Raw genomic sequence first — 142,624 nt, forward strand, 5'->3', positions numbered from 1 at the left:
ATTGTAAATGCATATTTTGAGGATTTCAGCAGTTATGATGAATTTATATATTTATATATATATATTTATATATATGCTGTGCCCTTTGAAACTTTGCCTCCTACATAACCATATTTCAGGGAGTGTCACTTGCAACACCCACAGGAGAGTCTTCTTCCGGACTTCACATTATAATATTCCGAATTGAAATCCTTGAATTCCCCCCTGATGCTGATAACGGGTCACATTTTCTCGGGCGTTCCCGTGGACCCCGGACCCGGCGGCAGCGGAGTCCCCCGGAGTGACCCCATGTCCTGGGCTCAGGTGTCCGCCCACAGAGGCTGGACTACGGGCGCGGATATAAGCGACGGACGTGCCCGGCGACAGGCGACTCTTCGGGCATGGGGCCGAGCAGCGACACCGGCACTTCGCTCAAGTCCGTGTTCTGGGGGACATTCGTGCACTCGACATGCAACGAGGCCGTCCAGGTCCTGGAGGACACTGCTGTAGGTGTGGACCATGAAGGAAAGGTTCGTGGTTTATTGTGTATAGACGTTTATACATCATTTATAGTGACATGATAACCGTGTTAATCTATTGTCATTAGATGCCTGGTTTTATGCGTAATCCTGAATTCTTATAATAAAGAATAATTATTATTATGCAATCAGAGAGTCGCGTTTTAGGTTCTCTTGAACTTGAAATGCTTTGCCTTAAATTTCTTTTTATTTTATATTTAAAGTGTACGTGCTACCGGTGTCACAGCGTGTACATTCCACGCTTTTAAATTTTACTTCTACGCGCCATTTATCATCCATTTGGATCGAGGATCGAACCCTCGTACAGCAGCGTCATATTTCGCTTCTGCACCTGCGGAACTCGGACCAGAAAGCGGATCGCCGGTTTAAAAAATGAATAATATTTCCTAATATTCCTCATAGTGTTTCACTTGTGGTGTTTGGTCACACGATGCGGAAATACAGAAATGGACGAAATGCGCGAACTGATGCTTTCTCTGCGATTTTATTGTACATATTTTACTACTACCACGACTGCTAATAATAATACGAATAATATTTCAAATTCATTAAAAAAAAAGAATAGCAATATTATAGCATACATTTCAAGTACTTAAAATCGGATTTTTGCAACATGACATTCAATAGATTTTACTCTGACTAATATGAAATTTGTGACTCATTGTTTTTTTTTTTAATTTCTTGTAAGATTGTCTTCATCAAGACAGGAGAAGATGTGCAAAGAGTCTCCCAGGAAGTGGGATTTAACGCTGCGGATGTGAAACAGCTCGGAAAGCAGTGAGTATCCGGGGCGTGGACCCTCATCAGGCCACGCCCGTGACATTGACTCTGTCATGGTTCCCCCCAGTGAGTTCTTCATGCCGGGGATGGTTGACGCGCACATCCACGCATCGCAGTACAGCTTCACGGGCACGGCACTCGACCTCCCGCTCCTGGAGTGGCTCAACACGTACACGTTTCCTGTCGAGGCGCAGTTCGAAGATCCAGAGTTTGCAAAGAAAATTTACTCCCAAGTTGTGGTGAGTTGGCCAGGCCTTCGAAGACCCACGTCAACAGACTAGAGACGCTTTGGTTATGTCCCATGCTGCACAGTGTCTTATAAAGCTTACTGAACGTGACTTGATTTGTTACAGAGAAGAACTCTCCGAAATGGCACCACCACTGCCTGCTACTTTGCCACCATATATACCGAGACCACCCTGTTGCTAGCTGAAATTGCAGGTAATTACACCTTAATGAATGTCATGATCTTATTATTGAGTGAAATTTCTATATTCTTAATCATCTCTACATTCAGTCTTTCCCATGACGGCTATGAAGGAAAGATGACGTTTCAGCTACAGAAACGTCTTCAAAATATCTTATGTGATGATTTGGATATTTAGCAATAACATTTTTTAATGATAATAAAAAATGGGCTACACGGTGGTGCAGCCAGGTCGTAGGATCAAATCTGGGTTCTTCAGTGTCCTCCCACCACCAAAGGCAGTTACACTCGGCGGATTGGTGATTCTGGATTGGCCATGGGTGTAAGAGTGTGAATGGAAATGGAAACAAGATTTATTGGATTTTTAAACACAAACATATTAAATTATAGTTAAACCTAACAAATTTACAGTTAACACAATTATTTGCTTTTCTGGCTATTCAGTAGTCATAACGGTTTTTAATATATATATTAAAAAATATATTTTTTAAAAAGTGGTATTATTAATATTCTGCTAACTTCAGGAAGATTCACAAAATATTTCTTTGTTCTTGGCAGATAGGGTTGGGCAGCGCGCCCTGGTAGGCAAAGTGTGCATGGATCGAAATGATGGTGCCAGTTATTACAAGGAGAGTACAGAGGAGTCTATGAGAGAAACAGACAAGTAAGTTTTATGTCATATTTAATGTCAATATTTCATTGAAAATGTGCAGTTCAATAATTCATTATAATTCTAATCTAAATATTTGGCAATTAATTAATCATGTTTACTGTTGGATAGTCAAATCCATTTATGCAAATTTACTTTTAAACACTTGGAATAGTCCATAGTCCATGGTATTATATAATATATAATAATGATAACAAACATTGGTAAACTGCCATTATAATAACGTTTGCTCAATGAATCAAACCGTTGCAAACAATTTGCCAATTTTAAGGAAACTGCACCATTAGAACAGAGTGAACTTCTGAATCATGCAACTTTTCATGTCTCAACTGGTTTTGCATGCCAGACTTCTTCAGTAAGCGAAAGCGAAAGTAAGAGAAAGAATCTCAAGGTGGGGTCAGTAGTTTGAGCTTATTTGTCACTTTCTGGAATTGGGAAGCAATTATAAGTCAATAACTGCATTGTAATAATTGCACTGATTGCTCGATTTTCTTTGGTAATGGCCTAGTGGGTAACACACTCGCCTATGAACCAGAAGACCCAGGTTCAAACCCCACTTACTATCATTGTGTCCCTGAGCAAGACACTTAACCCTGAGTGTCTCCAGGGGGGGACTGTCCCTGTAACTACTGACTGTAAATCGTCTGATAAATGCTGTAAATGTAAATGTAAATGTTCTTTGTTTCAGGTTTATCACTCAGCTTCTGGGAAAAGGGGTAAATTAAATTGATATATATTATATTAATATAGGTATAATAATGATCTGATGAATAGATTGATCATCTGGTGTCATTTTGAAACATTAATATATACATATAATGTATAAAATGTATATCTTTTTTCTACAGTATCCTCTTGTTAGTCCCATTATAACACCGCGCTTTGCCCCGTCCTGCACCTCGCCACTACTTGAATTTTTAGGAAAGACAGCAAAGAACAACGACATCCACGTCCAGGTAGAATGAGGCTCCCCCTCAAATCTATTCTTGTTGTTGTTGTTGCACTATCATTTGTTCTTGTATTTGAACTTGAAAACAAAGAATGTCTGCATACTTTAACATTATCAATAAAAGTAAAAAATTCAGTCAGTTAAGTCTTATTTATTGTTTCAAAATGTTGTAAAAAAAAAAGACAAACATTATTTCTTGTATTTAATGTAAACTGATTTTGGTTGATTTCCGTAACAGCTCGACCCATAGTCTACGCTGGCATGTTAACACAATTTCTCCCAGCACTGAATCCAGCACTGAAACCAGAGCAGGGGCAGTGGTGGCCTAGCAGTTAAGGAAGCGGCCCCGTAATCAGAAGGTTGCCGGTTCGAATCCCGATCTGCCAAGGTGCCACTGAGCAAAGTACCGTCCCCCACTGTCGTGTCATGGCTGCTCACCAAGGGTGATTTTTAAAAGCAGAGGACACATTTCGCCATGTCACTGTGTGCTGTGCTGCTGTGTATCACTTCACTTAGATCTTGCCTAGATCTTTCAGATTGGTGCCCTTTGTGTTCACATAGTAATAATAATTAGCTTAATGCAAATATTGAAATGAGATGTTTCCTGGTGTTCTTAAAGCTCCATCCCTAGCATGGGGCACTTTTTTCCAGCAGCATCATCTGTTTTTAGCTTCCATTTATTTTCATACTGGCGATATCTGTATTTTCAGTTTAGTTTTTTTATATCATGAACAGAGTCACATTAGTGAAAACAGGGATGAAGTGAATCTGGTGCAGCAGCTTTTTCCTGACTGCAAGTCCTATACAGATGTCTACCTGAAACACGGTCTTCTCTCCAGGAAGGTTAGTTGGATTTCACTGCTACTGTTTAACTATCCATCTGTGTCTCAATCCTGCTACCACAATCAAAGGGCTGGTTATTAATGAATTAGATTAGTTATAAAGCCATTGCTTCTCAGTGATTCGTAGACGGGAGGTGGGATCATGTAACACCAGAGACATTTGTGAAGTCTGCTTCATGCTTTCTCTTTATCCTGTTACACCAGGCTTGTTAAACAAAACTGTAGCTACAGTCCAAGGTTTAAAGTCTATGAATGAGTCCAATTGAGATACGCTCTGCCAGGTTCTCCTACACAAATAAAAGATTGCTTGGTTTTGTCTTTACCTTAAAAGACAGTAAAATGTCTTTCTGAAGTGTTAGATAGATAAAATGATCATTTGAAATTATGGTATACTTTGGATACTTTGGGTATACTTGTTGTTTCCAGCCCTCTCTAGATTTTGTATTATATCTGTATTCTTGTCAGTCTGACTCAATCTGAACACACCCGCAAATGTGTCCTCTAAAGCGTGCCGTGACGCTGTGACGTACTGAATGATTAGTCAAATAAACTAGATGGGCATATAGTCTAAAGCCTATTAGGTTGCACCAGGCCTTCAGTTACATTGTGGTTCAGGTGCCCTACTGGGAACCCACTGTGAAGGTGTCATGGGAGCCACGTCTGAAAATGAATCCTGTTTGTTGTGGCAGTCTCTGTATTTATAGATTCAAAACAAAGAAATGTTGATTGCAAAAGTCCATATTTCATTTTAATGCTCAATACATCCCAGCAGCCCCATTCCTGTATATGTCGTCTTAATGGATATAACATCTGCCAAACATAGTGGTGGTTTTGTTTTTCAGACTGTAATGGCTCATGCTTGCTACCTGAGTGATAAAGAGCTTGAGATTTTCCATAAGACTGGAGCTTCCATCGCTCACTGTCCCAACAGTAACATCTCGTGAGTCTTCCCGCCAGCCTTGACGCTTCGAATTTAAGCAATTAAATGTGGTTAAACACTTAATTAATTTCTTATTAGCATTTTCATGTTGCGGTATTCAGGCTGTGCAGTGGCATGCTGGATGTCTCCAGAGTTATGAAACATAAAGTGAAGATTGGTCTTGGTACAGGTAATGATGTTTGATGCAATTTTATTGCTGTGTAGACTAATACTATGATGTGTAATGAGTTTGGATATATAAGAAGCATTTGTTGGCCTACACCAATCTTTACAGATGTTGCTGGAGGATATGCACCATCCATGCTAGATGCCATCCGAAGAGCAATCGACACATCCAAAGCTCTGACCATCCTGGACCCCAAGCACCAGACCTTAACCTTCCAGGAGGTCTTTAGACTGGCCACACTGGGAGGAAGCCAAGGTGCAGAAAACGAGCCAAAGTCCTAACAGTGCCGACCCCGCTGTAGACGTCCAACTAATAATGATTTAATAGGGTGCTGCCAAAATGACGCATGCCAGACTTATGCCAGCCTGTAATCTTTTACATGTGATTTCTGATCAATGCATTAATGCACCCTGAATACGTAGGAAATACTTGCTGATTCATAGTTCAAAGTTCTACGACCGTTAGAAACTGCATGCAGTAATGCCTGGCAATTCTGAAGTATTATAAAACACACGGGTTTATAGAAATGGGGAACAACCACTCCCTAAAAAAGAAGTTAGGGCACATGACTACTGTTCCAGGAAATGAAACAAATGTCAGTCACTGATTTGAATTAGGCAAATTTTGGGGCAAAATATTACATAGCTCAGTTAGCTAAAAACGCTGTTTTATTTAATTATCCTCAGCACTTTCACTGGATGACCAAATAGGAAACTTTGCTGTGGGGAAGAACTTTGATGCTCTGCTAGTGAACGTGAGTGTCCCTGATGGGCCCATAGACATCTGCAATGAAGAAGACCCAAAGGTAAGAGTACAGTCATATATGCCTTCAACTCCCATTTTTATGCAAGATCAATTAATAATTTTTTTTTTTATTTCAGGTCATTTTGGAGAAGTTCCTGAATTTGGGTGAGTTAGTAGTTTTCTTCTTCTTTCTTTTTCCTCTTCTTATGAAACATCTGTCAGTTTTGTGCTTATTTTAGATGGTTTGATGCCCTGAAACATTTGTTCTCTTCAGGTGATGATCGCAACATTGTGGAAGTGTATGTTGCTGGTAGGAGGGTGGTGCCATTTGACAACACGTCTTAACACGTTCGAAATTTTCAGTGTTGATTTAAACATCTTATTGAAATGAACATTCCGCTTTTTTAACATTGACAAGATGGCATTCATATAAACACAATATGTCAGCGGCAGATGAAAATCCTGTTGAAATTCCTGTTTCTCATGCCCTCACCATCCAGCTCACTGCTGCTGTGCCCTTTTTAGTCCTTTAAAATCTTGATCTGCTGTTAATTCAATTGCTTTATGTGGTTCTTTCCACAGTGTTTTGTTTGGCTTATGGTTTTGTTTTAACAATGCAACATGTTCATGATAAAGCAGCACATATGAATTGTATTCAGTACAAACATCATTTTGTTGGACTGTTAAAGATAAAACTTGACTAACTGTATACTCAGATGTATTTTTGTAAAAGAGACTTAATGCTTAATAATGCTTATTAAAGCCAGAAAGAGCGCGGCTCCTTTGTTGCCTTGTTTAGTCCTTTGTGTCTCCTTCACCTGTCCCACCTGCACGTGACACGTGACAGGTGAAATGCACTTTGAGATTCTTTCATTACTCATTTGTGATGCAGCCAGCTGACACCACGCCCACATCTGCAGTCATTACCCTGAGTCATGATTGCCATAAAGCAGAATTTTTTTAATATAAGAAAGTAATAAGTAACTGTGTACAGTAGCTAGAACGGCTGTAAAACGTGGATCTGAAGTCGTCATGTTTATATGCAGTGCATTTGCATTTGGACACCACAAGATGGAGGTGTCGCTTTTTTGCAGGCCTTTATTAAGATAAAACATGCAATTTCACACAAAATAATGAAAAAGGGTGATGGTTACAAGCAGAGGGCACATTTTGTTGTGTCACAGTGTGCTGCTGTGTTGCACAATGACAATCACTTTCACTCTTTGCCAGACGTCCCTCCAGGACCAGGGTTGGGAACCGCTGGTCCACTGCTTACTAATTCAATCGCTCTGAACAATTATCCACTGTGCTCATAGCCAGACAAGCATTTTGGGATGGAAAACAAAAGTAATTATCTTCATCCATGGATGAATTTCAACAATTAACCCAGTGTACCGACGAGCAGCCTTGCAACTCCACAGTTATTGCTTGGAGTGATCCGAACTGTGATCCGAATTTGTCTGTGTGAGAAGAAACAGGGTGAATGTTAAGGGTCCAGAACAAGGAATATCGACGTTCCAAAACCTCAGGATCGTAATGGGAATTGCATTCATTTATTTATTTTAGCAGGGAATGCAAAAGCCATATGCCTGATAATAACGCGACATGAAAATGAGAAAACGTATAATAAGTCGCAATGCCGGTGAGGCGAAGGATAGAAAAGAAAGCACGATGCAGGCCCGCATGAGTACGGCCCATGTGAGGGGGCGGGGATTGGATAAAGAGGGCGGGGTTACGTGTGTTTCACGGAAGCAGACCGTGACGTCACGGGCATGTCTCCTCTTCCTCCCGTCCCCGCCTGAAACGCTGACTCAGGCCAGGAGATCTTTGACTGCATTTAGCTGTTTAAAAAAAAAAAAAAAAAAAAAACTTTAAATGCTGAACAGTCAAAGGCACCAAACACGGACACATTACTAAAAGGTTAAAGTTCACATGAATTTTCTCCAATGCGAACCAGACGATATAATTCATGCTGATTGAGGGACACAAGCTGACTGGTATCTGAATCAGCATGTGAATCAATGTGAATCATGCTGGCAACACTTTGTGGTGAAGATGCCCAAAGTGCAGAAATCTCTTTCCTCTCGTGTGAATGAAGATCTGATGTAATCCCGTCTTGCCCTAATCTGTGCGGTGTTGACCTCCTCTCGTCTTTCCGTTGGCACCACCTTCAAGGCTGCTGAGATTCCATGACTTCAGCCAAAACACAAAGGAGGGAAGTAAAACAACATCTTCAGGAGGAGATCGTGTCTTTCGACATGTTAGCTGGTTCAACCTGTCGCTTTCCTTAAAACACGTGAGGGGCCTAAACCACATAGTTCCAGAGGAAGGTACAGTTTTGAAGGGTAAAGAACAGGCCCCGCCCGGAGCGGGTGTTTTGATTGGAGACGGTGTGAATTCCTCAGTAAAAGGGTGCGTAGCTGGTCTGGTTTGGGGCAAGCGGGGGGTCACAGTTCAAGTTAAACCCAGGTGGCTGTAATCCGTTCGTGTTCCCTGAAAGCCTTGGTGACGTGTGGGTGAAAACCCGGCCTCCTCTGACCTCACCGGCCCATGTGATTCCTCTTCCTTCCGAGCGCCACAGTGCCCCGCCACTACACAACACTCACACTACAATTGAATTGTGCGTAAAAAAAAAAAGAAAATGATCCATTTTGGACAGTATCGAAGGTATAAGTACTAAGGTGTAAATACTGTCGGCATTTAACGTCCAAAAATGTAAACAAATTGTGAAAGTGATTGCCATTGTGATACACTGCAGCACAGCACACGGTGACACAATGAAATGTGTCCTCTGCTTTTAACCATCACCCTTGGTAAGCAGTGGGCAGCCATGACAGGCGCCCGGGGAGCAGTGAATGAACGGTGCTTCGGGATTCAAACCGGCAACCTTCCGATTATGGGTCTGCACCAATCACTAATTAAAAAAAAAGTTCAAAGAAGAGCAACTTTGCAAACACTCAACATAGAGTGTCAAATGTTTACCTTTAATCTATTTGAATCTAATCTCCAAAAAGCCCATCACCTTTATCTTTCCTGGAACAATTCTTCTCAGTGAAGCTGTTACTCAGCCCTGGAAGTCACAAGGTCGGCCTGTTGGTGCTCACTGGGCGCAATCGCCTCTGTAGTTTACTCCACCCCCGTCCCATCCCATTCATCTGCACACAACATCTGTCACAGGCCGTCACTCTGATGTCACTGGTCCAGCTTAACCTCGTTTACTCCTCCCCCCTCCCCAGCCTGACTCAGACAGAAACCGGCCGGTGACATTTAGAGACACAGATGCAAAAGGATCTCACACACACACACAACATGTGGCACAGGACGTCCAACAGGCGGCAGGACGCCTGCGGGACCCTTTTCTGCGTTGCACCTGTTGCCCTCCCTCACACGCCTCCAGTTGTTCCTAGGTCAGTGTCATGTTGTTCATGTAAAAGCCCCTCCTCACATGTTTTCCACCTCCGGGGCAGGCACAGGGTCTACATTTCACACCCAGCCAGAGCAGCTGCCACGGCAACAGGATCAGCCACAGTGCGACCTGGGGCCTGTGACAGGTGGGTGTATGCTCACCGCAACTGAAGAGTCACTTTGAGACCAGCCGCAACAATCTGTCAGCAACACAGTGACTCAGTGTGATATTTCTCTGTACATTAGTTTTATTTACAAGACACTATTTTTAATGCCAGATAACAGGATCATATGCAATACATAAAATATGGACATGGTAGGGATTTTCCTCTTTGTACAAATTTGCATAACAGTTGATATATCAAGTCAAACAGATACATAGTTATTCTTTTTAAGCAGAAGCTTTCATCCCTAAAGAGAAGAACAAAAGGGATTATGTACAAAATACACACTCGTTCACTCAAAAACCTAAATCCTCATTATCCTCCCTGTTTCAAAAAGTCTGTAGCCATAAAACAACCCTGCAGTCACACACACGAAACAAGAGAAGTAGCACTTTTTAAAAGAATTACTCCAGGTCAAGATATTTAAAAAAACAAAAAACACCATTCACACAAACAAGATTACATACCGTACCAACCCACATATTCAAAGTATGACTTAATATTAGCAGTTAAAATTTTTCACAATAGGTTCTTTATGATGAAGCATAACTGAAGTTCTCCACATTCCCAGGCTTCACAAAGACCCAAACGAATTCCAGCGGGTGACATCCTATGCACATTCCTTTGTGTTTTCCTTTTGTCAAGGTGTCACTCGAACGAAACAGAAACGGTGGTAATTAACAGGAAAAAAAAAAACAAAGTGTGATTTTCTGGCAACAGCCTGATAACACATGAGACGCCAGCACTGAACACTTAACTGGTAAACACAGGCATTCCGACTCCCTTCGTCTGTTCGAAGTGATAATGGGAGTTGCGTTGTCACAGTAAGTAGCATCTTCACATTCAAACGAAACTTATCAGGAAGCTTGAAATTCAACACTGCAGTGTAGCTCCCACTGGCTCACTTTAGCAAAGAGGAAAGGAAATCACATCCTCATACATACAAAGTAAAAGGAAACGGAGAGAAAGGCCTGTTAAATGGAGAAAAATCAAAAACAGGCAGGCGTTTGGGGGAGGAGGGGAAAAAAAAAAAAAAAAAAAAAAAAAAAAAAAAAAAACTGCTTTCATCCATGCCTAACTTTGGCACAAAACCCATCTTCCATCACTCCTTTTGAAGGTTGGGGAGAAATCTGTATGCTTGATTTTCCTGAATGTCTACAGCCCTAGACATACATATTTAAATAATGAAAACAGACACACCAGAGACAGAAGGAACAAAACGAATACTTAAAAATGATCATTCCTGCATCAGTCCCTCAAGATTACTGGGGGGGGAAAATGAGTCCATTCGCCACTTGCACCAGTGTTCGGGTCACAGTTCACACAAGGGCCGCTTCACTGAAGAAGAAGAAAAAAAGCTTATATTCTCTGGATCTTATCAGCAACAACTACAGGGTTCTCCTTGCGGATCTTGGCAGCAGCCTCAGCCTTGTAATCGTATGTACAGTTGTGCTTGTCTGAGTATCGATGCAGGCCACAGAAAAGATTCCCACACCGGCAGTCAAAACCTAGAGCAAATGGGACGTAAAAGGGGAAAATATATATAACCATAAATAAGTCTGGTAATGAGAATTAGTGCTTCTTATTCAAAACATCAAAGCGTGAGCTCACCTGTCAGTCCCACCCTCTTGCGGCACATAAAGCATCTATTCTTCTTGGGTTTGGGGGCTTCTGGGGCTTTAGCACCGTCAGCGCTGCAGTCAAGGCTAGAGGAGGAGGTGGGCTGGGTGACGACTGGGGACAGAGCAAGGGACCAATCAGTAAACTGGGGGTTTGAATGACCATCTGACCAACGTGGAGTGTACTATTTTAAAAATGTAAACAAGTTAACACAGATGAGATAAGTTGACAAGCAGCATGAGAGAGAAGAGCTGTAGCTACCTGGCTCTGCAGTTTCTGATTTAGGAGCAGTAGCCCTATCCTCCCGGGAAATGCTCATTTCAGTCATTTGCTGCGTCACAGGCAACGAGGCTGCTGGGATACTTCTGAACAGGCCGAAAAAAGGTGAGTAAAGTGGGACAGAGAAACAGAGCAGGGAAAAGAAAGAGCAAAAACTAGATCAGACAAGTTCAAGCCATGCAGTACTTCGGGGATATCACACAATCATTAAAAAAAGCCTGCACAAAATGACTCAAAACCATGGCGGAAATGCAAAAAGCTCTTACTCTGCCATCGTGTCCGTGCTAGGTGCCGGGGATGGTTCTACTTTGTTTAGAGTAGACTCTAGCCTCTGGATGACTGACGCATCTGAAGAAGCACTGCTGGCTGTTCCTGGAACAGAACAAATAGCTGTCAGCCAAGACATTTTCAGTGCACTTTAAAGCTAAATATATATATATATATAAAGCTAACAAACCTGCAGCACCACAACCACCCAAATTACACAGCTCAAGATATGCAAATATCTGCAATCTGTGTATTTTTCAGACAAGTTTGATGTGGTCCACAATCAACTGATGAACAGAACTTTTTCGGCACTATAAAAAAAGTTGCTTACCTAGTGGACTCAGGCGGTCGCTGCTTTGCTGTCGCGTTAGATGCTCCTTATAGCAGACGGAGCACATGCCATTGGTCCTGGGGTTGCCGTAGAAACCACAACCAGTGGCGCAAAGCATGGGCGCCGCAGTCTGATTTGTCTCCTGGGCCATAGCTGATCACGGACCTGACCTGGGAGTTAGAAAAGCCAAGTTCAAACAACAGTGACATATGAAACGGCAAAAAAACACCAATCCATATAGATCCGGGGACAGGACGGTTCGGGATCCGAACCGGCAACGAATCTTGGGGGTCCTAGTGAACCAGAATTGATCTCTTCATCGATGGTAACATGGAAGCACGTTGTAAGTCGCTCTGGATAAGGGCGTCTGCCAAATGCCGTAAATGTAAAGAATCTGCCCGCGAGGCCACCATTGCGGGCAGATAAAACTCGGGCCTGGACATTTCTAGCCCGGCACATAACTCGGGGACTGCTGTGGAATATCCGGCAGGGGGACCCAGATGACACCTCGCTCTCCAGGTTCCCACCAGGACTATTTATACCCACGCAGAGTACAAACTGTTCATACCCGGCCCTTTCCAGGTACCAGCAGATACCGCCGACGCTTGCCGATGATTACAGACTCCACATGACGCAACATTACCAGCACGCCGCTGCGGGCCGCCGAAGAGGTCGGACGAGTCTGCACAAGGCCAGCGTTCGGCCGGGATCGACGTGGCGACTAAAACCCCGACAAGGACACAAAAAAAAAAAAAAAAAACCCACACAAAAACAACTACAGACCACGCAGACGGCGACCTGGCCGAGCGCCACGGAGCTGCCGTGTCTACCGGGGTTATTTTCAGAGCGTGTTTACCGCCCCCATCGACCTGCGGCCATTTAAAGCACAGACTCCACAACCCGCGGCCCAGCGCCGAATACAGACAACAAACCGCCGCGTCACCGGCGGAACTTCCTGTGCAACAGCCTCCAATTCACCAAATTAATACCCATACTAATGAACAAAGATAAGAGCGTCATGTTCTGACTCGCACCGGGGAATTATCATGCGGTCTCCCGAGCCCAACCTAATCTGACACTTATCGCGAAAAATGTGTCGCGTCGATCGGCATCGGGAAAACTGGTAAAATGACCTCCCGTTCCCCGGGAATCACGGCGCTGGAGCAGCCAGGCAGGAAACTAGACAAAGAGGCACCACATCCTGTCAGACGGACAGCGGCCTCCACGCCAGACGCGGCGGTGGGAATTAAAATAAACCCCGCGGCGACGCGACACGGTGACAATAACGCCGCGGAGCGAGGAAAAGGCGACGCGGTTCGAGTCGCCGCGGCGACACCAGCGCCCCATTGTCTCGGGCGGGCATGCTAGCTGGCTAACTCGGAGCGCACTTCTGTTTTTCGGCCCCGTGAGGCGTCTTTGTCGAGACGTCGCGTCCGGGCCACGTCGTGGCGTTTTGTCGCCACGACGAGACGGGCCGCGGTCACTCGAGGCCACTTGCCCGCCGCCTGTCCCGTGTTCGAGGCCCTGCGAGGGTTTCTAGAGGCGGCGACAACTTGCGAGACTTTGTTTACCGGGACCCACCCGTCACCGGGCTTCGTGGCCGCCAGGGTCTCGTGACGTTCACACATTTCCCCACGTGTTCGATGTGGGGACGCTCGACTTCACGCAGATAACTTCACCTGACGACCGCTCCCCAATCACTTCTTATTTCTTACTGAATAAAGCACGAAAAGTCGGCCGACGGAAACGCACTTCCTTCAGGCTCACCTATTCACCAGAGAACGTCCAAAACCTCCTAAACCGTTTCGGCTTGAGTCTCCGAGCGGAGCGCTTGGCGGCGGCGGCGGTCCTGCTGCTGTCCTCGGCCACTGTGAAATAATGAGTCCAGATCCTTCTGGCGAACTCCCGTCTCGCCCCCTCCTTCAGGAGGAAAAGGCGTGTTCGGTGACGTCACGGTTGTTGTGCGGCTCCTGATTGGCCCTGACTTTGTTGTTGGGGCGGGGCGTCAGAGGAAGAGAAGTCTTTCTTAGGAGACATAAAACACAAACGAACGGAAATACACAGAAAATCACAGATCCATATATATATATATATATATATATATATATATATATATGTGTGTGTGTGTGTGTGTGTGTGTGTGTGTGGATTATATATAGTTACATTTTTATATTATAAAAATGTAACAATATATATTACATTTTTTTAATAACAGGCACTATGTAACTCTTTTGAGTGTTGCGTCACGCTTTGATCTGTTGACGCTTTCATTATATTATGTGGACTTCAAATTCGTCAGGACTTTCAAGTTTGCCTTGCGTTTCATTCATCAGAGTGAAATGTTCTGTTCGTGACAACAGGCCCTGGGGCAGAACAAAACTTTTTTTTCTCCTCATATTGTCTGGACCCTAATTTGGTTGAAGGCTCCAAAAACCAAGCACAAGTGGCTTTTTTAAAATCCTAAAAACGCCATTTCTTGAAGCACGTCAACCAACTACAAGTTTCATGGATGTGGTCCACAAAGTAGCATCTCTTGGTTAATCTAGAAGTGCAGTAGGAAGGTTCTTTGTCTAAATTCTTGTTGGGTCTGTTTTAAGGCAACCCTCCCTCCCCCGTAATTTAATTACTCCTAATTGCAGACCCTCTCAGGTTCCATTTGTGTGCCGATTGCTTTTGTGAACAACGTCGTGCGACAACCACAACAGCTTGCTCGGCTGTCCTCTGCTGGGGGAATAAGTGGGTGTGTGTGACAACGCGCTGGCCTGTTGGTGTCAACACCGACCCTTGTTTACCTTAGGGCTGCTCAAGTGAGATCACTTGACCCTTCCCGCCGGATTCCCACCCTGAGGCATTTTGCAACCAGCCGAAACCGTCCCGGCCTACGCATCTGGCACTTTTCAGCACACGCCACAGGCTGCAGTGCGTTCTGCTCTTTAGCCCAGATGCTGACGCGGCCTGTCACGTGCGCTCCAGGGCACACGGCGGTGGAGTACGTGTGCTCTGAGATTCCTCCAGCATCGTAATTTGACGACAGCGCCTGTAGGGATCCTTACAAGCTGTTTCATTATTGTGCGGAAGGGGAGGGGTGTGCCGGGTGCGGGGGGGTGGGGGGGTGGTTGAAGTAGTGTGCGTTTAGTAAAAACACATCTAGCCGGACTAGTTCGAGCCTGCTGTTTGTCTTGGGGGCTTGTGTTTCTCATCGCCATCAATCTTTCACCGCTCCACACCGGGCTATCAGCACATGATTCCAGAGGCTCTCCCGAGAAGTGTCACCAGGCATGTGTGCCAAACAATCAACAGTTTCCAAGCAACCTTTTTCAGTGCTCGTTCTCAAATCTCGATTTGCCGTGTTACTGGCCCCGGGTTTTCCATCCGAGCGAAGGTCCTGTTCTCTTTTGGATGTGAATGGCGGCATTTGCGTTGTAAATCGAGGGCTTGAGAACCAGAGGAGGGGTTCTAGTTGACATTAAAACTTTTCTCTAAGTTTCTTAATCGGTTCAAAGTTCTTCAAAGATTGAAATCACAAAAGTATTAAGCTTGGGTCATTGTTGGTCTGGTCTAAACCATCCAAATTAAAGTGATCATGTTATAATTAACTTGTCTGTGGTAGAAATGGTCTGTAGAACTCGGAATATTAGAAAACATCACGTTTGTTTTTTTCTGGACTTTTCACTCTTGACACTTTGGAAAAAAATGTTGCCGCTATTGTGCCATGAAAATTTTCCAACATCTTTTCCAAGGCAGCATCTGTATTGGAGATGGTCCAATGAGGTGGGCACATCCTGGTAATGGGATCTGATTAATATCACCACTGCAGTGTATTCATTCCAAAGGCTCATATATCCTCCCTTTTCCCAAATCCGTTTTGTCAAGTCAGGGTCATGGGGGAGCTGGGTTATTTGTGAATTATTTCCTATGAAATGTTGACTGGAACTCCAAACAAATATAGCAAAAAATGTTGACCTGATATAGATACACTATATAAAGAGTGAAAAAATGGGCGGATTGGTAAAATACGTCTGAATAAGGATTTGCTGTGCGATGGTCTGATTAGAGTTATACGTTTATTAGTGCACTTGTACTCTTTTCTTGCTACTTTCACATTGGTGAATGGAACAACACACAAACTGCTGTGAAGAAAGTTTCCTTCTGGTTCACTGTGTTATTCTTACTCACACAAAAACAGGTTATGCCCTGCAGCACACACACCTGTCCGACCACCTTCTCCTATGCTCTCAGGTTAGCACACACACACACACACACACACTCCTCAGCTGGTCTCCTGAAGAGGCCTCTATTGAAAGCAGGAAGTGCCTGACAACAGTTTGATGTTTCACCGCACTTTTAATATTTCATGAGAACCCTTGTTCCGCTGAACTGGGCATTACTAACGCAATGCTCGTGAAAGGGCCGACAAATTACTGAGCGTGTTTCTTAGAAAGGGGCACTCTTGGAACTTTTCAGAACTTTAAATCTGATTTCTTTCAAGACTCATGCTGTTTGGTTGAGTGCAAATGAACATACAAATGAAGATAAAGTATCTCTCCTATATCTTGGGTTCTGGCCATTCACATTGGAATCCGTACAACCAATTCATTTTCAGCAGTTCAATAACCTGAGAGGGAAATATGAAAATGTAAACACTGCTGAATTTCACAGTATTTTGAGTGGATTCTGATTTCATGATTTCCAGGCACATTAGGGTCTTTGCTCACATATACGCTACACTCCACAGTGTAAATGGTCTGCTCTTTAAGCAAGCGGCAGCCTGATTGCAAAAGAATTAATGAGAGTCAATTAATCAGGCACAATTGAGTTGAGGTTGTTTTTCTGTGTTTTTCATTACTATTATAAAGTCAGTATGGCACGTCTGACTAAAAGTTAGTTTGATTCTGTCAATTTATTAGATATAATGCATGCATGTATTCATTTCTACAATATTTTATCATAAATACACAACTTGGATGCAATTAAGAAACATTTTTAATGAATCATATGTCAATTAGTGTCTATTTATTGTCTGTTTATTGGGATGGTTTTGTCTGTGTTTACATTAACAAATTGATGCATGCAATTTATTCAGCATGACAGAACAAAGAACATTTCTATATGGAACACATTGAATCAAGTTCAGTTCCATATGGAATGCTGCTCTCTGTGACTCTGTACAAGGTGCAAGTGATTATGAGATATTTGGGTATTTGTTAGTGTCCCTTATAAAATATTCACTCAGTATTGTACCTTACTGTACAAGAAAAGAAAAGAAAAATGAATAGAGCACGTGTAGTTCCTTGTATGTACATGGAAGGATGTGTGCGGGTGTGTGTGTGTGAAGCGTAACTGCCAGGCCAGGGGAGCAGGGAGGTTTCACATTGCAGTGGTGGCCTCTGAGCTCTCTCCAGATGGAATCCCCCTACGCCGCAGCTAACTTTAGCCCAGGAAAACAAGCCAACGTCCAGCAAACGCTCTCATGCACACACGCAAAAGTGCACAAGATATTAAACGAAAACATACATCAGCTCACACACAGACGCCTGCACTCATTTCACTCGCCGGTGCCTCTGTCTAAGCGTTACAGTGGCCTCTAATGGACTCTGGTTAGTGCTGTTTTGCTAAGGAATCTCAGTCTGTAAATCCTTCATACTGACAGATCAGGGCCTCTATTAGGTCTCCAATGCGTTCCACCAGGGTCTGCTGTATGAGAGTCTCTTTCAAACTATTAATAGACCGCCCCCTACTGGCAAGTGCACAGCTTCTGATAAGGACTGATTTACAGAATGTAAACTGCCCTGGGTAATGTCACATCAGATATCCACAAAAATATGGCTGACATGTTAACAAACAGATTAACTAACTTTCCAGACAGTTGTTTGCTTGCAAAAGTTGCAATATGTTGTGTGACTGTGGTCCCATGCAGCATTGCAAGCATGCAACGTGCAACCAAATATTGTAAATATTATTACCAGGTATTACATTTACATTTAAGGCATTTGACAGACGCCCTTATCCAGAGCAACTTACAACATGCTTTCATGTTACCATCAATGAAGTAATCAATTCTAGTTCCTTAGAACCCCCAACTATGAATACAATCTTTTTATTCACTCTGTTGTAGTTTCTATACATAAGTCACAAGGTTACAAGTTAATCTAAATATTCTCTAAATTGGAAGGTCTGGATGTGCCGTTTGAAAGTGCTCTATGAGTGAGCTACTCTGACCTCAAGGGGAAGTTCATTCCACCACGAGGGGCCAAGACGGAGAAGAGTCTAGATGAATATCTTCCTTTTACCTTCAGAAATGGAGGGACCAGGTTGTTTAATTGTTTAGAACAGATTTATGTCCCAAATGTTTTTTTGCCATGTCTTTATTTCATGTTTGACTAACCTCTGCACCACTGCACACTAAATTTATTTTAAGCACATCAAAAGCAGTGACCAGGTAATTACAAGCCCAATTGCATTTTTTGGTTTAGTTTTTATGCACTATATCCGAATACATAATCAATGAGTTCAAACTGCAACTGACACACACTCTTAAAATCTCTCAAATGCTTTAGAGACCTTTGAACATTGTCCCTTTTTAGCTCTGTGCCCCCCTTCCCCCCAATCCCCTAAAAAAGAGTGAGTTATAATTGTGCTGAATAATTAAAGGAAGAGAAATCGAGTGGCTAGAGTTTCGGTGTGTTATTGTTCCTGTGCTGGGTTGCTGAATGGCAGCTTAAAAAGTGAACTCCTCATGCGAGGTGCTCATCACCTGCTGGGCCTGGGGTCAGCGTTGGGTTGGGCTTGACCGCTTCACTCTGCTGCTGGACCACCGGAGGGCAAGATGCCTCGACACAAGCTTGTTGCTTCAGAAAGTGATGGTAAGCCATTTTAATTCAATATATAATGTAAATTCACCATTGTTTGTTTGATATTGCTATTTGTTCTATTATATTACCAAGAGTTCTGCAATTGTTTATTGTACCTTTTCAATAATATAATATAATATAATATAATATAATATAATATAATATAATATAATATAATATAATATAATATAATTGTTTCAAGACATATAAATGTAAATGCTTTTGTAATTACAGCTCAAACAGCAAAATGTTCTTATACATTTCCAACAATCAAATTGCACTTTTTTTTTACAAATTAAGTTAGTCAGCCAACCCTCCTTTCAGTCTGAAATGACAGAATGCCTCATATTATTTGTACCCCTTTGTGCAGTAGTGCGAGTAATGACCCTTGTATCACAAACAGGATTGGTTACACAAGCAAATGAACATGCCCGTCTGGGAGAGTTGGCTGATGTTCTGACTGATATCTCTTTATGTGTCCTCACGTCCTAACCAGATGGCTGCTTGTGATAAAATGCAATGGACTATGAAGGAGGATTAAAGGAGTTTTCTCCTGTGATAATATTGGTTACTGTATATCAATGTGACAAGTCTATTTTTGGGTCAAATTCCCCATTAAAATTGTGAACCTTTAAATAAGGTTCTACAGGACTGTTCAAATGATGTATAAACTGTATTACTTTATTTCTGTTTCAGTGAGCATTGAAGTGGATGCTGGTAAGTAAAAACCTTATTTTGATTGTATCTAAAACCTTTTCATGCTGTAGTGCAGCAATGGCTCATTTTAACCTACCATGTTAACACAACCCTGTCCGTTACAAGAAGAAGTAGCTGCTGATCTATTGATAAGAAAATACTGTATCAAATTGTGGTGTACAGTTATGGTGTAGCACAATACTCACACTCAAAACTTCAGAGGAACTGGAAAATCAATAAACTGCAGTCAGACATTTAAAAAACTAAAATTTATATGGTGTAAAATTGTCAAGACTTGACATTTCTGGGTGCTCTGGTTCCATGTTCCAGACCGGAGTTTCACGTTCACCATATTGTGCCCCTGATTACCTGATTGTGTTCATCTGTTATTATGTGTATAAATGTATCCTGGCCGTGTCTTGTCTTTGTCCTCTCATTCTGTATTTCTGTGCCATATCTATTTTGTATTAAATTACCCTTGTTGAATTAGTGTGTACCTTTTGCCATGCCCCTTACAAGAGTACATTTAATTTAAAAATTTGACCATGTTAATTTAACATTTTTGATGTTTCGCGGAGATGGACCACCCTTTATCCAGCAGTGACAATGATGTGTCAAGATCACATCACTGATCTCCCAATACCAAAGTGCAGTGTCGAGAATGCTCCCGTACCATGACAATGTTTGGTCAGCAGTGGTCATATACACCATGAATGGGGTAGTGTGTGGTTGACTGTGCATGACAACAGGTGGCTAACAGCCTGTAATTGTACACTGTTAAATTAGGTATATCTAGCGAACCAAGCTGTGGGTGGGTGTATGTCTATAAAACATAAACTGTATCAATTACTTTTTATGCAGACTTCACTGAGGACAGAGTTAGAGAAGTGAAGAATGAAAGAAACCCAAAGGCAAAGGAACGAGATACTAAGAGAAAGCTGGAAATACACAAAACAACGGAGCAGAAAACTGAGAATAAGAAACGGAAGAGAAGTCATAGTAAACAAAGAGGAAAAAGGAATATAGACGATGAGGATAAAGGAGGGGAGCAGATTTCCAAACAAAAGAAGAACAGAAAGAACAAAAAGACTAAGAAACTGCTGACTGAGGAGGCAGAAGGTGAAGGTTATATCACAAAACAAAAGAAAAAAAGAAGACCCCAAGTGGATGAAGAAAATGCTAACGCCACCAAGCAAATGACGCCTGAGGGACCTCCAAAGAAGAAGAAAAGAGCCAAGGTGCAAGTTGAGAGCAGGTTAGTTGTTATCATGTGCATCTAAGCACCAACCTATATGGTGAGTGCATTAAACAGTAAATATATTTTCTCTACAGCTCTGAGTCAGAAGACTCATCATCAGAAAAGGAATCGAGCGAAGAGGAGGAGTGGAAGGTGACAGCGCTGACCCCGGAGGAGCTGGAGAAGTTGAAGGAGGCAGTCGATGAGAAGAAGAAGCTCATCACCATACTGAGGGGGAAACCGTGGCCTATGTTGAAGAAACTGCAGACGTTAAAGTACTGAGACCCCATGGTGGCCAAAAAATTTTTTTTTACACTTACATATCGTTTTTTTTTCTGATTCAGGGAATCACATGATTTTCTGGAAAAATTTGAAGGTGCTCTTGGCAAGGGAAAAGCAAAGAAGCTATATGCTTACAAGGTCATGATGTTAAAGGTGGGCATTGATCACTGAATTACAAACATTTTTAGAAACGTAGGGCATATGTCCTTAGTGACTTTTTGACTCTATTTGTTACAATGTCAGAGATGGATGAAGTTCCAGCGTGACTTTGAAAACTTCAAGACGGCATGTATACCATGGGAGATGAAGATTAAAGACATAGAAAGTAAGAATTCTAATTCTTTTAAGTTTCAGTCACAGTTAGACTTCATGTTTACTGTCGAATTAGCCGTGAAATGTTCAGATTGTTGTAGTCATAAAAGCATATTATACATTGTTCTACACAGGTCATTTTGGATCATCAGTTGCCTCATACTTCATATTTTTGAGATGGATGTATGGAATTAATATGATTCTATTTGGCCTGACATTTGGCCTGGTCATGGTGCCTGAGGTAAGAAATCAGTAATCCAGGCTAAATCTTATAGTCAATGATGAAATGACAAAGTCAGGATGTTTTGTAATTTTTTGGGGTTACAGAAACATCAAATGCCAATACTTCTAAATACTTGGCAATACTTGTAAATGTATTGATGCAAATATCAATATTCAAACATTTTTCATTTGAAATTGCTTAATTAAAAATGGGCCTTCTTCAAACTTCACAGGCACTGATGGGGAAGCCGTATGGGAGCATGCCAAGAAAAACTGTCCCCAGAGCGGAGCAAGCAAGTGCAATGGATTTTGCTGTGTTGTGGGACTTTGGGGTGAGAGAGGCGTCTGCCAGCTTCCTCCAAAATCCACACCTTAACCCCAATGGACTGTTCTGTCAGTTGAAATCTTGGAACCAATCATTTCTCCTAAAGGGATATGCCAAGTACTCCGTACTCTTTTATGGTTACTACAACAGTCAGCGGGCTATAGGATGGCTCAAGTTTCGCATGCCTCTGTCATACTTCTTGGTCGGTGTTGGCACAGTGGCCTACAGCTACATGGTGGTTATCAGAACGTGAGTATTCTGCATTTTTTTATTTTTCACATCACTAAAATAAAATATAATCTCATATGAAACAAAGAGCCCCATTAGTCTGGGCTTCTGTCAGATGGATGAAGGAAAAATCAATCTCACAGCGTCATGCTAGAATCTCTCTTGTCATTACCATAGAATGGCCAGGAATGCTAATGAGCAGGGAGGAGGGGATGACACCAACTTCAACTTCAGCTGGAAGATGTTCACGAGCTGGGATTACCTCATTGGAAATCCAGAAACTGCAGACAACAAGTTTGCCTCCATTACAACGAGTTTCAAGGTGCGTATGTGTGTCTAAGAGATAATAATGAACAATGAAAATTTGCAACAATTTTTTAAGTATGTCTTTTGTATTGGCAGTACAGACTGTAGAGGAATATAATGTTGTCATGGGGAAGGCCAGGGGGTGCATGAGCAGATGGGACAGAGGAGGATGAAGATGTTGGGGGACTGGGGTTCGAAGTGCATGGGTGCTTGGGCTGACGTGAACAGGCAAGAGATGGGGGAAGACTTGGGTGAGGAGGCACAGGAGGAAGCATTGGCCCATGGGCACAGCACAAGGTGACACAACGAAATGTGTCCTCTGCAATTAACCATCACCCATCACACTCTTGAGCAGTGTGTGTGGGCATCTCAGTGGCACCTTGGCGGTTCGGGGATTCGAGGAAGCCTACCTCTTCCTTGTCTGTTTCTGAGTTTTTCTGGGGTGGTGGAAGCCTGCGAGTCAGAAAAAAACTTAAAAAACTTTACAAAAATATAAGTGGATAAATGTTCTTGATTTTTGGAATGAATTGTATTGTCAGCCATTCATTTACCCATAATTCATTGTATTTAGTATATGCTGTAAGACACAGATTTATTGTAGCTAATGTTTTATTAAAATTATAAACAGCTGGCTATCCATTTGACCATGCTGTTGCAAATAACATTTTAAGAAAAAGGGCAAATGGAGGATCAGCAATTACTTTCACTTCACTCCAGGTTCATGAAACAGACTTGGCATAAGACTGTGCCTGACATTTAGTGAATAACCAAATGATTGTTCTGTGTTTGGTTTCAGTCATCCTATTCACAATTATTTACAGGAGGCTATTGTTGAGGAGCAGGAGAGCAGAAAGGACGACAACATTCACCTGACCCGGTTCTTCAGGGTTTTGGCCAACTTCCTGGTGCTCTGTTGCCTGGCAGGAAGTGGATATCTTATTTACTTTGTCGTGAGAAGGTCTCAGAAGTTTGCTCTTGAGGGACTGGAGAACTATGGCTGGTGGGAAAGAAATGAAGTGCGATTTCTTTCATGTTTCATAATGACTTAGTAGATTACACAAGTACGGAGTGGGCCATTTATATAGATACACCTTAATAAAATGGGAATGGTTGGTGACATTGAACACATTTTATAAGTGGTCAGGAACTTGTAAATAACTCATGAAAGAATTAAGTTACATTAAAACCAATTTTCTTCTGAAATGACCAATAAATATGATGTATCACATGACCCTCTTCCTATTGAAAAAACAAAAGTTGGATCCAAGATGACTGACTTCAAAATGGCCACTATGGTCACCACCCATCTTGACAAATTTGCCCCCTCACATATACTAATGTGCCACAAACAGGACGTTGATATCACCAACCATTCCCATTTTTATTAAAGTGTATCCATATAAATGTCCCACCCTGTATATTTGTAAGTATAAATGGAGTTTCAACAACCTAAACAGGGTTACATTGACAGGCTAATGTTGGTTTATGTTGTGCATAAATGTTTAGGTTTAATATTTAGATTTCATTTAGTTCACTACGTGAAAAATTCTGTTTCAGATGTTGGTGTCACTCACAAAATACAATACAAAATATAAATACAATACAAAATACTGCACAATATGCTATGTTTACAGGTTATATGATAATATACAGATTAAACACTGATGAGCAATAACATTAGCACCACTGACAGATTAAGTTAATAACATTGCAACATCTTGTTACAATGGCACCTGGCAGTTGGTGGATATATTAGGCAGAAAGTGAACATTTTTACGGTGGAAGTAGAAAATAAATGAGGAACTGTAAGCATTTGACTGACATTGACAAGAGTGTGATGCCTAGACAGCTCGGTCACGTCATCTACAAAAATTGGAGCGCAGGCTGGCTCGCATCAAGCATGACTTTTTTGCAGCATGGGGATTACTAGGTGTGTGTGTGCATTGGTGCAGAAGACATGGCATTAAGAAGCTCTGTTTGAAAGATGGCAAGCCAGAGGAGGTCGAGTGATGCTTTGCTCACGGTTCTGCTGAGAAAACCTGAGTCTTGCATTTATGTGATGTTACTTTGACACTTACCGCCTACCCAAAGTATTTTGCTGACTGCGTACAGCCCTTCATGGATAACGCAATGCACCCTGACACACTGCATGAATGGTTCAAGAATGGTTTGAGGAACACAAGAAGTTTGAGTTTTTGACTTGGCCTCCAAATCATTCTGATCTGGAGAATCCCTGGAACAATCTGTGGAGGCATCGCCTTACAATTTACAGGACTTGTAGGAACTGCTACTGAGGACTTGGTTCCAGATACCACAGTATACCTTTGGAGGGTGGTAGTAGCCTAGTGGGTAAGACACCAAAAGACTACAAAGTCACATGTTCACTTACTACCATTATGTTCCCTGGACACTTAATCTGAGCGTCTCCAGGGGGAAGAAACCTACTGATTGTTTGTTGCTCTGGATAATGGTGTCTGATAAATGCTGTAAATGAAAAAATGTAAAAGTAGGACTTTTGGAGTCCATGTCCATGCCCATCTTTGACAAGTTAGGGCTGGCAAAAGGGACCTACTTAATACTGGATGGGTGGTGTTAGTGTTATGGCAGATCTGTGTTTACTTCCATAAAGCATTAGTGTGCAATTGGAACATGAGTGAAATCCTGCATTAGTAGGGAGCCCAGCACAGCACTTACTGATGTGTAACATTCTTTGCCAGTTCGTCTCAGCAGACATTTTTTATTATTAATATAATAGATTATTAATGTTATTAATATTTCAGGTTAACATGGTCATGTCTCTGCTGGGCATGTTCTGCCCCATGCTGTTTGACGTCATAAGTAATCTGGAGAACTACCATCCACGCATTGCTCTGCAGTGGCAGCTAGGACGCATCTTTGCCCTTTTCTTAGGGAACCTTTACACCTTCATCATAGCACTCATGGATGAGATTAACCTCAAAGTGAGTTCTACAATTCGTGTCCATCATGGTCTCCATGATATGTGTGTGTCAGCAGACCCCATTTCATTTCATGGTGTTATTTTAGAGGAAGGAGGAGGAGACCGTGAAGTTAAACATGACTGTGTGGATGGCTAATCTGCATAACGGGACTCTGGCAGAGAACAGTACGGCTCCCCCCATCACTGCTGACCCAGCTGACGTCCCTCGAGGACCCTGCTGGGAAACCATGGTTGGTCAGGTAATGGCATCCTATTGTGTCTCTTAGCTTGACTAAATTAGACAGTCCTAATGGGCAGGAATTCATAGCCCTTTTTTACACTTTGGTTGTGGACAGGAATTCGTTAGACTCATCATATCCGACACCATGACAACCTACATAACCCTTCTGATTGGAGACTTCCTTCGCGCTGTGATGGTGCGATTCTTCAACTACTGCTGGTGCTGGGACTTGGAGTATGGCTTTGTGAGTTTCCAAGCAAAACATTTACGCAATGTCTTGTAACGTTTTCAACATGGATTTTTGATATGACATTTTTCAGATTGTTAAAAATATTTGCTGCCTTTCATAATAGCCATCCTATTCTGAGTTTGATGTCAGTGGAAATGTTCTTGGCTTGATTTTCAACCAGGGAATGATCTGGTAAGCGTCACTTGTATGAAATTAATTATACATAATACACATACCACATACAGTCAGGGCCAAAGGTTTTGAGAATTACAGCAACACTGTAATTCTAAGTTTGCTGCTTCAATGTCTTTAGATCTTTTTGTCTGTTGTTTCTAAGGTGTACTTAGTATAATTAAAGTATAATTACAAGCATCTTATAAATTTTAAATGCTTTTATTGCCAATTATATCATGTTTATGCAAAGAGTCAATATGACAAAATGACTTGAGCCCAGTCCTCAGCAGTCCAATACTGTACTTTTTGCAGAATATCAGTCTGTCCTTGATGTTTTTCTTGGAGAGAAGTGGCTTCTTTCCTGCCCTTCTTGACACCGGGCCAAGTCTTCACCTCACTGTGCATGTAGATGCCCCCACACCTGCCTGCTTCCATTCCTGAGCAACCTCTGTACAGCTGGCACCCCGATTCCACAGCTAGATAATGTAGGAGATGGTCCTGGTGCTTGCTGGACTTTCTTGGGCGCCCTGAAGCCATTAAGCACTTATTTCACCTTTTTTCATTAAGTACATAACTCCACATGTGTTCATTCATAGTTTTGATGCCTTCAGTGATAATCTACCAACGTAAATGGTCATGAAAATGAAGAAAACATTGAATGAGAAGGTGCGTCCAAACTTTTGGCCTGTACTGTACATACAAATTGCCATAATAAAAGCAGGAGCAGCAAACTTTGTGAAAACCAGTATTTTTGGCCATGACTGTACTGTGTGCATGAAAGAGACTGAAACTTACAATGAATCTATGAACTGCATGTTTGATACAGTTAACACATTTTGTTGTGGTCCCTCCATTTCTCTCTGTCAGGATGGGGGCATTTTACGCCCCCTGTTTGCCAGCTCTGAATGTTCTGAGGCTTCATGTCTCCATGTACCTGCAGTGCTGGGCGGTTATGTGCTGCAATGTGCCTCAGGAGAGGGTTTTCAAAGCCTCTGGATCCAATAACTTCTACATGGCCATGCTACTGGTCATTCTTTTTCTCTCTACACTGCCAGCCATCTACACCATCGTTTCCATCCCCCCATCTTTCGACTGTGGTCCTTTCAGGTAAAGAATATATCACTTTCATATCATGAATATTTTCCACCCTATACAATAGACCTGGATGGCTAATAGTTGGCTGTAATGAAATAATCATTCTTATTCATATACAATCTCTCAGGTCAATATTATTTTCCACAATTACCCTCCCTTCTCTGTGCTTTTAATTCTCCATAACCATAGGGTATGTCAGTTAACAAATCTTTATTTCGAGCATTCAGATTGGTCAACTAGTGAATGTGGTACTAGTGAACATATGTGCCACGGTCATAATGTGCTGTTAGGCTTGATGTGGCAACTCAATTTTTTTTTTGTGAAATGTTTATCTAATTAAGAATATTATGCCTTTGTAATGTAAGTTGCCAGGCCTGGGAACATTATTTTATAGCTCTTCTGTTAAAAAAATGCACATTAAATTGTGTCTAAAATGCTAGCAATTTTCAAGTGATAGACTTTTACTCTTTTCACCTGGTGTGCTCTACTGTATGCAGGGGAGAACAGATAAGAAACATGTTATGACCAAAACTTTCACTGATGTGGTTTTCAAACTCCTGTGTCTGGACTGCAGTGGGAAAAATCGGATGTTTGATGTGATCCAGGAGACTCTGGAGATGGATTTTCCAGCCTGGTTTGGAAAGGTATTCAGCTATGCATCCAATCCCGGCCTGGTCCTGCCCTTCCTTTTACTCATGGTGTAAGTGGAATATATCAGCATGATGTGGAGAGAGGTGTGTTCTCCATGAGGTTTCCTTGTTAAAAATAGCAAGTTATGTGTACATTTATGCTTAGAAACACAGTTTAATGCAGAGTAGATAATTATGGTGTGTTAATATATTTATAATCACTGCTCTGTGATATGAACTTGTAATATGTTACTAAATCAATCAAATGATCCAAAGTAATGCATTTAAAAAGGAATGCTAATTTTGTTCCTACATTAATTTCCTTTAGTTTAGCAATATATTACCTGCAGTCTACATCTAAAACATACAAGAAAGCCAACGCTGAACTCAAGAAGAAACTTCAAGCAGTAAGTTCTGAAGCAATTTCTCTCTACTGTCCTGTGAATCCTCTGTAGTGACGCAAGTAGTCCATGAGGTGGCGGTAAATGCGCATTTTATTATCTGCACGGTTTGATGATCTTGGTGACAATGTAACACTATCATTTAAAAAAAACAAAAAATTATGACATCCTACTAATACGAATTAAAATTATTATTTGCACAATATAAGCCATCACTGTCTAAATGATGCACACTGCTTATTTTTTCTCAGCAAAATGAGGAGAATAAAAAGAAGAACAAGAGGGCAGCGCTGAAAGCGAGTGACCCAGAGGAGGCCAGAAATTCCGCATCAGAACAACAGTGGCACCAAATCAACAACAATGCATCAAAGAAAGAAATGGACACATGGGGATGTAAGAATTAAACATGGTACCCAAATGAGAGAACTAAAATGATCCCAGTGTGATTTCCTCATTATTTATTACCTTTTAGAACATATAGCCATATAGCCACTATAATTACCTTTTGAATACATTTTTTCAACCCAATCAGAAGTAATAGGATTGTTTTAATATTGTTTTTAAAGGTGAGAGAGGACAGAACCAGCATGTCACCACATGCACGAGACAGAGTGCAGCAGTAAAAAGACAATGTGGACCTGCTGACCTCCATAATCCAAGCACAAGACCACCACCTGCTCAGAGAAACCCTGCAACACACGGGTACCTGCCAGGTAACCCGCACCAGCCAAGTCTCAGGATGCAGAGGACCTCCAGTTTAAAACTACAATGACAATGTAGAAAAGGGACTAAACAGACTCACATACATCAGCGGTTTACAATAAACGAGGCTGTGGGAGAAAAAAAGGGATGGTATCATGGAATATGCACATGTAGGTTCCATAAGAGAAAATGTGTAACTACGGTCCAATTTTGGAATTTACTGAAAAATGACACTGCATGGAAAACCACTTTTGCTGATTATTTTTTTGTTCTTGTTGTGGATTTTGGCTTGGTCCACTTACATCTCACATGACAACTTTAATAACACAACTTGTGTGCCACCATGAGTCTAATCGCATCTGAATGGCTTCGATGGAGCACAGTATGTCACCCTATCTCACCCATGATTCTTATCACCGAGTCACAAAGGAGAAATGTCTTCTCAAGTTATCCCAGAGGTTAAAAGAGGACAAATTCAGACGAATAATTCATCTTTATTTTAAGATTTTTTTTTAAATTGTGTCTTTTGATGACAGCACCACATGTAAAACATATTTCATATCATATCTATGTAACGAATGACCACCTGTAAACCATGTGACCTTGGATATCCCGTGATCTACTCCAAGGTGGTTTGTAACAGTATGAACTTACAACCCTTTAACCTTTGTGCCCTTCAGAAATAAATAGTTTTGAGCGAGTAACCTCAATCATATATGTAAGGATGCATAAGAAGGGTGTGCAAATCTGGCCATGAACATGAACTTACACGTCAAACATGGCGTCACCAACCAAATCCAATCAGCGCATGCACGCCCTGATAAAAGCGCCTTCACTCTGACTGCATCAGATTGGCTTCTTGACTGAGTGCTTCATCGCTTTATCGTCCTACCCATATTACCAAATCGCTGTACGCCAGTGTGAGTGTTAGGTGTCATTTCCAAATGCTGTGTTCTCAAACCCCACGGGTGTTGAGTGTCCTGGGGGGGGGAGATTGATTCTGGCACAGATTTGGCACAGCTTCAGTACACCATTGTTGGCGATGGTCTCACAGTAAATGCACAATTTCCTTTCGCACGGTTCATTAGATGCCTTCATTTCAGCTAGAGTTCTCAGGTGCCTCTTTGCCTCGTCCCCAACACCACATTCAGGACAGCACTGTCTCCTCGCACAAAATCACCTGTCGTCCCCTGAAAAACATGCATGTTCACCTGACATTTATTCATTACAATGTTGGCACATCAGTTTCATTAACTTTTCAAATGCTTGTTCAGTATTAATGACCAGCTTGTCATTAAATATTTACTTGAGTCATCTGAGGCACTAAGGCACAGGAAGTCCTTAACTTAATTTATTTATTTATTATAAACAAGCAGCTGGATGATCTGCAGCACATGGGCTTTTTTTAGCGCACTGTGGTGGACCAAACATATAGACAAGTCTTCATGGCTCTCTGAGGGCAATATGAGGTCCAACTTGTACCTGCTACAATATTAACACATTCGGTTATGGTTTTCAGTTGCATGAAAAATATGTCAGTATTCACCAAAAATGGGTACTTCTCAATTACTGGGCAATGTGAAGTACAATACATGTCATTAATAAAAAAAATACATGTAATGATCACAACAAAGAATTCTGGTGATGTGATGGCTGCTATGGCTTACCCTTAGTCTAATGCTTGGTTAAATATGAAGATATTCTTATTCCACATAATGATTGCTGAAAAAAGCTGCAACGAATAACCACTTAAGCAAATGAGCCACTAAAGGCATCATATGACGTTGCAGCACCAAAAATAGGCCTGCTGGACAACGCTTTTAGCAGTGGCAGTGTCCTTTGGGACAGGATAGGCTGATGGAGGGGTGAAGATGCAAGCAGCAGGAGTTCAGTTTCATGCCCACATAATTCCGGGAACACTTTACAGTCAAGCTAGCCTAGTAATCTTGTTTCCGGCTCCTTTTCAATTATTTATCACGCCAGGACTTGTATGTCCACATATCCAAATTGATTGTGCCTTGGTGTAAGTTAATTAACAGAGGAGATCTGAAAAGTAAAGCTGAATTAAAGTGACTGCATTCCATGTTTTGTCCTTGCTGTTTCCTCTTGCTGGCAGTGTCATGTATAGGAAAGAACTGTCAAAAATCCATTTAGCCACGTTTTTACACATTGCATAGTTTCACAGGCGTAGCAGGAATGGGGAGAGCAGGATGTTCTGATTCTGATCGCTTGCTTGATGGTCAATGAATTTGTTGTAAAAGTGAGATGCTGCCCAGTCAAGGCGTGTTTGGTCTCATTCAGATGATGTTCACTGCAACTCTGGGATTGGGTAAGATAGGATTTGGGCATGTGAAAGGTCCTTGCTGAAAGGTCCTCACACCTGAGTTTGAACTCTTATCCCAAAATCCAATTACGTGCCAGTGTTCAAGTCAGATTACTGGTTTAAAGTACTCCAGCAATACTTGAAGAGGCAACAAGGCTTAAGCAAGAATCCGATCGGGTGTTTTTGCTGCCAAACGGCACTGGCATCTGCTCGTCGTGGTCTGATGTCATCTCGTGTGTCAGACTTGATTACTCCCTGTCTTAATAGAAGATGCGCTCTTCAGGAAAGCACAGACCTCTGCTCTTACCCTGAATAACTTGTTAGCCATTTCTCCACACATAAGAGGCTATGACGTTACAGCTAGTGCGTTCACTGAGCTATAGTCCAGCAGGCATTTCACATAAGTCCATTTGCTCAAAGCGAATGGCTTCTGCTTATTTTTGTGTTATTTAGGGGTTTTTTTTGGACATGCATTGCTATGAATGCTTTATTGTGCAAAGATCATTTTACCTTTTGATTGACATGCCCTTTGTAGTGTTTTTGCTTGTCACTGCGAGAGCTAGATTGCCATCTCTTCAGCAATATCATGTGCCGTTGTCAAGGAGATACCTTTCTTACGCCCGGCAGGGTGAGGGAGAACTTTCCTTACCCAGGCGTGTCACCCTCTTGCGGATTAGAGCCTCTCCTGTTCTGCTTGGCGGCTGCGGCTCAGCAGCAAGATGCCACGAAAGAAAGATGTTGCGATAAACATAGAGGACGGTTAGTCGCTATTTTCTGTTCCTATATCCATGTTTATTTGTATTTTGTCTACATGTAATTATGTATTTTGAAACCTTAAAGGTAAATTGTAGGATAAATAAAAGCTCAAGTGTGCACATTTTTTAAAATGTATTTTATTTTTTTTATTTTAATCATAATACTATGAAAAATTATGCAAAAGTGTGTGTGTTTTTTTTTTTGTTTTTGTGAGGTTTTGTGCACTAATGTGGTCCAACATTTTGTAAAATGTCTTTGTGCTCTAGTGGGAATGGACATTGATGCTGTGATGGACAGTGGTAGTGATGGTGAGTCCTGGGTTGTGTAATCAAGCAGATGAATGATTAATCAGATTGAATTTTGACTACTTCTGGTCTTTTCATTTTTGGTGCCATGCTCTTGCCAACCCTTGGGAGTATTCTTGGATGAACAGGAACACATGATCTCAGATTGTCTGTAGTTGTGTGTGCTGTAGATTTCACTCCTTTCGACCTGTTTTGTGTGAACTTCCTAGACGACTTGAACAGGAGGGCCAGAGCAAAAAAGAAGCCAAATGATCGATCGCCGGCACGGAAAGGGAAGCAGGTAGCCACCGAGGAGGAGAGCGAGGAAGAAGACGAAGCTCCAAGGAGGAGGAAAGGAAAGAAGAAGGCAGCCAGGGACGAGGAGAGCGGAGAGGAGAGTGAGGAAGAGCCGAAGGGGCGCAAAAGAAACGTGAAAGCGGCGGCGGGTAAAAAGAAGGCTTCGGCCAAGCATGAGGACAGTGACGATGAGAGTGAAGAGGAGCGGGGCAACAAAAAGAAAGGTGGAAAAGCAACATCCAAGAAGGAAAAGGAAGAGCAAAACAAGGATAAGAAAGGTTCCAAGGCGTCAGGCAAAGATAAAGACAAAAAATCAAAGGCAAAGGGGAAATACAGCAGGTGCAGTATTCTCTGATTGCATACTGCATGTTATCAGCATGCCGGGTTTGAGGCTGTATGCGTCCTCACATATTTATATGGAATGCAGATATGTCCTGTTGAGCTTGTTGTGGTAATGGCTTGAAATAATGCTCTTGACTGTCTAGATAAGATTAGATTCAGACTACCAGTGTTGGGGAAGGTAGTTTTGCAGTCGTCACAAAACTACAGCAAGCTAGCCAAGGAGGAATTAAAGTTTGGATAACCAAAGTTGCTATTAAAAAGTAGCCGAAGCTTCTTCATGCATGTGATTCAAAATGATAGAACATTACAATATGCAAATATGTTACAAGTCAGCAAAACACTACTCAAAGTTTATTGCAATTTATACCTTGAAAACATGATCATCTTTATGTGAATAGATTAAATGGCGACTATGGAGAAAGTAGGTGCATTAGATGGAACACTGAGTTGCAACAGATCCACATCACTTTATCTTCATTAGTTTACTACAAAAATGGCAAATAACTATATTAATGCCTGTGTAAACATACATTTTTCTTGAACTACCTGCAAGCCATTGCAAGTACCCCAACACTGCTGACCACCAAATGTGAACGATTTAACAGTCTACCTCAATTTTTTTATTGTCACATTTTTATCAAATTTCAGGGTAAATTCAATGCACTTGATACTATATATTTCACTGCATGTTTATTGCATGTGATCTGAAAACAATTGTTTGGTGTGAATTTTTTGTGAAGTATTTGTTGCTTTTATGAATGTATTTATTTGGCTGTCTGACTGTTGCTGTTGGCTTTTTCTGTGGATGTTGAGTCAAATTCCTATGCCTTCCACCCAGTGGGATGGGAAGTGCGTCTGGCTGCTTCAGTACGGCTTCCTCTCACCAGTATCCAAATTCTACTCCTGACAACAGGGTCATTCCTGATTTACAGAGGATTGCTCTCATGTAGTTTCCTCTCCCGGCTGGCCAGTGGCCAGGCTGACCGTCTGCCTGTGCTCTGTGGTGCTTTCTCTACTGGCAGCTCTTCATCTGGAAGCGATTCTGAGGAGGAGTCGATGTCGGAGGGGGAGATGGCACGGCTGAAGGAGGAGGTGGAGGAGAAAAAGAAGCTGATTGCCACACTGAGGAACAAGCCCTGGCGCATGAGGCGGAGGCTCCAGAGCCTAAAGTAAAAATGGCTTCTCCCCATGCACCACACGTGTCCTCCTCATAAATTCCTGCCGGCCTGTGACTGTGTGATTAAACCTTGTCATGACTTTATCTGCTAATGTGCTGTACCTAGCATGAGCTTTTTTCATTTTTGTTTGCTTGATTAAACTCATGGGTTGCTGTCAATTTAAGCTTGCTTTTCATTTGCAGAAAAAAAATCCTACAAAAAAATATTTTCAATGATTTCACCTATCCCTTTTTTCTTCTGTTATTTTTGTATCTTTGTGTTCTTAGCGCTTTTGCCTGCTCCTCTTTATCTGCCTTTGTGCATGTTTTAGTGAACACTAGAACTGAAAAGAGAACAAAAACACACACAAAAAATAGAAGACTAATAGCACAAACCAAAATAAATTGGTGCACAGAACAGGATCATGAACATGTGGTGGAGGCTGACACCACGCAGTAGTGGTGTTATGCAACGTAGTCCATGCATGATTCATATGGATTACACAGGACATATAAATTCATTAAGAAAATGTGGATCAGTTAAGCATTATGTTCAGAGGGCATTAATTGGTCAAATAATTGCCACATTAAAATGATCTTCTTTTCAAATCCCAGGAAGATTGGGTCTGAGTGCATTTCACAAAGCCTACAGAGCATTGCATTGTTTCACAGGCGTAGCAGGAATGGGGAGAGCAACTTTCTAATCTTCAGTTTGATACACTGATGATTGATAGGTTGTGGCTTGCCTTATATAACCCTTGAGAAATGTAAGCAAACGTGAATCCCCTGAAAGGCAAATGAAATAGCAGATGACGTAATGTTTAATATTATCATTTTGAGTCATGTTTGGGGTGACTGTAAGCATTGGATGAAATGCATGAGCAAGTAAGTGCAAGCTTTTTATTACTTTTTAGTCTACTTTTTATCCGATATAAATAGTGATCTGATCTGTGACAAAATGATGCTTGTGATGCTTTGCACTCATTTGATCATACGAGAATGAACTGAGACTGGTATCGATAAGAAAAAAAGCAAACTTGGATAATAAGGAACACATTCTAGAAGTTGGAAATGACCTGGTGAAAAGAGGTGGCCATTTGGCATATGTTCTTTTTGCTGGGTGGCTGGAGAAAACTCATCAATATGCATGAGAAAAGTGCTATCTGAGTGGCCAGTGAATGGTTAATGGTGAATACATTAACCTTAACTGTAACCTTTACCTTAGCCCTAACTAATCATGCGCCACTTTTCGCATTAATATTAATGTTTTTTTTTTTTTCCTGGCCACTCTGCAGAAAGAAATTTTGTCTGCGCTCGGGTCATGACGTGACACTGACCACATTTGAACTCGCTCACTGTTCCAGGCAGACACCTGCCAATATTTAAAATATGCATGACAAAAGACCTGCCATTTTTGCAGTGTAGAGGATTTTTAGATGACTGGAAAACGAAGAAAGTGTTGCTTTTTAATGCACTACTTAATTAACGCCACCGGAACAGGCCGTAACCTAACCGACAGTAATCCCAGGACAACTACAGAGAAACACAAGATGCTGGACCTTTAGCATTACACCTGAGAGCTGCGGCAGGCGTATTAGACGTATTTGGGTTGTGTGCTTTGTGCCTCAGAACAGTGACCTGGCGTAGGTTACAGGTGAGTTTTGAGTAACGGACCAAGGCAGGTGACACGCTGTTGCTATGTCAGCAAGCCTGACCGTCACTCACGGTGTCGGAGGTTAGTGTCTAATGCCTGTCAGTTTCACTTCCTGCATGCACAAGTAAATATGCCAAACTTTCATCTACTTGTGTATTTTCTCTTATTTTGTCAAATTTCATATTTCTGCATGTGTTAGCACCACTTTTCCTTACTTAATCATGTTTTTTTTTTTTTTTTCATAATCAGGGATGCACAGCTATTTGTGGAGAAGTTTGAGGGAGCCTTGGGGAAAGGAAAAGGGAGGAGACTCTACGCTTACAAAGTTATGATGGCCAAGGTAAAAAATACATTCTAATTATACTATTTGTACAGTTTTTATGTCATCGTCATTGGGGACAATCCTTAGTTTTCCTTGTATGTTCCAGAAATTGATCAAATTCAACAGAGACTTTGACAACTTCAAGACGGCCTGCATTCCCTGGGAGAGGAAGATTAAAGAAGTTGAGAGTGTGTAACTTTGGACAAAATCTGCGTATGCCACCTGTGCGACACAAGCCTTGAGATATTTTAACAATATGTTGTGTCTTGTAAAGGTCACTTTGGATCATCTGTGGCCTCGTACTTCATTTTCCTGAGATGGATGTACGGCCTGAACCTCGTTCTCTTCGGATTTATGTTCGGGCTAGTTGTGATTCCTGAAGTAAATACACTTAAGCTACAGTGATGAGAACATGTATACAAAGAGTACTAATATAGTAACAGTCTGACAAAGTAGAGCTCAAAGTTGTTTTGTTTTTGATTCTTTAAGGTCCTGATGGGCCTTCCTTATGGATCCATACCCCGCAAGACTGTACCCAGATCAGAGCAGGCTCGCGCTATGGACTTCTCTGTTCTCTTTGACTTTGGTGTGAGGAAATTTTTCTGTGTCTCTCTGAAAAGTCATGCACTCTTCTTAGCACTTAACCATACATTCTATCTCCAGAATTGACAGTGGTCATTGTTTTTAACGGCGTCCTCATTTCTTTTACAGGGCTATTGTAAATACTCTATTCTGTTCTACGGCTACTACAATAACAAGCGGACAATAGGCCTGCTGAAGTTCCGCCTGCCATTGTCTTACCTCCTTGTTGGCTTTGGAATATTTGGCTACAGTCTCATGGTTGTCACAAGAACGTGAGTAATTTAGTTTTTTTTGAACACCCAAACTGTAAGAACTGCACGCTTGGGCTGTTAAAATGAATAGCAGGGCTCATCTTTAATGAATGAACTGACCAATGACGTGAAATGGTATCCGTTGGGCATGTATGGTACAGTTGCAGGCACATACAAGGTTTGTATTTCTAATCAAGAATATACTTATATAATTACTCACTATAGCATCTATAGAAATTAACAGAAATGTTATACCGAGCAGCCACTTATATATACTTTGTGAGATACATCTCATTCATACATAAAGACTTTAACCCATCTTCTAATGTGACCCAATTTGTCAATCACATGCTAACCTCCTCCGCTGTTACTGTAAATTTGGGACCATTCAATGCTGGTATGTTCCTTTAGAATGGCAAGGAATGCCAATGAAGGGGGAGATGGAGCAGAAGATGGGGCCTTTATCTTCAGCTGGAAGTTGTTCACCAGTTGGGATTACCTCATCGGGAACCCAGAGACAGCCGACAACAAATATGCCTCCATCACCACTAGCTTCAAGGTTTAAATTGTAGAACGTCCAAATTCGTTGTTCACTCATTGTTTCTTTAGACCTACTGACAACATACAGGCCTGTACTGAACTGTGTTTTTGAACCTGTAGGAGTCTATAGTTGATGAGCAGATGAACCAGAAAGATGAAAATGTACACCTGCGTCGGTTTCTTCGGATTCTGGCCAACTTGCTAATCCTCTGCAGCCTGGCAGGAAGTGGCTACCTCATCTACTATGTGGTCAGAAGGTCCCAGGACTTTGCACAAATGGATGATGAAGAGTTGAGTTGGTTTGATAAAAATGAGGTCAGTCTGCGTTTGATTTGTTTGATGGTCAATCTCTGGTGGTGTTTCACATGCCTCCAACAACACATGCATCCAACAACAAAAAAAAAATTATTGTATGGGGCACCAGAAATGAATGTCATACTGTGTGTGGAATAAAGTAACGACTTCTCTCAAAATGTGAGAGGGGCTTATCTTACTATGTACAAAATGCAACAAGGTGTAAGTTGGTTTTGTCATTCAGAAATGTATTTGTGGCACAGAATGTATTTAATGTGTGGAAATAAGCACACAATACCATATTCGCACACCGCCATTTGTAGCCACTGAGGCAAATCATGCACTGGAGCACTAGAGAAGGATTCAGGAAGAGACAGCAGGGAATTCACAGAGGTAGTTTAGCCAGGAACAATACTCAGGAACACATTGAGTGTGATCCCAAGCTCACGACGCTGGGATCACACAGAGATGTGAGCTGTACCTAAAATGCTCAATCTTTCACTCATTCACTGTATAGGACTCACTGCTGGGGATGAGGACACCTTTCAGATACTTGCATGTTGTTATCTATTGGATGACATTGCTGGTCATGTGCTACCACATGGCATGAGAACAGGAGAAAAGGGGGAGTGACCTCATGTGGGAATCTTGACCAATCTGAAGTGAAAGAACTGTGTTCTGCACACAAGATCAATGTATACATTTTTGTATGTTAACAGACGAGTTTTCTGACAGGTGGAATTTGTAATGTCACTGCTGGGCCTGGTGTGTCCCCCATTGTTTGAGACCATTGCTGAGCTGGAGGACTATCATCCTCGTATTGCTCTGAAGTGGCAGCTGGGGAGGATATTTGCTCTGTTCCTGGGGAATCTTTACACGTTCCTTTTTGCACTGTTTGATGAAGTTCAAGGCAAGGTACAAAACGATATGTGTTATAAATCTACTTGCCACTGACTAATAAGTTCTATGTACATGAAACCTGAGGAAGGTTTTTCGCAATTTGTCTGTTTCTGTGTGTTCACATGCAGCTTGAGCGAGAGAAGTCCATCAAAAATGCCACTGAGTGGGCACTAAAGGAATACTATGCAAATTACACAGCTTTCCACAACACCACTGAGCTGCCACCACCACACATCGACCCTGCAGATGCCATTAGAGGACCCTGTTGGGAGACCAGTGTTGGCATAGTGAGTGTAGTTATTAATAGCAATTACTAAATGAATAGGGTTGAAGTAGCCTAATGACACATAAACTGTACTATACTAATTGATCATTTACTATTGATTTGAAAATATTTTTTTTCTTGGCAAATTGCTATTCTCTTCCAAATGTTCCAAGCTACTAAATATTATTTTCCACAGGAATTTATGAGGCTTACTGTATCAGACATTCAAGTGTCATATCTCACCATCCTGATTGGTGACTTCCTTCGAGCCATTGCCGTACGCTTCCTCAACTACTGCTGGTGCTGGGATTTAGAGGCTGGATTTGTAAGTTCATCAAATGAAACATTTTCTGGATATATAGAAAGCACCTACTGCATGAGTAGCATAATTAATAATGAATGGCATGGAAACGTGAGATGTTAGAAGTCAAAGATTGTTGTTGACAATATTGCTCACTTTGCAAAAGTAAACAATAAATCATGCTTCAGCTGGCCCAGGTTTTCAGTTACTGTGGAGCATGGTGAAAGCTAACGTGACACCATGACGTGTCACGATAGGTGATACCCGGCAGAGATAAAGAGACGCAAGACACCATTGTGACCTGTTAATTACAGAGAGACAAAGAGATGTGGAAAAAGAGAAGGGTGGGCATGCAAGCAATTTGATAAAACTACCGCTTTCTTTGCGTTTGTAGCCATCATACGCAGAGTTTGACATCAGTGGGAATGTGCTTGGACTCATCTTCAACCAGGGGATGATCTGGTGAGAAAGCGCAATGTTATAATGTTTTCATTTCTGCAGTCCTTACACACAGGTCTTTGTCCTCAGCCTCATTATATCTGCGTGTTTGTGTTTCAGGATGGGTGCATTCTATGCTCCAGGCCTGGTTGGGATCAATGTGCTTCGCCTGCTCTCCTCCATGTACTACCAGTGCTGGGCTGTGATGAGCTGCAACGTTCCTCACCGCCGGGTCTTCAAAGCCTCGCGCTCAAACAACTTCTACATGGGTCTGCTGCTACTGGTACTCTTCCTCAGCCTCATGCCCGTGATATACACCATCATGACCCTGTCACCCTCCTTTGACTGTGGTCCTTTCAGGTATGATGTCAGTTGTTTATCTTTATAATATATATTTCTTTTATGGGACTACATTTTAAAACACATTCGTAAAATGTTTTTTTTTACCAGATATCTAATGTAATCATGTTGAATAATCAAGTATTCCTAAAGTCTCTAAATAAAGTTTTGGGACAAATTAGCAGGATTATCATGTCAATGGGGGAAACTGCAGCTAACCATAATTGAGAGCATGGTGGAAACCATTTATGTCAATAATAATTATCCTTAATGTTCTTTTTCATATATTTATATCAAACAGTTACTGCCATGCTGTCCTAACTTTTCACAGAAGTTAAATTAACATATATATTGTTGTCCAGTCATTCCATCTTATATTTGTTATCTAGATAAAAACTAAAAACAACTTCCAATATTATATACCTGTTGGTTTGGGAAACCAACAATATGATATTTTTTTAAACTGCCACCACTCCACTTCCTTGTTGAAGCAGGACACATCAGGGCTTAATGGAAATGTAGTTAAGCTACTTAAAGAAAATTGCATGGGAAATTTAGGAATGGACTCTACCTAATCCAAGAGCTCTGTATTACTAAAGACATGATACCACGTTATGCAATGTCATTGTCTTCACAGTGGGAAAGAAAGGATGTATGATGTGATCATTGAAACAATAGACAGGGACCTGCCTTCATTCATGGGGACCATCTTTGGCTATGTTTCAAACCCAGGACTCATCATACCAGCAGTGCTACTGATGGTGTGAGTATTGAGACAGTAGTTTTCATTAGCCTTGTCATCAGCAGGTTGGGCATCAAAGGTATAATAGCAAATAAACAAATAACTATTTAATCATTAATTAACAATGAATTCAAAAAAATTACTACTAGCATCTACTACAAGCACTACTATACAACCAGCATCACTAGTTGTATGTTCATTATTCAGAGGTCAAAATGACCACAGCTGCAAGTGCTAATTACACCTAAAAAGCAGTTTTATTACAGAAGCTAGGAAGGAAAGAAGGGAAAACATTTGTGCAGCATCATGAGATCAAGTTCAGTCCAATGTATGGCAACCAAAACCCAAAAGGCAACTCATGAGATCAAGTTCAGTCCAATGTATGGCAACCAGAACCCAAAAGGCAACTCAAGAGATCAAGTTCAGTCCAATGTCTAAGATCCCAAGGCCAAGGACAGGCCAGAATGAACGCTTTAAAACAGCAGTGGCACAATCTTGCTCAATAGTTAAGTCGTGACAATCCTGGTTTGGGAAGGTGGGCACAGTTCTTATAATCTGATATCATTTTGAGGGTCGATCATCCTGGATTCAGCCCATCTGTGGCACTCATGTCCCTGGGAGACCTGTTTGAGTGTCATGGAGCTGTAGTATGTGTGCTAGATCCAGGATGTCCCATTTAGGAATGCAGAAGCATTCCTCTGCCCCGTACCCCTCCCTGCTCCAAAAATATCTGACTCCACAGACTCTAGCTGGAGGACAGTGTAGACTGTTGTTCCATACAGTCTCCACAGATGTGAAATAGATGGCTGGACTCACCTGATGGGACACAGGACAAACCTAATGCCTTGGTTTCGGGTCTGGTGACTGGCAAGTGAACGCAGTAGTACATGGTTCCCAGGTCATTAAAAGGCTTGTTTCAGCAACCATCATGTCTGCATACATCTCAGCTGCACACCTAAGCATGTAAGAAAGCCTTTTCCCTAGTGTCTCATCTGCCCTGCTGACAGTGAGTCACACGGAACGTGGACACACGGTTACGCTTATCTGTACATCTAGTTCACCCTTAGAACTGTAGACACTACACAAAACTGCAGTGACATCATGTTCAGTGTGACTGAATTTCATCCTATCATCCTGAATCGAACAGAGGAACGTCTCCCACCTCCTAAACTGGCCATGGGATGGGTTTTGGGGGGTTGCCAAATAATCATAGAGTATTGTAGTATAATAAAGATAATAAAGAAACACAGGATTAGCTGTAATGAGAAAGGTAGACTTTAATACAAGAACTTTGCAATTTAGGGCTGGTTTTGATTTGGATGACTTTTCATCCAACATTTTTTGTAACAATAATGACTATTGCATGCTTGAGAGCAGGGCCTATAAATTCAAGAATTTGAAAAACAAGTATTTGAAAAACATATTAACTATGCACTGTTGTTGTCTGGTATTACAGAAAAAAAATTCTTAAACCACAAGCAACAACCTGATACATTAATGTTTCCCTGTTGAATCCAACATGTTCCTTCTCCTCCTTTGTCAGGTTGGCCATCTACTACCTGAACTCAGTTTCAAAGGCCTACCAGAATGCCAACAATGAACTGAAGAAGAAAATGCAGATGGTAAGGAATATTTGTTTGTGATTGGTTTGAGTTTGAGCTTGTGACCTTCTAGTGTTTTGTAGTTATGGAAACATGTGTTGAATTGAAATGAGATTTATGGTTATTGCAGCAAAGAGATGAGGAGAAGAACCGAAGGAATAATAAGGACAGTACAAACCAGGTGATGAAAGATCTTGAAGATCTTCTTCCAAACAAGTCTCTGATCCCGCCTCCTTCTGCAGAAGAAGTCCAAGGTACATGTTTGCTTCAACACACACACATGGCATCCAAAAAAAGTTCTGTAAATTCACACTTTCCTCTCCATTTATCAGAAACAAATGAGTCCGTCAGCAGCAAATCTCCAAAGGTGACAGGAAAGCCCGGTTCCTCAGCCAATGCGAAGGGAGTGAGCTTACAGAAGGATGTGTCACTGGCTGCACCCAATCCTAAGGCTGTTGTGACCCGTCCACCCGGACCAAAGGGACCTCTGCCTGGGAATGCCCAAGGACCCCACCCTGGGCCAGCAGGGAAAGGACGAGGAGGTCCTAAACGCTAGTTTAGGACCATGAGGACAATAATTGTACTAAAATGTCAAGCACTTCTTTTGTTATTACTAATATTATTTTTTTCATATTTCAATTTAAGATTTAATAAGGACTTTTAAAGTGTACATACTTTCATCTTGGGTTGATTTGTATGTTTTTTACATTACATTACTAAATAAAACATTTGAGACCCATTATTTGTCACGAGCATTTTAACATTTTCTTACACAGTCTTATAACGCATGTTATAAAACTTTATAACACATACAGCATATTAATAGTAAAACATAAGTATTACAGTAATTGTGAAGCATAGGGCTGGCTTCGTGGGGGGCACTTCAACTTGAAGCAGTCTGAGAGGGGATGCAGGTGGGGGGGGTGGCCTGGACCAGTCTATTTTGGCTGTGGTGAGACTCGGGCACTGGGCTCAGCATCTGGAGTGGACGGCAGGCAGTGAAGTGAACTGAAGTGAAAATGATTAACTGTCACATGTAACACACCCATGAAAGGGTTAAATGCTTATCTGTCAACAATAGCTACTGGTTCAGTCCTTAGTAATCTCACTATTGCATTACTGCAACTCCCTTCTAGCTGGTCTACCTCTAAGTACCATCCGACCTCTACAAATCATACAAAATGCAGCAGCACGACAGATCTTCAACCTTCCCAAATTGTCCCACACCGCCCCTCTGCTGCGCTCCCTCCACTGGCTCCCAGTAGCTGCACGCATGAGGTTCAAAATACTGATGCTGGCCTACAAAGCCAAACATGGAGAAGCACCATCCTACCTCACAGCCCTTATTACACCTCGCACTGCACTTCTTATATTCCGAGCCTCCAGTACTGCTTGCCTGGTCCCTCCATCGCTAAAGGTAAAAGGAAGACACTGCAGAATATGGGGCTGCAGTACATCCTGCAACATCACGACCACCCGGGAACCTACGCCAGGATATTGTTTGTGGACTTCAGCTCGACGTTCAACACCATTGTGCCTGAACTCCTCACCTCCAACGCTCAAGACTGTGGAGATGACAGTGGACTTCAGGAGACATCCTTCAACATTGCTCCCTCTCACCGTATCAGACAGCCCGGTGTCTATTGTGGAGACCTTCAAGTTCCTGGGCACCACCATTTCCCAGGACCTGAAGTGGGAGACCAACATCTCCTCCATCCTCAAAAAGACCCAGCAGAGGATGTACTTCCTGAGGCAACTGGGGAAGTACAGTCTTCCACAGGAGCTGCTGATCCAGTTCTACACTGCGGTCATTGAGTCTGTCCTGTGCTCCTCCATCACCGCCTGGTATGGAACGGCCACTAAAAGAGACAGAATCAGACTGCAGCGGACTGTACGGTCAGCAGAAAGGATCACCGGTGCCCCCCTGACCTCCATCCAGGACTTTTACCTCTCCAGATCCAGGAAAAGGTCAGTGAAAATCATCTCAGATCCCTCACACCCTGGACACAGGCTCTTTGACCTGCTGTCCTCTGGCAGACATTATAGAAGCCTGCAGACCAGGACCAGCCAACACAGGAACAGCTTCTTCCCCCTCGCCATCTCCCTCCTAAACAGCTGATACTGCAAATCACCTCCATCATTGCACAATGCACTTTATGTACACTTGTATGTAGGATTTAGTTTTTTGCCGGTTTATTCATAGACCTATGTACATTCTTACATATATGTATTTATACTCAGTAGATATAGTTATTTATAAACAGTACAATCAAATTCCACAACTTGTACAATAACACTTACACACATCCTTGCACATTGCTGTTGTTGTTGTTGATTTTCTACTCCGTACTTGAGAGACACCATCTACCGGAATCAAATTCCTTGTATGTGCTTGCACTTACTTGGCCAATAAATACAATTCTGATTCTGATTCTGATTCTGACTCATCTAGACTCTTCTCCATCTTGGCCCCTTGGTGGTGGAATGAACTTGTCAGGATCCGGTCCGAAATGGGGGTTACTCCGGTCCAGGATCCGGACCGGAGTTTCATTGTTGTCATGTGAAATGTTCCCTAATCGTTTTCACCTGTGTTAATTGTATAAAGCTGCCCTGTTCGTTTCTGTCCGCTGTCAGGTCTTTGAAGTTATGTTCTATGTTCACCAGTGTCTACATCTCGGATGTCTCCCCTGTCCTGTGAGTCACCATTAAACCCCTGTTCCGTGATGTCAGGTGAAAGCGTCCTTCATTCCTCGTCATTCCTCGTCACTCCTCGTCCTCCTCTCCGTTCACCCGCCGCGTCATGCCCGCATGGACGTGACAGAACTTCCCCTCGAGGTCAGAACAGCTCAGTCACTGAGCACTTTAAAACAGCAGCTCAAGACCTTCCTCTTTAGAGAAAATTTAGATTAACTTGTAACCTTCTTATTGTCTAAATTATGTATAAAAACAACTACAACGAGAGTGAATAAAATTATTCACTCTCAACACACGTTGTAAGTCGCTCTGGATAAGGACGTCTGCCAAATGCCTTAAATGTAAATGTAAAGGCGCTCGGGGAGCAGTGTGTGGGGACCTTGCTCAAAGGGACCTCAGTGGCACCTTGCCGGTTGGGGATTTGAACCCACAACAGATCGGTTATCAGTTCACTTCCTACCCGCTAAGCCACCACTGCCCCTAAGGAGAGACTCGGTGAGACTCGAGCCTGGGCTGCATGTGCCAAAGATGAGTGACGTGACCGGGGTACCTGAATAGGAGAAGAAGGCTAAGAAGCTGACAGAGAGAGACGGTGCCGGGTCGGGTAAAAGTCAGAACCAGAGAAGCAGGTTGACAGAGTCAGGAGGCAGAGAGTTGTCCGTGGCAAGAACAATGATTAAAGATAAAAAAATATTGTTCTCCACTAATTTTTTCTCCACTCTTTCAGTACTTCCTAAAAATTTACTTGAAATTTTTCATTATGTGCCAGACAGAATTATAACCTTTTATGTTATGGGAATGCATGCACGGCAGAAGAAGTATCTGTGGTGTATCAGGTGTATGATCAGGATGTTCAGCAGTGCCAAGATCTCAGAACTGGCAGAAACCTGTGGGACCCAGAAACTCCCATCTGCTGTCTGGAGAAGTCAGGCTAGAAGTTGGTCCGTGACTTAACTTTGCATTAAGAAAGATAATGCTTTCTTAGTTCCACGACAGAAAGTGGCCAGTACAAGACAGCAATAAAAACTATATCAACAGCACTAGTAGTCTATTGGCAAACACACAAAGTCACAGGTTCAAACCCAACTTACTACCATTGTGTCCCTGAGCAAGACACTTAACCCTGAGTGTCTCCAGCGGGACTGTCCCTCTGTATAAGGGTGTCTGGAAATTCGGAATCAGAATCGCGTGTACTGGCCAAGTATGTGAGTGAGAGTACAGATGTACATGAAGTGCAATTTTAAAATGGTAACAGTGAGGAGGATGCCGGCAGGGGGGAAAAAATGGTCCTTCTGCAGGCTTCTATGTCAGGTCTGCAGGATTCTTATATGTGAATGTAGTATGAAAGTATGCAAATAGATTATCTGGTAATATAAATGTGGATGAGTGTATTAAAATATATGAATATATGAAAATATTACATTTGTGTGTGTGTGTGTGTATATATGTACAGAGTGGATATATACACTTATTGCACAATGGATGCATGAGTTTGTTAGTCTATGTGTGTGGACACTGACAGCTGTTGGAATGAAGGACCTTTTGAATCTCTCCATCGTGGATGCAGGTGCCTGCCACAGAAAGAGCTGCTCAGAGCCATCAGAGTTTCTTTCAACGGGAATGACAGCTTAGCCACCATTCACTGGGTACAGAGAGGGCCCCTGCACCGCCTGCGCAGCCCTCTTGGCATTTGTGTCTGTCTCCACATTCTCGACGTTTGTACCCTGGATATTCAGTGGTTGCTGTGGAAGATGATTGTTCCTCTGGAAGTCTACCACCAACTTAACTGTGTTCATACTGAAGGTGCTGTTGGCACCAGTTTACAAAGTTCCAGGGCAGTTCACTTTAGACCTTGTCGTCCCCATCAATGATGAGGCTGACTATTGCAGTCAGAGGAGATGTAGGAGAAGCCTGCAGTGAAGATGGTGACAGAGCGTGGTATAATAATGAGTGTGTCTGGGTCAAATACACGTATAGAATAATGCAAAAGTTTTTTTTTAGAAAGTGTTTATATGGAATGTCAATAGTGAATTAAATATTTGATTTTGCTAGTGTACCTCTCTAGGGACATTGTTCTCCACGTCACAACTATGCGCTTCTTTCCAGTTTCCATGTAAAACAGGATCTATAAAGACATACTTCCTGAAAGCCACGTACAGCGTGTAGCAAATACCATAAGCGTTTCTTAGGCACACTGGAATAAAATGTTTGTGGTATTTGCATTTTGTCTATTTGAATTGAGTGTGTTTAATTATTTGTTCTGCGTTTCTTTACATCTAATAGTTCAAAGGAATGAAAAACGCATGTACAATGCATGAAAAATACAGCGTCTTTCCATGAAATATTGAGTGATATAACGTGGAGGGAATCCACAATAAACGAGAATCAGTCTTGAAATTCAAGGAACACTCTTTATTCCCGGGAACTTGCGCACCTGCCACCATGGCTCAGCATCACACACTGGTAGTCACTTACTGCGCCACCTACTGGCAAGGAGCGATTCTACAGGTCCGCTATCTACACACACTCAGGACACCACATGAAGTGTGTGCCACCTAGTGGCCGTAGCCTGTTTTTTTAAGTGCTTAAACGATAAGCCATTATATAGCCTAACTGCTGAATTGGTCTGTGCTGGACTGACGTTCTAAGTTACTGACTGGGTCCTAGCAGTCCAACCTTATTGGTTGTGAAGCACACAGGGCGGAGATCGTTTTTTTATGGTGTTAACTGTAAAATCGCTGCGTTTATTGGCGCGGATGGCTTGCCATAGGCGCACGTTGCATTACACGCAGCAAGCGCCTCTCCTCCTGACAGACACCCGCAGCTTCTACTAGATAAAGCTGAGCCTGCGCTCTGAGGCTGGGGTAAAAGAATCCTCCCTTTCCTCCTTTCTTTCTTTCTTACACAAGTTGGAAATGTGAATACTGTTTATATACACCAACTTAGCCCTCTTTATTTTTGTCCTGCTCCTCCTGGCTGTCAGGAGCTGTCAGGATGAAGGAGGCCCTCATACAGCAAGGTGACGCTTTTGCTGGGCACCCAGACCTGTTCACTTTTTCGACTATCGCAAACAGTACCAGCATGACCTTCAGCGAGAAGTATGGAGACGCCTGGATTCTTCACAAAAAGGTCTGCAAGAACGCCCTGCGCACCTTCTCCCAGACAGAGGCCCAGGACTCCAGCGCTAGCTGTATCCTGGAGGAAAGTATCTGTGCCGAGACAGTGGAGATGGTAGAGGCTCTCAAAACGCAGCAGCAAGAAGGTGAGGGGTGGACCCTGCGGTCACACTTGTCACCTCTGTGGCCAATGTGGTGTGTGCCTTGTGCTTTGGGAAAAGGTACGACTAGAGCGACAAGAAGTTCCTCACCAGATCTTTGCTGCAGGGATTTGGCTGACTTCTTCCCAGTCTTCTGCTACCTGCCCAGCCCGTCCCTGCGGAAGATGGTCCAGGACATCAACAGGATGAACAGCTTCATGGAGGCAAACATTGAAGAGCACCTTATGACCTTTGATAAGGTATCATCTATCACTGCGGTAGACAGCCCTTCACTTGATATTATCACCATGAAAATGCATGCCTACAACAAAATCACACAACAAATTAAAATGAAATAAAATGATGCATGAAACTGGCTGTAATCAAGAGATCAAGAGCGGTTAAGGAAGCGGCCCCATAATCAGAAGGTTGCCGGTTCGAATCCCGATCTGCCAAGGTTCCACTGAGGTGCCACTGAGCAAAGCACCGTCCCCACACACTGCTCCCTGGGTGCCTGTCATGGCTGCTGTAAGAATGGACATCACGGGAGCCTGCTTTTGCCTTGCATAACAGATGTCTGCAGGGGGAGGTGTGACATTCCTGTGTCGACGGTTGTGGGTGAAGATTCGACACCCCTGTTTTTACATGTCTTTTGTCTGACGGCAACGTGTGAAGTGTCGGCCGTCAGGACCGCCCACCCTCTTTGTCTCCCCCAAATGGGAGGCACTGGGGGCGTGACATCAGAAACAACAGGTTCTGATTGGTCAGTGACAACTTCCTGTAGGCCAGTGACAACTTCCTGTAGGCCAGTGACAACTTCCTGTAGGCCAGGGGTATTAAGGTCTGCTCACATGTGGAAAAAGGACCTCTGAGCTTTCTGAGCCTTTCTCTCCCCCTCTCTTTCTCTTCTCCCTCTTTACTCTTTCTTCTCATTTTTATTTTCTCTGTAACCTTGGTACCTTTTTACATTCAATATTCACATGTAACTACAATAATTATTTAACGGTGTTAATAAATTAGAAACTGTTCATTTTTAACCTCTATTGTGCCATGCCTCTTTCTGCCAGGTAACATCAAATTGGAGTGGTTGAATACAGTGCTTTTGTGTGGAGGGAGAAAGAGTTTTTCTACACACTCTATTCTCCTCTCCCACACCACATGGTCTTTTTTACACTGCCCACTGCTCACTCAGGGTGATGGGTTAAAAGCAGAGGACACATTTCACTGTGTGCACTGTGTGCTGTGCTGCAGTGTATCACATGTGACAATCACTTCACTTTGCTTCATTACTCAGTACTGTTTATAACACAGTGAGGCGTAAGGAGAAAACCTGCTCTTCTTTACACCCTGGTAACATGGCATGGAATGAATGGGTTCATTATTTTCATGTAAAAGCTTGCTTAAGCACCAACATCAACGCACACCATTTTTTGCTGAGTGTCCTTGTGCGCTACTGCTGAACCAAAATCGCAGCGAATTCTACAAACGAAATCTCCACGAGGTTTCCTCATTTGATTTGTACTTTTCAATCAAAATCCATGAGACCAGCTGATGTGCCTTTGTATATTTCCTTGTGGTCATTTTTGATCTGTAATTTTGTCAGATTGGTTGCTTCAGCCACGGTTTGTCTTGTTTTTCTTCTGCAGAACTGCGTTCGTGACATCACAGACGCCCCGATTGCTCTGTGTGAAGACAGGGATGAAGACTGGGCAGGCACTGTCCTCACAAACTCACAAAAAGATAGTCCACACTGTCATTGATATCTTTGGAGCTGGTGAGCACAGATGTGCATTTCCCTTTTACCGTAGCCAGTTTACTGGAGAAGCTCACAAATGTACTTAGTTCTTCCACTTCCGACCGACCTGATCACCCCCTCAATTCTAAAACAATGAGTACTGGGGTTCCACCTCACATACATGGCTCTCCAGTAAGGAAGAAAATGCCCCAAGTGAACTTCAGCCCAAAATTCCTGAATCCAGATGTGTTTCCTGGTGAAAACCCAGAGTCAAACCGATAAACAGCACACAGGCCAAGGCATGGGCTACAATGAACAGGCATGTCGAGAAGGTGATGTTAGCTTTGGAAAACAATGAATCGCTTGTCTTTCTAACAGCATGCGTGCACAGTCAGCTCCAATTACATTACATGCCGAGAACTCTCTCTCCTGTGGTGCTTCCTGAATAAGATGCATCGTAAACAGGCCTGGCATGTTCCATGTTCTGATATAAGGCAAATGTTTGGACTACAGGCCAACTTAGATGCTTCGGTAGTATTTCAACACTCCGAGTGACCTTCCCAGGCTCTCCTGGGAACCTAGGTTCTGCTGGACCAGTCTTTTCTTGTTCATTAACAGTTGTGAAAAGCAAACCTAAAAAGAGCTTTAGACCGTACCTCTTCCCCTGTTTGCATCAACACACTCGATTATAGGCTAACAATTACAAACCAGATTCCAGAAAAAGTTGGGACACTAAAACAATTGTGAATAAAAACTGAATGCAATGATGTGGAGATGACAAATGTCAATATTTTATTTGCAATAGAACGTAGATGACAGATCAAACATTTCATCTGAGTAAATGTATCATTTTAAAGGAAAAATATGTTGATTCAAAATTTCACGGTGTCAACAAATCCCAAAAAAGTAGCAATAAGACGCTGGAAAAAGTAAATTTGAGCATAACAAAGAGCTGGAAGACCAATTAACACAAATTAGGTCCATTGGCAACATGAAAGAGCTTCTCAGACTGGCAGTGTCTCTCAGAAGCCAAGATGGGTTGAGGATCACCAAGTCCCACAATGTAGAGAATATGGAACAATCTCTGTGCGTAAGGGTATGTGTGTGTGTGTGTGTGTGTGTGTGAGAGCAAGACATAAAAATTCAGCACCACTGAAAACATAATCCTTAATGGATACTTTACCCCAAAAGACACCAGTGTATTCATCAATCAGTGTCACGTCAATAATGACAGGTAGGGTGAAAAAAGTTTTTTCTTCAGGTTAAGGTCTGTTTATTTGTATGTAGATGTAGAATGGACCTTACTGACCGTTTAGTCTTTAACCCAGTCTTTTGATATTGTAACATTCGTGCCACCTCTGCCACACCCCCAGCGATCGAACTCTCCCATGTATTAGTGTGTGTTCTTCCGGGGCTCACTAGCACCCTTATTATTCCCACCTGTTCTTCATCACAGGTAAGTGGTGCTTATCACGGGTGCTTAGTGGGGTAATGACTTCTGATCGGTGATTGGTTAGTTTAGCGGTAATGGGTCTGTCCACTCCTCTTTATAACCAGCCGGTCCCTCTGGTCCTGTGTTCGGTCTCCCTCACACAACAAGTTCCTTGCTGCACTGCATGCTGTCCTTAAACGGCAGTGACTGTGAATCCCATGGTAGGACAGGAACTCAACTCTAGTCTCACTACAGCTCCACCATGCCGCAGATCCCGGAGACAACGGTTCGAGGCCTGTGTGAGGCAAGGGCGATCTTCGGCTCTCACGCTGAGGGCCTCGCTGAGGATCCTGCAACAAGACCTCTTGAGGAGAGGTGTGGCATTACAAGAGAGGACAATTTTGTCGTTTCATTTTTTTCTGAGTTGAAAATAAATAAGCCATTCTCATTTTTCAACCTGCGTCCTCCATTCATCACCTGAGCTAGAGGGGAACGTGACAGAAGACCGAACCCGAACAAGAGAAGATGGACTCATCCCTCTGCTGACGGAAGAACCCCCCAGCTGCTTCCTATACTTTACTGCCATGAAACATAGCTAATACAGGTTTCTGAGCTACTCCAGCAAGTGGTGAATACCCTGCAGTCCCCTACACGACCACCAGCTCCGCCTGCACCGACGGTGGAGCCCCGCAGCTTCGACCACCATCATGCTTCGCTGCCGGATCCGGATCCTTGCCGCAGACAGTGGCTGGAATGAGCCTGTGCTCATAAGTGTTCCGGAACGGTTTGAGCCCAGGCTTACAGACCGAACTAGCCTGCCGCGATGCCGATCTAGGGCTGGATGCCGTGAGGTCAGGTGCCCACGCTTTTGAGTACCAGAGGGGGCTTGTATTAGAGAATCCTCCACATCCTACCAATTCAGTTCTCAGTATTTTGTTTCTGGTGTAATTTCCCATGGTGATAACACTATCCCTGTGTCTGTCCTTATAGATTCGGGATCGGCTGGGAATTTCATCTCTTTATCCCTGGTCTCGGTTCTCTCGATATCCTGGGTGGAGTTGCCACGGCCGATCACCGTTCGGGCCCTGGATGGTCACCCCGTCAGTAATGCACCAGTCACTCACAAATCTGAATTGGAACCTTGGCTACGCCAGCATAACCCCAGCATCAATTGGGTCGAAAACACGATTACCGCGTGGTCACCATCTTGTGTTTCTCATTGCAATTTGGCACCCGTTTCCGTTAGTTCTACTTCCGTTGAAAGCCCCTTAGCTGATTCGCCCGTTTCTGTTCCCCCTCACTATTCTGATCTGGCTGAGGTGTTTAGTGCCTCCAAGGCCTCGAGCCTCCCCCCACACCGCGCTTGGGATTGCGCCATAGATCTCCAGCCTGGAGCAACACCCCCTCAGTCGTGTGTGTATCCGTTGTCTGAGCCAGAGACTCGGGCAATGGAGAAGTATGTGGCCGAGGCCCTCAGGCAGGGATATATCGTGCGGTCCCGTTCTCCAGCTGAGAGAAGAAGGATGGCGGACTCCGGCCCTGCATTGACTACTGAGGGCTCAACGCGGTCACAGTGAGGTATCCACACCCCCTTCCACTAATCCCGTCGGCTATTGAGCAACTCCGGGGGGCGACATTTTTCACTAAGCTTGACCTCCGGAGTGCCAACATCCTGGTTAGGATTCGAGCAGGCGACGAGTGGAAGACTGCGTTCAGCACAACTTCTGGTCATTATGAGTACCGGGTCATGCCCTATGGGCTGGCCAATGCCCCCGCATACTTTCAAGGATTTATGAATGACGTTTTCAGGGACTACCTGATTCACTTTGTCATCGTCTACATCGACGATATCCTGGTCTACTCGCCTACCGAGTACGACCACATCAGACGCGTCCGTCTCGTCCTGCGTCGCCTGCTCGAAAACGGGTGGTATGCCAAGGCCAAGAAGTGTGAATTGCACAAGCGGGAAGTAGCATTTCTCGGCTATAACATCGGGCTGGCGGGGTTTAGCATGGATGATCATAAGATACGGGCTGTTTCTGAGTGGCCGGAGCCCACAACGGTAAAGGAATTGCAGCGGTAACTTTTACCGTAGGTTTATCCGGGGATTCAGTTCTCCGTCAGCCTGACCTCGGGTTACCACCCCGAGTCCAACGGTCAGGATGAGCGCTTAATCCAGGAGCTCGGCAGGTTCCTCCGGGCTTACTGTTACAACCGGCAGCACGACTGGTCGGAGTTCTTAGTCTGGGCAGAATACGCCCAGAACTCTTTGTGTCACTCCGCTACCGGTCTAACGCCATTTGAGTGTGTGCTCGGGCGACAGCCTCCTCTGTGTCCTTGGGATCGATCCCCATCTGAGGTCTCTCAGGTGGACGAGTAGTTCCGGGGGGCAGAGAGGGTCTGGGAGGGAGCACATTCTAACATACAGCGTGCTGTTCGTCAATTCACCAAGCAGGCGGATAGGCGTCATAGAGAAGCACCTGTTTTTAAGGCCGGTGATCGAGTATGGCTCTCCTCCTGGGATCTCCAACTCCATCTCCCATCAAAGAAGTTATCCCCCAAGTACGTAGGGCCTTTTGTTATCCGCAAACAAGTTAATCCCGTTTCCTTTAAACTGCAGTTACCCTCGCACATGAAAGTCTCCCCTGTGTTCCATGTGTCCCTTCTTAAGCCTGTCAACCCTGGACCATTGGATGAAGGGGAAGCTACCCCTACGCTCCCCACGGCTGTGGAGGTCGAGGGGGCTCCTGCATATCGAGTGAGGCAACTCCTCGATTCGCGGGTGCGTCAGGGCCGGCTGCAGTACCTGGTTGACTGGGAGGGGTATGGTCCTGAGTTGGATTCCGGCCCGTGACGTCCTCAGCCAAGAGCAGAAGGAAGCCTATCACCGTGCACGGCCAGATCGCCCATCACCCAGACCTCGGGGCCGTCCGGCCAGTCGGCCGGCCCAACCACGGCGCGGTGGGAGGCCTCGGCGTGGCCCTGCGCAGCCAGGAGGCCGCTCTCGCCCCCGGTAGGGGGCCGGTCCTGGAGGGGGGGTACTGTAACATTCGTGCCACCTCTGCCACGCCCCCAGCGGTCGAACTCTCCCATGAGATACCGGTTCGAGGCCTGTGAAGGACAAGGGCGATCTTCGCCTCTCACGCTGAGGGCCTCGCTGAGGATCCTGCAACAAGACCTCTTGAGGAGAGGCGTGGCACTACAAGAAAGGTTAATTTTGTTTCATTTTTTCCTGAGTTGAAAATAAATAAGCCATTCTCATTTTTCAACCTGCGTCCTCCATTCATCACCTGAGCTAGAGGGGAACGTGACAGATATATGTGTGGAAGCCTGGGATTCGCAGTTTATGAAGGAACAGGTAGCTTTTTTTTTTTTTTATTCACCTTCTGATCTCTACTTGCTCTACAGTCGTGGCCAAAAGTTTTGAGTAACACATTTACATTTACAGCATTTATCAGACGCCCTTATCCAGAGCGACTTACAATCAGTAGTTACAGGGACAACTATTACATCAAGAGTCAGTGTTTACCCTTTTCCCAAGACCTCTGTAATTCGCCCATCTCTTGAGGACTGACCAAATGGATTAAGGTCCGGGGAGTTTCCTGGCCATGGACCCAAAATTTCACTGTTTTGTTCCCCGAGCGACTTAGTTATGACTTTGGCCTTATGGCACGGTGCTCCATTTTGCTGGAAAAGGCCTTGTTCTTCACCAAACTGTTCTTGGATGGTTGGGAGAAGTTGCTGTTTGAAGGATGTTTTGGTTCCGTTCTTTATTCATGGTTGTTTCCAAAATTGTGAGTGAGCCGACTCCCTTGGAAGAGAAGCTTCTCCACACATGAATGGTCTCAGGATGCTTTACTGTTTGCATGAGACAGGACTGATGGTAGCCCTCACCTATTCTTCTCCTTACAATAATTTTTCCATGCACCACGAACAATCGGAAAGGGTCTTCATCAGAGAAAATTACTTTACCTCAGTCCTCAGCAGTCCAATCCCTGTACTTTTTGCAGAATATCAGTCTGTCCTTGCTGTTTTTCTTGGCTTCTTGACACCAGGCCATCCCTCGCTGTACATGCAGATGCACTCACGCCTGCCTGCTGCCATTCCTGAGCATGGTGCTTGCTGGATGTTCTTGATCTGCTAAATGGTTGATTTAGGTGCAATCTTAGTAGCAGCAATATCCTTGCCTGTGAAGCCCTGATGATGCAGTCATCAACGTAATGATGACTGCACGTGTTTCCTTGCAGGTAACCAGGGTTAACAGAGGAAGAACAATGACTTCAAGCATCACTCTTCTTTTAAAGCATCCAGTTTGCTATTTTAACTCAACCAGTATGACAGAATGATCTCCTCAACACTCTCACTTGTGTTAATGAGAGGATCACTGAAATAACTGTTCATAACCTTAACCAAAGATATTGTTATTCACTCAAATCGTAAAGTTTCTACCACTTTGTCTATGTTTTATAATATGTTTTATGCCATGTGACATTGGGCCACCTGGTGGCCTTGTCATTAGCTCTGTAGTGTGTGCTACAGCAGGACTGGCAGTATAAGTCACAGCATGTGAAGTCCTCTTCTCCCAGAAGATCATTTAACGTTTAGTATTCCGTAACATGTTATTGCGTAGCTGTTAACCACTAAATACATTTGTACATTTATATACTTTTTTCTAGTGACATATGGGGTGACCCAGATAAATTCAGACCAGAAAGGTTTCTCAGTGAGTCAAGACATTTTAATAAGGCCCTGACAGAGAAGGTGATGATATTTGGCATGGTAAAGAGGCATTGCTTGGGTGATACTTTTGCTCGTCTTGAAATATTAATGTTTTTGACTACACTGCTCTACTGCCTTCACATAGAAAATGTTCCGGGCCAAGTACTGGAACTCAGTGCTGACTTTGGGTTAACAATGAAGCCCAAAACATTTAGGACCAGAGTCTCTCCCCGGAGATGCACTGTCTGCTGTATTGAGAGTTTTAACATAAAGAACATAAAAATGTCTATACATTTGCAGAACACTTCATGTTCTGGAGCTGATAGCAAAAAGCTAAAGAAATATGAAATTATTTATTTGAAATAAATTGTTAACAAAATACTGTGTAACGAAATATTTAATCATGTCTGTTAACACTGTGGTATATTGTTTTATGAAATCTGAAATGTAAATTCTGGTGGTAATTATTTTGCTCTGAAATTGCATAAATGAGAATTACATCACAGGTTTAAGTTTATGTATGGTGCTAATCCAGAACACCGACTAAATAAAACGTGTAACATAATAAATCATTTGTCTGTGTCACGACTACGGACTTACGAGGGAAGGAAGCGCAGAGGTTTGACATTCTGGGAAGGGGGTTTTATTAATACAAACAATAAAGAAATACAAATAAACAGCGGCACGGTGGCCGAAAACAGTTTAACGTAAATAAAGAACTTAAACAAACCCGTAGGCGTGTGGCGATTGCCAGAACTGAAATTACGAAAACCTACGCGGTTACAATATCAAGTTCACGAAAATGCCAGCGACCCCGAACGGGCGAAAACTTCCGGCATTTATGGGGCGTCAGGATTGCATTCCGGTGTGGAGCCCAGCTGCAGGCAATCCTGACAGTCTGTATTCTTCTGGTAAGTCAATAAATAGCAGAAAAATACTAGACATGCCCTATCCACAATTACAAAATCACTATTTGCATTAGCCTCATTACTAACCATGTTCATGCTTGTTTGAAGCTTTATAAATCTAGAACAAAATAGAAAAAATAAAAAAATAGAACAAAAACATAGTGTTAAGAAATTCTTAAGAAATTAAATAAATACAAAACCTGCATAACTTTTATTAATTAACATTGCCATGCAATGCTTGTCTGTTTTCACCTGCGTATGATTGTATAAAGCTGCCCAAATTGTGTCTGTTCATGGTCTGGTCATTTTTACTTGATGCCTCCCCCGTCCTGTTCACAAAATGTATCAGTATAATATGATGTATTATAAGTATTAACTACAAAGAGAATTGAAGTAATATTCTTTTCTATTACTTTGTATATAATACAGACACTTTGTTCAGACATGAGCCGTAGGAAAGACAAAAATCAAACAATGATTATACAGTAAAACACATTTTGAAATTAAAAGTCTGCAAATGGACATATTGTGGTCTGTCTGTTGTTCATGTCTGTCAGTCCACTGCAATGCGTGACAGTACTGTCTCTTCCACTGCATGTAAGAGTCCCTACCTGCCAAATGGACATTAAAGCACCCTGAAAACATTTCCCACAATAGCAGAAGCAGTGGCTGGCCAAGTGACTTCGTAATTGCCCCGGTGCTCCCCTAGATTCTCAGTGAGGCCCTGTGTGTCCCTTTCTCTTTCCCTGGGGCTCCCATCATTACTAAGCACGCGATGCCCTCCTCAGAACTGAGCATGAAGTTTGGACTGAGTCCATTATCCCAGATTAACATGCACACACATTCTTTTAGTAAGTTCTACATCTCAGAGACACCAGAAATACCCTCAAATAATACAACATACTGTATATTACATATACATGTTATGTACAACATGTTTTATTTTATAGTTTATATTAGACATATCCAGTCATTTTAGTCTTCTGGAAGGATAACTATCTTTCTATCTTTCTACATCATTGCACAGGCATTCATCATGTTAATATCATTTTATGTCAGATTCCACTTTATAGATATCAGTGTGGTGCTAAACAGGGACATATTTTTGGTCCACTTTCATTATGTATAGTTGAAGTATAAGATACTTTATGTATAGTTGAAGTATCAGTTGAATATAGTTGAGTATAGTTGAAGTCGTGACTGTCTATCCTGGTCGTGTACTATTAAATGAAATTTGATTGGTTATTGTTTAACTGACGACTCGTACCAGCAGACTCTTATCTATGTTAATCATTTAACAAGGCTATAGTTTGGCCACCTCACACCACTGCTGAGAAGTTCTCCCTCAGAGACAGACATTTCAGAAGTTTCTGACAGAACATTTTAGACCTCTTCCTCTTCAACAGGCTGTCCAGTCTTTAACTTAACAATGATCTGGAGGACAGAGGACATTTACTTATTTAGAAATACATTTCTAAAATGTACATTATCATTGAATTACTTTTCACATACACTTCTTTGTGTGTTTTTGCATAAAACATGGTCCAGTGTTCATTATTCTAATCCACCAACCTCTTTAAGATGAGCTATCTCTTTACTGTCCATGTTCCTCTGTGCATTATTGGTTATCGCTTTCACTCGAGTTGCATAACTGAAGGAACACACAAACGCTTTGTTGCCCTTGTTAACACTGGTACAAGTCATACATTTTCAGACATCATGCAACAGTTAAGATTGTTCTTACATGAGCGAGGTGAGTGTCTCTTCCACGTTGCACTCAGAAGGGGAGATGTTAACAAACATGAGTGTTTTAGCATTGCCTCCCAGAGAGTCCTGCATGGCCTGGGTGAGCTTGTTGTTGCGGTATGGCACATGGGGCTGTTCAGAGGACAGGGCTGAAATCACATCGCCTAACGCACTGAGAGACTTATTGATGGAGTTTGCTTCCTACGAACATAGCAAGAGACCAGTTGTCAGCACACGCTGAACTAACCAGAAACCTTAAGGCCCAAGGACAGGAACTAAAGAACAGCTGTATATTTGCTGTATGCATGGTTTGAATATGATAAATTGATTGTTAAGTAAGGATTGTTGAAGTGTTAAGTAACAGCCTTATGCAAGAAAATGTCTCTAAAAAACACTAAAAATTAAAAAACATTGTATGTACATTATTGCATTATTATATAAAATGCAGGAAAACAAGACGCTCAGTAAATGAGGCAGTGGCTAGTTAGTTTTTTTTGTGATGCACCTTGGGCTGTTGAAATGAACATTATACTTTTTAAAGTCACTGATGTTGATGGGATATGAGAGTCACTTAGACCTTAAGCTGCTCGTCTTTTGCTCCTGTTTTCGCTGCCCGTTCACTGCCCGCCAAATCCACCAAGCTGAGCTTCCCATAGCAAACAGTGCCATTGGTAAAGTTTCGGCTCTCCATCATGATTCCAATTATCAGGTGTGAGCGGGAACTCTCCACATTCATTTCTAAGGTGCAAAAACATTTCACATACACAAAATATGCTTCCATGGTCAGTTGCCTATTTGACCAGTGTTTATGCTTAATGAATCTAAAAAAATATCCCAAAGGGATGTCACAGTCCCTAAAAGATGTCAGGCCGATCCTGTGATGCCATGGTTGGCACTGTAGCAATGTAACTCCTGTACATTAGAAGTGACTGTAACTAAAAGCAATTTGTCCAAGCCATTTAACAGGAAAATTCTGAACTTTCATTAAGCACATACTTGTTGCAGCAATATGTCGATTAGCACAGCCCTGCTCGAACAGCGCAAAAAGCTCGCCGGCACTGGCTGCGTCTTTTGTCTCTGCTCCATGGGCAAAGACAAGCCCCTTTTTGTCCTTCTTCAATTCTATCTTTTTGCTGAATGCTTCCGCCGGGCTCACAAAAAGGTCCTGGAGGCGATCATTATAGAGCTCCAGCATGTAGGCGGAAACCTGAGAAAAGACATGCCACGAAGTGAACAGATCAAAACTGAGCGGAATTTCAAAATAACTTTATGTGGCAACAGGCCTTTTGTTTCATCTAGCCCAAGACCTTGCCTTGATATCAAACTTGGCTTCATTTTCATGCATGATTTCAAAAATCTTCGTAAATGTTCTTGGTATGATTCCTGGATTCTTCATGCTTTTGTCCCCAACCATGGTGTAGGTTTTCCCTGATCCAGTCTGCCCATAGGCAAAGATGCACACATTGAAGCCATCGATTGCTGATTGAATAAGTCTAAAATAAAATTAAATGCTATGTTTAACCTTGGGATGAATGGCATTTCATGGCTTACTATGGATATTCATGCAAATCTTTAAATGATTATTTTTCAGATGCCTATACAGTGGATATAAAAAATGAACACACCCCTGTTAAAAGTGATGTAAAAAAAAATAGACTACAATGTAGACTACAAAGTTTCCCCACATTTAATGTAACGTATAGCTCCATTGAAAAACTCCACAACACCAGATTTAATATTGAAAATATTAAATACTAAATTCTAAAAAAAAAAAAAAAATGATGTTGCCAAGAACAGACTATTCTTCCTAAATTGATGGGTGAAAGGGTGAAAAAACTGGTCAGGGAGGCTGCCAAGAGACCTACAGCAACACTGAATGAGTTAGATGTATTGGTTGTGTTATGCTTGTGTTGCCCTGGTCATAATTAGTTAGCAGATTGTGCACGCTGCAGAGTGAGCCGCTCGAAAAGATAGCGGTGCTACGCTCACCTGCACGAGAAGAAGAGAAGAGAAAGAAGTGACAGCAAGGAGAGAGTACAAAGAGCCACGGATAGCTGTTTTTTTTTTTTTCACTCACAGAGCATAGATGGACAGTTTTGGCCACAATTTTGTGCACCTGCACAGAGAATCGGGAGATTTTGTGGCCTCACCGCACACAAGCTACGATTCAGGCCTGCATCTTTATATTATGTGTGCACAGAAAGTGTTTGCACTCTGCGCTTTACAGTAACAAAGGGTTACTGAGACTGAAACTAAGAATTTACAGAGACTGAGGAAATTGCCACCTGACTGTAACATCTTTTTTTGTGTGTGTATCCTGTGCATGCTACAAAGAGGGGTTTTGTTCATGTTTATTTCCAAGTTGTTGCAATAAAGGTGTTTGATTGAAACATTTATCGCGGCCTGTGATTCATTTTCTCGTCATTGTACCTGGCTGTACTATTAGCTGTGCACATAGAAGCACAAGGGAACACAGGGTGTAATTTCACCTTTTAACACAAAAACAACAACGTACCACCAGGTTAACAAAATAATGGTTTCATGAGTGGGCTTATAAGATATCATTTGAATTGTAGCTGTAAATGTGAATATTCGGCGTCATGCAGGGAAGCATCAGTAGGGGAAGTATGCAAATGATCACTTAAGCCAAGTTTAGACTACACAAAATTGTGGGCAGTTTTGAGTTGGCTTGATAATGAACTATAGCCAATGAGACCCTTTATTGAGCCATAATCATATTTTTTTGTACATAGTGAGGCGTCCACGCAAAGATGAGACACAGGGCGTTTCCCTCCTGCCCCCTTAACCCCAACAGGTCGTGCCCGTATGCTACTCCAACACTGAACAACAAACAACCTCCTCATTGGTTGAACACACTGCACAAACATGTTATATATTATTTGGAACTGATGATCAAACTAAAACCACTATTTTACTCAAAAAAACTTTTAGTAAGCCAGTGTTACCTGTTGGTGTCCTCAAATACCTCCTCCTGTGAGCTCTCTGAGCCAAAGATCCTGTCAAACTGGAACTCCCTCTGACCGCGAGCTGTTTCCACAATAACAGAGTACTCATCCAAGCAGGACACAATAGTGGCATCTCCTCTTACTGCTTCAGGTCGGCTCATGGGCCTTATGCGACAGAACACTCTGATTTTGCCTGGAGATCAAGTGACAGACATGTCTAAATTGGGACTATATGAAACTTTTTACAAAGATCAACCAGGTCAACTTTTTCCAACTCAGCACCACCAAACCATGCTCATGTTAAACATGTGAAGATCCATAACATCACCAACAGATTGACAAAGTTCTGTGGATGCAGAATAAAATGTCTCTACATTAAAGAAAGAAAGTCCAGTTGCCATGACTCAACTTTCAGACAAATTCACCTGGATGACTGAGAATCTTCACAGACATCACCAACAGACCACTGATGTTACCCACAGACACTATTTTTTTCTGCTTTATTGCATAGCACTGACTAGGGTGTTGGTGTTTTGTGGAATTTTCCTGTTAATTAAATATCTGACTTGCTGTGCAGTGACCATTGATGCAGCAAATGGGCTCAACTGTTAATGGTCTTCACCCACCACACCTCCCCCACAAATTATGCATAATGTTTTTTATTTGCTTCGCTACAGTTTAGGTTTGTTTTGAGGATAAACTTGCTCTGCTTTGTGTTTCATGATACAGTTTATCATACATATTTTAAAAATTTAATAAAAAGGGAAGTTATAAATGGAATAAAGGTAAATGGGCAAACAGATTTCATGAAGTTCACCTTTCATGTTCTCCACCAAGTTGTAGTATTTCTTCCTCATGGTTCGTTCTGTTGTATAATTCTCAATTATCTTCCTGTTATCATCTTTGACTTGCTTTAACTTAAAGACAGAAAAAGACAATCACAGCTTTCAGTTCACTGACGTTCACTGACAATTTGTCACTTTTTCTGATCAAAGAGGATAAAGAAAGTATTTTTTTAAATAATTTATTGTTCAGTGGTTCCAAAAAGATGTGGAGCAATTGGGGGGTTGAAAACAATGCATCTGGGTGTGTTTATTTTTATTTTATTGTTAAATAGATCAAAAAATATTTTCTAATTTAATTAATATTAATTAGTATTTAATTACATATAAAATGCATCTATGACATTTACACTATCTATTATGGAAATATTTCAGAATTGTGTTTACTGTATGGAAACTTTCAAATTTGGATTTAAAGATTCATTTATCTGCATTAAATAATTCAACCTTTTAAAAGTATTTTCTCAGTGTTCATCAGGACGTAAAGGGAGTTAAATGCTCACCTCAGCTTGCAGAACCAGCAGCTCTTGTCCTACACTCTTTACTGTCTCTGAAGTTAAGAACTCACTTTTTCGGAAATTCTCAAAATTCTAAAGGAGAACATTGTGGATAATGTAGCATTAGTGCAATTACATGCAAGGGTGAGAAGTAAGCTTACTATTAGTTTATGATTGTACGAACAATATTGTTCACTGACTCCAGTGGTTCAACCCCGTTTGCTGTTTCACGTCCACAAGAACCTGCAAGGACATATAACAGCATCCAATTGATTAACAAAGTCCTCTCAACTGCCACATTACAGTTCTGATTATAGTCCACGCATGTGTAATATAACCAGCACATTCCATCTTCTATTCAGATGGTGTAGCGGAATGGGTTCTGTGATGTGGTCTAATCTAGTCACTGCAGAGTTCTTGGTCAACCATCCAAACCTGCTCCTCTTTTTGGCGTGGTGAAGACACTCACTACCACTTCTTACATCCATCTAAAAGATGGCCTTTTTTTTATGTCTATTAAGAGGTAAATTGCCCAGCGGTGCAGTAAAAACACATGGGGCATCCCTATGGGCCACCATCCATGCTTCTTATTACCTGAGAGTGAAGGGATCGACCCATTTTGGATCAGGTCCAGAGCCATTTGTGAAATTTCACATTTCTGCACCTTCATCTTGGCTTTCTGGTGAAACTCAGACTTGGGCAGACTTTCCCTGTGACACCAGGATGACACAAGAAAGCAATCTCCAACTACAAAAATGTGCAGACCATTATTACTGCCTCATTTAACAACAAATCTAAAGAATAAAATATATCTGCAGCTTTCTTTTAAAAATTCAATATCATTGACTGTCAGAGAAGAGTGTTTACATTGTCTTGCCAGCTTCCTTTTCATCTTCATCCTTTTCACATTCTTCTTGTATGGCCGCCTGAGCCTGACTGAAACCCTCTCTGGCGAGAGTCAGATCGGATCGATTCATCTCTGCCATTTGGTCAAAAAGCAGTTTTGCCTCAGATGTTTCACTGTAGACATGATGAGCCTGCAACACATTTCATAATAAAATTCTGGATTCTTCGGCAGTGGTGAGACGATTCAGTGTTGGCCAACAGCTTTATTATAGAGAGTGGACTGGTTTGGGTGCAGTTTGTTACATTTTCTCATAGTTAGGGTTGTTTCTGAGCTGCTGTATTTATAGTGACTGGCCAATACTGAACCTGGGCTCATCCTGTGGAAGATGTGTTATGTAGATGAAGCTGAGTGCTGTATTGTGCATTAATCTCACTTTCTGTACAAGTGATTTGAGCAGCGCAGTACAGGCCGAGTGGCTTATTCCATCCAGAACCTCGCCATCCAGATACAGTGAGATTTCCCTCTCTCGCTTGTGTAATCGTTCCCTTGATGCCTGCAGAAGGGCTTGTGCTCCCTCTATGGGATCCAGTGTGTCACTATCCTGCAGAAAAAAAAATGTAATTACATTTATAATTTCTTTAATGTAATAAATGAGTGTTCCATCTGAGTTTCTTTTTGGCCCTTAATAATGAACATTGTGTTTCAAGTAATCCTGCACGGACTGAAATCTTGTGCCTTTATTAAAATTGCTTAGACTTTTGGTATTAAGTTGTAGATGCCAGTGTACCATGTATCACTATGCCAATTGAAGCAGAAAATATGTAGAATTATTTAATGTAAAGAGAATATTTTGGAAGGTGTGAAATTGAAATTTAGAAATTAAATTGTTAATAGTTTATTTTTAATAAATTTCAGTTAGTTACCCGAAGAGAAATCTAAATGAAATGAGTTTTCTTGCTTTTCTTGCGTGTAGTTTTTATAGTTAGTGTAGGATCTGCTGGGAGGTTGTTTCAAACATCTTGGAGAACTTGGAGAACTAACCACAGATCTTCTGTGTCAGTATGCTTCATCAAATCCTTCATGTAAGCACTCAATGATGTTGAGGTCAGGGCCCTGACCTCACATATAATCACTTCCAGGACTCATGGTTCTTCTTTAGACTGAAGATAGTTATTAATAACACTAACTGTATATTTTGGGCTCATTGTCTTGCTGCAGAATTAATTTGGGGCCTAATATGCCTACCTGAATGTATTGTAATATGGACAAGTATCTGTCTCTTAATCATAAATCCTGACCAACTCCATTTGCAGAAGCAAGGAACCCTTCATCACAGCTCTTCCGTCCTTTGGTGAACAATCCGCCAGATGTTCAGATTTTGGCTCAACAGTCCAGAGCACCTGCTGCCATTTTTTCTGCACCCCAGTTAAATTTTCATTCATTTTGTTGAGAGTTCTCCGGACTGTAGATGGGTGTTCCCGGGTCCCACTGGCAAAACTGCCAGTTCTGATCCGATGACACTGCTGGACATCTTCTGACTTTCATCTCCTTGGCTGACCACACACTCAACATTGGTCGTTTCTTGAAACTTCAGTCTGCTTGCCGATGCAGTATTTTTATGCTCGCTCTGCATTTTGTAAATGGTTAAAAATGAACAATTATTATTTAGATGTTTGAAATTAATTATTAGTTTACATGTCATGACCATGACATGAAGGTAAGTAACAGAGGCCACTTTAATGCAGCAACATTTGTCTTCTGCCCAACAGGTCCTTATAACAGTGCTCCAACCGTAAACGCCTAATCAGCCACGCCTGTCCATGGTTATGCGGATTGGTGTCCGCTGTGTCCCCAGCTGCATCCAGCTGTGACATTACAGCATTTTTGCACACCTACCTAAAACTTTTGCTCAGTACAAATATATATATTCATGACAGTGCCAATTGCTGAAACATCTGAATTTCAGATGTTGTGGGCTGAAATAAAATGCAAAAGGCCATAAAAAAGCCCAAAATATAGAATCAATTCCACAGCTTATTTCTGTTGCTGAACATTGTAAGAATGGACATAACAGGACCATGCTTTTGTCTTGCATAGCAGCTGTCTACAAGAAGATATGTGACATTCCTGTGTCAATGGTTGTGCGTGAAGATTCAACACCTCTGATTTACATGCCTTTTGTCTGACGGCAACGTGTGAAGTGTCAGCCGTCAGGACCGCCCACTCTCTTTGTCTTCCCCAGATGGGAGACACCAGGGGCATGACATCAGAAACAACAGGTTCTGATTGGTCAGTGACAACTTCCTGTAGGCCAGGGGTATAAAGGTCTGCTCACATGTGGAAAAAGGGACTGAGCTTTCTTGCTCAGAGTCTTTTTCTCTTCTCCCATTTTTTCTCATGGCTTTTTCTCTCTATCTCCCTCCCTCCCTCTCCCCCTTTACTCTTTCTTCTCATTTGTATTTTCTCTGTAACCTTGGTACCTTTTTACATTCAATATTCACATGTAACTACAATAATTATTTACCGGTGTTAATAAATTAGAAACTGTTCATTTTTAACCTCTATTGTGCCATGCCTCTTTCTGCCAGGTAACATCAAGTTGGAGTGGTTGAATACAGTGCTTTTGTGTGGAAGGAGAAAGAGTTTTTCTACGCACTCTGTTCTCTCTCACACCACATGGTCTTTTTTACAACATATTTTGTGACTGCACTGACCTGATCATCTGTCTGGTTGCCCTTCTCCTCAGATGGTGGTGTCTTTAGCATCTCCTGCATTTTCTCCATCTCCTGCCTGGTGGACTGCAGTTCCTCTATGGCTGTTGTCAAACAGACTGATTTAACATTTGTACATTTGTCTGCAGTGACATAACTGATGTAGCCTTACTTGAAGCCTGGTGGCTGTGGAGAAGGTCTAACTTGGTTGAGAACATTTCTAAAATCTTGCTCTAAATAAGAAAAAAAAGACCAAACGTGGATATGTGCAATACACAATTACAAATAAAGTATAGCACAAATTATATGACAATAATATTGTGATGCGACTATTTCAGTACAAAATCTGTATATGTGGCGCAATAGGTGAGTGAAAATTCTGTATAATTATGTCTATGATTTATAGCTCATTTTATCTGTATGCATCAGGCTCCCGCTAGATGTGGCATGACCATCTGTTTCCAGTCAGACCTTTTCTCTCAGCCAGGACTCGCATTCCTGTTGGTTCTTCACCTCCAAGGCCCTCTGCTCTTGCTGGAGGCCAAGATTCTGTTCTTTCAGTTTCTGCATTTGAGAGCAGGGTTTCATATAAAACTAGTACAGTATAAAAATGAATGTGGCACTTAATAGATGAAAATATATATTTTTAATGGTTCCATGATTTAGCTTTGAGCTTGTAGTATTATTATTATTATCTTTTACAAAATTCCTGTGTCTTTTTTGAACATCAAAACATTTTGGAGAGTCCAATGAACCGGAAGGAATTCATTATGGCATAAATGTATATACATGCCAACACAATCAAACAAAATGTAACAAATGAAACCTGATGGAAAAGAAGCACAAAAGCATCTTACGTTCAATCTTTCCTCCCAGTATGCATTTTTCCTTTCTATCTTCTCCTGATAAATGTCCAACATTCTCTTCAGAGAGTTCAGCTTGTCCTGGTAATGACTTCTTATTCGGCTCACCGTTCGTTCCTGTGAGCCAGGTCGTGAAATCAGCGTTGTTACAGTGCTGCACAGTTTGACTGCTGTACATATGTTTAGGAGCATGATGTGTGCATGAGGAGGTGTAACACCTGATTCTCACGTGCCGCCATGAGAAAGTTTTCCTCCAGCTCCTGAACCATTTCCACATGTTTTCTTTTCAACGCTATCATGTCATCGGCAATCTTGACAATAGAGGAGAATGTGAAAGTGAAATTATTTGTCATTGTCATTGTGATACTGTAAGATGGGGATTTCCATGTCCATGAAGACCCCCCACTTTATCTCCAAGCTGTGGCCTTCTGCTAACAAGAACAAATGGCCTGAGGTGCCATGACGGGAAAGTCTTGTGGAGGGTGGATGACCACAATATGTTCTGCATGGACAAAGGACTATTTGATTGGTCTTTGGCAACCTTTTTGGGAGTCAAATGCAGAGTATAAAAGAGTTTCTCCTTTCCCTTCTCCAGGGGGGCTTTTCACTCCTCCCTGTTTTTCCAGGACCAGGCTGGCTCTCTGAAGCTTGGCTCCCTGCTTTCTCTCTTTCTCTCTTCTTTTAATTTGTGTTTTTCTGTAACATTGGTACCATTTGTACATGCAATATTTACATGTCACTGCAACAGTAATCTACCCATGTTAATAAATGAGAAGGGTGCCATGCCTCTGCATATCCAGGCAACAATGCTAATAATTAATGGCATCAGATCTTCCATTGTTTGTTCCTTGCGTCCATTTTTACAATACACTGCAGCACAGCACACAATGACGCAACAGAATTTCTCTTTCTGCATTTATCCCATCATCTTTACTGAGCACTGGGCAACCATAAAAGGCGCCCAGGGAGCAGTGTGTGGGGGCTCAAGGGGACCTCACTGGCACCTCAACCCACAACCTTGTGATTATGAGTCCACTTCCTTACCTGTAACAGTTACGGTGCTGCAGGGAGAGGAGCAACTTCAGATAAACGTTTCACTCACTTGCGTAATGCACAGCTTGGCAGAGTCATATGGGATAAAAATCTTGACATCTGTTGCCCCCTCATTCTCTTCTTCTCTTCTGTTCACAGGGGAAGAGTTTGACTCTGAAAAGCCATAAAGTATTTACAGAGGTGTTTGAAACCCCTTCTATGTTTCTGTTTAATTTTGCAGAAAAGCTTCAATTTCTAAAAGTACAGAAACATTATTCATTGACCAATTGAGCAATAACAGAGTTTTGTATTATGACATTTTGACTCTCATCTAATTTTACAGTGTACTTCAGATAGCTGTTGCATTTAGAAGCACTTATGAGCCATACCTTTCGGCATACCTGCCTCATACGGCCGTTTGGTTGCAAGCCAGCCTTTGAATGTGTTCCACTTGATCTTGCTTTTGTTTAGCCATGATGCTTCATGGTCTTTCACACCTTAAAATAGCAGACAGCACTTCAGAATATAGCACTTAATTATTTATATATTTCTAAATATGCTATAGGAAAATGTTAAAAATACATAAAATGACTGTAGCAACATATACTATCTCACAAACGTAACTAAATTAATGTGTAAATATTTTTTACATTTTTCCTTGACATGGCACTTGTAAAGATCAACTTTTTTTGGTTCTGGTGTCATGCGTGTGTGACAGTAACCAGGTGAGAAAAACAAGGACACGTTTTCTTGCCAAGCATGGTTGAATGAGTACTTTCAGCACTGGGGAGCTACAGTGCATTGAGGAAACGGCGAATGAATACAGATCATGATCCCGTCCCTTTGGAATCTGGGCTGAAGTATTCCAACATGATAACGAACCCAAACCTTCAAGACGACCATCGCCTTGAAAATAAAATGAGGGCAAAGATGCTGAACTGGCCAAGCAGGCCTCCATACTTAAACCCTGTATCTGTGGGGCATGGTGCATCTTTGAATAGAAGATCTCCAACATCCACCAGTTACGTTTTATCATCATGCTGGAAATGCAAGTGGTTTAGGTTATTTTTGAGGGGATATCTAATTGACACTGTTATACAAGCTGTACACTGACTATTTTACATCGTATCAAGAGTGTCATATCTGCAGTGATGTCCCAAAGAAATATCTACAAAAATGTGAAGGGTGTTCACTTAAAAAAAAAAAACTCACACCTGATATGACAAATCCAACCAGTCAAAAACCCTTTCCTCCCATATTAATTAAAGTAAAAGTAACTTGTTAACGTTAAAATAATGAAAAAAGATTGGCTTATATGAAGGCATGCCTAGATGGATTACCCTTGCTAATTTAATTTAGTTATTAAAGTGAAACACTTATTTCGCAACCTACTGTCAGCCAAAATCTTAGAGTTCTATATTTCTTATTACACTCTCACGTGCATCTTTGGTAATGAAACGGTATCATTGTAATGCATTCTGAGTTTGTTGGTGCCCTCAAACTAGCAGATTATCTGACTGAAAACCTGAAGCCCAATTTTCACATATCCTCTCATGTCAATGACGAATTAGAATCAGTTTAGTGACTTGTTATGAACGTTTTTATGCATGTTTAAAGACACCTTCAAAAGAGTCTTCACACAATCACACAAGGTTTAGGGTTTTATTATTTTTTAATTATTGTTCACATGTCTTATGGTACTATACTCAGAAGTCCAACAGAACCTGCCACTATTCATGATATGTGTCAGGATAAGTGAGTCCTTTTCTCTTCTTAAATCCAGAATTGGAATTCTAACTTTTCCATGCAGTTTTATGATGAGTCATATTTTTAGAAACTAAATCACACATATTCAGTGAACACAGTTCAGAACTTATTCTTCGGCACTATTCCGTCTTTATCTTCTCTCCTACAGAAGACGTATATGGTAAAAGACTCGATTTTCATTAGATATTTAATCACAGTAAATATGTGTTTAAATTGATAAATATCATTGTTCATTTCATGTATAACATTTCATGTTAATAATTCATCTAGAAGATGTTTACATACCCAGGTAACTGAAAAGTTGAATTCTTGAAATACCCAGGCATCCTAAATACCTTGTGTTTTATATACAAACAGTACAGGCCAAAAGTCTGGACACCTTCTCATTCAATGTGTTTTATTTATTTTCATGACCATTTACATTGGTAGATTCTCACTGAAGGCATCAAAACTATGAATGAACACATTTGTGTGTTATGTACTTAACAAAAGTACATAACACACATTCTAGATTCTGCAAAATAGCCGCCCTTTGCTCTGATTACTGCTTTGTACACTCTTGGCATTCTCTCGATGAGCTTCTAGAGATCGTCACCTGAAATGGTTTTCCAACAATCTTGAAGCAGTTCCCAGAGGTGTTTAGCACTTGTTGGCCCCTTTGCCTTCACTCTGCGGTCCAGCTCACCCCAAACCATCTGGATTGGGTTCAGGTTCGGTGACTGTGGAGGTCAGGTCTCCACTTTTTGTTAAGTACATAACTCCACATGTGTTCATTCACAGTTTTGATGCCTTCAGTGAGAATCTACCAACGTAAATGGTCATGAAAATATAGAAAACACATTGAATGAGAAGGTGTGTCCAAACTTTTGGCCTGTACTGTATATTTAAGTGTAATTTATAGGTAAAGCATTTTTTCACCTGTTTCTGTAACCTGGTCCAGGTGTGTGTTGTGAATGGTGCAGGGCTGACATTTCCAAACGTTCTCCCTGAGATCAGGCATACTGCCTGGCAGCTCCTCCTGAACTGGCCCGGCCAGGCAGGTACGTCCAAGGCCAGCAGGGTCCGCTGTCTCGTCAGGGCAGTGAGATAGGTTGGTGGTCTCCCAAGCCCCTGCAGTAAACAGAGAACAGATCTAGAACTTTACTGATACAGCACCGACAGCTCACATGTACAGCTATCTGTGTGTGCCTTTGAAGAGTATGCCTGGGTTTCACCTGATTTCTGCTATTCTCTGCCTCCTCATCTGTATTATGCAGCATGGGTGGAGAGCAGGAGCTCCACACATTGGAAACGGATGAGCAGCTTTATGAAATTGATGTGTCAGCATGTCCAACAGGGGTCACCCTTGGAGTTATAATTTGGGTTTGTAGGTGAGGAGGGAATGGGGAGGTTCAAATAACAGAGTTTGTGAGGAGATGGGGAGTGCTGGCCAATGTGGAAAATCAGCAGTTACAGAATCAATGTACTCAAGAACTGAAGGAACCTCCCTATTTAGACCTTAGAATACTGAAGGCAGCAAATACAGAAAGGTTACAGCTCTTGAGAGAAAAAAGTAACTATCACAAGTCCTGTTTGAACTGGCCACATGATTTCATATGATTCAGTAAAAATAAATAAACCTGATTCACACCCCATCATGACATGTCCTCACTTCCCACACACATTCCGGAGGAACAGGACCTGCACCCGCACTCACACACCTTCACCTCACACAGAAACAGTCTGCAGTATAGGGCTCTGCACGTACGCTGCTTCGTAGCTGGGGCAACTACGTGATTCCGTAGCTTCTTTCCCATGAAGTTCAGCGACATGCACACATTCGCTGTTCCAGGAGAGTTCAGGTACATGATGATGATGATTTTTGTCCTAAGAACAGACTAAAGAAAAAACCCCAAGACAAATAAACTGATCAGCTTTCTGACCAGCAATGTGCTTTCAGAATACAGAATGAATCTGATAGTATTTGGAGAGGAACTGGCACCACTTCCTATTTGGCATCTCCCCACACACCTCTGCATCTAGTAAAAGAGCCGACTGTAGAATCCTGTGCATAATTATTTATATTATATAAGTATGCAAACCTTGTTTTTTTTAAACCATGTTCTACTAAGAGAACAGATTAGTAGCAACAGTCACAAACAATAGTTGTTTGGGGATTTTAGATGCATTTTTATATTAAAGCATTAAACTAATTATGACTTAATTTCCATCATGTCTTCAATGGATGTACAATAAGCAAGTAAAATGCTGAAATGACAGCGACTGTAATAAATAGATTATGTACATTACCTTGACGCAGTTCTAGCACCTACCACTCTTTGAAGCAAGACTGGCTGTCAGAGAAAAAAGGGGAAAAGCTTTTTTAACCCCCCCAACAGGAATCAAACTCTCAACACTCCTGAAATATTTAACCATGGCGATGGCGTTTGGTTTCAGTGGGTATTAGTTTGCCTGGTTGGCCCAGGACAGCTGAAAAGTGTCATCATGTTTCATGTGAGCTGAGTGTGATAGAGATTGTAACTGGATCAGTGTTTTTCTGTGATGGATGAGTCCACATGCAAACACAAAGGCTCACGCAGACATCACAACCATACCAGTTTACTCCATTTTTGACTATTATGTATAGACACCTATGCTCTGAACCTGGCCCGGGTGAATGGGGAGGAGTGTATCATGAAGGGCAGCCAATGTAAAACTTTGTTCACCTATACTTTGACAAACAAAATAAATAATTGTGCAGTATCTACACTTTGAAACTGTGCACTACATTGCATATTTGCATTGAAGAATATGTAAAATACATAATTAATTGACGCCACGGGTCTTTTAACTAGTTAAGCAGTAATCAAGGCATGGTGGAGCCCCTTGTGGAGCCCAAATGCCACTGTTTGCTACTTAAAATGGAACTCTCAAGCATCTGTAAAGGTCTAATTTTAACATGTGTGAATTTTAACACATGAGAATTATTAATGCCGTAAAGTGTATTGGTAAAGCAATATATAGGCTTTAATGGTGCAGTTTCATAAAGTATAGTCATTAAATTATGTTCTGTACATTGCAATTGTTCATGTTTCTTCTAATAAATGTTCAGAGTTTCAAATATTCTTCAAACAAATAGGCTAAGTGGCCAGCTATGCTAGTCTAGTATTGAAATTTTTGCTCAAAATGGAACCTTGATGTGGAACACAATCTTGTTGTGACTCTGCAGTGTAACACTAATTCTATTATTTGTGTTCCATTCATTTAGCAGGACACCGTATTTTCTTATTGTGTCTTTACAGGTGTGTATATACACTGCACAAGAAACACTTAAACAACACAATCTAACTCAGTCACACTTCTGTGAAATCAAACTGTCCACTTAGGAAGCAACACTGATTGACTATCTTTTTACATGCTTTTGTGCAAATAGAATGGAAACAGCTGGAAATGATAGGCAATTAGCAAGACATCCCTAATTAAGGCGTGGTCCTGCAGGTGGTGACAACAGACCACTTCTCAGTTCCTATGCTTTCTGGCTGATGTTTTGGTCACTGCCGCTGCTTTCACTCTAGTGGTACCGTAAAACCCACACAAGTGGCTCAGGTAGTGCAGCTTATCCAGGATGGCACATCAATGCGAGCTGTGGCAATAAGGTTTGCTGTGTCTGTCAGCGTAGTGTCCAGAGCATGGAGGCGCTACCAGGAGACAGGCCAGTACATCAGGAGACATGGAGGCCGTAGGAGGGCAACAACCCAACACCACTACCTCTGCCTTTGTGCAAGGAGGAACAGGAGGAGCGCTGCCAGAGCCCTGCGAAAAGACCTCCAGCAGGCAACAAATGTGCATATGTCTGCTTAAACAGTCAGAAGCAGTGCCCATGACGGTGGTATGAGGGCCCGACATCCACAGGTGGGTGTTGTGCTTACAGACCGTGCAGCATAACTGGCATTTGCCAAAGAGCACCAAGATTAGCAAAATTGCCACTCAGGAGACCATCTGCCACCTCATTAGGAGCATGTCCAGGTGTTTTAGGGAGTTCATTCAGGCCACACACACTACTGAGCCTCATTTGACTTGTTTTAAGGACATTACATCAAAGCTGGATCAGCCTGTAGTGTGTTTTTCCACTTTAATGTTGAGTGTGACTCCAAATCCAGACCTCCATGGGTTGATAAATTTGATTTCCACCGATAATTTCTTGTCAACACATTCATCTTTGTAAAGAACAAAGTATTTATTAGCAATGTTTTATTTCAAATCTAGGATGTCTTTTTTTTTGTGGTCCCTATTCTTTTGAACAGTGTAAATTTATAGTAGGTCTATAGTAGGTCTATAGTATCTTTATAGTATACATTGTACTAGCCATCAACTGGCTTACCTGTACAGTGACAATAGACATTGTAGTGTCTTGTATCTTAATTATGTTTGTCATAAATGTAAATCTTAGTCTAGTTATGCATAATATATCTGGTATACTCTACTCAACAGTGGCAAGCCCTTCTAGAAACATGTGAAGCACCTGGCATCGTGAGATTTTTCTGAAACCTGATGAACAGGTTGCAGAGTACAAACAAATTAGTGTGTATGGTGTGTTTTGCACTGTACCTATCAATGTTTCTTATATTTTACATGATTTTTATTTGATGAGTGTCCAGAAAAGCTGACAGGATCAATTCTGATGGAGCAGGATGAGTCAGAAGTCACTAAAGTTATCTGCAAAGATAACCATGCAGAAAAGATGGCAAGCATTCAGCAACAAGTCAGTGAACCTGAAAAGCAAGGATGAAACAGGAAATCTTGGTTTATACAGAATATAAATTATGGAAATAGTTTCTCTTCAGTACCACACCCACACCACCCACATCAGTAGAAAATTATGAATACTTTTCTTCTAACATTAATGTGCCATTTTAAAACTTTATTATTTTAATTATTACTCAGGTGGACATACAAAAACCATGTACAAAATCATTAAAGTATGCTAATGTCTTCATGGACCCATGGGTGTTTATCTTAATGGTAATTGTTTTACACATCATAAATAGATCAAAAAAAAATTTTTTTTAACAATAATACTTTGTGAGAAAAGGGAAGGTTTCGGCTATTTTTCTTCATAAACTTTTCAACCAGCAATATACATTCACTTAAAATACTTGGTACATTATTACCAGGACAAGCAACACCATATTTAAATTTTCATCAATACAGAGCTCAATACAAAGCACAATTTAATTGTTACCAATTATCTTTTTTTATTATTATTATTTTTTAGTGATTTTTAACAAAAAAAATGTGTCACGCTGGTTTGACATGGCGAGGCAGTAGATCTGGAATGATGGCTGGACATGGCAAGGAAGAAGAATGCATACACACAATGGCACAATGGCAGGATTTAAAACATGGTGACCAGGACAGGAGAGTAACAATGACCTGACGACGAACAGACACAAACTGGGTAGCTTTATACAATCATACACAGGTGAGAACAATCAGGAAACATGACAAAATGTATACATTCACACTTGTACAATTATAATGGCAGACCTATATACAAAAAGGGAATCATTAGTTTTTGTTACCTAAAACAAAAATTATCCTAATGGGCATCAAATATTCAACCCATTTTCTCCAGTACAATGTAAACTTACACTTTCTGATTAACATGTGCCATAACCTTCTCCATTTTATAAATGTCCATTGTAATGCTAATCCATGCACTCAAAGATGTGCTCAACTGAGATACCATTTCTTGGTAATTGTTGTAATTCATTAGATACATATCTTGTTTCAACCATTCTTGATCAATATTTAAAAAATATATGAACTTACTGTCCAAATGTATTTGACATGCACAAATATTACCAATAATCATTTTAGGTAATAAACAATTCTATTATGGATGGAATACAGCGTGTCATATGATTCTTAGAAATGAATTGTAACTCCTCCTGACATTTGTCTGGTATAAAAACCTGAGTGCATTCTTTCAGACCCTGCCACTCCTCCGAGACACAGGTGCAGGTCTGACCCGTTCTGTCCCTGAAAAAGGGTAAGTCTTGATCTAGCACAAGCTTACAAAGAATGTGTGTGAATTTGGATTTTTAAACCTTAATGTTCATCTTATTCATCTTTGAATACCATAAAGTAACCACAATTACTTTAATTCAACACATTCCTGGGTATTGTGATTTGCTCATGTTTTTATTACGCTTAGGCACCAAGGATTCTCAGTGTGCAGAGATTTATAACTGAAAGAAAACTATATTTCATGTTGTTACTGTTCAGTCATGTTGGATGAGAAATGCACAAAAGCATCAGTTAAATATGAAGCAGAACTGATGGAATATGAGTAAATTAAAGGAGATCATGGATAATATCAATACACTTTCATTAGCCTTGCAGAAGTTCCTTCTGTAGCAACAGTATTTCTCTGGTAACAGTTCATGAACATTTATGAGATGTTATTGTGCTCTTGCAGAAATCTTACATCATGAGCTTTCTTCAGCAGTTTAATAAACCAAAAAACTATGGGGGTGGCACGACTGATCCGGTGAGTAGCTCTGTTTCCAGGAAGAACCTGTTTTGTCAGAGGTTCTTCTCCCCTTCAATGCAAGTGAGATTTAGATTTAGGCTTGGAAAGCTGAAAACCTATTCTTGTATGTCTTCTTCTTATTATTATTACTTTGGCTCCAAACTGCACTCATTTGTCTGGCCCATAGCGGAGAAGTTTGCTTGTGCAACTTCGCCAGTGCGCCACACTCATTTTTGAGTGACTTTTCCCATAGAAATAACATGGGAACATTTTCATGACCACAATTTACCCGAAATTCAGCCTGAACACATCTCCATGACCCCCTCTTTACATTCATTCACTTTTTGTCACGAGTGGCCATGCCTCACAAGTGGCCACGCCTGCTCTCTTCCTCTTCATCTCCTCTTTTTTCCCATTCACTTATAATTAACCCTTGATTCCTCACAGTTTAACAGATTGCAATGAAACTTGTTACACACATTAATCTAAGGCCAACTTAATTTTCCCTTTGACTCTTTTACCCCCACTCCCTCTTTTTTTTAATCACTCAAACCTCCCATTCACTCCCAAGCATTTTACAGAGCAACAGTGGTTGCACTCTTATCCTTCCAACCACCACATATTTCAAGTATTCAACAGATTTAACATATTCAACCAAATTGGACCTTCTTCCATTCATTCCCGTATTATCCTCCACTCCTTCTTTTCATCTTTTGATCATCCCATTGAAGCCCATTCATTTTACAGAGCAACAATGGTCAAATTTTCAGTCTTCCATGCTAACATGCTATTTTTTCAAAATTGTCCTAAAAGTCACCACATTTCATGTGACAAATCATGAAGCCACACCCTGCTTGCATTTTTGATGTTAGCATGCTAGCATTCGTATGCTAACATGCAAATTCCTTCATTCATTCTTTCTCTCATCTCTTACCTTTTTACAGTTTAACCCATTTTAGTTCATTTAACAATAATTCCACACTTCCCCTTTGTGCTTTCTTCCTCTCATCTCTTAACTTCTTTTTAGTGCTATTCAAGCCAAAATCGAAGTTTACAAACTTCCCTTTTCTAGTTGCCACTAAACCTCTTAAAATGTCTTCACCAGCAAATCTACTTAGGAACAGTGAACCCTTACCCACAGTTCAATCCAAGTGGAGATGCTGCAGTTCTGGACAAGGCTATGAAGACCAAAGGTTTGACTGCATTCTCTCGCAAACCATTTATTACTTCAATCAAAAGTTCTTTTTTCATTTGTTGACAACTGACAAAAACTCTATTGGGATTCGACACATTCTGCATTTTGTATCTAGTGTGATCTGACCATATCATCTCTACTTATAGGTATTGATGAGGCAACAATCATTGACATCCTGGCAAAAAGGACTAATGCCCAGCGGCAGCAGATCAAAGCTGCCTACCAGCAGGCCAATGGCAAGGTAAGACACACACTTTGTGATGTGCATGAAATAATAGATGTAGGCCACATGGTGGCATGGCGGTTAGCATTGTAACATTTAAGGTTGGTGGTTCCAATCCTGGTCCTGGATTGTGTGTGTATTTCCCATTCTTCCTGGTCATCTAGTTTCCTCCCACCACTGTAAGGCATGGATTGCTGTCTATAATCTGGTGATTGAATGGGTTGTGTTTGCAGCATGTGGTTGGCTGGTGCCCTGCCCTTCACCAAATGTGCTTTGGCAGCCTTGACCCTGATATTTAATGAGTGGTTGTGGATTTCATGGGTCTCTGGTTGTCAACAGGCCCTGGAGACAGCCCTGAAGGCCGCACTGAAGGGGGACCTGGAGAATGTGGTTCTGGCCTTGTTGAAGACCCCTGCCCAGTATGATGCTGAGCTGCTCAAGCATGCAACAAAGGTCAGACTTTGCCTCGTTTTGTTGTTAATATAAAATGTTTATGGAAAAGTGATAGTATAACAACCTGATTGAGTGTTGACTGAGTGATGCTTAGCAACATTATAAACAGCAGGGCTCAGGATGCTAAATGTTTCATCGATGTGTGTCACAATAACTGATTTTTTTATACTCTTTAGTGTGTAACAAAAAACATTATTTTGCCTTCCTTTCAAGGGACTTGGTACAGATGAAGACACCCTGATCGAAATTCTGGCCTCCAGAACCAACAAAGAAATCAGAGATTTGAAAAAGGTGTACAAGGAAGGTTTGTGCATGCTGTGTCATATCTAATTTGTCTGGATGACATTTGCAAGCCTGTCATTTCACTGTCATGCAATTTTGTTTGTCTTGTTTATGCAGAATACAAAAAGGACCTAGAGGAAGACATCAAGTCCGATACACATGGTTCCTTCAGGAATGCCCTTCTGGCACTCTGCAAGGTAGGTTCAGTCTGGAATTTTAAAGCCATGCAAATCATTAATGGGCCATGTGGGCTTGTGTGTACAGTAACCCCTTGAAATACACTGTCTTAGGCTAGCAGGTGTGAAGACAATGTAGTCAATGAAGAACTTGCAGATGCTGATGCCAAGGTAGGAACTGACTTATCCAAGTGATGTAAATTGGGCATTAGGCAATACTTGATGCTCACAGAAAGGTTTAGATATTAGAGGGTTAGAGAAGATATTTGTGTTTCACCTTCTGTTTGAGTCTAGGCCATATATGAAGCTGGCGAGAAAAGGAAAGGAACTGACTGCACTGTTTTCATTGACATCCTGACCACCAGGAGCCCTGCTCAACTTCGCAAAGGTACATATCTACATGAAATTCAACCAAAGTAAAAAAATAAAATAAAATAAAATACATCATCCAAAATTCTCATCAATAAGACATGACTGCTAATGCAAAGCACTAATGTCATTTCCTTACAAGTCTTCCAGCTGTACAGCAAGTACAGCAAGGTGGACGTCAGCAAAGCAGTTGATTTGGAGCTCAGTGGTGACATTGAGAACTGTCTGACTGCTATTGGTGAGTGTGTACAGAATATATACACACACAGTACAGGCCAAAAGGCCACCTTCTCATTCAATGTGTTTTCTCACTGAAGGCATCAAAATTATGAATGAACACATGTGGAGTTATGTACTTAACAAGAAAAGGTGAAATAACTTAAACAATGTTTTATATTCTAGTTTCTTCAGAATAGCCGCCCTTTGCTCTGATTACTGCTTTGCACACTCTTGGCATTCTCTGGATGAGCTTCAAGAGTTCGTCACCTGAAATGGTTTTCCAACAGTCTTGAAGGAGTTCCCAGAGGTGTTTAGCACTTGTTGGCCCCTTTGCCTTTACTCTGTGGTCCAACTCACCCCAAATCATCTGGATTGGGTTCAGGTCCAGTGACTGTGGAGGCCAGGTCTCCACTTTTTGTTAAGTACATAACTCCACATGTGTTCATTCATAATTTTGATGCCTTCAGTGAGAATCTACCAATGTAAATGGTCATGAAAACACATTGAATGAGAAGGTGTGTCCAAAATCTTGGCCTGTACTGTATGTGTGTGTGTGTGTGTGTATTTCTAATAACCCTTACACTGTGCTTTTTATCTTTTAGTCCAATGTGTAGGCAACAAACCTGTATTTTTTGCTAAGAAGCTCAACATGTCCATGAAGGTACAGTTACATGGTTTCTGTCAACTGAGGTTTCTCTGGGGAAAAAGGTAACTCTATGGTGCATGTGCATGTCCAGGGTCCTGGAACCAGGGAGAAGATGCTGACCAGAATCATAGTAAGCCGTTCAGAAATAGACTTGGCAAAGATCAAGGAGGAGTACAAGAGCAAGTTTGGCAAAACTCTTTGTCAGGAAATCCTGGTAGGATGATCACCTTTAACTGATTAATGTAATTAATGACAAAATATTGTATAGTATATTGATGAGTATATGACAGAAGAGAATATAATAAACAGAATGTTGACTGACTGTCACCTTTCAGGATGACACCAAAGGAGACTACGAGAAGATTCTGCTGGCCCTCTGTGGACCAGACAACTAAGCAGACTCACACTTAGCTGGGAGAAAATGCATCAATTCACAGAAAACACAGAACACATGCACTAAAATCTTTTCATTAGAGTGCAAATTTATCCTTATGCTTTATAAAGTTATTCAAGGTGTAGCCTGACTCTTGCATCATAGTGAGGTAATACTGGGAGTGCTTTTTCTTATCTACATTTTGTTGTCTTATAAACAAAGTTATATAACCATAACCAAGATTAAAATACACAACAGATACAGAACCAATCAAATGGTGTCATGCTCCTTCTTATATTCTTATGATAATTGCTTATCTAAAATAAACTTATTATAAAACATTTAAGTTAGAAATAAAAATGTACTAAATATTGTAAGAAATAACAATAGATGAGGTTATTATGACAATAACCTACAACAGATCTATAGTCTATGTAGTTCATTAAAAACATAACACCAGTGTAACTGGTTCAGAATGAGCTGGACTATGGAGTAGTGGAGTCAATAATGATATGGCAGAAAACATCCATTACAGAAAGAAGTTCAAAGACTGCATTGCAACAGAATGCAAAACACAGGTTCAACATTTTGTCAGTTTGTCATTTTCGTAAAGTCTGCCATCATTAAAAAAAAATGTGACCATAACCCTTCGTCAGCTACTGTAGATAATATAATGGAATGAGAACGGAACAAGCCCAGAAGTACTCGGGAGGAAATTGTCAATGATCTCAAAGCAGCTGGGACCATAGTCACCAAGAAAACAGTCGGTAACACAATATGTCATGAAGTACGGAAATGCTGCATCCTGCAAGGTCCCCCTGCTCAAGAAAGCACAATTCACTTGAACACCAAAATGGCTCAGATGTCCTGGTGAATTCATCAGAATGCTGTAGAAGAATGAGATATACATGGATTGTCCAATAACCATGAATACATGACAGAGGCTACAGGAAGATTCTTCTGGCCCTCTGCTGACAAGGCACCTAAGCAGACCCACACTACCCTGGGAGTGTCACGTCCACGAGCTGAGGGGGGAAGAAAGCGCAGAGGCGGGACTTGTCTGTGCACATGCTCAACACAAACACTTGATACGTGGGCTTTTTTTTTTCTGTATGCGCTAAAATGGTCCACAGCGCCTGCTCTGACCAGGCATAACTCATGGTCCAGGAGGCCTGGCCTGACCCGCAAATTTCTCCTCCCATGAAAAAACAGCGCGCTTGTCAGCCCACGTGACACCAGTACGGCGAGCTGGAGAGGACAGGTGAGGTGAGGTGAGGTTCGCATTTGCTCCCACTGAGGTTCGCATTTGCTCAGCTGTCTCCAAATTATCTGGCTGCACATAATGAACTGCGTGACTGATTGAAAGTGGGTGCATGTGCATGTTAATGGTTGAGTTAAAGCTGAGACATTCTTGAATCATTTTTATCACCCTCACATACTTTGGAGCCTTGCCAAGAAAGAAAACCCATTAATGTTTGGAAGGCTAAAAATGTAAGATATCCCATGTTGGTCAGGCTAGCCAAGTGGGGCAGTGGTGGCCTAGCGGGTAAAGGAACCATAATCAGAAGGTTGCCGGTTCGAATCTCGAAGTGCCACTGAGCAAAGCACCGTCCCCACACACTGCTCCCTGGGTGCCTGTCATGGCTGCCCACTGCTCACCAAGGGTGATGGTTAAAAGCAGAGGACACAATGACAGTCACTTCACTTCTTACCTCTGCATCCCTGCCACATCAACACCATCTGAGCAGGCAACATAGCCTCAAAGAAACATTGCAATGCAAAGTGTCTGAACAAAGGGAGTGAGAGGGAGTAAGTGTATGTGTGCATCTGCAGTGTTGTGTAGAGAACAAGTTCTGACATTCAAATCCTGTAAAATACATCAAATACATTTGTATGTTTTTTGAGTTAGTCCATTTTTGTTTAATTTTATTTTATCATTATAACTGCTTAAGAATCAATATGTGCACTCTCTAAAGATTTTAGTTCTCTTTTTGAATAAAAGAGTTGGAAATAAATGCTTTTCTTGTTTTGTTTTTATCTGATTCTACAATTTATAAAAAAAAACCAACAGATTAATTGATCGCAGCCCTACATTTAATCTGTTTGAAATCTCTCATTTGTGCTTTATTTGTGCACAAAAATACTCTGCTGTTGATATTTTGCTTGTTCTGACAATAAGACTGGTCATCTAATTCTTGTACTGTTACTGCAGATCTGTAGTAATATGTCTTTGCTCAGTTAAACCTTTTGAAGTTCACTGCAGTTTTCCAGTTAAAAAAAAAGAAATTGTGTTTTCTGAAAAACAGGGAATTGGGTCTTGACTCTTACAACCAGGACAGTTTTTTTATAAACTATTCCATATGCTGTTTGTATTGATTCTCATTATGGCCATAATGGTTTTAGAAGTTTTATGAAAGCAGTACCTCCCAAATTTTTGCATGGTTAATTTGGACTATGTCGCTGTACACTTACGTTGCAAAAGAAACACAAAAAAAATGTGACATGTTGTTACGCGTTGTGAGTGCGCTCTGCAATATTTATACCACCAAACCCCACCTGGCAACGAGTGTTGGGGAAGGACCTTGCTTGTGCTTGTGAAGGACCTTGTGCTTGCTTCTGCAGCACATACAGTGGGGCAAAAAAGTATTTAGTCAGCCACCAATTGTGCAAGTTCTACCTCTTAAAAAGATGAGAGAGGCCTGTAATTTTCATCATAGGTATTCCTCAACTATGAGAGACAAAATGAGAAAAAAATCCAGAAAATCACATCCTCTGATTTTTAAAGAATTTATTTGCAAATTATGGTGGAAAATTAGTATTTGGTCACTAACAAACAAGCAAGATTTCTGACTCTCACAGACCTATAACTTCTTCTGTAAAAGGATCCTCTGTCCTGCACTCATTACCTGTATTAATGGCACAAGTTTGAACTCATTATCAGTATAAAAGACACCCGTCCACAACCTCAAACAGTCACACTCCAAACTCCACTATGGCCAAGACCAAAGAGCTGTGTAAGGACATCACAAACAAAACTGTAGACCTGCACAAGGCTGGCAAGACTGAATCTGCAATAGGTTAGCAGCTTGGTATGAAGAAATCAACTGTGGGAGCAATTATTAGAAAAAGGAAGACGTACAAGACCACTGTTAATCTCCCTCGATCTGGGGCTCCATGCAAGATCTCACCCCGTATAGGGTCAAAATGATTACAAGAACGGTGATCAATAAATCCCAGAACCACACGGGGGGACCTAGTGAATGACCTGCAGAGAGCTGGGACCAAAGTAACAAAGGCTGCCATCAGTAACACACTACTCTGCCAGGGACTCAAATCCTGCAGTACTAGAAGTGTTCCCCTGCTTAAGCCAGTACATGTCCGGGCCCGTCTGAAATTTGCTAGAGAGCATCTGGATGATCCAGAAGAGGATTGGGAGAATGTCATATGGTCCGATGAAACCAAAATAGAACTTTTTGGTAAGAACTCGACTTGTCATGTTTGGAGGAGAAAGAATGCCGAGTTGCAACCAAAGAACACCATACCTAATTTGAAGTATGGGGTGGAAACATCATGCTTTGGGGGTGTTTTTCTGCAACCGGACGACTGATCCGTGTACAGGAAAGAATGAATGGGGCCATGTCTCGTGAGATTTTGAGTGAAAACCTCCTTCCATCAGCAATGGCACTGAAAATGAAACGTGGCTGGGTCTTTCAGCATGACAATTATACCAAACACACTGCCCGGGCAACGAAGGAGTGGCTTCGTAATAAGCATTTCAAGGTTCTGGAGTGGCCTAGCCAGTCTTCAGATCTCAACCCCACAGAAAGGAGGGAGGGAGTTGAAAGTCTGTGTTACCCAGCGACAGCCCCAAAACACCACTGCTCTAGAGGAGATCTGCATGGAAGAATGGGCCAAAATACTAGCAACAGTGGGTGAAAACCTTGTTAAGACTTACAGAAAAATGGTATAACAAAGTATTGAGATGAATTTTGTTAGTGACCAAATACAAATTTTCCACCATAACTTGCAAAAAAAAATGGATGTGATTTTCTGGAATTTTTTTTTTTATCATTTTGTCTCTCATAGTTGAGGTATACCTATGATGAAAATTACAGGCCTCTCTCATCTTTTTAAGTGGGAGAACTTGCACAATTGGTGGCTGACTAAATACTTTTTTGCCCCACTGAATACTAAAATTACTTCTACAGTGAAGATTTGCATGGCCCCGGCGCAAGGATGACACGCAAATTCCTATTTTTGGAGCAGTGGTGGCCTAGCGGTTAAGGAAGCGGCCCAGTAATCAGAAGGTTGCCGCCAAGGTGCCACTGAGGTCCCCTTGATCAAAGCACCGTCCCCACACACTGCTCCCCGGGCGCCTGTCACTTCTGCCCGCTGCTCACCAAGGGTGATGGTTAAAAGCAGAGGACTCGTTTCGTTGTGTGCTGTGCTGCAGTGTTTCACAACTTCACTGTCACTAACAGTCCGAACAAGTGAATAGATTTGTGAATAAAGGTACATCGGCTTGCCACACTCTGCTCTCGGCCACGGAGAATTTCATAAGAGGGCCTGTTTTCTCTCTCTCTCTCTCTCTCTTTCTTCCTCTCTCTCTTTCTCTCTCTCTCTCTCTCTCTCTCTCTTCCTTCCCCAACCCCGGTTGCTGGGTGCGGTTTGGTGGTATAAATATGCGCTGCCCTCCTCCATAAAACACGACGCGAGCGAGTCGGTAAGTCGCACCGCACACGTCTCACATGGTTTTGTCTCCGGCGACTTTGCAGAGACTTTTTTTTTTTAACTTTTTAACTTTTAATCAGTGCAGGAACAGAAACCCGCCTCTGGCTAAATCAGCTTAATTCAGAATTTTAATACTGAAATGTTTTACAGAGGGACTGATCTGAAGAGGTATAAACCTCCACCCTTTTTTATAATGGAACGTTTATCATTTGAACATTTGGCGAGTTTTGCGACCTTGGATGAGGTTTTATGGTCGCCTCGCATGTCCCTGCAGAGAAATCCTCTGTGTGGGCGTGGCTCCTCTCTTTAAACTCCGATCTTGTGACTGCAGGACCGGGATGGATGTTGGGTGGGTCAGGGCAGGAAACACATCAGATTTTATACACCCGTATAATGAGGTTTCGCTGCATTTTTTTGTTTTTACTTTGTGCCTTAAAGTGGTAAAAGATCGTCTGCTGTGGTTCTGTCTGTGCAGAAAGATCGTCCACCATGTCCTTCATCCAGGAGTTTCTGAAGCAGACTGTCTACTTGGGCATAGCTGAAACACCAGTAAGTTTTTTTTTTTTCCCTCCTTCAGTGTGGAAAAGAACAGCGGGGTGGGGTCGGTGTGTGTGTGTGTGTGTGTGTGTGTGTGTGTGCTCGTGTAAGAGCATGCGCAGGACCACCTTTTTTGTGACTCAGATGGGTAAGAATGTCCGTTTTCCACTCTGAAGTAACCAGAGTGAATCACTGTTTCAGAAAAAAAAGAAAACCGCAGAAGTTGAACTCTCTCTGCTCCTCCCGCACCACTCTGAGATCTTAGTGTCTGTTTCTGTGTGTTGTTCACTAATAACAAACGCCCCTTTTCCCTCGACAGAATCAGGGCACAGTGAAGCCGTATGCACAGTTCAGTGCAAGCGGGGACGCTGGTGTTCTGGACAAAGCCATTAAAGCCAAAGGTCAGAGCACTCGGAGGAGCAGGCTGGACATCAAATGTTTTTGTGTTTGTCCCTTTTAGTCATTTATTTCTTTTTGTTAAGTGATTGTCATGGTGAAACACAAAATGAAATGGAACCGAGGAGCAGTGGTGGGCGAGTGGTTAAGGAAGCGGCCCCGTAATCAGAATAATTCGAATCCCGAGCCTCCAAGGTGCAGCTGAGCAAAGCACCGTCCCCACACACTGCTCCCCGGGCGCCTGTCATGGCTGCCCACTGCTCACCAGGGGCGATGGTTAAATGCAGAGGACACATTTCGTTGTGTCATCGTGTGCTGTTGTCCGCTTTGCATCACAATGACAATCACTTCACAGTGTGTGGGATGGTACTTTGCTCAAGGGGACCTCAGTGGCACCTTGACCGTTTGGGATTCGAACCCGCTCACCCGCTAGGCCTCCACTGGCCCTTTTACTTCCTATTTTATTTCCCCGTGCTGAGACACATTCCAGGGTAACACAGCCAGGCTCATCTCTCTCTGGCTGCAGGTGTGGACGAGAGCACTATCATCGAAGTCCTGGTGAAGAGGAGCAACGACCAGCGGCAGCAGATCAAAGCTGCCTACCAGCAGGCCACCGGCAAGGTAAAACACACACAAGTTGGCCAGAAAAAACATAAAACTTGTGTTTTTGTTTTTTTTTTAATCTGATCTTCCTCTTATTGTCTGCAGCCCTTGGATGCAGCTCTTAAGGCAGCGCTGAAAGGCGATTTGGAGGATGTGGTTCTGGCTTTGCTGAAGACGCCTGCCCAGTATGATGCAGAGCAGCTCAAACTGGCCATGAAGGTCAGACGGTATCGAAATATCTACACATGTTGGCAGTTAAACACAACTTATTAGCATAGTGGACAACATTCTACAGCCTGAGTGAAGAGATATGTCAACCAAGTAGCACCCTTGTGACAGAGAACATATTGAGACTGATTGGCCACAGTAAAAATGGCACTCGGTATGTGATCATTTTGTGATGAACTCTTGATATGTCTTTTTACAGGGAATAGGCACAGATGAGCTCACGCTGATTGAAATTTTGGCTTCCAGAACCAACAAAGAGATCAGAGACATTAAAAGGGTTTACAAGGAAGGTCAGTACCCCCACCCCCGACTTGACTAAGGTAGGACTGAAAGCAAAATGTGAGCAAATAATATTTTTCTCCACAATAGTGTACAAGAAGGAACTAGAGGACGACATCAAGTCTGACACAAGTGGCGATTTCCGTAATGCTCTGACCGCTCTCTGCAAGGTGTGTTGGCTTTAAAACAAACATGCAGGGGCTTTTGTGTCAGCTTTCATATGTGTTTGAATGAGGGGGGTGTGTGTGTGGTTGTAGAATAAATATTAATTTGCTAAATATTGATTCGCCATGCACCCTTACAGGCCAACAGGAATGAAGACACTGTTCTCAATGACGATCTTGCAGATGCAGATGCAAGGGTAATCATAATTTCTGATTTAAATATCAATTAGATAACCAGTAATATATGAGAGGGTTTTCTGCTGCTCAACAGATTGCCAGTACCTCATGTGGAATGGAACAGATAAGCCAAACTGAGCAATGCTGGTTTAAAGCGGTAAAGTGAGGAAAGTGAGTGGGTGGTAGTAGCCTAGTGCATAACACACTCACAGGTTCAAACCCCACTTACGGCCATTGTGTCCCTGAGCAAGACACTTAACCCTGAGTGTCTCCAGGTGGGGACTGTCCCTGTAACTACTGATTGTAAGTCACTCTGGATAAGGGCATCTGACAAAATATAAATGAATCATAATTAGTGCACTTTATAGAATAAATGCATACATAGAGTTAGAACTATTTTTGCTATAAAGGGATCATTGCTTTCCAGGCTATACTCTGCTGCAGGTTAGGAAGATGAATGGAAGAGATGCATGTTGGTTTTTGTCTCATAGCCTTTCTCTTCTTTAAGGCCTTATATGAGGCTGGAGAGAAGAGGAAGGGAACAGACTGTGCCGTTTTCATAGACATCCTGACCACTAGGAGTGCCGCCCAGCTCCGCAAAGGTATAAAGTTTGTAACAAGTATGGTTTCAGTTGTAAAATGTAAAAAATCTGTTCAAATGTAAAAAATCTGTTCATTTATTGCCTTTTTTGCATTCATATCAAATCAGGTACACATGCTGCAGTGAAGAAATTGTTTTGGGTCTTAAGTGTTCCACAGACTATTTGCAAAACAGGAAACCTCTGCCTCTCCTTCCACAGTGTTCCAGATGTACTCTAAGTACAGCAAGGTCGATGTCGGCAAGGCCATTGACCTGGAGCTTAAGGGTGACATTGAGGACCTTCTGACAGCTGTTGGTGAGAAACATTCAAGGCTACATGCTATTTAATTCTTTCATTAATTGTTATTGTTCAAATATTGATTATGCCAGAGGAACCTGGTAACAGAATGTATGGTTAGCTGTCCATTCTTGGAAAAGTGAGGTGTTTTAGAGATTTTCTTTAAGGACCACTTCATGTGGGAATCAACACTCCAACCTCGTACCCTGTATACTCTGTACACCACCTTGGGGACCATCTCTTGTGAAATGCTCTCACACTGTCACTTATCTCTCTCTAGTTAAATGTGCTGGCAGCAAACCTGCATTTTTTGCAGAGAAGCTCTATCTGTCCATGAAGGTAAGTAATTGTTTACATGTTAGACCAGATATATATTTTATCTACACAGAAATACTAGTTCCATAAAGTTTTTTTTTCTGAAACATGGATTCTATTTTGGAGCATCAAACCAAAAGACGTTATGTTGCGAATATCTAGGGCTCTGGAACAAGGTGCAAAATCCTGACCAGAGTCATGGTGAGCCGTGCAGAATTGGATATGGTGAAAATAAAAGAGGAGTATAAGAAGATGTACGGCAAGACCCTCTACCAGGACATACTGGTGAGCAATTCTTGTGGCCCAAAAAAAAGATTTTTTTCATTGCATGCACAATAATATATACAGAATAAAATAATGAATACATAATACAGAATAGTTTTGTATTTTAGACCAAATAACAACCTCAACAGGAAAGAAAAGGGTGTGATGGTTTTATAATATTTTTCTATGGTGTTGTGATTATACATTTTACTAACCATATTAATGTAAAATGTATATGATAAAAAGATCAATGAGAAAAATCTATGTCTTGTCTAGGATGACACCAAAGGGGATTATGAAAAGATCCTCCTGGCTCTCTGTGGAAGCGAGAGCTGATCCACCCATTGCAATTACAAGAAGGAACACCATGCAGCTTTTTTCTTTCCTATGATACTGACAAATAAACCTTATGCATCATTTTGCTTTGAAATGGTCTTCCTGTTGCATTCCATTATCCAGTCTATACAGTACTGCTAATAAAGAATATTTCATTAAATGCCACTGGTTGTCAGCATTTTATATTTTAATGGGCCAATATTTTAACTAGCAACTTGTTTAAACTATTTATTTTCACATTTGATAAATTTTTAGTATGGGTGTAGGAATTTGATTGAAGAGCTAAAGTGGAAAACGGACGTTTTATATGGCAAAAACAAAATAGACGCATAAAGTGGTTTGTGGATGGTATGCATGATCTTTACTTAAATAAAGCCGGACCAGAGTGCACAGGGCACATTTCGCTGTGCACCCGCTAGGTGGCGACGTCGAGCCTCGTTTCTCGGCGCGCTCTGATTGGCTGTTCGGCCGCGTGACGTCTTCAGGCCGCGCGGAAGCTGCTGTGGCGGAATGACGGGCAACGCTGGGGAGCAGTAATGGAAAGCGGGACGTTTACTTCTTGTAAAATGGGTAAATATATATATATATATATTTGGTTCCCGAAAATGAATTTAGGGGACCCTTCTCCGCGTTTTGCGGGCTTCTGTGTCTCTGTAGTTCGTGCCAGAGACGGACCAGGGTCACCAGGCAGCTCTGGGTCGGGCTGTTGAGGGCCAGGCAGGATGGGGGGTTTCTCTTCACCTCCAGAATTCTTAATGAGTCTTAATCAGCTGATTACATTAATGTTGTGCACAACTCACTATGGTAAATATATGAAACAGAAAAATATTTAGCAAATTCTGAAAGAAAATGTTTTGCTGTTTTATCTTCCAAGATGCAAGAATTTTAGTCTGTCCGGACTTTCTCATGTTTTACTGTCATAAATAAGACCTTTTCCTATAAATAAGAATAAATAAGTTCAGTGCAATAGTTGGGTAACTGAAAGTGATGTACAAATCCGTGACCTTTATCCGTGACCTTTACTTTGCATGTGAAGTCCGGGGAATTCAGAAAGGTGATTGTGAAAAAGTTTGGCAGGAGGTGCAAAAACCCGTTACATGTAATTACCATGTAAGCATGTTCGTACCATGCAGCATTATTCGTAGTGCAATTGGCTGTATAGTATTTTAGTTTTATTTAGTACACTTTAGTTTGTATACAACTGTGTATACTGTTGTACTGACAATAAACCAATCTTGAATCGTGCTCACAAAATATGTTCCATGCAGTAAACACTTTTTTTTTTTTGTATTGAAACTGTATTCATCATTTTGCTTGGACATTGTTATCCTACTGGATTCCATTACCCGATCCACACAGTGCTGCCATTAAAGAAGGTTTAATTAACTTATGTTGAAAGTCAACTTGTTCTGTGCCAGATATAAATTCTGTATACTTGGCAGTTATTACATACCTCGGTTAGGGTGCAATGATTAGCTGTAGCTTACTCAATGTTTAATGCCTCTCCTTATCATTGGTTGTGGGTCTTGATGTGTACGCTGCCGTACATAATCCATGTCTGTAGTTAATCTGTTTTAATAAAATGTGAATATCTTTTCATTTCCAGGCTGCAAGACTCCCTTGAACCCCAAACCGATCATAACCTCATAATATGAGGTGAAGCAGATGACGGTGGAGAATGCTGAATGACAAGCTGGTCTTCCTGGGGCTCTTGTACTTTGTGCAGGGCATCCCGTATGGCCTGCAGTCGTCCCTGCTGCCCGTGTATCTGCGTGGGGCCGGCCACTCCTTCACCCGCATTAGCCTGACCAAAGTGCTGTACTTCCCATGGGTGCTGAAAGTGCTCTGGGCGCCACTGGTGGACCGGCTGGGCACCAAGCGGCGCTGGCTGGTTGGAACTGTGTTTGGCCTGGCCCTAACCTGCATGGCCAGCGGCATGTTGTCTCCGGACTCGCAGTTCCTGTACGTGGCGGGCGGTTTGCTGGCCATGAATGCGCTGGCGTCGGTTCAGGACATTGCGGTAGACGGGGCCGCGGTGCGTCTCCTTCGGGGCCAGGGTGAGCTGGGCCTGGGGAACACCGTGCAGGTTGTGGGCTACAAGGCCGGCTCTGTGTTCGCGGGCGGGGGGCTGCTGGCTGTGATCGACGTGGCCGGCTGGGGCTGGATGTTCACACTGCTGGGCTGCGTGTACGGCGGGGTGGCGCTGTTTGTCTGGGGAGCGCCCATCCTGGACGGAGAGCTGTCGAAACCCTCAGTCGAGGGCAGGAGGGCGTCCAGGGACATTACACGGCCATGGAGAGTCTGGAGGAAGCTGATGTCTGTGCCTGGCACTCCATGGACTGTTCTCTACGTCCTGACGTACAAACTAGGTAAAAGTTTCCTCTGCTGTCTGGCTATATCTTGTAAAAATGTAACGGTTTTATTCTAACTTTTATTTGCATATTTACATTGGCAGTGGTAGTAAGATTATACGAGCTGCACGTAAAATTTTGCTCTTTAGATATGTCTACATTCATGCACATCTGCACACACCAGTCTCAGAAATACACATTACACACATTTCTTATATCACTGTCTGGGAACTTTAATTATGCTTTTTCAATATGGATTATTTTCACACTGCAGTTCATTTTAATCTTTTTTTTTTTTTTTTTACGGTGCAAGTATGTAGGGCAGAAAAAATCAGGCATAAGCGGAACAGGTCAAAGGTCAAGGGTATTTGTTTTCTTGGTATTAAGGAAATGGAGCCAGTGGTATTAGACAGCATTTATAAGACGCCCTTATCCAGAGCAACTTACAGTCAGTACTTACAGGGACAGTCCCCCCTGGAGACACTCAGGGTTAAGTGTCTTGCTCAGGGACACAATGGTAGTAAGTGGGACTTGCACCTGGGTCTTCTGGTTCATAGGCGAGTGTGTTACCCACTAGGCTACTACCAGCCCAATTAGACCACACAATGTAAGAACAAGTACAGATAGATGAAGCGATCAGAGATTAAAGTGGGTTGTAAATTGATCATTTTTTTTCCAACAGCAACAATGTTTATCACAGGGAGTTTGGTCTGAAACCTGAAGAAATCAGGAATAAGATTACTGAAATGTTAATGTATGAAGCACAGCCAATCAGGCTGGTTCAGCGAGAAACGAATGCAAACACAGTGAAGCCTTGAACAGATATGACTGATTGGCAGTTTATTGCTCAGGTTTGTGATTTAGTAAATATGATCACCATAATCGACCACTCCATGCGGTCAAATGCTTTTTTTTAGGCTGTCATGCCACTTCTCACCACAAGATGGGTCTCTAGTCATTGCCTACAGTCGCGCCCAAGTGAAAGTTGAACAGGCATCATTACACCAGACCTATAATCACTGCGAGGTGGACCTAGAACACACGCGTTCCGCTTGTGCTTGTGTGTGTGTGTATTTCTGTGTACGAGTGAAAGTGAGCGGGGCCCGATTCGTGTTTGTGTTTGAGACTAGCTCCCGCAGCGTGGCTCAACATGGCATATAGATTTAGCTCCGGCCATATTGAATCAGTTGAGTTAACGTGAACAGAATTTGGTGTTTGGCAGCAGAAGGGGATTATGCAAGGATTAGCCCTTTGTCTCTTTGTGTCTGTCGCATTTCTATGTGAAGTGCGTGGAGAACATGCAGTAGGCTGCCTCATGCATCTGCGGACGTGTTGTTTTGTGTGCGCACGCATGCGTGTGTGTGTGTGTGTGTGTGTGTGTGTGTGCAGACTCCCCCTACATGACTGTTACATTTGCTTGTGTCGGGTTGATTGTCTGTATTTCTGTTATGTTCAGTGAGAGGGAGAGTCAGGGTCACACAATAATCGGATGAGCCAAACCAGACAATACCAGACAGGACGTTAGGAGTGGCAGGACCTACCTAATCTGTTTTAGGGTCCCCCTGCTCATCACCCCCCCCCCTTCTTTATTGTCATCATTATCATCACTACCAAACACAACGGCAAACAACACCCCCTCTCCATCACTCATCTTCATGATTAACCTACGACTTTTAACATTCTACAGTCTAGTCTAGGCCTGCAGATGTCTGTATAAGGGATTCCCAAATAATAACCACCAAATCCCAAGCCTTGTGGCTTGCAGCATCGTAACATACAATACAAACAGCTTCTTGCAGCATCATAATATACGATGTAATAGTCAACCAAAAGATGAATTTCAGTCAGATGGCGTTTTAAAAAACTGGGGATACTATTAACTAGCATTTACGAGTATTCCCTGTTGTCACACACACTTCTTCACCTACTAGATAGCGTCAATTAAAGCGAAAAATTGTCTTTAGTGTTTTTGTCTTTTGTTTGTGGCAAGTTTGTGTTTTTGGGGTCGTTTGTATCTGATTTCTGCATTTGGAAGGAATTCTTCACACCAAACCACCATTACATGAGACCAATTAAACCTTATTGGCAGTGTCCTGTAGTTTTGCTCCCACATGATCGACCCCTGCGCTCTCGGAGGTCAGGCCGTGGGGAGGGTCCGAGGGTGGGTGTGCCGGGCAGACAGTGGGAATGTGGCAGCAGAGACGGGTGTGTGGGATCTTGGACGGGGGGTGCGGGGGGCCAGACGGACTGCTTCCCTGGGAAGTGTCCAGGTGGGTGCGGGTGAGAGGGGGTAAGGGACGCAGGGACAGAGCTGGAGAGAGAGAGAGAGTGTCGGTCGGTCGGTCGGGGGGGTTCATTGTGAGGGAGGAAGCTGCCGCCTCTTTTCCCCTCTACCTCAGGCCCCCAACATTCACAGCAGGGCTCAGGGAGCCGAGGGGTGGGGCATGCAGGCAAGAGGCAAATATTTTCCAGAGGGAAAGAAGAGGACTGCAGGGAGGCTAAAGGGGGGGATGAATTAATGAACAGCCACCACATGGTGCTCAGCGTATGAGGGAGGGAGATGAGAACGTGGGATTGGGGGTTGGAAGAACGAAAGTGGTTTTCTAGATGCATGGACACCAAGAGATGAGTGACAGAGATCCAGGCAGAGCACCTATCATATTGCACCAATCATCCCATTACTTCTAATGGATTTATAAGCTGCTGTTATCATTACATATGTGTTATTGACCCTCACTCACAAAACACAAGACTTATTTGTGACCTATGACCAACTTATTTTACCATTTGTGGGTGGGGAGGGGTGGCGTAGGTGGTTTAAACTTTCAGATTCTCCACTCCTCGGCTGTATGACGCCCAAGTCACATGAGACAGTTCAATGTATGTAACCTCACATAAGGGTGTAGATGCTCTGTACACCATAATGTGCAGAGAGCTGAAATAGAGAAGCCCGGGGCCGAATTTCACACAACATGGATCATGCTCATCAATTTTGTTGATGAAAAGAAGAGGTCTCGCCTGGGACAGGCTGTTCTCAGTAGCTTTAAACTCTTGGTGAATGTCCACGTGTATTGTGCTTGTGTGTGTGTGTGTGTGTGTGTAGGTGGGTCTCCACATGTTTACTTGTATGTAAGTGTTTTACTGTATTTTTGCATGATAAGTTGAACTAAGTGGGAAAAATTCATACTAAAATACATTTGAAAATTGAGAGCACAATTTTTTTTTATTGTCGTGTTTGGTAAAGATGAGTAGTACATAAAACCCTCTCCAGGAAGTAATTAATTATTACTAATTATTAGTAATAATTATTAGTAATTATTTTTATCAAAAACACATGCCCCACATGCTTTGGTTGCCTTAGAGCCCTGGGTCATTACCAGTTGCAATCACAAAAAAAAGAATACAAATTCTACCACAGTGAATTCTGCATGAGTTTCACCAATCAGAACGCTTGGCAGCTACTGTCACTTTTGACTTCTGTGTACACAGACAGGGAGGAATAAAGAAAGTGAAGTGGTTGTCATTGTGAAACACTTCAGCGCAGCACACCGTGACACAGTGAAACGTGTCCTCTGCTTTTAACCATCACCCTTGGTGAGCAGTGGGCAGCCATGACAGGCGCCCGGGGAGCAGTGTGTGGGGACGGTGCGTTTATATTGCGTTGGTGAGTGAACGTCCTGGAAACACGTGTAGTGGGCAGAACCGAGAATTATATGCAACACTGCGTTTTACAACAGATTCTATTTGCTTGATTCTGCGATTTGGACTGCATTTCGCATTTTCCGCGTTGCAGAAATCATAGGGCCCAAAGCTGGTACAATTGTTTTTAAGAAAACCGGGCAATGCACTCAACTGCCATGCTCTGTATTCACCCTCTCCACACAAGACTTAGAAAAAGCATTCTGAAGCGTGTTTTAAGTTCATTTGGAAAACTGGGAGAATATAGTCTTGTCAGATGAGGCCAATATTAAACTCTTTGTTTAATATCCTGTTTGGAGTTAGCATCATGGGCTTAAAGCATATTTCACTGGCACTCTTCATATAATTGAAGAAAGGATGAATGGGAAAATGTTCCAAGACATTCCTGACCGGAAGAATGCGCCAAAAGCACACCTGAAACATACATGCCTCTAGTTTCTCCAGACACGAGTTTTGAAGCGGTCGTCACCAATAAAGGCTTTTGTATGAAGTATCTTACATCTTTACATACATTCAAAAGGAAAATCTCAATCAAATCAGTATTTGGTTGTACTACCAGTCGCCTTTAAACCAGCAAAGGGATTTGCTGGTTTTTAGGGAGACTTGCGCAAAGGCAGGCATTTTGTAGGATTATATTCAGGTGCTTCAGTTATACCAACAGTTATACCGAAAATGCCTGCTACGAAGGTGAGGTTGTGCAAGACTGTAACAAGACACAAGCGAGTTTTACTGGATCAGCAAGGCCTTTCCCAGAATTCAAAGCAAACTCTTTTGAAGAAGCACAAAGAAACTGCCAATTTTGAGGATCGTAGACGCAGTGGTCGACCGAGGAGACATCAAGCTTTTTCCCTTTGAAATTGGAAGGTGTCCAATAGTGCCATCAGCTCAGCACTGCCTTAAACTGTAGAAGCAGAGTTGACCTCCAACAAAAGCACTGTCTTCAGTGTAAAGAAGAACAAGGAATCTTGAAAGTAATTTGATATTTTCAAGTCTGTGTGGGATTACATCAGGAAACAGAAGGATTTAAGGAATCCTACAGGCACAGAAGATGTATGGTTAGTTCTTGAAGATCTTTGGAACAACCTACCAGTTCCTTCAAAAACCGTATCCCAGTGCACCTAGAAGAATTGATCCTGTTTTGAAGGCATAGGGGTGGTAGCACCAAATATTGATTTGATTTAGTTGTCTCTTCTGTTTATTTTGCTCAGTTGATTTCAGGTCAGAGGACTGAGCCGGGCATGGCCTGGGCTTGATTCTGTGAGCTTGATTGGCTAATAATATTTGCATTTAGTTACTGTTTTTTTATGGCAGAAATGGGCATTTTTCTGTCAGTAGGGATTTTTAACCCTTTCCTGAATTTTAACATTCATTTAATTTGGATTTGGATAGGACTAAAAATGTTCTATATACAACATTCAAGTATACAGAATTTCTTTCTGTTTGTTTCTGAATTGGTGATTTCAAAGCTATGTGGGTCATCTTTAATGAGAGGTACAGTATATTTAATATGTAGTTGTGTGTAGGTCTTCATTTTAACAACCCAACAACAACAATGATATTTCTTGGACTGTCACTGCCAGCTTTAGTTCATCAGTTATAAACAGATCATGTCTGTATCGTGATGTTATGTGAAGAACTGCACTTGATTGTTATATTTGTAGCTTCTTAAAGAATTCAGCTGTGTGCGTTGCCAGATTATGTTTGTCTTCTGAGCTAAATAGGTCATATTTAAATGAAAAGTATTGACTTAATAAGTGTATGCAATGGCAACTGGAATAAGCCTGCTTGACAAGTAGATGAAGATGTGAGTTAAAATGCATAAACAAACAGGACAAAAACATATAGTGTGTGGACTGGTCAATTTTTCCCGTTGGGAAAATGTTGACAGTCAGAGCAGGGCAGCTCCGGAGCAATTGATGGGACGTCTGACATTAAAGTGAAATTGTGTTTGGAACACCGCGATTCTGTGCAGAGCATCAGACCCTGGTTTGTCTCGAAAAGGTTTTTAAGGATTTTGAAGGGAGTTTGAAATGGTGCTTGCTGTCTAGTAATGAGTAATGTAGTGGTAAATAATACATTTATTGCATTAATGCATGTATTCGTTTATTTGTCCTGGAATATGATATGAAATGTGATATTGCGATTCTGCCTGGTGGAAGTTTTGATCGCAGCAAGAATTGAGGTGGTTCTCGGTGTTCCATCTTTCCACCTCTTGCCTTTCTGGCTTCGTGCACCTAACGCAGCGTCTCCCGATCCGCTTCTCTGTCTGACGCGGCCTCTCCCTCGCTCTGACTCCGGCGTACGCCCCTCCCCCTCCGCCAGTCTGCGTGTTTGTGCCGATGTCTAATGAAATCCCAGCAGAAATGGACAATTGTTGCTCTGAGATTATTTATAGAGACGTATAATCATCCGCGTTGTTTGTTTCCCTTCGCCTTCTTACCATAATTAGTTTGAAGCAGCGTAGCAGAATAACGGGCCCGGGCTCGCCGCGCCCCGCCCAGCCGGCCGAGGAAGAGCTGGGAGGACGAGGACATTGTTATGTCCCCCTGCCGGCATCCGCACGGCGGGCTCCTGAGCGGTCCGCAGCTGGGCCGACGGCGAGGCAGAGCAGCGCGATCAGAGAGATTCGCTGAGTGCGCCTCATCTTCGCCGTTTTCGCTCCGTTGTCACAGTCAATCACCGGCGGAGACCGACATTGTCACAGAGTTGTCAGCGCGCGAGCACGTGGCGTTGTCAGCGCTCACGGCAGGTTTTTTTCTTTTATTAAACGAGTCTCATAACATTCCCCCCCTTCCCCGATTTCCATTTTTCCCCTCGCCCGGATGAAGAGTTTTGTCTCTGACGGCAGTCTCTCAGCTGTCAGTCACCTCGATGTCTCCTGCTTTTACTGAAGTCAGGCTCTATAAATAATGACAGCCACTCTAAATAATCCATGGCGGCGGCGGCGGCGGCCTCCCTTCAGCCGACACCCCGGTGCCACAAACGCCTGCGCCTCTTTAACCTTTCCTCCTTTCTTCCCCCATACGGCTGTGCGCTTTCTGGGAAAAACAACTGGTTTCCTTTCCCTCGTTATGCATTTTGAGCTCTTTTATGAGATCAAATCCTAAATTGCAAAATTGATGCAGAGGTCTGGCACAAAAAAAAAAATCATAAAAGAAATAATATGCATTGCACAGAATCGGCCATTACTGCTCATCAGTGGGGTGTGTAGTGTAACCGGTTTTTCCACAAGAGCTTTACAAAAGAAACATTTACCGCAGCGTCTCACTTTCGCTAATTGCAGGTTCAGTCTCCCCTGCAGCAGCACGGTGTTGCGTGTACAATGTTAGTAACAGCAACATTTATTACGCGTGTAGCCCCAAATCACAAGCAGCGTGTCTGAATGGGCCTCAACAGAACTCTTACAGATGACACCCCAACCTTTCAGGCACAACATCCTAGATATAAGTAGGAGTTTGACACAAAACGCACCGCTCACGTGTCACTCCTGTGTTTGGAGCCCCGTGGGTACGTTGAAAATATTGGAAAGGTGAAGACAAAAGGCGCTTCATTGTGAGCCGTCCCAAACAGTATCACACACTATATCCTATCTATCTATCTATCTATCTATCTATCTATCTATCTATCTATCTCTATCTCTATCTCTCTCTCTATATATATATATATATATATATATATATATATATGAATATATGAATATATGAAAGTAATAAATACTTATTTTAAATACTTATTATTATTATGAATGTAGCTCAACTCATGATCCCGTTATCTGGGATCGATTCAGGGCAACTCTCAGTGGACTGACAATCTTCACAGACACATATGCACACACTGTTAATATATTAATAATATCTAAAATAAATTTTGGAGAAATTGACGGGCCTGTCCAGGCTTTTTCCACAGGAGTGGACTTTACTCATTAAGCGGCCATAATAAGTGGCGGTCTTAATAAAGTGGCCGATAGAGCAGGCGGTCTTAATAACGTGGCCGATGGAGCAGGCGGTCTTAATAAAGTGGCCGATAGAGCAGGCGGTCTTAATAACATGGCCGATGGAGCAGGGGGTCTTAATAAAGTGTCTGATGGAGCAGGCGGTTTTAATAACGTGGCTGATGGAGCAGGCGGTCTTAATAAAGTGGCTGATGGAGCAGGCGGTTTTAATAAAGTTGCCTTTCCAACTATGGTACTGGTTTGTGGTTCCCACCGAATCAACCAGTATATCAGACCTTTGACATTTTGGCCAGGCCTCCCCATTATTGTTGTGCGTTGCAGGGTCTTAGTGCGGCGGCCTTGAACGTAACATGTGTTCTTTTCCTTTTTCCTGTTTTTCTGGGTTTTCCCGATCCCCCTGGCTGCCCCAACACATCTGATATGTCGGATTGTGCGTCTCGGCTCTCGTTCGCTACCTTCCAACGGCTACCCGCAGGGCGCCAAAAACCTGTTGTAACACAAGAATAAATGGTCTGTTATACTGACATGCCCAATTAATTCACTCGTTCACTCACTATCCATTACCGCTTATTCCTAATCAGAGCCCATGTCGGTACTTTGGGTGCAGGGCAGGGAGCCAGCCCACACATACACACACACACACACACAAACACACACACCAGTCATTCACACACTGTACATACAGACAAGAGAGTCGACAATCCACATAGTGTATATGCCTTCGGGCAGTGGGAGGAAACTGGAGAACCTAGAGGAAACCAGTGCCAATGTGAGGAGAGCATGCAAACTCCACACACACACATAAACAAAGACAGAGTCGGGATTTGATCTCACAACCTTGGGAGTCACAATTATATTAATTTTTTTTCTTCCCCAAAAACCATTTAAATGTATTGAGTGTATCAGCCGCCTGTCCTTGTTACTGTCTGGTGGCCATTGCTGTTACATGTTATCAGAAGTAGATACCTGTCATATACAAGATCTACATTTCACTTGTCAAGACTGTCTGGCAAGCGAAAGCATGACCACATTACCACGATTCTGGCCTCACTTCATTGGTTACCAGTAAAGTTTAGGATAGAGTTTAAGATATTGCTAACTGTATTTAAAGCTCTTAATGGGTCTGCACCTCAGTACCTCTGTGACTTTCTCCACATCTACAGTCCAGCAAGACAGCTTTGGTCATCTGATCAGCTGCTCTTGACCACCCCTAGCCCTGGTATGTTAGATCTGCTCTCGCTCCAGAGGTTTTTAAGACAAGGTTAAAACTCCTCTTTTCTCTGCAGCTTTTAGTTAGAACTGAGTGAGGAGCGATGCTTATTGTTATTTTTATTACTTTTATTGCTTTATGTCCTGCTTTTAAGTTTTTTTTTTATTTTATGTTCTAAATGTTTTGTGCTTAGTAGCATTTGTTATTAGCTGTCCATTTTATGTGCACATGACCTGTACAGCACCTTGTATAGCACCTTGTACAGGTAATGTGCAGCACCTTGTCAACTGGTTGTTTAAAGGTGCTCTATAAATAAACTGAACCTGAACCTGAACAGTTCTGGGGAAGTTTTCATATCTGTGGTCAGAGTGGACCTGTTATCTGCTCAACTCGCTTTTCTCTGCGGATTCCTGTCTCTCAGGTGAGCAGGGTGCTATCTCCATGTTCCCGCTGTTCCTGCTGGATCACCACATGACTTCTCGGGAGCTGGGCTTCTGGAACGGTGTGATTGCCATGGCATTTTCGATTGGGGGATCCTCGCTGGGGGGCTTCCTGCTCTCACAGTACAGGTATGGCTTCCTGGAGAAAAAGAAGGGATTTGGTCCGGTTCATTATTTCTTTCTTTTACATGTACACACATAAATAGAACATTAAAACCATCCTATGAATGTGAGACCTGCAGACCTTCACTGTCATGCAACAAGCATGAGGAGCCAGCCATGTGCCTTTTACTTGCTGTTGGACTGTACTGAGCTCAAACACTCTGAAATGTTAACCCACTGTAATACAAGAGTGTACATACAAAGGGAGGGTAGAAATAGTTCTGCAAAGGTACATTTTAAATAAATAAATTCAGATTTTTTTATATGAAACGCCTACATTTGGTGGCCTAACCCCTAACCGCTATGATGTCAAACTAGGAGGATTCATGCTTCAGTCTTGTGTGAGAGAAATCCTCATTGAATAACATTCTAGTAATTAGGCTACTCGTATATGTTTGTTGTTGGGGATGCTATCAGAATCAGTTTGATTCCATTGGATGCAATAATAAGTGTGAAGTGTATTAGATTAGATTAGCATTGTAATTTTGGATCAGGATAGCTCTGCTGTTTATGAGAGTGATTGCTTGAGGGAAGAAACTGTTCATCGATTAAAATGTAGCTTAGTAGTTGTTGTTATGCAGGTTACCGCCCAGTTGTCACATTTGCAGACTTTTATCTTTTTCTTTATTTTAACCCCGCCGTTTGTTGGACACATCCTCTGCACCAGAGCATCAGATTCTCCTCAAAACCTCAACATCAGACAAGGCCAGAGATGGAGCAACAGGCCGAGCCCTGGTTTCATTACAATGATATTTAATAGCTTATATTAAAGCATAAAGCCATGCTGGATCTGTCAGAAATACAATGTTTGGAGGAAGGAACTCTTGCCTAAGGCACCAAATAGGTTAGGTTATTGAGTTATTCCTTCTGATAATAAGCATCTGTATCAAATATAGTTTTTTTTACAATTGAATAATTGCAAATGAGTATAATGAACTTGATTCCAAGGCAAAATTATGCTGCCCAATTAGATTTATTATGAGACACACAGTCATCAAAGAGTAACTGCATTGTTCTTTACACACAAACACACACTCTTCTTTCACTATCCATTTTCCCGTTGTTTCTCAAAAATATGGCCTTTCTCAACTGAACTCTCTCACTACAGTCCTCCACCCATCCCACCCCCAGGGATGGTGTGTGTAATGGAAGTAAACACAGCCCTGTGTGAGAGCTGAGAGTCTCTCCGGGTGAGGTGTGAGGTGATGGGGCTGCCGCGCTCATTTCTCAGGCAGGTGAAGGGGCCTGAGAGCGGAGACGCAAGCACAGGGCTTCCTGGGGCTTTTCTCTCCGATGGGCCCTAATGGACATATTGCGAATGTTAGCTTTTAAAAGACAGAAAACGTTGGGAAAATGAGGGGAAAAAAACTGTATTAAAGTTAAAAGTACATATAAATAGTTCCCAAATTTGTCATAGCTTTAAATATGCATTTATTCTTAAGAATTGTGATCAATTCATTGAACAATATGCAAATAATTAATAATTTGAATTTATTGACAGCCTGATAGGTATACAGACTGCAGGGTGGTCTGCCAAACCTGGAAGCTACTTGCTCTTCATGTCCTTAGTTCCATTTTTGCTAGCGAGTAAATATTTCTGTCATCCAGAGCACAGCCTTGTTCCTGGGTAACATCCCTCCCCATGGATGTGTCCTGGACTTCCGCGGTCCCAAATGTTAAACTCCTGAAATTCGCATAAAACACCACAGTCATTCAAGGACTCATTCAAGATGAGGTAGTCTAGGCATCAGACGGTGATATGGTACCAAACAAACCAAAAAACCTAGAGCTTAAACACATTCAAGACTGTGAAGGAAACTTCCCTCATCACTTCTTCCCTCTCGCCATATCTGGCAGCCCTGTTTCAACTGTGGAGACATTCAAGTTTTTGGGTACCACTATTCATGAAGTGGAACAGAAGCTGCTGCTGCAGCTGCAGCCGCCAAACAGGACAGGAATAGCCTGCAACGGTCAATAAGAACTGCAGAAAGAAACACTGCCCCCCTGCCCTCCGTCCAGGACTTCAAGATCCAGGGAACCCGCGGGAGAAAATCCTCTCTGACCCCTAACACCCGGGACATGATGTATTTGAACTCCTCCCCTCTGGCAGATGATATAGAAGTCTGCGCACCAGAACCCCGACAGGAACAGCTTCTTCCAATGATTGACAGCTCTCACACAGGCTTCCTCATTCTGGATAACAGTGTGTATGTAAAGAATAGCTTCACCATATTATTCATTATCTGCAGAATCCTAATTCCAGTTTATTCTTTTCGTGGAACATGTTCATGCATTCATTAACGGAACATGAGAACATATAGTTTAGGCGTGGTTCCGTGTATTGAGATGGAAAATAAAATTGCACAGTTGTTCTTCTGTTAAAACCTGCGCCTCTCATTCTCATTTAAAAAAAAAAAAAAATCTTGGTTTTGGTTTACATTTTGCCCTCTAGGTAATAAAAGGGCACACACATACAGTACAGGCCAAAAGTTTGGACACACCTTCTCATTCAATGTGCTTTCTTTAGTTCATATACTATGAATGAACACATGTTATGTACTTAACAAAAAGTGGAGACCTGGCCTCCAGTCACTAGACCTGAACCCAATCCAGAGGGTTTGGTGTGAGCTGGACCGCAGAGTGAAGGCAAATGGGCCAACAAGTGCTAAACACCTCTGGAAACTCCTTCAAGACTGTTGATAAAGCATTTCAGGTGACGACCTCTTGAAGCTCTTTGAGAGAATGCCAAGAGTGTGCAAAGCAGTAACCAGAGCAAAGAAACTAGAATATAAAACATGTTTTCAGTTATTTCACCTTTTTTTGTTAAGTACATAACTCCACATGTGTTCGTTCATAGCTTTGATGTAAATGGTCATGAAAATAAAGAAAACACATTGAATGAGAAGGCGTGTCCAAACTTTTGGCCTGTACTGTACATGCTATCGGGTTATTGGTTTCACCCGGGGAAAACTTGATGTAATGGTGTCTATAAATAACATAAGAGCCGTCGGCGCGCTCTGTCCATCTCTCCTGATGAAGGTGCGAGAAAGTCCAGTGTGGCTAGAACAAACCGCCTGTTGTCGGGTTCCGATCGCACTAAATGTCATCCTTCCTCCAACTGAATTGTCTCGCGTCAGTAATCAGACACTTTGCAAATTTGCCGCTGAAAGGAGGGCCAGCTTTTCTCAGAAGCGTGTCTCGGAGTGCGGGACCGCTCTTTTCTTTTTGCCTTCTTGAAGGCTTTTTGAATGCGGCGGTAGGAATGTTAAGTTTCACACGCAGGGGTGCATTTACCTGACACTGTATGCATTCAGCCCAGCTTCCCACAGATTGGGTTTCCCACCTCCGCCCCCCCACACCCCTTGTCCATTCAGGGCCGCTAAAAGCTAATTTGGACACTTATCCCAGTCCCATCTGCAACGCTCGAGTGGCCAAAAACTGACCCCCTTACACAGATCGGCATCGGCAATCTGAGAGCGTAAATCTTATCTCGGGCCGGGGCCTGCGTGATTCACCGTTTCCACACTCGTTTTCATTCTCTCCCCATCACTGCTGAAAGAGCAGAAATATGAAAGAGTGTCATTGAGAGCAGTGGAAAGGAAAAGGAGCTTGGAATTTACAAAAAAAAAAAGAAATGACTTTGCATAAGAATGACGGCAGATTGGCTTTCTCTCGTGTGGCAGAGCAGATTGCTGGTTCTTATGGGCCCTGCTTCAAAGTGGACGGCAGAATGACTTGACAGAAAATACTCTCTACCTGTTTGTCCACTGCGAATTAAGAAAAAACAGAGACAGAACAAAAAAACAGGAATTAATCAAGTCAACTAGAAATAGCTGAACATCTATTTGCAATGACAGCAAATTAGTCATTTCTTCTGGTTAATTATATTCGGGCCAAAGTTGGCTTCCACCACCATTTATATTCGTATTAACCTTGTGGTCCTCTGTCCTCCGGCCGATACTGGATAGGCTGCTGTCGGACGCTGTAGGGTGAATGATACAACTTGTTGAGTACCTGTGCTGAAAAGGTCCATCACCTGGTAGTGGAACCTTTGGTATCGGAGCAGCAAGCATTGGTCAAAGTGCAGGGTGGAACCGAACATGGCAGGTTGAGAAGCACGCTCCGTCTTGTCGTGCCAGTTCGCCTTGCTTGTTGTCTCCTCACTCTTCAGTGATACTGGGCGCCGTTTCTGAACTGCCACTGAACGCTGCCCTAAGCGCTAAGCAAAGTTTGTTCACTTGCGTAAGATCTAAGTTGATTTACATAAATAAATAGAAAAAACACCTTTTAACCTTTAATTATGTTTGCATAGGGAACGCAAAACAGTTTTTGTCATTTGTGATACACAGCACAGCACACGGTGACACAACAAAATGTGTCCTCTGCTTTTAACCCATCACCCTCAGTGAGCAGTGTACTTCAGCTGGTCAGCGTTCAAACCTGCAGTGTTTCGGCTTTCTTACCCGCTAGGCCACCACTACCCCAGTAATAAAAGGAAAGTATTGTCTAGCACAGGTTTGCATCTTCCAGAATGAGAAAGTAATGTGTGTGACAGCTGTCAATCATTGTGCTCCTTCCATTTTACATGTTCTGAATGACAGAAATAATCACACACCAGCAAAAAGGGTAGCAAGCAAACCCCACACTCTTAGCAAAATAAAAAATGGAAAATAATGCCCTCTCTTAACAAAATGTTTTACTTGTCACCACTAAAACAGTCCTCGATAATAAAATAAAAATGCTGATATAACTAACCTCAGTAACTGGACCCAATATCTAACTTACCGTTTATGTCTCAGGGAAATGTCTCAAGGACCAACTAAAATATTTACATTAGAGTCACGCCCAACCTCTGACACTTCCTGTGACCTCACTGCTCTTCTTTTAGAACGGACCACTATTCTAGCCCATCTAGCTTCGTATCTAGCTGACAGGCGTCGGTTCATATCGGTTCTAAGTTCTGAATTGCCAGCCAAGGTGTCTAACAGGGTTCAGTTATTGGTCCCCTTTACTGGAATTTACATGCTCCTGCTCGGATTTTAGACTTCATGTCAATGATGTAAAGCAACCATGGGAAATTATGATGTATAATGTGTGTATAAAATAAGAACACAGTGGCCAGTATTCTTTTTTTCTATTAAAAATAAAAGTATACAAATTTGCCAAAGTAACGCAATTTATTAGAATAATTTTGCCTTCTGTTAGCTACAGAAATGATAGTCCTGGTCATCACGCAAAACTTTTCACAGGTTGAAAATGACTGAAAAGAAATTTTGAGTCAAATTTTGATTGCTCCAGCGAAGAGAGTGAACAAGGCATAATTTCATTTTGATGCTAAACGTGTAGAGTGTGACGCCAGGACTTGTTAAATTGCTCGGTTATCAATTAGAGCAATTCACAGTAGGAAACCCAGATATGATTTCAAATGACAACGCACCCCAAAGACCCCCAGGCGAAAACCCTTCCCCACTGTCCAGCATCTTGCCTGATTGGCAGGGCTTTCTGTGGGTCTTGTGTTCTGGCATTGCGTTAATCCACGTGTGACTGGGAGGTGCCTGTGAGTGGGCCGGCTGATGGTCACTAATTAGCCTCGCGGTAATCAGCCCGTCACTGGGGATCTTGTTGGGTTATTGATTATCCTATGAACCAGGCACACCAGGAGGTTCTTAAACTGCTGACAGCGAATCAATCAGTGTGTCTGGGGAGATTCAGAGGCGCGTGTTTTCTTGTGTTTGCATGAACCAGTGCTGTATCTAAACCGCCCCTGCTTTGCTTAGTCTCTAGTTTTGACCCGATGCTATGTGTTGTTTCGGTTCTGCAGTAACGGACCTCTGATGAGGCGCGTCTTTGTGATGCGGACAGTCAGCATGATCTTTCAGTGCTTCCTGTTAACCATGCTGGAGACCTCACCGCTGATAAAAGGTACGCGCACACACTATCCTGTTCACCCTGAAATATAGTCATGCAGCATCTTATCCACACTGGCATTTGCACACAGCACTGCTCCACAATTATGACAATGGATTATTTTTGCAATTATATTTTATCGATGTTACAGTTGTAGTTTGCTTTGGTTTAATCGAACTTGCCCTTCATCAAACAGTTTCCCCAACAACCTGCATGTAGGTTTTCATGCTATATAAAAACTGATGCAATTTTCACGGTTTAAATTCAAACAGGCCGCTCACCCGCTGATCACTTCAAAACGTCTTGTTAAAATTTGTTTATGCATGCGAGGGTTCCAGGAGGCTGGTGGGAAATCCTCTCCATGTGGTGAAGATGCCTTCACGAAGGGCATCCACAGTCATCTTGCCTGATCAGAAGATCATGATCATAGGATGGTCCAAAACTGCGACATTGTTGGAAGACCCAGTCATTACCGCTCGGACGAGGGCCCAGATGGATACCTGCTGCAACATCTCTTCATAGTCAGCTGCTATTTGACGCCTCTGCACAACCTGCGGCATCATACTTCCGTTAAAGCGGAAAAAAACGGGAAGCCATTATATCTTTGCCATCAGGAGAAAATTCTGCCCTGTTGATGATAACGGGATAAAAGCAAACCAATGTTATATATTATAGAACGGATGTCTGACCAAACACAAGGGCTATCATAATTAATGTGTTTGATTAATTACCATACTAACACAATTATAAATTATAAAACGCATAAATTTACTTCCTGTGTGGATCTGACCTATGACATATTTATCCTAGACAGAGACAATTCCTACACAAAGATGGAGACAGACAGTGAAGGAATTTTAGGGCCGATTTTGTTTAGACTTATTCTTAAAACAGAGATAAGGCTGCTGCCGCAGAAACTGTGATGCGTCCGCACTGCGCCTGCGTCACACACACATGACCAAACAACACAGGTCCATGTGACATGCGCTCCACTGCATATGTGGGTGCATCGTCCGAATCAGCAATTAGATAGAATTTCATAAGAAACAAAGGACTTTGTCCCATATAGTGACCATGTCTGACCGAAATAAGTGAATTTAACAAACCTATGGGCAAATCTGCCCAGAACTCTGCAGTAGGCTGCGATATTGAACTTCTGTTGAACAGACTTCAGTTATTATTCTCAGCAAATTCACACTGTTCACTTTGATAAGTGCGTAGCTCCAAAGGGCTCCCTTTCTCCCTCGCCAACTCTTACAATGTTTATTTAATGAAAATAAGAAAAAGAAATGGAAAAGCTCTGCATTTTGCCTGTTTTACTTGCCATTTCTGCCAATGAACGTTTTTTTTCTCTCCCCTCTCTCTTTTTTTCTTAGAGAATGCATGCTTGACAATGTTCCCTTTGCACTCAGTGCTGAACAGGAATAGACCCCACCACCAATCTTCCGACTGAGCTACAGCTCATCCACACATCGAAGAAAAAAAAAAAAAAAAAGACTGATGAAATTCAGCGGGAAATTTTTAATTTTGCATGAGACACTCCACATCCCATGAGCTGATTTCTATGTCTGTGGTTCCTTGATAAGTAATGGAGGAGTCTTGTTAGGCAGAACTAAACATTTCCAGTGAATTATTCAGCAGCACGTGGATGCAGGAGACGCTTGACGTCTGCGACGGACTCTGTCTGCATTATAGACGGAATAAGAGCAGACAGCGGTCTTCTTCCCACGTCTCCAACCCAGATCTCCACACTTTCTCACAGGGTCATGTCTTCATTCCAGTGCGCGTGGTTCTGTTGTCACAATGTCGTGCACTTTACTGTACTGAACTGGAGCTAAATGGGCAGGATTATGCCCACCACTGCCGGCTGACTGTTTCATGGCCCCGGCTGAAACGCATTACTGCTTCTGGGATCTCTGTTTGGAGATCTGCACTGAACATCTTCACCCCAAGTGCACAGTCAAAGCAGAGCGAGGTGCTCTTCGGTAGCGAACAAAAGCCATTACTCCTGAAAGAGCCTTGACCAACCAGAACCCTGGAAACCACCTCAGGTCAAGACTGGGTGTCCGGAGTCCAAGAAATGCACAGTGCTCTTCATTTTAAAGTGCACCTTGTGTACAGCCTGTAAATATGAGCAAGGGGGGAAAAACATTCTTTAAATCGGATTTTCGGGGTTTTCAGTAGCTTTTTTGTGTGTTGTTTTTTTAGGCTTGGCGATCTCGAGCCTGAGTGTGCAGCATTTTCTGGGAGGACTGATAACCACCCTCACCTTCACCACCATGATGCACTGCACTCAGAGGGCAGAGGAGAGCATACAGGTATAGGACTCTATATGTGCGTTAACACTGGGACCCCACACTGAGACAAAAGCAACACAAACACTCCCCTGTCTAGCTGTCGAACGCCTGAGGACTCGCTCATCCGAAATGCCAGAAACACGTCTGTCAATCACTGGGAGAGCTCAGCAGCCCAGTTAACATCAAAGGGAAAATTCATGTCTCTCATCTGCAGGTACAATAGCCCAAAGATTCTAAATCCGGGCTATTACATACATTGTAAAAGCCCTAAATATATTGCAAAAGATTGGAATATAAGTTATTACCTGCAGTAATTAAGAAAGAAGCATGACCTTTAATGATGTTTATGCATGTGGCAAACTAATGCATCTGGTCATTTTTTTATGTTGAAGGTGCCTGGTTTATTATACATGATAGCAGCGCAGTATATACCAACAACAATCAAGACAACAAGGATATGCTGAATACGTTAAATAAGGAATAATGGGAGCAGGATTGGAAGGTGACTGTACATTCACCAGTAAAGTGGCGTGATTTCACAGGCAAGGAAATCTCCATTAGTTCAAGGTCAGAGACAGACCTTGAACCAAGGATCACTGCAGGATTACTTCCTCATTTACATCCCTGTCCCATTACGGGAATGGAAAGAACTGGGTGAGGTATGTGTGGGGATTCTCCAGGCCGGTCTTATGTAATGCTTGACACTGAAGCGCCTCACCTGAAAAGCAAAAACACAACAGGGAGGAGATGTTCGCCTGCCCTGGCCGACACAACGCTCTCCTGCGTTTCCTTTAAATGACCTTCCTATATAGAATTAGATCGTGTCCTGTGTTCTCGATGTTCACATCAACTCCTGCAAACAGCAGCCAGCTGTGACTTTGTTAGCTTTATCCGGTTAGCCCTAGTTTCTTTTTTCCCTTCCATCTCTCTCTCTTTTCCAGCATTTTTTTACTTGTCTTTGACAACTTCCTTTGTCCCATTTAAACTGGGGCATCGATGCCTGGAGGTGATCATTCACAGCTTTTCCAGCATCACTCAATCAACTCTAAAGGTGATGAATTATTATCACTTAAAAAAAAAAAAGACGAGAGGGAAGAAACTCCAAGAGGATACGTTTGTGTGTCTCAGTATGCGTGCTATTTTAAAAGTCCTTAATGATAGAATAATAATCATAAAAATGATCTGGAGAATGACTATGATAACCTCTGGGTTAATTTAAAATGTTCATATGACACACAAAGATCCACAGGCATGTATGTGTGAGTGTGTGTGTGTTTTTTTTTTTTTTTTTTTTTTTTTAAGGTCAAAGCCAGTGACAGGAAACTGATACTGTGAGTGTTTAGGGCCCAGGAGGGGGAAACAGTATACGTTAAACAAGTTTGCTGGAAAGAAAGTCCTTCGCTTTACACATGGTCACCATAGGAAGGATCCCAGTTCAAGCCAAAAACGACCAATTGTGGTCAACGACTCCAAAATTAGCCTGTAAAATTTACATGCTGTGTTTCATAGTGTGCTTAAAAGTGATCTAGAGCACTAAGTGTACTGCCAACAATTAACTATTGTCTGAAATCACAGTACGGTAATCAGGAGCCTATTAGGGGCCTTGTATTGAAGTATTTTGAAAATGTATCGTGTTACGCTGCCTTTTAGCCATGCCCCTGTGGTCTCTACAATGCACAGAGCAGATGAAATCATGACTTCCAGGTTTTCCAGTGTAATCGGGACACCCCTGGGAAGTGCACCCCTCCTCCCCATATGTCCATTTAAAAGTAATGATTGCTCTTATCAAAATGGTGTGCTCCGCTCCGAGATGGGCCTGAGATTTTCTCTGGTGCTTTCTTCTCAGGCGGATTTGGAGTTGGTGGATTTCGTTGTCATTCTTGGCCTGGTCACTAATCTCTAAGCGATCTGTGACTCAGGCCCTATCTGAATATGAGAGGTGGGAAAAATAAAATGGTAAAATTGACCATGGCGCTTTGCATTCCGCCAGGACAGCATTTAGCATATCAGCAATTTAGGTTTTAATATTTCTGAATGACTGTTGCAGTAATAAACATATACAAATTTAGAAATCTGTGAGTTGGAGGTACCTGCATGCAGCTCCTGTAAAGATGGCAGATAGCCAGACTCCCACCATTTGAGTGTGTTTGTACTGATTTTGTTCACCAGTCCTGATTCACAGGAACATCTGTCTTCTTTGCGTACTTATATTGGGTTTTATATTGCCCGGTGACACCACAACATTATTTGATTATGCGTTCCATGTTTTCCACACTCCCTGCACTTTGTCCACTCTGCATCTCTTCTTTGATCTGTAGGCAACTCATTACAGCTTCCTGGCCACTCTGGAGGTGCTGGGGAAGCTGAGCTTCAGTGCAGTGGCAGGGGGCCTGGTGGATGCGGTGGGCTTCCCAGTGGCCTTCCTGATCTTCCTCTTCCTGGCTATAGCCACCAACATCCATGTCTGGAATGCCACAGAAACTGGACCACTAAAGGAGCCGCCACAGTGACGTGTGACATGGCATTATATGTGTGTGTGTGTGTGTGTGTGTGTGTGTGTGTGGTCGGTCAAATGAAAGCAGACTAACTTGCATTCAGACCGCCGGTAGGATTCAGTCACATTCATGCCATTCAGTCACATTTAACCACCATTTACAGTTTACTACACAATTTTGACAGAATACCTGCACGGTTGGCCATCCTACATCATTTCCCAGTGACCTTGTTTAAATGCAAAGTGGTACTCCTGTCTCAAACCCCCCCTTAAAGTTATAATTGGTTAGAGTGCATGAAAGGTGGCTCATTTGCTAATGTACACTGTGGAGTTAAGCACAATTTGTCAGCTTTAGCACAGTTGCACTGTGAATCTATGTAATTTACAGAAAAAAAGACTATTCCTATAACCATGTCTGATCTACTTTACTGTACTGCACAAAATCCAGCAGTAAATATAAATATAAACAGGTCGCACAGCTCAATGCACATTAATAATAAGCAAAAAAATTATAATAATTTTAGCACTACAGCTGTTGTACGCTCATTAATCTGAATAGCCTTGCGCAATTATGCAATTCCATTAAAGTAATAACACACAAAATTAATAACCAAATACAAATGTGTGCATAATCCACATTATACAGTGGGAATCTGTTTTAGAATGTAAATGTTAAATCATGTTGCTAAAGAAATGGACTGTAATTGCGGTATTAAGGTGTTTTCATTTTGTCTCCATAAATGACACATGACTTTAGTAATAAAGATGGTCTAACGCTGGAATAGTGCTCATTGAGAGACACATTTGAATGTTTAACATTAACATCCCATAAAACAAAGGAAACAATATCAATCTTCCTCTCGTGTAATTTTTAATGTATTTTTTATGTTTTGAACTACATGTGCATTTCTGTGATCTGTGTCTTATTCTTATCTGTGTCAAAATCTGTGTGTGCAGTGGGTCTTTGTAACTGTACAGCTAGTCAGTGTGCCATTACCATTGTTTTTTTTTTCCCAGTGTATGCCAGAATTTAAAAATTTGGTTTACTGTACGCCTGTTTCCTGAACAGTGAATGCGGTTGATGTTGCGAATTTTGATTATGTTAAATAGTAACAGATTTGAGATACCCAGGTGCACCTCTAATGAATAAGTGGAAAATGTTGAATATTTTAGGGTCCACCCTGGATCAATGACAACTTTATCATTACATAACAACGTGTTGTTAATGCAATAACATGTAAACGGAGTCTGGCCTCATGCCCGGGCCCCTGGAAGTTGAAGTTTAAAAGTGTCTGCAGGAAAAATGCCGTGGTCTGTATTCTCTGAGCCATTTACACATCATACTGATGGGCAGTCATATCAGTTTCCATGTTCAGCATTAGGACAAGTTTTCACTGAGGCGCATACCATCTTCTGGCACTAATAAAGACAGAGCTGCACTAGTATTGCATGTTTCTCGGTTTTCTGTCTTTGCATCTGAATGGATTTGCCATTGGTCACACTAATAGATTCAGACGTCCCCAACCCCCCCACGTCAGTGGTCCACCTGAAACCTGTCCTCCTAGGCAACTAATTCTCCAGGGATACAACCTGCAAGAGCCACTTCTGCTCTTGGTTGTGCTTGTGAACAAAGTGTGTCTTGAACCTGACCTCCAGCTAAAATGGTCCACTGATTCAACAAGCCGTATGAATCGGATTAATGAGGCCTCTGGTAACCTCTCTGTAGGCTTCGCACTTTGTATGCTGGTAGGGGGTGGTTCACAGAAACGCATGTTATCGCTCTTGCACGTTCTCACAATAGGTGCGTTCACCAAACTTCCTGTTGTTGTGGTACATCCCACAGCTCTGCCGGGCATGATGCAATATTCTGACACATCAGCGGTAATATGCATACTGAGCAGCTCCACCTGTGCACACATCACTTTGTATGAACGGGTAACGAAGATTTCGTGCCTTGTGTACATGATGGTGCAAGTGTAACAGTGGAGAAGCTGCTATTCATGTTGTAGATACTACATCAATTCATAAATACATGTGTTCAGTTCATAATAGTTCATAATATATATTCATTGTAATGTAATATATTCTGTATCATATGTTGTATAGACCCAACATACACGTAACATTGAGTAGGGTCTCTTTTTGTCTCCGAAAACCGCCCAGGCATGTTGATGCGGTGCAATCTGGCTCCTAATCATCAGTAGCCAAATACAGCAACTTGACTTTCCCAGCATCCGATTCTTAACTTGATTTGGATTTGGAGAATATCGAGGTCAAGTCCAGTGCTTCAACTTGACCTCGCAGATCGAGAGCTTCAGTTTTGGGTATATGGTTTCTTGTGAAATGAGATCTTTTGTTGTTTGCTGTTAAGGTAAGTTTAAACGTTTCTCCCCATTTCGGCATGTTACTTCATCTGCAATTGTCATCTTCTTGTACATTTAGGTGCTGTACACTTCACCTCTTTCAGCAACGGCCATCGTGTGCTGACTGTTATCCAAGGCACCGTGTGGGGAAGGGGACCACACTGCCTGCTGTCCAGAAGAACATGCTGCAGCCAGAGAAAACCACATAGAACGTGAGATGTGGAGGAGCACTTTGTGTCCCATGGTGTAGATTATAGCCAGACCCCCGACTGTGGGCGTCAGATTGGTAGAAGTCACCCAGCTGAGCAAAAGATCCATGGGACCCCTCCCAGCTGGGGCATCCTCTCTTCCAATCCAAACCAGGCACTGTTCCTTTTCATTTTTTACCCCTTTGCCACCTTTGTGCTTTTATTTAATGATGCAGTAGAACAGATTAAATATGTATGCATAGATTTTATATTCACTACTAAACAGGCCAGACGTGATAGCGATCTTTAGTGAAAGATTCTAGGAAAGCTGAAATGACCCCATCATGCTGCCTATTTTACATGCCTTTTTACCAGCAGACTTATTCATGTACAGTACAGGCCAAAAGTTTGGACGTACCTTCTCATTCAATGTGTTTTCTTTATTTTCACGACCATTTACATTGGTAGATTCTCACTGAAGGCATCAAAACTAAGAAGGAACCCATGTGGATTTATGTACTTAACAAAAAACCTGACCAAAGGGCGGCTATTTTGAAGAAACTATAAAACATGTTTTCAGTTATTTCACCTTTTTTTGTTAAGTGTATAACCCAACATGTGTTCATTCATAGTTTTGATGCCTTCAGTGAGAATCTACCAACGTAAATGGTCATGAAAATAAAGAACACACATTGAATGAGAAGGTGTGTCCAAACTTTTGGCCTGTACTGTACTTCATCATAGTTTATTATAACAGTAGCCATTTACAGATGATAATAACAGAATACATTGTCAATAATATACTGTCACACTGTATGGACTGTGGTTTCAATATTTGAAGGCCTCAATATTAAATAGTGAAACAAGTGCATCTTGGGATCACATGACGAGTAAGGATGTCACTCCTGTCCTCTTGATGGCCCCTCACTACCATTGGTACACTATCCATTCAACTGCTGCCAAGCTAATGGCTACTAAATGAGACAGCTAACAATGAGATCCACAACAATGCTAAAAGGGCATCACAGTATCGTTTCTGATACATAGATTAATAAACACGACTATTACGGAAAAAAAAAAGGCAAGTGAGAATGTTCTATGCTTTTTCAAGATGATATAGGGTTTCTATTGTGGAAATGGGGCAGAGATTGCAACATGTTTTAATCTCGGCTAACAAAAGTGTTTTGTGGTGCTCCTGAAGGGAAGAGGTGTTGGCTTTTCTGCGTCGCTTTTGTGCTCCGGACGGCAGAATCAGCTCCCGAGTCTTTGTCTCACCGGGAAACCCTACCCGGGAGGTGCAGGCTGAGCGCGGAGCGGGGGGCATCAGGTGTCCGAGTGTTTCCTCCCCTGCTATTTACCGGCCTTTTGTTTGTTTGCAGAATGTGAAATATAGACAGGCCTGCATATCAGATCTGCTTTCCATTTCTGTCCTCTCTCTGTTTTCGAATTTTTACATTTTTTTTTTTTTTTTTTTTTTTACAAAGGCCCTTACTCTGTCGCTTCTGCCTGGGTCGGCATTTTACACATTAGGGACCAAAATATACTTTCACGTAAATGCACGTGTAGATACATTTCTTGTGTCTTGGTAGGTTATGCAACATCTTGAGGAAGAGGAGTACACTGTGGTGTTCACAGCTCGGCGATGAAGCTGCAGCTTTTGTCATGGTGGGTCTTAGGTAACCAAGGTACTCAAGAGATGCTGCTGACTGTCATCACTGAGCTGAATGAGAATGTGTTTGAATGGCTCGGCACTGAAAAACCCAACGTGACCTGGAGGTCGTGGTGTCCCTCATCAGTCCAAGAATCAAAGATCCGCTTCACCTCTCCTTCAACTATTCAGCTGTGATAATACAATCTTCCTATGCATGTAGTGGATATTACTTAAATAATTAGTTCTTGGTTTGCTAAATTGATGGCTACCTATTGCCATTCAACCACATATTAATATGATGGTTGAATATTCAAGAACTGCTATTGTCAAATAAAAACAATTTCACTGACGTCTTTGAAACTAAATCATTCATTCATTCATTCATTCATTGCATGGCCACAAGTTAGTCAAAACAACACCACTGCCATCCTTCCCGAAAAAGGGTTGCATAGCAAGTAAGTGAATTAGTATAGATTAAAATATATATATATATATATATATATATATACTGTGTGTGTGTGTGTGTGTGAACTTCATAGTTTTGTGTTTGGTAGGTCAACAGGTAATATGCTAAAGACAATAATGCAAGTTCATGACTAGCGGCTGAAGTCTTTGCAATGCTGCAGCTATAAATATTGATCTTAGATAACAATACAGCACAATGACAAGTTCATCTGATTTACATTGAACATGGAAGATAATGGTAAGTAGTATTACTAAACAATATGCAACCTAATTGTTGGCTGTAGTTAACATGGACTTGCTTATCCTGCTTCATTGGGTCAGGTAATGACACAAGTCAAAATGAGGTTGGATACATTTCTCAACCCTGACTTTTCAGAGAGGAAAGGGGCACAGAGGGAGTTCAACCATATATCATTAATTCATAATTCATGTGCTCATATGACACAAGTGTCCCACAGTTTCCGATTGACCCCAGTTCAACACTGAAGTTAATCGAAAGGTGTGGTTTTCCCGCAGATGACACATAACACTTGGCATCACAAATTTACTAAGAGCAGCTATTAGTGTCTCGCTTGTTTTGGTGAATTGTGTTACATAATTAGTGTGGAGTTATGAAGTCATTTTGATTAAGTAACAGATTATGACACTTTCAGATAGGAGATTGTGAAGTACTGCCCTGTCATAAAAAATCACATTCTGGATATAGATGGGCAAAGAGGCAAGAGCCTCAGATTGGTTTATTTCTGCAGTAACACGTTACTTAATCTTAATGCATGCAGCGAATACTCTCTCATTGGAAGATGTCAGAAAAATAAAAACTAAGTTGTCTGAAGCTGGACTAACATTTGTCCAAATGCATATCTGGAAGGATATTATATTATAATATGTAGCATAAACATAAAATGGTGTGAATCAAAATAATGTTAAGAATGATCATTTGCGTGTAAAGCTAGTCTGACTGGAGTCTCCTTCCAGCGGTTCTATGTATAAGTCTGCTAGTGTTAAATATCTCATTAACTAAGAGACAGCAAGAAATCTAAAACTACGTCAGTCCCTGCCTTCTTAACACTTGACCTAAAGGGATCCCCTCTTTGAGAACCTTGTGCAGGTTTCTTTGTCACACACTAAAAAATTTACAGCAAATGACACAGCCTACGAGAGGCCAGTAAGAAGGGAATAATTTATCTAACATTTCTTCAACAATTATATTTGATGAAAATTGAAATAAATTTGAGTAAATAAACGACAATATAATTTATCTCTGAAACCATTCTACAGTGTGATTTTAATATATATTATGTTTCATTTGATATTTTGAAAAAATTGAAATGGAACATTGGAAAAGATGAGACAAACCCATCTGATGTGAGGCCTATTGAGTTTAAAACAATTACAAAAAAGTACAACAATCTGCTTCTTATATAGATATCATTTCTAATAGAATAATCATTTTCCAACTCATGTCATTTGCATAGTAAAGAGAGAGGGGGGTATATGGCCATGTGCTCATATAATTGCAGTCAGCTATTTTTAACAACCTGAATCCAATTTGCATAAATATTCCAGGAGAAGATGAAGGAATGCGGTGAGGGTGTGCATCTGAAGGAGGCGTCATCTCATTGTTTGTATATGCCTGCATAAATATAGAAATAAAGAAAGAAGAAGATCAAACAGATGGGTACTGTTACATGACCTCCCTTTTTGAGCTTTCGTTTTAGTGCCAGAGAGTAATTCTCTCCTTCAGCACTCAGCATGTTTTGGGAATTGTGATGATTCAGTAACACACGTGAACATCGAACCCAAATGGAAGCTAGAGAGGCATGTAGAGATCTTCATACCTGTTCATACCCATCCTTTCATAGCATCACAAGCCCTTCTAAAGTGAAAAAAGATTAGAATTACAAGCAAAAAGGTTTTTAAAACTTTCACATTGATGTTCATAACAATGGAAATTGTTCTTATGGTTTAATCTTATAATTAAATTTACAAATATGTAATAATGACATTAAATTTGTCATTTTAGCCCTGCCATTTGAATGCAATTCTCCCTCTTCTACCTCAGATTTGATCTCAATCTTTTTTTATACATGAATCAATAGCTCATAGCAGATTTAGGGAACTACTTTACATTTGCATTAATCATGGTGCATGAATGCAAGTGGGTTTATTTTTTCTTTTTATTTTCTTTCACCCAGAACATGATCTTTAATAATGTTTTATATACAGAGTTTAAAACGGCAGGAGCCCAATGACTGAATGACTTTCACGCATGCTGTTCCCTTATTCTGAATGATTTCAATCCATGCCACACACGCACATGTCATTAATGATCATGTTCTGGGTGACAGAAAAATTACACTGTAACAAAAAGGGTTGTTGTTCTCTCTTCTTCAAGGTAACTACCGATGGTTATTTCTTATTTTATCTGTTTATTTATAGAAATTCTTTACTTTACACTAGCTAGCATGCCCAATGTTTACCACGAGTTGGAAAATCATGTCCTAGTGCTCAGAGTGCACAAAAAATAAGACTTCAGGGTTATATAGTCTCCATGGTTATAGAATATCTGTGTCTTGGAGTGTGTGTGTGTGTGTGTGTGTGTGCATGTGTGATTGTGTGATGGGTCAGGCTGTGACAGGCTGCCAGGTCATACGGTGCAGACGATGAGTCTGCGATGCTCAATCCCTCCTTCCTTCGTTTGGACCATTAGGACTATGGCAGCAGACGCCCCTCGTGTATCTGAAATGAAACAATGAACTTCGGAAATCGTTTGGTCATATTTACTCATGTGTCATGTGAGATAATATATGGTGTAACTCACAAATGCAGATGAGTTTTAATTTAGTTGTCATGACAGAAGGACTTTATCACCTAAAATGATATTTATTTTGCAGCATTTTGTCAGGGATGGCCATATAGGTACTGTCTGAGGAACACCAATCCGGAATCACCTTTGGTGACAAATTTAGTACATCACATAATGCAAAATGGAAAGAAGCCGCCAGCTAATAACTAGTTCTGAATTTGTCTATTTGCAACTATATTAATATATTTCAATAGTTGACCAGTTGTGCAGCAGGTCTGTAAGTGGCTGAAAGGTCTGACTTTCCAAGAGAGAGGGCTGTGCACCAGGGACACGTTACGCGGAGCTATCGTTTTCCACCTTCCAGAATGATGTCAGAAGATAAGAGTCAGATTGGGTTTCCTCCGAGCTGACAGCATCACCTCTGCTAAAGTTCAGGAATTACCTGTGGCGGCATATGGCCCAATTTGCCAGTGTAATACACCATTTCATTCCAATAGCTATGCAGACTAAATGTGAAAGTGATATGACAATCATCTGCTTGTTCAGGAAATCCTCTTGATTTTCAGCAAATTATTCTCTGGCCATGGGACTTTAATTAAATACTTTCCATTTCCACAATTTGTTAATTGCATCTGCCTCAAATAACAGCCAGGCCAGCGCACTACCATTTCTGCAGTCGCTGCTGAAGAAACACTTGACTTTGGGAGGACGATCAAATTTAGGTGGCATATAGTGGCCATCCTCAAACATAATTAGATTGAAATCCTGCCCAATGGTGGGATGATTACACCACTGCCTTTGAGATGGGTATCGATAATTAAACCATGGCCTTCTCAAAGTCACATGTCTGTTCTTGCTGGCATGTTCCCTCAAAAAGTCCGGTTTATAATAATCCAAGTTATAGTAGATCAGAAAACACTACTGAACGCATTAAGAAAGGCTTAGTGGTTTTAGTTCAAGCAACTGATTTTCATGGGATGTCAGGGTTGAGTATTGGATGTGCTTTTATGTGTGTCTTTGTACATGTGTGACAAAGACAAATATGCAACGTTATGATGAAAACAATTACATGCTGTAGTGCTGTAGCAGAAAATAAGAAACTTCAGAGGCTTCAGATCTTCGATGATCTTTGAGTAACATTCCAGACATTTCATGGATCAGGATTTCAAGTTTGCCTTGTTTTGTGTTCCTGATCACCCTGATTGTCAATTATTAGTAGTATATATGTATCCTGGCTGTGTTCTGTACTTGTGCTATCATTTATCTTTTTCTTGTGTGTCATCTCTTGTGTCTGTGTGAGGGTGTGTTTGCATCCTTCCTTTGAGAGTGCATATTGCATTTACATTTACATTTACAGCATTTATCAAACGCCCTTATCCAGAGCGACTTACAATCAGTAGTTTCAGGGACAGTCCCCCCTGGAGCAACTTAGGGTTAAGTGTCTTGCTCAGGGACACAATGGTAGTAAGCAGGATTTGAACCCTGGTTCATAGTCGAGTCATTTGACTTCTGGTTCATAGGCGAGTGTGTTACCCACTAGGCTACTACCACCCTATATTGCTGGATTGACCGTGGATATAATGTAAATCGTATGGAAGATCATTTCTTTTATTTTCTGTCAGTGTTTCTCTGAAAGTCAGGCAGCGGCTGAACAGATGGCATCAGTGGAGCTTGCCATGGGTTATTTGGTTGGTACATTATGTGGAGGGGGAAGGGTTGCTGCTCTTGTAAATTTTGTACACACTGTATTAAAACTCATCTGATGTTTCCTGGACATACAGAGGCATGGCACAATAGAAGTTACAAGAATGAACTGTTTCTAATTCATCAATACAGGTAGGTTACTATTGCAGTTACATGTAAAAAAAATTCTGTTAAAAATTCACTCTGGATAAGGGCGTCTGATAAATGCTGAAAATATAAAAATATAGAAGGAGAGAGAAAGGGCCCCGATGGAGGAGGAAAAGAAGAGAAGGCAGCCCACAATAGAAAACTCTTTTATAATCTGTATTTGACTCCCAAATAAGTTGCCAAAGACCATTCAGGATTGTCCTTTGATGTCTCTGGCCTGTCCAAACAGACACCATCGGGCAGTGGTGGCCTAGCGGTTAAGGAAACAGATCCATAATCAGAAGGTTGTCGGTTTGAATTCCAACCCGCCAAGGTGCCACTAAGCAAAGTACCGTCCCCACACACTGCTCCCAGGGCGCCTGTCAGAGCTGCCCACTGCTCACCAAGGGTGATGGTTAAATGCAGAAGATACATTTCGTTGTGTCACCGTGTGCTGTGCTGTGCTGTGTATTAAAATGACAATCACTTCACTTTCACGAAAGACAGTGGTCATCCTCCCTCAACAAGGACTTTCTCGTCATGATACCTCAAGCCATTTGTTGGCTTTTGACACCTCACGCTTGGGGGTTGGTTCGCAGTTTGATAATGATACAATCAGGGGACAAAGCCACAAAATGCCATGGATCTGGAATTTCCCATCTTTGAAAAAATATCAAAATAAGTGAATATGTAGTCAAGGTGTTTTGAAATCACATGGCTATGCAAAGACCTTCATATGACAACAACATTAAATATCACGCTTTCCTCAAAACCAGTCTGACCCACCAATACATGATGGACTTCAGTAGTCCTCTGAATGTGTCCTGTAAGCTGTGTTGGGACCTACATTAATCAACCTTACAACTACAGATACAGCAGACCTCTGCTTCCACATACTGCTCCTTACTGATATCTGTTCCCCAGATAAACAATGTTGTCAAATAACGACCCGATGGACAACAGACACAAACAGGGCGACTTTATACAGGCAGACACAGGTGAAAATAACCAGGAATTGTAATATCTCAGGACCAACACGAAACTCTGGTCCGAACCCCGGATTTGGAGTAGCCCCTTCTGGTCCAGATCCTAAAAAATGTGCATGGTACATTTGTGATACGTTTCTATCACAATGGGTTTCAGCGATTATTGCTAGAGCAGTTTCTGTTGATGACTAGATGAACTACTTACCAACATGTACCACTGGACCTTGCTAGCTTTGTGGCCCTCTCAGCTCTTTGGCCCCTAGGGGTGGTACCAGATGGCCCATTCAGAAGCCAACCCCTGCTTGACTGGTACCATTGTAACAAGATTGCGACTCTCCTTTACATCACCTGTCAGGGGTTTTAATATTTTAGCTTATTGGTTCTGATGATCTTTGTCATTGTTTGAAGAGGGACAGAAGAGAACACACTGGAGGTTAGGATAAGGACTGCTCGTTTCCATCCTAAAAAAACAGCAGCATGTAAGTTTTCAAGTATTATGTTCCATAATGTGATGATGTATGTATACTACCAGTTTAAAGTTTAGACATACCTACTCATTTACGGGCCCATTCTCCTACTGACTTCTACAATGTACTTTTGTACTTAATACTTTGAAAAACTGTTACAAAACCGTACCCTCAAAACTATGAAATCTCACACTATGACAATTCTACAATTTTCAAGAAATTATGCTCTTGGCTTTTGTTAACCACTTTAACTTAGAGCCCTAGTTTTCATTCACTCATTTTAATAACCATCTCACAAGGCTGTTTATGATAATGGTTTTGACAAAACAGTCATGAGGGTAAAGAGAGGTGTAAAAAAAATCTATTAGGTGATTCAAACGGCCATTGTCTTCATAGCCTTCTTGGAGCAAATGTAGTAAATGTTGAGTGGGTGAGTCACAGTTAAACTAAACGCTTCCATGTGTGTGTACTTGAACTCCTATATAATGCTGAGAAGGGAGAAGGACAGTATTGCTCAAAACAGAACCTGATATATTAAATCAGTGTCTGAGGGCAATTGTTTTTGATTGGGGATCTGACAGTGTTAGAGTGGGTTAAGCAAACTCATTTGGACAGAAGCCCAGGACAGTGATGGGAACGCCAGTTAATTGGGGTAATCGGCAGGCTTTTAAGGACCTGCTTGCTAATACTATGCGCTCTCGTGCTTTCGTGCCAGAAGACAGTCAGTGGAAATGACAACCGAGAATCAGTCTGCAGCTCGACGCGTCCAACTCAATGTCTTGCCTAGGTTTCAAATGTCAGGCACGTGCATGGTCCCCAAAGTTGATGTTTGAGCAATCTTGATCACTTCCCCGTCTCAGGAAAACTGCGTAATATTCCAGTGATGTCCTTACTGCAGCCCGGGTAGACTGTTTTTTTTCTTCTTTCGTTCTTCCTCTCCTGCGATTGGACACAAGAGCTCATTGTAGTCGCTCAGTAAACATGCTGTTTATTTGTTCTGAGCCGAGCGCTGACATACGCTGCTTGGTAATTGGTCAGGGAAAGACGTGGACTCAGAGAAGATAAAAAAAGAGGAAATGCATCTGCAGCTTTGTCTAATGGGTCCCTGTCCTCCCTGAGCCCCACACCCCACGTCTGAACCTCCTTCCCTGCCCACAGCCCAGCCCCCACCCCTGTGCTGCCTGTGTTCATTAGGGAATAATTGGGCTGTATTTTTGCAAAGCGTTGAGTGCACTAACTCCAGCATGTACTCCTTGGCAGAGGAGCTTCTGTCGACAAAGATGAGGAGGACATTTCTGTCTGTGGTCTGCTGAAGTCCACATATTTTCTAATTTACTTTCTTTTTTGTGGCCACAAACTAGTGCTTAAAATGGGTTAGTGGAAAAGTCCCCTTATACTAGTCTGACTAAAAAGTGAACAGTGATCTCTCATGTAACCCTTCACTCAGCCCAACCAAAGCTTCTGACATCTCTAGTTTTATTGATGAGATATTATCATTATCTCATTATCTCATTTATCTATTTATGCAAGTACTGTTATTATCAATTTATTATCCAGTTAGCTTTATGTTCCCTGACATTTTCGGGGACACATTTTTTGCTTCCAAACTCCAATGTAATTTACATCTGTCTAATGTCTTCCTTTTGCTGCCAAAGCAACCCCAAATCAAATGGATTCCACTAGGTCTCTGATGGAATGCTGTGGTATCTAGTACCAAGGTATCACACATCAAACTCTTTGCAGTGCTCCTTAAACCATGGCAGGGTGTGGCAGTTTCTATGAAGCAGCGTGGCTAGATAGTACAAAGCATCACACTTTCTCAACTTACTTTATATTTACATTTACACCAAATATGAGATAAGAGTATTGAGTATTTCCTAAAAAAGGCTTTTAGCTCACATTTACATTTATGCCATTTATCAGATACCCTTGGACTTACAATCAGTAGTAATAGGAACAGTCTCCCTGGAGACACTCGGCCTTGAGAGTCTTTGTCACGATGGCTGGACATGGCGAGGAAGCAGGACGCATACGCATGACATCACAAGACAGGATTATTCCATAGAGCACAGGAGAAACATCACTAAACAATGACCCAACCAAGAACAGACACAAACAGGGCGGCTTTATACAATCACACACAGGTGAGAACAATCAGGAAACTTAGAAACACAAGACAAACATGAAACTCCGGTCCGAACATCAGATCCGGAGTAGCCCCTTCCAAAATGAATCCTGACAGTCTTGCTCAGGGACACAATGGTAGTAAGTGGGATTTGAACCTGTGACATTGTGGTCTTCTGCAACTTCTGAATGTTCTTGCCCCTCCCTACCTCTCAGACACTTTCCCAGTCTGTAAGGTTTACTGGTCAGTTGCTTTTTAGTGTGCCATAATGCACTCTTGCTGATGCAGCTCTGAGACTGTGGGATGACTTGCCCTGTATGTTAGACTGGCTTCCCCACTCTCAGTTTTTAAGTCATGTTTGAAAAACAATCTCTTCTCTTTGACTTTCAACATACTGTAAGATGTTGACTTTAAATAGTTTTATGTGATTGTGTTTTTGTCTTGTTTGTCTAACTTTATTTTATGAACCGATTAAATTTTTTTTTATTTTATTATATACAATATATTATATATTATTTTTTTCAAGTTCAAGTTGAGCTTTATCGTCATTTCATCTACCAAACAACGTTTCTCCTGAACCTGGTGTTACATGTAACATTTAAACAGCGTTACTGACATAAAGTGCACGTGTGCGACAGACAAACCGGCTACAAAAAGTGCAAACAGGGGACTCTGTCAGTGCAAGACAAGCAGAGCAAGGACAACAGACTAACAATACAGACAGTGCTAACGAGTCATGAGGGTGCAGTGTAACAATGTGCAAATGCTGCTGTGGTAATGTGCAAATACTGCTGTAATAGAAATGTAATAGATATATGTTCTGAACATATGAGTGTCTTTATCAGTACAGCACTTTCTGTACAGCACTTTGGGTCCTAGGACTGAATGTTAATGTGCTTTATAAATAAATTTGGTTGGTTGGTTGTATTCGGTTCATAGGCTGTTACACCCATACTATTACTCCAATAGTGCATCCTGGTGCGCAGACACACCCAGCCATCCACATGACGTAGGAGAAAAATTGGCTCCGTCAGACCACACCAGCTTCTCTCATTGGTCTATGGTCCAGTTCTGATGTTCATATGCTAATTATAGGCATTTTTGCTGGTGGACCTTGGTCAGCATGGGCACCTTGACTAATACATTTGTTCTGCTTTCAAGACATCAACGTCAGTGACAAAACGTCCACTTGCTGCTTGATATGTCCCACACACTGCGACGTACCAGTCGATTTTTCAGGCGAGGAAAAGTAATGGAATGCAACAAACATTAGGTCTTTCCTGTCACTCAGGTCACCCACACTGTTCAGTCATTAGGCAAGGAAAATCTGAGAAAATGGGGACAATCAGGGGGATTTTAAAAACATTAAATTGTCACAGTCTCGGAGCAGGACCAGAACTTGATCTGGCATGATCCTCAACACCACACGGATGTTGACGTTCGCGCTTTAGCTTGAATTGGGGAAGGGACAGGATGATAGGGAAGAGATGAGAGGAGAGGAGATGAACAGGATAAGTCTTAAGGGTTGAGATAGAGAAGGAGCCGAGTCGAGTCAATGACTGAGCGGCTGGCAGTGGCCATCTTGCCAGTTTATGGGAGTCACCTCATCTCCGTGTTGCTCCCGGTCACATGGATGGAATGATGTGGCATAAATCTAATTAAATGGCCTTGAGTGGCTAGGACTGTAGCTCTGCACGTTCTGCACATATTGATAGTGGCTTTCTGCCCCTAACAACCGATGAACATAATATTTCTGAAATTATCTTTTTTTAGAGTGCCAGAGCTTCCCTAGAAGGTTTGCAGAAGGAGAGTGAGTAACTGACTAATGTAACGACAGAGTTATAGCAAGGCAGAGTGTCCTGGTTTGTCTCCCAAGTAGAAAAATTTTACAGACAACCCTTCTCCCTCCCTCTCCCTCTCTCTCTCTCTCTCTCTCTCTCTCATCTATTAGTTTAGTATATAGCATCAACGTGGCAGACTACTCCAAAAAATGTTTATAAAAAAATTTTATATTTGCCATTTGCCTTAAGGTATTGCTACTTACAGAGATGGTTTTGGAGTAGCCAAATATTTTACTCATGTATTAGTAGAATTACTCCAAAAAGTTACTCAAGTAAGAGTACAGAAGTGATGTAGTGATAAGACCTCTCTAGTAATGAGCAAGTGATGGATTGTAATATCTCATTTATTTTTTAGAAACAATGGATTCAGACAGAAAAAATATAAAGTGCTTCTTTCTTTTATTTACTTAATAAGTGTTTATTAAAGTATGATTGGTAATATTAAATTGACTAAATTTGACCACACAAACAACCTTATAAATGCTAATTATACGTGTTAGCATTGATATATATAAAAAAAGAATTATATTATATGCTAATTATTTCCATTACAGATAATGTACAGACGTCTACTTATCTTATGCCACCAAAATGTTTACAAACAGCAAAAGCATTTATATGAAAAACTGGGATTCTGCATTCTTTCTGTCACCTTTGGTTTCAGCACTGGAAACAGTAAAAACTGCCATTTTGTATTCCATGTCTGTGCCGTATGACGAGTGCCATGGTTTGTGTATGGTCAGGTGACTGCATGGTTATGTCTGATTGGTGAAACGGATTGGTGAAAAAAGCATATCTGATGTATGGAGTAAATGTAAACTAGTCGAGTGTTGCCCAATGTAAGAAAGTAAGAGTAGAGTTTCTAATTCATAAATGTGCTCAAGTTAAAGTAAAAAGTACATTAAACTTTTTTTTATTACTCATAAAGTACATTTTTCTAAAAAGTTACTCAGTATTAAACCATCTCTGGCGACTGAAGTAAATGTAACGAATGAAGCCACATCTGGCAACTCAAGTAAATGTAACAGATCAAACCACCTCTGGCTCCTCTTTTAGTTGACTTATGCCTTGACTCGCCTTGCCCATGCTGCACCTCTGTAGATGTTATTTCAGAATAGCACGTTAATTGTTAATGTCTTTCTGTACATCTGAGAAATGGTAAAAGCTTAATGCCCCCTTCATACCTATTTATCTCCTTCCATTTCTCCTTCTTCCAGCTTTGTTACATGTAATGTCTTCAGTGTAATATGTTCTCATCTGAGGAACCCTATGCTTTAGTAGAATAACATGATGTCACTTTAGATACAAATACTGTAAACACAGAAAAAAAGAAAATCTCCAAAACTACTAATTCAAGATTTTCCCCCGTCCTCCAAAACAGATCCGTATCACCTTTTCATTGAGGTCAATTAGAAATGTTTTTGCTGAAGTTAATGAAATTATTGTTTAAGGAATTACAATTAGTTGACTGTGCATCATTTATAACCATACATGTACACTTTATTTCTTGCATTAATTATTCAAAACGTTTTTCCAAGGCAAAGGCCTCATGTACAGTAAGTGGGTACATTAACCCCTTTGATGAATGGTCAATACATATTGTTTATGGAAAACAAAAGTATAAATGTGATGTCATGTCTAGACCAAATGCAAATGAACAAGTTCATAAACAGAGCAGGAATGTTGTCTATGTCCGTACAATCAAAACACCAAGACACGCAAGAAACAAAGACACGCACAGCCCAAACACAAACATCATTGTTTCAGTCATGAATGCATCATTCAGTCGTTGTCATTGTTGTCATCGTTTCTATCATGTTAATTCTGAATTAGCTCTAATCCCCAGCGGGTTTTGAATTACTGTATGCCGGGCATAGTTAGGGTTGAAAGTTCATCTGGGGTTTATTAAGAAGAGTCTTTTCCTCCACATAAATGCCTAATCTCTGTGTCTACACACGCCTGTAACTACAGATTATAAAATACGCTGGATGGAACATATTTACACCTATAAAACTAATCCTGAGCCCCGCTGGGACCCTTGTGCTTAATGAGTAAGGATTCGTATTATTCGTTTTCAGTGATATCAGCTTTTTGTTTTGCAGGGATGCTGCACGAGTTGTGAATTTGACAGTTGTGACTCTTGTTCACTGAAAGAAAGAAGGAAATTTGCTGTCCATCTCCTGACCGCCTTCTAGCACCTTGGAGGGGACTGGCCCACGTTTACTAAATGGTGTACAAAGTCTGCAGCAACACACTGCTCCCAGTACGAAGGAGCCTGGGCCCTCTTATCTGTCTTGGCCCCTCGGTGGTGGAAGGAACTTCTCCTCGAGGTCAGAACAGTTCAGTCACTGACTACTGTTTAACTCTGGTAGAGAATACTTGATTGTGCCGAAATGCCACAAATGTAAGTGTAAACGGGACCAAGTAGTTTGAAAGTCGCTGAGAAGGAAATGTGTCGAGTGCAAAAACAGAATTTTACGTTCTGATTTCAAATTTCTAAATTGTTAAGGAAAAAATGTTGTTTGAATTATTCATTTATGAGGGAAAAAAAATTGCTAAAGATCCCGTGATGCAGCGCCTTTTTAGCACCCATGATGCAGCCTGGCCCACTTCAAGATTAAATCTATGACGTGTCTCTCTTCGTTAAACATGTCCCTGTTTCTTTGTCAAAAGTGCCATTGTTTGTAACTAAATATTTGTAATGACTTCATTTCATCTTTTTGTTTTTTAAAGGAGGCAAACCTGTCCAGTGTCTTCCTTCCCTCGGCTGCCCCTGTTAGGGGTCGCCACAGCGGACAAACTGCACAACGACTTGGAAAAAGTTGTATTACGGATGCCATTCTTAACGAAGCCCTCCCCATTTACCCAGAAAAACTGGGTCACGTGCATCCCCAGTGGCTCTGTCAAACCTGTCCGGTGTAAAAGAACAAATCCGGGCAAATCACTGGCACGAGACTTGCATTTGGTGCATTTCTGACACAATTTATTACATGACTTTTAAGTAAAGGGGCACAGTGCTCAGTTTCACCTGATAACTGGATCTGAATTCTCTGGTTAGAATGACTTCTCGTGGTTAGAAAGGACACATGAATCATCTGTGTGCCGTCTACGTCCTCCAGTGTGGTGTCTCGGTGTGTCTGTGTCTCTGTGTATTGCTCGCCATCGTGTCTCTGTGTGTCTGTGCTGTGTGTAGCTTCATCACAAAGGCTTGGGGCTGAGCAGTGTACTGTAGTGCACAGCTGTTGGACACACATGCACACACACACACACACACACACACACACTGTACCGACCGCGTAACCCACGCTCGTCTCCTCCACGCCACGCTTCCCACCCCCCTGCCCACCCACCGGATTAGACAGGCAGGGACCCGGGGTCTGAGCGAATGGGGGTTAGAATTAGGGACCATATTACTGTACCCACCTGTCAAGCTCGTCTGAGAGGGCGTCCGTAACACATGGCACGTCACCCGACCACGCGTCACACACATGCACAAACACAAACAGCCACGCACACGCTTTTTTAAAATATGCAAATGAGAGAAGAAGGTCACGAAAGAAGCTGAAGGGCCAGCCGGCCGCCGGAGAGGAGTTGTGTGTTCGAATGGACGCCGTGTGGGATGGAGGCAGTGTCAATAACAGACGCCTGACTTCCAGGCTTTTTTCTAATGAAGCATCTGTGGTCCTGTTTCAGCAGGATGCTTTTCTAGCTCCTGTAATTATTAACTGGTGCTGCCCCTTTAACCTTTGGCTTGGTTTGAGAGTCGTGCAAGCAGTGCCAATTCATCCATTTTCTGTGTATTTTACAGATTGAAAAAAACAACATCCTAATTCCAGCATCTTACTGTACTTCAGTTATGGAAACGGGTCTTAATAGAACATATGACTTTTTGACCCTTTAGGGCATCCGTGTGCTTCAGCAGGGTCACGACATTGAAGTATCAATCGACCAATTGGTTTCTCCTGAGAGGACCTTTATGGAGCCGTTCTTCCCCGTGAGGAGGGCTGCAGACAGATGGATGTCATTGTTTGAGAACTGATTTGCACATTCTTGTAATGGCGGGAATCAAACTTACCCAAACATATGCACAGCCCATCAGGACCCACAAAGTGTGAATAATGACCGTGCGTTCCACCCCGCACATTACTCTTCTTCAGAAGAACGGGGCGCAGAAGACCCGGGAAGTTATATATTCGTAGTCTGCACTGTGCTCAGAGAGAGTTTTCTTTTGTCTAGTCCGGGTGAGGAGGTCATCAGTCAGCAGAGAGCAGGGAAAAAGTTAAAACAATGTTGGGATTATGTGCTGAGGCTGAATCCGTCCTCTTTTGGCAGTGGAGTTTGTTCTTTATGTAATTGGTCCTGTTATTTTGTCTTTTTTCTGACAAGAACTGCTGCATTTTGTGGAAATGTTGCATCATGTTGCAACCCCAACACGCGTGAGAAGTTTATAGCTACGTGTTATTACCTCTCAGTAAAACATTTAATTTAACATAATGTACTGTATTTTAGGCCAGTGAATCTTAAGACTGACATTTTCCGTAGTTCATATGTAAAACTATGACAAGTGTAGAGGAAATTGCAGAATCTGGCTGTAAATAAAATGCAATGAGGTGCAAATGCAAATTTCTCAACAGTACCACCTCATTCAGCCAAGAAAACAAGTCAACTGCTGCATTAATTAAATGGGTGACACACAAGTCTCTGGACCAAAGTCCCAGGTTCAAACCCCACCGTTGTGTCCCTGAGCAAGACCCCTAACCCTGAGTGTCTCCAGGGGGGGACTGTCCCTGTATCTACTGGTTGTAAGTTGCTCTGGATAAGGGCGTCTGATAAATGCAGACAATGTAAATATTATTGTGTTATTGTATTTATTTTAGTCATTTTGTCATAATGTAAACAAACCTACATTTTGATGCACCACATTCTCAACTACTCGGAGAAAGACAATTCTATATAAGTGTGTGTGTGTGTGTATGTGTGTGTCATAGTTATGAAGATATTAAAGTATATATAAAGCCTGCCTTTTTCGAAATGATGCTTTTACTCAGCCATTTATATTTGTTGTCTGGCCAGTAGCAGAATCTTTTTCTTGGATACAATGAAATGTTTTCAGACTTTTTTCCAGGAAACGTAAATTTTATGTTTCGTTTTATGTTCTTCTTGTCCAAAATACAAAAAGGTTGTGCAATTTGCACCCCTTTCTAACCATAACAGAATAGTGAACAGAAATAATGAATAATAATAGTAAAATAATGTGTGGAGTGCTGCAAGAGAAATAAGAGAGCATGAGAGAATGTGGTAAACTCTCTTTCTCTCTCTGTCTGTCTCCCTTGCTCACTCTCCCTCTCTCTCTCTCTCTCTCTCTGTCATGGTGGTGTACACGGACGATGCTGTCACAGCCCTGACCGCGCCTTTCCCGCCGTAGCTCCTAACCGTTCCTGACAGCCAGCAGCTCATTAGAGGGGACGGTCATTTTGTTTCTGCGTCCGCCGGCTCCCTGGGATCCAGGCAGGAGTAGGGAGCGGAGGGGAGTGCTGGTGGGGGGCTGCCGCTTGAAACAATACGACTGTTTGTCCATACATGGCCAGTCCTCTGTCCGGGGCTCAGGATGGGGAGGGTGACAGTCAAGCCCCTCAGTATTCGCCAGTACAATGCCATAATTAATTAAATGGCCAAATGGTACAAGAAATTGGCTCTTGAACATTCAGTGCTTTTCTGAGGTTACTATAGAAACAATATTTTGTGTGTGTGGATGTGTGTGTGTATATAAGAAAGAGATAAAGTTATTGTGTGTGTGTGTGTGTGTGCTTCATACGTCTCAGTTGTAAGACGGAGAGTAGATGACTTCATCATACCATGATTAACCAAAGAACCTTTCAGCTCTTATCACCTTGACCTTCATATTCTTAGAATGCAATTATCCACTCGCTCATCATTGGAGTCCAATCACGTCTGTATGAACCATCAGCACCACAAACCACAAACAGAACACTACTACTGTCTATTCCTGTCTGGGGTTTAAACTTCAGTAACATGGCATGAGGGCGGGGTATCAGCCCACTGGAGTGTACACCCCTCACCCACACATGTAGTGCTTTTTTTGATTCGCCAATCCACCTAGAAGCCTGAGGAAACCCACACCAACGCCGCACACATGACTTAGGGACCCGGATTCGATCCCCCAACTTTGGAGGTGTGAGGTCACGGTGCTACTGCGTGGCTCAGATTCCCTGCTCTGTTAACAGCATGTCGGCACTGTATAGTGAAGAGGAGCGTGTATGATAACAATTCCTGCCATTTTAAGGGCAGAATGAATTAATCAGTCAGATCAATAACTAAGCGCTGAACAACTGGCACGGCAAACTTTCCGTCTCTAGCTGCGAAAACCAGATCGTTTCATATTCCACGCACCCATGAAAAACCCACCGGGGCCCTGCAAATTCCGAATGTGCAGCTCGACGTGCATTACAACGTGAACGTCTCTGATCCGCTGGATAGACTTCTGAGGAAGCCAACGGTTGCAGAGTTGTGAAGTTAGTTTGCGCGAAAAGTTGCGTCCTTTGGCAGGCTGCTGCGTGGTTTTGGGAGCAGAGGGGCGTGCGGCACGGGAAAGACAGGAACACTCCCTCCGCTGCTCCCATCCTCCCTCTCGCAGCCCCCTGAGTCAAAACAACAGCCTCTAAACAGCTTGAGCTTCCCCCTTTACAAGGGAAAAAATGCCCCATTTTCACAGCTTTGAATCTGACATTTTTGGCACATTAAGTATTGGACATTAATAAATTAAATGTAACGAACTGACATGAAAGAAAGGGAAAAAGAAGTCGACAACGGTACAATGCAAGAAAGTATGAAAGTGGAGGGGGGAAGAGAAACAGAGAAAACTTTCTTTAACTCCAATTAGCTAGTACTTTTTTTTTTTAACCGTCTGCGTGTTTTTTCAAGTTCACTTATTCAGTTAAATGGTAAATAATTTACAGGGGAAGATAAAATATAGACAGAAAAAAGGATGTTTTTTTCCCAAGAAATGATCATTTGTGGAGATAAATTGAGGATCGTTTTGAATTCATTTTACTGGACATTTAATTTAATTAGTTACCCACTGGGTATTTTTGTAGCAAATGAAATGATCATAGCAACGCCATCCTCTTAACTTATGAATATTTGCTCAGAATCCAGTGGTGTCTCCAGATTTCTTTTAATTCTACTAATGCAGAATCCTTCCTCAATACAGGAAAACCTAATGATTAATGACAGTTTCACAATGTTTCACAATGACAATTCTTTCACTTTCATTGTAACTACTGCTGAGATTCTTTATTTTTGCTCTCAAGAAGGAGAAAGAATTGAGAATATCCTCCACCAAGGTCAAGGTCACTGCAGCTCGAAGGTGAATCCATGACAAAAAGGGTTATTTATATATGTATTGTGGAGTCATCAGCTCTTTATTTACAGCCGAATGAGCATAATGGCATCTTCATCCTCAACCGAGGAATATATTCTGGGAGAAGGCTGGAGAGACTGAGACAGGGAGGTCTGAGGCTGTTCTGGAGGTTCATGGTGGGACCTTCCTGGAACGCGTCGGTCTGTATTTAAATGGCGCCAAGAGTGGCACAAATAAGACACTTGCTAACGTTACATCAAATGTTCAGTGCGCGTCTTACATATTTCATCTTACTGAAGAAGAAAAGTGCTGACTGGTTCCTCCTCTCCAAGCTGCCATTAACTTGCAAGCCAGCCATTTCTTGTTCAGGTGCATTTTTTATTTTTTTGGAAAATGCAGAAACGGGCGTTAACTCCAGAATCTTATTAGCTCTGTTTTCCATTTCTCTCATTTTGTCTTTGTACATAGAACATGTAAATAGTTTTATTTAAAATCATTACATGCTCCTGTAGCAGGACTGTGGATTTCGATTGTGGAGACTCCACGCCATATAACTGAGCAATAAAGGAGACCCAGGTACTCATAAGCTAAGGATGATTGTTAATTAGAGGTGTTGTTCAATACAATGGACAGAACATGAGGATTCAGGAAGAATCATCATCACCAGGTGCTGTCTGCCCAATCTTCCTCATGGTCTCCTTCCGTGTGGCAGCTATTAACTTTTATTCGTTAAAAGGACATAAAGTTATTAGTGGCTCCCAGATATGCCTTAGGACAGTATACACTCCATGAAAAGTTAATGAAGTGCCAGATCTCAGGCCGTGGTGGCGAGGGAGCTGAGGGAAGTGGGTGGACAACGATCAGCAGGGTGCGTTGAGGAAGAGGAGGAGCAGCGTGGAAGAAGAGCTGGGACCAAATCCGAAAGAGAGGAGGAGACGCCGGACCGAGGAACTTCCTCTGCGGCAGCATGAAAGGAGTGGAGAGCGGGCCAGCAGTGGGGGATGAAAGCGGGGAGAGGGAGCAGGCCGCATCCGCCGGGGCACTGCGAGGGAGGGGAGGACGACCCGCAGCCGCCAGAGGAAGGGAAGAGAGAGAAGAGAAAAAAAAAGCACAAACAAACAACTAAAAAATGGTAGAAAAATGGAGATACAGAGACACCAAGGTCCTTTCTCTAATTACTGGCATTTGCATTTATTAATAAGCTCTAACGAGTATTTTTCAATAGTTTGTTTTCCCTTTATATGAATATTTCCTTTTCATTATGTGCTACGTATGCACAAATCTTTCAAGAGTAGTGTGTGTGTGTGTGTGTGTGTGTGTGTGCATGTGCACACATGTATTATGTATGTACACGTGTACAACTATACCCTTTATCTCTGGGATATTTGTTGTAATTTGCAGTAAATCAGACAGTAGTCCTGCTGCAGAGGATCATGTCAGCTATGTGCGGCCTACCTTTCTAATATAAAACCAAAGTCCCATATTTGTCCAAGATATCCATATCCAAGTAGTTATGAGGGAGTAAACATTTTCCCTAACACTGTAATTTAAGGTTGACTAATTGACTACTTGAAATCTATTTAAGCAATAAGCCACTTGAGGCCGAAGGTTACAGTGATTGTCTCAGAGTGAAGGGGCTTCTACCGTAGCACAGTCGATGCAAATAAATCAGATTTGAACAAATTCATTGTAACAAACGATGGGATGTAGTTGATTCACAGATTACATCTAAGTGTTGAGTATTTTTTACATTTACACATCTTACATTTACAGCTTTTTACTTTTAAGGTCTTTTAGCACACACACATTTCTAGAGTGCCGTACAATCTCAGGACTGAATAAGGCTCCGGCAATCCAATACCAAAACCACAACAAACTAACTAAATAATCAAACGATTCATTTCTTACAGTATTATTAACAATTATATGTATGCTGTACACATATACTGTATACAGGGAACTGTCATGTTGCAGTGAGTACAGAAGTACTTGATTATTTCCAATCATTTGGAAATGATTGGTTACACACACACACACACACACATATGTATGTGTGTTTTGCCGTTGACACAGTAGACCTTTAATTAGTTTATATATGTATTTTTCCATGTGCTGAAGTAGCTGTTTTTCCCTTGCAGAATCTATGCAGACACGTACCATTTACAACGTTGTATAGATGCGTGAGGTGTATATTCTGTTGTGCCAGTGGCTGCTTACAGTAGCAGATGGCATATGGGGTATTACAGACTAATGTTTGACGTATCATCCTATAGGAAACAGAAATGAAAGATGACTGTGAGGCAGAAGCGAGGTGTGGACAGGGTCGGGTCGCTCGTGCGGGTTTAGGAGGGATCAGGACAGCCAAATGAAAGGGATTCCTTTCCCCCCCGTCTCCCCAGCCATCCCAAAGCTGCTTACAGCTCCCAGAGAGAGCTGCCGGCTGCTGGGGGGTGAGGGGGTGGGGGGTGGTCCCCATTCGTTTGGCCGTGTTGTCAATCGCTGAGGAGACAGTCTGAAAAAAAAAAAAAAAAACACACACATTCATGATCGATAGAGAGTGTTCTGATCTGAGCTGAGGGTGATTTATTAAATAGAAAAGTATTATCTTCCGTTCTAAACAGTAAAATCAACAGTTTTTTTTATATGTATGTTTGCAAAATACAATATATGAGAAATATATATGATGCCATTTTTGTCCAAGGGGTGCAGGTCATGTTTTTGTCCCAACCAGAGTAATTAAACTGCATGTGAGGGAAGAGTCGGGACATGAGATGATGCCATCAGGAGCTGCTAATCTTGTCTGCTCCCCATGCATTGACAGTAATTAGTGATGAGATGATTGGTAATCTGGTCTCTCCTGAGGTTTTATCTGCATGTAGTGAAGATGCGCCATGTAATCTGCTCTCTGATGGTGTATGGCACCACCATTAGCGCTACTGAGCGTAATCTGGCCTCGCTGCCGATGTTCCGCATGGAGTCCTTCTGTGTTCTCCGTCCATGATGAGTGGTGAGGGTATCGGAGACCTGGCCTCTCCCCAGTGCGCCGGCTCCCGTCAATGGCTGCACATTGGTGGCGCCTCCACATGGCTGAGGTGGCGATCCTTAGCTGCGATCAGCTGATCTCTAGCCCTCCCTCCCAGGATAAGAAGATTGGTGGAGGTTTGGGAGAGGGGGTAGGAGAGGACGCCGGGGGCTTAAGCCTCCCACCAGGCAGATGACAACAGACATTTGATACAGAGAGGAGAAGAATTAGCGTGGCCTTTTAAGACAACGGTACACTGTGCTAGCAGTACCATAGCACTGGCCTTTATAGATGCTGTTTTCTGATCATTTTGGGGCAAACAGCAAAAAAATAAAATAATAATAATTTAACAGCAAGACATTATAATAATAATAAATACACACATACATACTACAAAGGCTGCAGTTGCATTGTTCCCACAGTGAGGACAGATAAAAAAAAAAATCCTTGTTTTATTAATTATAATGTCAGGCTGTATGTGATTTGTATGCAGTATTGATAACCTCAAATTATGAACCGTGCCCAATCTGCAACAGCAGGTGTATAAATATGGTAAGAAATACGTTCACAGGCAAATGATTATCTCAATATCTGTTAGTAGACACTGACATACAGCACAAATCCATCCTGCCAGGCCATCATGGACGCAATTTATTTTACAAGAGTCAAGCAGACACACGCCATGATAGTTCTTAGAAACTAAGAATAACTATTAAAACAAAAATAAATCTACAGGGTATGTTTTCCATTTTATCAAAATTGTTTTTAGCATGCTTGACATTGAAATTCACATGCAAAAGTAGTGTTGCAGTGTTGAAAAGTTCACAAATGCAGCAGAGACAGGTCCTACGAAAAATGTGACTTTGCACCTAATACAGTTCTTCGGTCAGAACTGTCCAGCTATTTTTTGTCTTTGACCTGTTTGTCCTTTAACAAGCAACACAATAAGTTGAAAAAAGCCATGCGTTGTGGCAGAAGTCAATTTTCACATCTACCCCCCAGGCGTCACAAAGAAAACAGTCATGACCCGACTTTGCGGGGTGCTCCGGCTCCGTGTTCCGGTCCGGAGTTTCACATTGTCGATGTCGTCCCCCTGATTTCTTGATTTAATTTGTGTTCTTGAGTTCATATAAATGTGTGCCTGCTGCCGGTCATGGTCTCTGTCTCTGTACATGTTGTGTGTTTTTGTTAGTCCAACGCTTGTGTCCAATTTTTACCTGCCCCGCCTCGCCACCGTGACATAAACAGAAAACACTGAAAAATGCAGCATACAGTTTTCAGGTATATAAACATATAAACATATATCCCAACTTTTCAATTACTAATATCTAAATGAAAACCTGAAAACAAGTGTCTTTCCGGTTCCCTATTATAGAACAATTATTAATAAACAGTCAATGAAGCGATTTCCATAATGTTGATTCACATTGAAAAATTGCAAAACAAAGGACAATGCAAAGTGCAACCTTACCTCATGTGTACTGTTCCTGTCACCAGGGACCTGTACCCAGGCATCCTCACAGTGTGGTTTCAGCACTGACTCAAAAAGCCAGTTCACAGAACCTGGGTGGGTCTCAACTTCATCCTGTCACCGTGTCACTCTGGAGAGTCAGCAGGATTCAGACTGTCAGCTGACACTGAGACGGCCTTGTTGCCACGGTAGCCTGAGTAACAGCGCAGACATGTTGGGTTTTTCTCTTTTTGATATGGCTGTTTTTTTAAGCTTTTTAAGCACCGTCTCTTTCATTCCCTGCACCTAAACAGGGCATGAAGTCATGTGAATTTTGCAAGTTTTTTTATATTTTCATTTATTTCATCAGTTATAACACAATTATAATTTGGCGCTATATACACAGGGTTAGTTGAAAACCATATAAATTAGAATTGAACATACTATTATTCATTGGTATGATAAATGTATTTGCAACAAAACCATTAAGAGGTAATGATAACAGCTCAGGGGAAATGTGAAAGTGTGATCATTAATAGATGAACAGAAAGAGTGGAGAGATGAATTAGCAAGTCTGACAATGATGAATTATGTAGATGAAGAATACATCTTAAAAAAGAATTACTGAATGGCAGAAGAAAAGAAAAAAACAATTGCTTGCCTTATACCCAGTCTGACACTGATGCGCACACACAGGCACCTACGATCATCATTCCTCCAGAGAAATATATGAGGTCTATAGTTTTTCTCTCCTCCTCTCCTCCCCTTCTCTCTCAGGCCTCCTCTTACTCTCCCTTTACCTCCACCCCTCGCTGAATAATTCAGCCAAAGTCCACACATGAATGGCCATTACAGGGATTCAGCTGAGGAATCCTGGGGAGCAAATGAACCATGATGGCAGGAATTAATACTTCCCGTCGGCTCCTCCAGAGGGGCTCGGGAAACTTTTCCCGCTCGTCCGTATCGCGGCAGTAAATGTTAGCGCTCCTGGTTTCAGACGCAGAAATGCTAAGCATGCCCTGAGTGGAAGGGCGCCTGAGTGGAAAACGCCGCTGACATTTCTCTGATTCCCGCCATGTGTGGCCCTGTTCTCACTGAGCTCAGCAGTGAGCGTGGTGATCAGCCAACAGTAACTCAAACCTCATTCAAGTGCTTCGAAAATTATTCAGAAATCTAGGTAATCCAGAGCCAGCCGGGATAAATAAAGTGTTTCTGGTTCTGTTTCTGATTCTGTGTTTCAGTCCTTAGACCAAAATTGTCAAATTTTTATCCCCTGTCTTCTGCATGAAACAATATCGGGTTTTGATTCAGTCAGAACAGAAATGCATTGCATTCCAGTGTTCCAAAGCCTCTCATCTAATTAATAAAACATTCGATTGATATAGAAGAACAGTTACTAGTGTTGTTTACAGTTACTAGTAATTTACTCTGCAGTGTAGCCAGGGCCCATCTGCGGTTTCAGTTTTAAAGTGAAAGTGAAGTGATCGTCATTGCAGCACAGCGCACTGTGTCACAACGAAATGTGTCCTCTACCATCACCCTTGGTGAACAGTGGGCAGCCATGACAGGTGCCCGGGGAGCAGTGTGTGAGGACGGTGCTTTGCTCAGTGGCACCTCAGTGGCACCTTGGCAGCTCGGGATTCGAACCCCGCTTCCTTATCCACTAGGCCAGCACTGCCACCACCACCACTTTGGTAATTGATATCATATGGGAAAAGTAGTTGGAGAGATTAGGCATTTTGTCACTTTGTCGGGGGATCTGCTGACTCTTCTTAGAATTGCATCCACTTCTGAATTTTCAAATCAATGTAAAATCTGCTGTGATTGTCCTGGCAGAATTTTTGGATTGTGGATTTCATGTATTTCGAGGTGAACGCTGTACAGCATGGCCTTTGTTCAAAATGAAATCAGCACCACAGACAGCTCCCCTTTATTTTACAGTAACTACCGTTTATTTATGCAGTAAATACATGGAATAAATTCTTGAAATGAGTGCCTGGATATATTTCTGAGTGTTGAGGTCTTCATCTGAGTGAGGAACTGAGGAAGACTACCCCATTAAATATGTATTGGTAAATTGACAACTTATTACTTAAACAACCAATATTATTTCATTTGTAAATATTGATCTAAGGAAATAAGATATTTATTCATTTAAATCATTCTTCTGTCTGTTGTCTAGTCTGCATGATGATAAAACTACATGCAAACAACTGTACATTTTTCTGTGCACTGGAAACTGAATTTCTGTCTTCCTTTATTTATTTATTTAAGCATCTGTCCTTCATTGTATGTGTCATCCTTAGAGGAGACAAGTGGGCATATGTCACCATGGCTTTGCCATGACACACGTCATAAAAATTGACACTTGGTGGGTAAACAAATGGAAAAAAACGTTCCCTCTCAGGCGACTGGAGGATTGTCCACGGTCAGGGTAAAGAACACAAACACGGAAGCACATGCAGCCAATACCTCTTGCAATCATCAGGATGGGCCCGCATAGGATATGAAGGAGAGTAAAATGAAAAGAGAGCCACTCTGGGTTTGAGCCACATTGCCGCTGTTGCCACTTCAGAGAGAGTTCAGCATGTCTGATTAATGGCCTTAGAGGGAGAGGGCAACATAATCCCAGTTTGTGGCGTGCATTCTAACAGGTCTACATGCTGTTGATCCGAACTCTTAATTCAATTTGTTGTAATGTGAGTAGTTAGTGGGAAAACATTTAGGAACTTCTTGCAAAATGTAACACCACAGACACGAGAGGGTCATCAGCTTGACATTTGTAACCCTGTTCTAGTGCTGTTATGAAAAAAAAGATATATTACTGTGGGTTCAACTGACATAGACATCTGCAAATATAATATTCTTTACGGATATATGCTTGGCACTCCTTCTACTGATACTGTTACAGAGTCGATCTTCAAGCATTCCATTTTCTCCTTTATTTGTCTTCATGGTGTGATAATTCAATAGGGATGAATAGGAAACTCAACCACAGACAGATATTGCTTTCACTCACAGAAAAAAAAAAAGTGCAAAGGTTCACTGTTATCTCACCCCATGTTGCAAATGTTGAAGGTATGAAATTATAGATATGTGAACGATTTTTTACACATTACATGGTATCAGGCCATGTATCACTAGATGGTCAGAAACTACAAAAATTTTAATTTCCATTTCTTGAATATTGCAATCCAATTTTCTTGTTTGAACTGGAATTTTTGAGTTAATTAAACCATGCTGCACTATAAATGAACTGGAATTTTATAGACGTGGCATTTTCAACTACACTCTTATTATTAGAACTGCCCTGCCCCGTGTTGTTACTTGCTGGCGGGCCAGTCTGCTGGTATTGCTGAAATAAAAAGGAGATGATTTTCACCCCCAGGCTGGCAGCCAGGCACTATATGATGGAAATAAAGAGAGGAGTAGTGGGAGAAAGATTGGTGCTTCAGCAGAGTGAGCTTTAACATAGATAGGCTTGTCTAGACGCTCATTCACCATGAATGGGGTGCCTTCGTGAGTGGACAAGCCTTCTCGTCGCCCTGCCTTGCCTTTCTGTTCGCCCTTATATCGCTGGGCTTCCAAATGATCTGTCTGTCATCCTTGCCCCCCGGGCACACTCTAGAGGTACAATGGGATGAGAGGTGGGGGTTGAGGCCCAACGGCGTCAGAGCAAAGCAACCATGCTAATGCAATGTGCCACAATCATTTATTTGAAGTATTCTTTTCACACACCAGAAGTTCCCCGAATTGTCATTTACTGATCTAATCTAGTATAATGTAATACATAAAAAAGCACCAAAG

General features: G+C 42.0%; 9 protein-coding genes across 11 annotated transcripts; 7 read left to right on the forward strand and 2 right to left on the reverse strand.

Annotated features, from left to right (window-relative positions):
* The first annotated feature begins 352 nt into the window (after positions 1–352).
* gda (guanine deaminase) lies at positions 353–6,814 on the forward strand. The gene is made up of 14 exons (XM_028996282.1): positions 353–509; positions 1,207–1,295; positions 1,366–1,537; positions 1,652–1,739; positions 2,284–2,389; positions 3,084–3,111; positions 3,244–3,351; positions 4,080–4,187; positions 5,029–5,126; positions 5,228–5,295; positions 5,401–5,547; positions 5,979–6,097; positions 6,174–6,201; positions 6,311–6,814. Exons 1-14 carry the CDS (start codon positions 381–383, stop codon positions 6,379–6,381), a joined length of 1,359 nt encoding a protein of 452 aa, XP_028852115.1. The 5' UTR covers positions 353–380; the 3' UTR covers positions 6,382–6,814.
* A 2,852-nt stretch (positions 6,815–9,666) lies between these two features.
* Positions 9,667–14,022, reverse strand: zfand5a (zinc finger, AN1-type domain 5a). Its single transcript, XM_028996062.1, has 6 exons — positions 13,870–14,022; positions 12,103–12,272; positions 11,771–11,876; positions 11,487–11,590; positions 11,217–11,339; positions 9,667–11,113 (listed from the first exon to the last, which is right to left on the reverse strand). The coding sequence occupies exons 2-6, from the start codon at positions 12,251–12,253 to the stop codon at positions 10,965–10,967; spliced, it is 633 nt and encodes a 210-aa protein (XP_028851895.1). The 5' UTR covers positions 12,254–12,272; positions 13,870–14,022; the 3' UTR covers positions 9,667–10,964.
* Positions 14,023–18,928: 4,906 nt separating this feature from the next.
* Positions 18,929–29,051, forward strand: tmc1 (transmembrane channel-like 1). The gene is made up of 20 exons (XM_028996335.1): positions 18,929–18,965; positions 19,650–19,670; positions 20,511–20,904; positions 20,982–21,161; positions 21,231–21,321; positions 21,412–21,493; positions 21,615–21,721; positions 21,936–22,034; positions 22,134–22,276; positions 22,433–22,577; positions 23,383–23,577; positions 25,342–25,521; positions 25,607–25,759; positions 25,856–25,984; positions 26,094–26,161; positions 27,011–27,250; positions 27,813–27,938; positions 28,196–28,274; positions 28,520–28,661; positions 28,835–29,051. Exons 1-20 carry the CDS (start codon positions 18,929–18,931, stop codon positions 29,038–29,040), a joined length of 2,817 nt encoding a protein of 938 aa, XP_028852168.1. The 3' UTR covers positions 29,041–29,051.
* A 2,857-nt stretch (positions 29,052–31,908) lies between these two features.
* Positions 31,909–43,008, forward strand: tmc2b (transmembrane channel-like 2b). 2 transcript variants are annotated; one of them, XM_028995597.1, is made up of 20 exons: positions 31,909–32,052; positions 32,316–32,357; positions 32,564–32,969; positions 33,995–34,141; positions 36,032–36,122; positions 36,211–36,292; positions 36,379–36,485; positions 36,594–36,692; positions 36,816–36,958; positions 37,349–37,496; positions 37,598–37,792; positions 38,507–38,686; positions 38,800–38,958; positions 39,133–39,261; positions 39,632–39,699; positions 39,796–40,035; positions 40,652–40,777; positions 42,300–42,378; positions 42,488–42,611; positions 42,690–43,008. In XM_028995597.1, exons 1-20 carry the CDS (start codon positions 32,013–32,015, stop codon positions 42,911–42,913), a joined length of 2,829 nt encoding a protein of 942 aa, XP_028851430.1. In that variant the 5' UTR covers positions 31,909–32,012; the 3' UTR covers positions 42,914–43,008. The 2 variants fall into 2 exon arrangements, with proteins under 2 accessions (XP_028851430.1, XP_028851431.1); XM_028995598.1 differs by lacking the exon at positions 32,316–32,357.
* A 4,847-nt stretch (positions 43,009–47,855) lies between these two features.
* LOC114799625 (cytochrome P450 1A1) lies at positions 47,856–57,675 on the forward strand. The gene is given in 10 exon segments (XM_074933658.1): positions 47,856–47,915; positions 48,035–48,313; positions 48,316–48,433; positions 48,435–48,567; positions 49,954–50,043; positions 50,045–50,081; positions 50,661–50,694; positions 51,190–51,276; positions 56,151–56,443; positions 57,659–57,675. Coding segments are annotated over 9 exon segments (1,077 nt in total). The 5' UTR covers positions 47,856–47,915; positions 48,035–48,045.
* kifl (kinesin family-like) lies at positions 57,012–72,759 on the reverse strand. Its single transcript, XM_028996490.1, has 23 exons — positions 72,662–72,759; positions 72,120–72,249; positions 71,291–71,482; positions 68,995–69,102; positions 68,676–68,779; positions 67,792–67,884; positions 67,568–67,690; positions 67,182–67,274; positions 66,883–66,943; positions 66,714–66,814; positions 64,433–64,600; positions 64,020–64,189; positions 63,747–63,862; positions 63,337–63,395; positions 63,159–63,245; positions 62,631–62,730; positions 61,814–62,006; positions 60,160–60,340; positions 59,844–60,054; positions 59,425–59,585; positions 58,846–59,048; positions 58,674–58,752; positions 57,012–58,535 (listed from the first exon to the last, which is right to left on the reverse strand). Exons 2-23 carry the CDS (start codon positions 72,217–72,219, stop codon positions 58,485–58,487), a joined length of 2,754 nt encoding a protein of 917 aa, XP_028852323.1. The 5' UTR covers positions 72,220–72,249; positions 72,662–72,759; the 3' UTR covers positions 57,012–58,484.
* Positions 72,760–76,352: 3,593 nt separating this feature from the next.
* On the forward strand, positions 76,353–81,097 carry LOC114798992 (annexin A1-like). The gene is made up of 13 exons (XM_028995045.1): positions 76,353–76,403; positions 76,833–76,904; positions 77,992–78,079; positions 78,228–78,322; positions 78,644–78,757; positions 78,971–79,061; positions 79,157–79,236; positions 79,330–79,386; positions 79,510–79,603; positions 79,727–79,822; positions 80,406–80,464; positions 80,541–80,663; positions 80,785–81,097. The coding sequence occupies exons 2-13, from the start codon at positions 76,845–76,847 to the stop codon at positions 80,842–80,844; spliced, it is 1,017 nt and encodes a 338-aa protein (XP_028850878.1). The 5' UTR covers positions 76,353–76,403; positions 76,833–76,844; the 3' UTR covers positions 80,845–81,097.
* Positions 81,098–85,401: 4,304 nt separating this feature from the next.
* Positions 85,402–89,895, forward strand: LOC114798993 (annexin A1-like). 2 transcript variants are annotated; one of them, XM_028995048.1, is made up of 13 exons: positions 85,402–85,545; positions 86,029–86,102; positions 86,410–86,491; positions 87,013–87,107; positions 87,195–87,308; positions 87,517–87,607; positions 87,687–87,766; positions 87,901–87,957; positions 88,446–88,539; positions 88,738–88,833; positions 89,096–89,154; positions 89,293–89,415; positions 89,671–89,895. In XM_028995048.1, the coding sequence occupies exons 2-13, from the start codon at positions 86,043–86,045 to the stop codon at positions 89,728–89,730; spliced, it is 1,011 nt and encodes a 336-aa protein (XP_028850881.1). In that variant the 5' UTR covers positions 85,402–85,545; positions 86,029–86,042; the 3' UTR covers positions 89,731–89,895. The 2 variants fall into 2 exon arrangements, with proteins under 2 accessions (XP_028850881.1, XP_028850882.1); XM_028995049.1 differs by lacking the exon at positions 85,402–85,545 and having other exon boundaries at positions 86,005–86,102.
* Positions 89,896–90,133: 238 nt separating this feature from the next.
* mfsd3 (major facilitator superfamily domain containing 3) lies at positions 90,134–113,687 on the forward strand. Its single transcript, XM_028995044.1, has 6 exons — positions 90,134–90,300; positions 91,337–92,099; positions 101,364–101,511; positions 107,366–107,466; positions 109,660–109,769; positions 112,067–113,687. The coding sequence occupies exons 2-6, from the start codon at positions 91,409–91,411 to the stop codon at positions 112,256–112,258; spliced, it is 1,242 nt and encodes a 413-aa protein (XP_028850877.1). The 5' UTR covers positions 90,134–90,300; positions 91,337–91,408; the 3' UTR covers positions 112,259–113,687.
* The last annotated feature ends 28,937 nt before the right edge of the window (positions 113,688–142,624 follow it).

The sequence above is a fragment of the Denticeps clupeoides genome, chromosome 11, assembly GCF_900700375.1.
Source record: "Denticeps clupeoides chromosome 11, fDenClu1.1, whole genome shotgun sequence".
In the NCBI taxonomy this organism is placed as follows: Eukaryota; Metazoa; Chordata; class Actinopteri; order Clupeiformes; family Denticipitidae; genus Denticeps; species Denticeps clupeoides.

What these genes read in the sequence shown, in the direction of transcription:
- gda (XM_028996282.1), top strand. Translation starts at nt 381, where the DNA reads ATGGGGCCGAGCAGCGACACCGGCACTTCGCTCAAGTCCGTGTTCTGG. An exon ending in AAATTTACTCCCAAGTTGTG is followed by an intron (nt 1,538 to 1,651) that starts GTGAGTTGGCCA and finishes GATTTGTTACAG; the next exon opens with AGAAGAACTCTCCGAAATGG. An exon ending in ACAACGACATCCACGTCCAG is followed by an intron (nt 3,352 to 4,079) that starts GTAGAATGAGGC and finishes TATCATGAACAG; the next exon opens with AGTCACATTAGTGAAAACAG.
- zfand5a (XM_028996062.1), bottom strand. Translation starts at nt 12,253, where the DNA reads ATGGCCCAGGAGACAAATCAGACTGCGGCGCCCATGCTTTGCGCCACT. An exon ending in CGACCGCCTGAGTCCACTAG is followed by an intron (nt 11,877 to 12,102) that starts GTAAGCAACTTT and finishes GTTCTGTTCCAG; the next exon opens with GAACAGCCAGCAGTGCTTCT. An exon ending in CAAGAGGGTGGGACTGACAG is followed by an intron (nt 11,114 to 11,216) that starts GTGAGCTCACGC and finishes CATTTGCTCTAG; the next exon opens with GTTTTGACTGCCGGTGTGGG.
- tmc1 (XM_028996335.1), top strand. Translation starts at nt 18,929, where the DNA reads ATGCCTCGACACAAGCTTGTTGCTTCAGAAAGTGATG. An exon ending in TACATGGTGGTTATCAGAAC is followed by an intron (nt 22,277 to 22,432) that starts GTGAGTATTCTG and finishes TCATTACCATAG; the next exon opens with AATGGCCAGGAATGCTAATG. An exon ending in GGGAAACCATGGTTGGTCAG is followed by an intron (nt 25,760 to 25,855) that starts GTAATGGCATCC and finishes GGTTGTGGACAG; the next exon opens with GAATTCGTTAGACTCATCAT.
- tmc2b (XM_028995597.1), top strand. Translation starts at nt 32,013, where the DNA reads ATGCCACGAAAGAAAGATGTTGCGATAAACATAGAGGACG. An exon ending in CTCATGGTTGTCACAAGAAC is followed by an intron (nt 36,959 to 37,348) that starts GTGAGTAATTTA and finishes ATGTTCCTTTAG; the next exon opens with AATGGCAAGGAATGCCAATG. An exon ending in TTGATGAAGTTCAAGGCAAG is followed by an intron (nt 38,687 to 38,799) that starts GTACAAAACGAT and finishes GTTCACATGCAG; the next exon opens with CTTGAGCGAGAGAAGTCCAT.
- kifl (XM_028996490.1), bottom strand. Translation starts at nt 72,219, where the DNA reads ATGTACCTGAACTCTCCTGGAACAGCGAATGTGTGCATGTCGCTGAAC. An exon ending in TGGCGGCACGTGAGAATCAG is followed by an intron (nt 67,691 to 67,791) that starts GTGTTACACCTC and finishes CCTGGCTCACAG; the next exon opens with GAACGAACGGTGAGCCGAAT. An exon ending in CAAAAGACGAGCAGCTTAAG is followed by an intron (nt 59,049 to 59,424) that starts GTCTAAGTGACT and finishes CTATGTTCGTAG; the next exon opens with GAAGCAAACTCCATCAATAA.
- LOC114798992 (XM_028995045.1), top strand. Translation starts at nt 76,845, where the DNA reads ATGAGCTTTCTTCAGCAGTTTAATAAACCAAAAAACTATGGGGGTGGC. An exon ending in GGGGTGGCACGACTGATCCG is followed by an intron (nt 76,905 to 77,991) that starts GTGAGTAGCTCT and finishes TGTCTTCACCAG; the next exon opens with CAAATCTACTTAGGAACAGT. An exon ending in CAAGGCTATGAAGACCAAAG is followed by an intron (nt 78,080 to 78,227) that starts GTTTGACTGCAT and finishes CTCTACTTATAG; the next exon opens with GTATTGATGAGGCAACAATC.
- LOC114798993 (XM_028995048.1), top strand. Translation starts at nt 86,043, where the DNA reads ATGTCCTTCATCCAGGAGTTTCTGAAGCAGACTGTCTACTTGGGCATA. An exon ending in TAAAAGGGTTTACAAGGAAG is followed by an intron (nt 87,608 to 87,686) that starts GTCAGTACCCCC and finishes TCTCCACAATAG; the next exon opens with TGTACAAGAAGGAACTAGAG. An exon ending in CTCTGACCGCTCTCTGCAAG is followed by an intron (nt 87,767 to 87,900) that starts GTGTGTTGGCTT and finishes GCACCCTTACAG; the next exon opens with GCCAACAGGAATGAAGACAC.
- mfsd3 (XM_028995044.1), top strand. Translation starts at nt 91,409, where the DNA reads ATGCTGAATGACAAGCTGGTCTTCCTGGGGCTCTTGTACTTTGTGCAG. An exon ending in GACCTCACCGCTGATAAAAG is followed by an intron (nt 107,467 to 109,659) that starts GTACGCGCACAC and finishes TTGTTTTTTTAG; the next exon opens with GCTTGGCGATCTCGAGCCTG. An exon ending in GGGCAGAGGAGAGCATACAG is followed by an intron (nt 109,770 to 112,066) that starts GTATAGGACTCT and finishes TTTGATCTGTAG; the next exon opens with GCAACTCATTACAGCTTCCT.